At 37.8% G+C, this 144,179-nt stretch overlaps 1 protein-coding gene, 1 long non-coding RNA gene, 1 other non-coding gene and 2 pseudogenes across 5 annotated transcripts; 1 reads left to right on the forward strand and 4 right to left on the reverse strand.

Moving 5' to 3' along the window:
* Nucleotides 1-8,626: 8,626 nt before the first annotated feature.
* Nucleotides 8,627-11,441, reverse strand: LOC101442184 (potassium voltage-gated channel subfamily B member 2-like; annotated as a pseudogene).
* An 11,123-nt stretch (nucleotides 11,442-22,564) lies between these two features.
* On the forward strand, nucleotides 22,565-23,518 carry LOC101441304 (olfactory receptor 2G2-like). Its single transcript, XM_023589722.2, has one exon. The coding sequence runs from the start codon at nucleotides 22,565-22,567 to the stop codon at nucleotides 23,516-23,518; it is 954 nt and encodes a 317-aa protein (XP_023445490.2).
* Nucleotides 23,519-34,839: 11,321 nt separating this feature from the next.
* On the reverse strand, nucleotides 34,840-102,478 carry LOC101440145 (uncharacterized). 3 transcript variants are annotated; one of them, XR_009181321.2, is made up of 5 exons: nucleotides 102,367-102,478; nucleotides 99,977-100,182; nucleotides 66,242-66,353; nucleotides 45,898-45,991; nucleotides 34,840-43,428 (listed from the first exon to the last, which is right to left on the reverse strand). It is a non-coding gene; the product is annotated as an uncharacterized lncRNA (long non-coding RNA). The 3 variants fall into 3 exon arrangements; XR_009181320.2 differs by having other exon boundaries at nucleotides 45,890-45,991; XR_188325.3 differs by lacking the exon at nucleotides 66,242-66,353 and having other exon boundaries at nucleotides 45,890-45,991.
* Nucleotides 82,379-82,518, reverse strand: LOC111764909 (small nucleolar RNA SNORA67). The gene has a single exon (XR_002797392.2). It is a non-coding gene; the product is annotated as a small nucleolar RNA SNORA67 (small nucleolar RNA).
* A 14,104-nt stretch (nucleotides 102,479-116,582) lies between the features above and the next one.
* Nucleotides 116,583-117,509, reverse strand: LOC101440869 (olfactory receptor 5T2-like; annotated as a pseudogene).
* Between the last annotated feature and the right edge of the window lie 26,670 nt (nucleotides 117,510-144,179).

A 144,179-nucleotide genomic window follows, 5' to 3' on the forward strand; every position in this document is an offset into this window, starting at 1 on the left:
GTGTAATTTTTACTTCTTCCTTTCAATTTGGATGTCTTTTATATTTGTTTCTTGCCTCAGTGCTTGAGCAAGTACTTCTGACACAATGTTAGATAGTAGGGGTGATAGTGGGCATTCTTGTCTAGTTCCTGACCTTAGAGGGAAAGATTTTAGGATTTGACCATTGTAAATGATGTTAGCTGTGGGTTTTTAATATATACCCTTTATCATGTTCGGAAAGTTTCCTTCTATTCTTATCTTTTGCAGTGTTTTTATCAAGAAAAGTTGCTGTATTTTGTCAAATGCTTTTTCTACATCTATATATATGATCATGTATTTTTTTTCCTTTGATCTGTTTATGTATTGTATTACATTAATTGATTTACTTATGTTGAAATATGCTTTCATACCAGGAATGAAACCCACTTGGTCATGGTGTATAATTCATTTAATCTGTTGTTGAATATGATTAGCAAGTATTTTGCTGAGGATGTCTAGGTTCATTAGAGAGATTGGTCTGCAATTTTCCTTTCTTGTGCTGTCTTTGTTTGCTTTGATATTAGGATAATGTTGGCATCACAGAATGAGTTAGGCAATGTTCCTTCTATTTCAATTTTTTGGAAGAATTTAAGATTGGTGTTAGTTCTTTTAGGAATGTTTGGTAGAATGCACCTGTGAAGCCCTCTGGCCCAGGGCTTTTCTTAGTTGGGAGGTTTTTAATGACTTATTCTATCTCTTTACTTGTGATTAGTTTGTTGAGATCATCAATTTCTTCTTTCATCAATGTAGGCTGCTTACATGTTTCTAGGAATTTGTTCATTTCCTCTAAGTTGTCTTTCTTGTTGATATATAGTTTTTCAAAGTATCCTCTTATGATAGTCTTTATTTCTGTGGGGTCAGTGCTGATATACCCTTTCTCATTTCTTATTTGGTTTATTTGAATGTTTTATCTTTTTTCTTTGTTAGTCTAGCTAAGCATTTGTCAATTTAATTGATCTTCTAAAAGAACCAGCTCTTTCTTTTATTTTTTCTAAAACTTTCTTATTTTTTATTTCATTTATTTCTGCTCTGATCTTTGTTATTTCTTTCTTTCTTCTTCCTTTGAGGTTAGTTTGTTGTTTTTTTCTCCTTATTCCTCCAAATGTGCAGATAGTTCTTAAATTTTAGCTCTTTCTTCTTTTTGGATGTATGAATTTATGGCTATGAATTTCCCACTCAGTACAGCTTTCACTGCATTCCATAAGTTTTGATATGTTGTGTTGTCATTTTCATTAGTTTCAAGGTAGTTAATGATTACTTTTGAGATTTCCTCCTTGACCCACGGTTTGTCTAAGATTGTGTTGTTTAACTTCCAAATCTTGGTGCCAAATCTGGGTCTCTGACCCTTGCAGATTTCCAGCTTCATTCCACTGTGGTCAGAGAAATTATTTTGTATGATTTCAATCTTCTAAATTCATTGAGACATTCTCTGTGGCCGCCTATCATGTAGCCTCTTTTGGAGAATGACCATGTGTACTTGAGAAGAATGTATATCCTGCTATATTTGGGTGTAATGTTCTTTATATGTCTATTCAGTCCAACTCCTCTAACATATTGTTCAAAGTCTTTGTTTCTTTATAGATTCTCTGCTGAGATGTTCTGTCCAATAGTGATTGTGGTGTATTAAAGTCCCCCACTATAATTGTAGAAGCATCTATTCCTTCACTTAGTTTTTCCAGTGTTTGCCTCATGTATTTGGAGTTGCCCTGGTTAGAAACATAAATGTTTATGATTGTTTTTGCTTCTTGAAAGATTATCACTTTCACTAATATGTAGTGTCCATCTTTGTCTCTCACAATTTTTTTGCATTTAAAGTCTATTTTGTCTGATATTAATATAGCTGCTCCTGCCCTTTTTTGGTTATTGTTTGCCTGTAAGATTGTTTTCCAGCTGTTCACTTTCAACCTCCTTGAATCCCTGGGTCTAAGGTGGGTTTCTTGTACACAGCATATAGATCAGTCACATTTCCTTATCTATTCTTCCAAACTGTGTGTCTTGATAGGTGAGTTTAATCCATTAAGATTCAGTGTTATTACTCTCAAGGAATTACTTACATTAGCCATATTTTCTTTGGATTTGCGTTAGGCATATTTTTTTCTCTTTTTTCTTTTTAATTGTTTATACACTTTCCTCCCACTCTGTGTCTCCTGTTTTTTTCTTTTCTCCTGCAGAACTTCCTTTAGTATTTCTTGAAGAGTAGGTTCCTTGTTGCCATACTCTCTTAGTTTCTGTTTACTGTGAATATTTTGAACTCTCCATCAATTTTGAATCCAGCTTTGCTGAATACAGTATTCTTGGTTGGAATTTTTTTGTTTAATATGTTGATTATGTCATGCAACTGCCTTCTTGCCCCCATGGTTTCAGATGAGAAATCAGCACTTAGTCTTATGGAGCTTCCCTTGAATGTAATGGTTCTCTTTTCTCTTGCTGCCTTCAGTACTTTCTCTTTGTCTTGAGCATTGGATGATTTGCCATGTATACGTCTTGGGTAGTTCTGTTGGAATTTATACTGTTTTGGGTGCATTGTTCTTCCAGGACATGTACATCCATCTCCCTCAATAGGTTTGGGAAGTTTTTATCCATTTTTTACTCCAGCTCTCCTTCTGTCCCCTTTCCCTTCTATTCGCCTTCTGGGATGCTTATAATGCATGTGTTTGTGCATTTTGAGTTGTCATTCAGCTCCCTAAGTCCCTGATTTTTTAATCAATCAATTCTACAGTTTGGTTTCAGATATACTATCTTCCACATCACTAATTATTTCCTCTGCCTCTTCAAATCTGCTGTCATTTGCTGAGGGTGTATTTTTGTTTTTTGTTTTTTAAAAGATTTATTTTATTTATTTCTCTTGCCTCTCCCCCCCCCCCAAGTTGTCTGTCCTCTGTGTTCATTTGCTGCGTGTTCTTATTTGTCCACATCTGTTGTTGTCAGTGGCATGGGAATCTGTGTTTCTTTTTGTTGCATCATCTTGTTGTGTCAGCTCTCCATGTGTGTGACACCATTCCTGGGCAGGCTGAACTTTCTTTTGCACTGGGTGGCTCTCCTTACAGGGTGCACTCCTTGTGTGTGGGGCTCCCCTATGCAGGGAACACCCCTGCATGGAATGGCACTCCTTGCATGCATCAGCATTGCATGTGGGCCAGCTCATCACACAGGTCAAAGAGGCCGGGGGTTTGTACCACAGACCTCCCTTGTGGTAGATGGATGCCCTAACCACTGGGCCAAGTCCATTTCCTGAGGGTATATTTTTGATTCCTTGGATTGTGCTATTCATCACCATCATATCCATTATTTTTGTGGGTATGTTAACAATTTCTTCTGTATGCTCTCCAAGTGTTTTTTCTTAATATCCTTAATCTCTTCCTTCACTTCATTAAATTGGTCCATGATATATATTTTGAGGGTTTTGATTAGTTGTTCAATGTTCTGCTCCTCTTCCTGGTTTTTCATTTGTTCATTGGATTGAGCCATGTTTTCCTGATTATTGGTGTGGTTTGTAATTTTTTGTTGCTGTCTGGTCATCATTTTATCTTGATGGGTTTATTCAGTTGATTACCTTCTCCATCTAATCTTGGGGTTATTTAGGTGTTGTTTTTGTGTGCCTGTTAAGTCTTCTCTTTAACACTTTGTTCTTCTTATTCTATTTCCTTGTTGTTGTCTTAGTTCCCTTGAAGGAAAACATTAGGGCCAGGGAAATCAAAAGAGGTAAGAAAAGAAAAAGTATAATAGTAATATTGATAGCAAATATTAGCAGGACCATGTGAGATCTTGGAGAATGGTTATTAAACTCAAGTAAGCTGTGTACAGTTATAGCAATAAAAATGTGCAGTACCTACAATTAGATGGTAAACTGAATATGGGAAAGAATATAGTATGAATTAAAAGGCCACTGTGGTGAGGAGAGAGGGAAAGAGAAAAGAAAGGATAATAACCTAAAGAGTGGATAAAAGATAAAAAACAGAATAGAGGTGTTAGAATTAAAAAGTCATAAAATTGGGGGCTAAATGAAGATAGATAGAATGTAAGAGAAACAATAGACGATAGAAGATATAAAGATGTAAAGGAACTGGAATAGTATTTGTAGCCAAAATCAGTACACACAGAAAAAAGGAAATCACAGATAAGGAAGCACAGCAAATAAGAAACACTGCCTAAAGCACCAAATAGAAAAAAAGAAAAAAAGGGGGAGGGGGAAAGAAAGCAAGAAAAAAGTAAAGGTGGCTGTGGGGGGATAAAGAGGAAGGAAGGACAAGAAAAACCAACAAACAAGACCAGACTAGGCCTCAGGTAAGGAATCCTCTTTGCAATTGAATAAACTGCTTAGGAGTCTGACGTTCCCCTTTCTCCCTTCCTCACTTCCCTCTCTCCCAGGGCAGCAGGAAGACTGTGTGAGGGCTTCCCCTGGAGATCCAAATGGGAACCTGGTGAACCAACTCACCACAGAAAATAATGATTCTTACTTTCTTTGAGAGAGAGCATCCATACCTTGCCAGGAACCCTAAATATGCTACTGGAAGCCTACAAAGCACTTCCTACTGTCGCCCTCCCTTAGGTGTGCTATGTAGGACTACTTAATTTTATGACTCCACCTTCTTCCAGACCAAGTTTCCCTATCCCAGGGTTTTTAGGTAAATTGGGCTCTCTCAGCAGATTTACCTCTCCTCTCTTCCTAGCCTCTCCCCAAGCCAGCTGGTATGTTCCTCTAAGCTCAAAAGCAGGGGGGACCAGAAAATTGAACCTGCACTCCTTGGGCCCCTCTGAATCCCTTACCAAAACCCTCCCACTCTTGGAGTTTGTCTGAGACCAAAGGTAGGGGAATGCCTGAGTTCAGGGAGTGCTGGGTTTGGGGAACGTGGGCTTTGGAGATGGTGGGACATGGGGAATGCAGGGTTCGGGAACATGAGGTCCAGGAAACATGGGTTCAGCGATTGCATGTTTGGGGAATATGGGGCTTGGGAATGCCTCTGGGTGACCAGTAGTGCTCAGGGAATGCTGTGGCTGTCAGCCCTTGGGGAAGGGTTTTGCCTTCCCATAGCTTCAGGCTCCAGTATGAGAAACCGATGGTTTTAACTTGAGCAAGGACTCCTTTTGCCACAATTTCTCTAGATCGATGTCCAGATACCTCCTGCTTTGTAGGTTCCTAAACCTGTTCACTCAGGCAGGATTCTGTCCCCACTCAGCTGGTTTTTTGCAGGAGAGATGATAAAGGCACATTCACTAGGATGCCATTTGCCCTGTCTCTCTGACACAGACTTATGAACACTACTAAGGAAGCATATAATATTTACACAAATAGTTGCAACATGTTATTAAGTTTTATATAAGTTCATAATAAAGTATTCAAATATGAAGTAAATTTTAGTTGAAATTACAGCAATATGGATGGAAGGATTGAAACAATTATCTCATTTAACAATATTTATTGAGCAATTACTATATGTCAAACACTCAGCTCCATACTAGAAATAAGATCATCCAAATATTCTCATTTCCTGCCCTCAAAAAGTTCAGAATCTAGAGTGGAAGCCAGGCATTAAAATTTGATATGTCATTTTTCAATTGTTTTTACATGATAAGAGGTAAAATAAACATCATGATTAAAGATGGATTTGTTTCCACCTGGCAGTTTGGACAAGGTTTCTTAGAAATGAAGTACAAAGACAGGACACACTGTGAGAATATTTCAGTGTGAATAGAGAGTAGACTAAAATATCTTATTACAGGGAATAAATTGAAATGTGATGAACATAAAACATTAAGCAAGACTGGAGCAACTGGAAATGAGGATATAAGCAAGGGGAAATTAATACACCTGAGTCTTACAACGTGTGTTAAAAATTTTGGTATTAATTTAAAAATAATGAGAAACCATTACAGTAATTTAAATGAAGATCATAGATGGTAATATGGGTGGAAGTATGTGGATGAATAATGCATGCATAAAGGACTGTGCACATGTGCTCAATAAAACATTGAGAACATTTTTGGAATTACTATTTAAATTTTGTCATCTAAAAATAATGTGTCAGGTGATGAAATTTTTGACTTTAGAGATGACAGTACAGTGGTCTCCTAAAATGTTCTTCTTTGGCCATCTTGTATTAAATAAGAATTTCCTGGTGGAGCATGATATCCCAAGGGCACAACCCATGGATTCTCTATACAGTGTGCAAGGATCCACACTTCAGGGAAAGTGACAACTTCATAATGAAACATGTCTATTCTCTAGACATAAGGGGGAAAAGAACATTTTTACCTACTTCTGAGCTTGTGCTCCTCTAAATATAGCATTTTTTATTGCTATCTACAGTTTTGTAGTGTTAAGACCTCCTAAAGTTATTGGATGATCAAGTGTTTAATTGCTAAATATCTGAGGTTTTTCCAAGGGATTATCATAGTCTGGGAAGCCCAAAAGTAAACTCAAAATATAACAATTCTTCAGTAAATATGTAATTTAGGGAAAAACAGAGAAGAAATTTGGGAGGTAAGCTCCTGTGCTCAAATTCTGTCTCTCCCTTAAAGTCTCCCTGGGCTCCTAACTGCACTTCTTAGAGGTCAAGCAGCTTGGCACCTGGAGAACCCTATATAAATGTCTTATTATCACCATGGCCATCAGGAACTCCCAGCCATCTTCTTGACTCATAGTTCATGGGGTTCTGCTGAGATATCATATTTTACAGCAAATACAGTTTCAGTTCTTCATGGCAAGATATTTAGATGCATCAAGAAACTGTTAACACCCTCACTTGAGAAATGGAGAAACTTACTTCTGAGGAAAGGAAATCATTTTCCAAGGTGAGTGAGTCAGTGACCACACTAATCACAGTATTCAGATCTATCATCCCAGTCTTGAAGCTCTGCAGGTAGCCAGGGTTCCAATCCAGACAGTCTTTCAGCATAAATGCAGCATAAAAAGGCAGGAAACATTTATTTTTCCAAAACAGATCAGAGTAGACAGAAACTTTCTGAGCTCAACATCCAGATCAGACAGTGCATTGTGTTGTGCATTTGGTACACTTGGTAAGTTTCCCATTGATCTGGGGGTTCTTTCAGAGGGTTATGTTGGTTGACACTCACCTGCAGATACAGACTAGGGTTTCTCTTCACCCCTATAGCAGTTTGATATAATTGATGAATTCCAAAAAGAAATTTTGGATTATGTTTGTAATCTGATCTGTACCTGGGCATGATTGAGTTATCATTAGGGCATGGAGTCACCACCCAGTCCCCACCTCTTGGTGGGTGGAGACTCACAGATATAAGGCATGGCAAAGGACAGAGCTGGAGCTTTTAATGCTAGGGTTTCTGATGTTGGAGTTTTGATGTTGGAGTTTGATGCTGAAGCCTTAAGCTGGAGCCCCGGGAAGTAAATCCACAGTGGAAAGAGAAGCCAGGCCCAGGAAGAGAGGAATGCTGAGCCCAGGAAGAAGGAAGTCCTGGGAAGAAAGGAATCTTAAAGCCAGAGTAAAGCAAGGCCCAGGAACGTAGGAACCCAGGAAGCCTGAACTCTCACAGATGTTGGCAGCCATCTTGCTCCAAATAGACTTTGGCGAGGAAAGTAACTTATGCTTTATGGCCTGGTATCTGTAAGCTCCTGCCCCAAATAAATACCCTTCTAAAACCAACCAATTTCTGGTATTTTGCATCAACTGACTAATACAACCCCAAGTGACTCCGCTTAGTGGCTGTTTTCCCAAGCATATTTGATGATGTCCAGTTTGTAGGTTCTCTTGACATTCTCCCAGTGGCTGCCTGCAAGGAGGAACATGTACCAGGGTACCTGAGATAGATGGTGCAAAGAAACATTGGTTACACAGCTGTTGAAACTGGCAACTTCAACTTTATTCAAATCCATTCCTAAACAACCTTATGGGTTTTATGAATTTTTTCTCTGAAATTAAGTCATTATGCCCACTTTCAAAAGCCATGTCAATCAATCTTTAAATCTCTACTAAATGCATCATGACTTTCTTCCCTGCACTACTATCTAATGATAATGATTAAATGCTTGTTACATTCTATTGTTTGCCCTACCTTTATTGGTTTTTCCTCACTTTCTTCCCCTTTCTTCACATGTCTAGGTATTAATATTTATTTGCACATGGTTATTATGAAAAGAAGGTTCACAGAGATGGCCTGAAACCATTTCACATCCATCAATCCTCACACCAGAGATCCTGTGGAGGTGTGTCCTCAGTGCCATAATTAGGCATGGATGGTAGAATATGTGATTGAACCTATAACAACTTCTAATTATTTTGGTGTTTGATTGTTTCTTCCTAGTAGACAACAAAGCTCTTGATTGCAATGTAATTTTAATTTTATATTCCTGATTTGTAGTGTAGGACCTTGGACATAATATCCATTCAATAAATAAGGATGGATAGATTAACTGATTTCATGTCCAAAGACAAATAATTAAGTAATGTTATTTCACTAAGAGATATATAGTACTTTAAAATGTGCTCTAAAGAAACCTGTTTATAAATAGAGTTGCTTGTGAAAATTAAGTAGAATATAAAATATAATCAATATAATCTCAAAAAAATAAGCTTCTCATATATTCATTCAGATATATATAAATATATCCATTTATTTTTTTCTGGTTCCTAATAGAGCTCTATTTATTCACTGTTCTTCAGTCATTTTTCATTTGTTACAAAATGCAATCTTGACTAATTAAACTGTCCTTAAACTAAATTGTTCATGCCATGCAAAAGTTACATTTTATGTACTTTTGGGGGTGGGTGGGGAGGCTTCCCATTGTTTAGTCCACAGACAGTAATTAACTGTGTTTTTTAAGGAACAAGTGTTGTTGGTTTTTTTTATTTTTTATTTTTGCTTTTGTAACTGGTCACATGCTGGTTTCACACGTGGGAAAATAACCTGTTTCTCCTGGGTTGGAATGAGTCTTTGGGGCAAACAAGTGGTTTTCCGTCTTGCACCCTTCTTGACTATTTTCCTTTTTACTCACCCACAGCATGGTGAATGTCTTGCTTAGTTGGGATCTGTGTCCTGGGGGGAAGGAAGAGCCAACAGAAGCCTCTTCTCTTAACGTGTTTCTTCCATCACTAGGCTTATCTGCAAAGCAATTTGGGCTGGAGTCTGTCTGCTTTTCCTGCCTTGCCCCATGGAGCTCTAAGAAGTCATTGTCTACACCAGTGTCTATTCCAGTGAACCTCTTCCTCTCCCTTGAAGAGTAAAGAAACTGTTTTTGCTTGGGAAACCGAGGTGATGAGTCTTTGGAAGTTCTCTGACAGTGGGCTGAAACCTTCATGCACATCAAAGGTCTGTCTCCCTGGGGAGTGTTTTCTTCCAAGAGGATGGTGCTGATGTGCTGTGGGGTAGTGAGCGGAGTCAGCTGCGGTGACTGGCAGTGGCCTGGCTGTGCTGGGCAGGGACTGTGGTGCGCTTAGAGTTCACTTTGAGGGGTCTGGACTTGAGTGGGTTGCTGCCTTTCAGCAAGCTCTTAGGGCTGTCGGGGGCATTGCTTGACTGCGAGGGACTGTGGGCCACCCTGGGAACCAGGGCATTCAGGCTCACAGTTAAGTCGATTGGAGGATGCACCAAGGCTGCATCCTGGACAGCTGGTCCTTTCTCTCTGGCTAGTGTTAGAAACTGGGGCCCCAGGCTCTGTGGTGCTCCTCTGTCCCCCTAAGATAAGTCAGGAACTTCATCTGCAAGTGGGAGGTGGAGGGCAGTGGCAGGGATGATCTCTGTCTCTGGGAAGTCAGTGATGCAGCTGGTGAAGCTGTTGATGCTGGAGATGCTCTTCATATTGGTGATGACCTCAGTGGGCACCATGGCCAGCTGCTCCAGGGGCAGGTCACGTCTTCCATCTCAATCTCTTCCTCACACGCAGATGGTCTCACATTGTTTCTGGCTGTCTGGGTTTAGGTGAGAAGGATATGCTTGATTGAGAAAATCTGAGCCACATACCTCATGTTCTGGGACTGCGGCACACTCTTGTTGGACTCCGTTAGGGAAACGGTGACATAGTAAGGTAAGATGGCCAACAAGTCGATGTTTAGTGGCCCTTTAAAGGACTTCTGTTTATTGGGTGAGAATAGAAACCATAAAAGGCTCTCCGTGGTAATAGACATAGTCTCCACATGTGCTAACTGGGGGTGGTCATTGAGTTGTCTGAACTCTTCTGTTTCCTGCAGCTCCGGTAGTGTGCTGAGCAACAAAGCAATGGTGGGGAGTACAATGAATAGGATAGACATGATGGCCAAGATATTCCAAACTTTCAGACAAAGGACAACTGGAAGGTCCAAGGTGGATGGACAATCTGTAGATTGCACTTTTCTCTGACTCCAAAATCAGAGTTACATTGCAAATCATTCTATATTCCATAGATTTGTAGCTACTGATCAGTTCAGTTTCTCCAGAAAGTCTCATAGTTTATTCCTTTTCCTCAGGGCAGCAGGTATTATCAAACTCTTCTTCTTTCTCTCCCTAGAGAAAATAATAACATCTCTAGATAATAACATCTCTAGAGCCGATGTTATTATTGTAAAGGTAATACTTCAACAAATTTATCCTTTGGCTTTTGTATGTCATCTTATTTTTTCTTTTTACCATTTTGGTTATCCTTTCTGATAATCTTTACTTCTACACTTGCCTCCAAGCTTCTCTCTCTTGTCTTTTCTAGTTGCAGATCTCTCTTTAGTGTTTCCTGTAAAGCTGGGTTCTTGTTTATAAATCTCTTAGTTTCTGTTTATCTGTGACTATTTTAAACTCACCATCATATTTGAAGGACAGTTTTGTGGTATAAAGAATTCTTGTCTCACAGTTTTTCTCTTTCAGTATCTTAATTATATCATACCACTGCCTTCTCATCTCCATGATTTCTAAAGAGGAATTCACACTAATCTTATTGGGCATCCTTGTATGTGATATTTTGCTTATCCCTTGCTGCTTTGGGAATTTTTGTCTTTGGCATTGGCATTCTGAATATTATGTGTCTTGGTTTAGTTCTACTTGGGTTCATTCTCATTGGAGTACATTTTGCTTCCTGGACACATGTATTCATGTATTTCATGAGAGTTGGGAAATTTTCAGCCGTTATTTCCTAAAAGATTCTTTCTGCCCATTTCCCCTACTCTTCTCCTCCTGGAACTTCCATTAATATGTGTGTTGGTTCAATCTGTATTATCATTTAACTCCTTAAGCCCCTGCTCAAGTTTTTCCAGTCTTTTCTCTTTGTGTTATTCTCTATTTTCAATTTATGCTGGTTTGTCCTCTACATAGTTAATTCTTTTTTCCATGAGTTCAAATTTGCTGGTTTATGCCTCTACTGTATATTTAATCTCACTTAGTTTGTCTTTCATTCCCATAAGCTCTGCTATTTTTCTATCTAAGGTTTCAAATTTTTCTTTGTGCTCATCCAGTATCTTCATAATACCTTTTATTTCTTTAACCATGTTGTCCTTCAAGTCTATTATTTGAATTAGGATATTTATATGAACCTCATTGATTAGTTGTTTCAAGTACTGTGTCTGGTCTGGAGCTTAGATTTTTTTCCTTTGTCTGAGTAATATCTACTTTTACCTTAGCATGATTTGTAAATGTTTGCCGATGTCTAGACATCTGATTATGAGGCTGAGTTTACTCTGATGTTCCGTTTATCTCTCTTGCCAAGAGATTTACTGTAAAGTAGCTGTGAGCTACCACTGTTCTTTGATTCTCGGTTCAACTTCTTCTAGTTATTTAGGACTGCCCTGTTTAACTGCTCAAACCAGGGATAAGAAACAGTAATGGGGTGCCAGACATTTGCCAAGGGCCTTGGAGAGGGATAGGGCAGTAAAGACACATGACTGTCTCTTTTATTTTTTAAGTATTATTTTCCCTCTTTTTCATACACTTTTCTGGTCTGTCTGCAGATGGCACTCTTTGGCAGACCTCTTAGCTTAGATCCCAGATGCTGGGGAGAATGTATTCACTGAACCCCACCAGGACTGGCCTTGCAGAAGCAATGTCCTCAGGGCAGGCCAAGCCTTGCAAACAAAGTTCATCAGAAGTTGTTCTCCTCCCTTGGCTGGCCTTACCCTCCCTCTCTTTGCCTCCTCAGCAACCAGCTTAGGGCAGTAGAGCAGGTGCTTGAAAAGGCAAATTACCCTTAGCTCCCTGTCAGTTCTAGGGGCAAACAATTTCACAGTCCCATCCGGCCTAGAATTGTGTGACCCCTAGGATGAAGCACATAAGTTCACTGGCCAAAATCTGAAATTGCTGTAGATTGTGTCCTTCCATCTCCTTTTACTTGGGGAAAGATGAGCCCTGTAACCCCCTCAGTCTGCAGCCACTGTGGTCCACAACAGCTACAGTCTACAGACTGCTGTTTGCACCAAGGGTAAGGGGGATGGGTACCAGCAGCTGCTGATGAAGCTTTATTCACAGGATTTTTCCAGCTAGCCAAGATTCCTTTCCTTTGCCCCTCTCTATTTTGTGTCTCACCTTCCCCTGGTGTCTTGGGCCCCAAAGCAGTCCTCCAGAGAGTCTCCTTTCCTCTAGCTATTTTTCTGGGAGAGAAGTGATCCCTTTGCCACTCTATCCTCCACCTCTATCTGGGTGTTTAAGCACTCTCAATATTAACACATCAAAACTAATATCACAAGCTCTCTAAGTTTCTATTTGCTCTTCACTGTTCCTGATGTCAGAATAGGAAACACAGTCCATCTGTCACCTGTGACAGCATGTTTAACCTCTTCCTCCCTCTCACTTGTTGTATGTAACCTTTCCACAATACTGTAGATTTTACCTTTTAATTATGTCTCCAGTATATCCACTTCTATACATGGACTACTAGACAGGGGTATTTAATTAAATAATTAATCAAGCATACCCTTTATCCTTTCACACATTACCAGGTGCACATAATTTTTAATGAATCATGGAATTGGGCTTGTCTCAGTTCCTTCTTTTAAAAAAATGGGTTCATTTAAAATTGAGGCATTGATGACACAAATGTGAACAAATGGTACCCATGCCTTAATAGAATTACATGCTAATGATCCAGCTATGTTTATTGGTAGCTTTTTACTATATGATTGTATCTATTATAAAAAATAGAAAATTGTATAAGGGAATATTCTTTAATTTAAACAAATTTTTAAATATCTACCTCAGTCTAACAAAAGATTGTTACATTTAAAAAAATTTATTTGGATTTTTGGTAGTGAATTGATATTGTTGTAAAGTAACATTATCTATACAGTGAAGCCTCACCTTGAAGAAGGAGGAAAGAATTATGTTACTATTTATTAGTAACAAATACATTAATATATGTATAAGAAAGGAAAAAATGTAGAGGTGAGTTAAAGAGGTTGCCAGCTTGTATAGGAGCCAAATAATCTTCAGGTGGTATGATTCATTTTAAGGCCAGGGAGTAAATTTCCTTAAGAGTTATTGGAAGAGTCAGTGGATATATTAGCACAATAAAGCAGGACATGGTTAGAAATGGAAAACTATCCCATGTACTGAGAAAGTCATAAACATCTATGAGTTCCCCATAAACTGAGAAATAGGAAAGCAAAAAATATTTTTTTCTTTATAATGTAGATTTTGAAAATTGAAGATAACTATGAAAGGAAAATTAGGGAACAATGTGAGAATGGAGACTTATTTCAAATAATTCAATTTTTACAATTGCGGTAATTTAATATAAGAAAAGAGGACTAGAAATAGAGTTACTCACTTAAATTCTGATCAGAAATGTAATATGGACATTTTGAAGTAGTAAGAACAGTACACACTACAAGAAGGCCTGATATTTGCTGTTCACTTGAAATTCATTCAGTAGCTAACTTGATACTCTGGGCCAGTTACTCAAGGGATTTTTGACTGAGGCTATTTCTCTATAGACCACACAATGATACTCTTTTTCTACTGCCTCATGCAGGCATTATCATGGATTAATCAGAATGAATTTAATTTGTAAGTACTTATGAATATGCCAGGTTCCGTTGCTGACATCTTACTGCAAGACAGCTTGTTTCTTTTGTTTTTTCCATGACCATGTCCCAGGATTCTCTATTATGAACATTTTAATGAGCTACATATTTCCCTAGAGGAAAGACAGTAATTCTTTTACCCATGTGTGGAGTGATGATGCCACATCAACAAACCCTTTTTTTTTCTTTTTTTCTCCCCTGCATAAGCCCAATGCCTATCGAGGAGGTAAGTTACTGGGGTTTCTCACTTTCACGTTATTTTTCTTATTAGTGAGGGAACTGAACTCACTATCTTCAAAAGCATTTCCCAGCAAGCCCCAACAAGTAGTTTGAAAGTCATTAGATTCTTTCCATTATTTGTAATAGGCACATCCATGCTGTACACCTGGCTGCATGTTCCAAGAACAGTATCTCTTGGAGCTGTTGCAGAGAGATTCCAGCTCCAGAGAGAGAGTTTCCAGACAGGAGGCCACATTGTGATGCTCCTTCCTCATAACTGAGCGTCAAATTTACCTGTGCACCAACCTCACACAAGGTGATTTTAACATACTCTCACACTCTTCCCAAGAAGTGAGAAAGACAAACTGTCTTTTTTCTATTAATAGATACATGACATCTAATTTGTGTAGAAAATTAATAACAGGACTCTGCAACAAATGGACTGCTTCTCTTTCTCAGAATTTTATATTTCTTGCCTAGTTCGTTCCTTCTACAGTAACTCCTGTGACAGTGGAACCCTGACCTAGGAATGTAGATTTATTTCCTCTCAGAATACAGGCAGCTTGAGAGACCATGAATGCAGAAGTGACTCCTGAGGCCAGAGGTAAGTTACTGGTTGGAAGTAGGTATGCAGAAGAGTGGTACAATCATTATGATCAGGTTGAATGTTTTACTGTACATGGAGCAACTATAAAATTAAAGCTACTAAAGAGAATCCAGACAGTAGATTTCAATTTTGCTTTCATGCTGTTTCAGAGTATTTCAGAATATTTTCTTTTATAAAATAGGAATTCTGGATTTCTTTTTTTTTTTTTTTTTTTGATGTCCAACATCACCTCTGTGAAAGGTCTTCAGAGTATGTGTTTAAATTGATCATGCTCGAGATTTTATATTCTTCAGGAAGGAAAAAATCCTCTGACCCACAGATGTAATATACATCCATGAATCATCTTGCCAACATCTAGGGACAATATTGTTAATATAAAAAAAGTGAAACCAGGATATAGACTATCTGTCCAATCAATTGAGCTTACCTATTGAGTATGAAAATTCCCAGAAATTGAGCTACTAAAGGAGATTAATATATGGCGCATTTCTCAAACTACCATATCTTCTGCCCCTTTATATAATTGCAGCCTCAATCTCCTGACTAGCTCACTGCTAAAGTCAATTAAAATGATCATTATTTTTCTTCTACCTTATTATATTATTTTTTCTCATGCTCTATACCATAATCTCCTGGTCCTATTGAGAAGACATCTGGGCTCAATTTCAAAAATTGTTTTCAATGCAACTTCTTTTATTTAATTTTTTTTTTTAAAGATTTATTTATTTATTTAATTTCCCCCCCTCCCCTGGTTGTCTGTTCTTGGTGCGTCTTGTTTCTTTGTCCGCTTCTGTTGTCGTCAGTAGCACAGGAAGTGTGGGCAGCGCCATTCCTGGGCAGGCTGCTCTTTCCTTTCACGCTGGGTGGCTCTCCTCACGGGCGCACTCCTTTGCTCGTGGGGCTCCCCTACGCGGGGGACACCCCTGTGTAGCACGGCACTCCTTGTGCGCATCAGCACTGCGCATGGGCCAGCTCCACACGGGTCAAGGAGGCCTGGGGTTTGAACCGCGGACCTCCCATATGGTAGACGGACGCCCTAACCACTGGGCCAAAGTCCGTTTTCCTTATTTAATTTTAAAAGAAAGTTTAGCTTACATAAATGTTATATTGAAAATATAGGGGATTCCCATATACCTCATGCCCTCTCTCTCCCCCACTTTTCTCCATTAACAATGTCTTTCATTAGTGTGGTACATTTGTTATAATTCATGAATGCATACTGAAGCACTGCTACCAACCATGATCTATAGTTTACATTATGGTTTACACTTTGCATCACACAACTTTATAGGTTTTTACAAAATGCATAGTGGCCTGTATCCATCACTGCAATGCCACATAGAATAATTCCAATGTCCCCCAAACTCCCCATGTTATATCTATTCCTTCTCCCTGCCCTCAGAAGCTCTGGTGACTACTGCCTTTATGTCAATGTTAAAAGTTCTTCCATTACTAGAATAATAATAAATCTAATTTAGTTCACAGATGACAATGCCAATTCTGTTGTTTTAGTATTTGACGTCAAAAAAAACAAAAGAAACAGAAACAAATGCAGAATTTCTATTTTATAAGAGAAAACATTCTTTCATAATCTAAGACAAAATGCAAGAATTGATGTGAAATCCATCATCTAGATTCTGTTTAGTAGCTTAAAACCATATTTTCTCTATGTGCAATAAAATATAAAAGTCATAATTAGTTTGGTGATAAGATGTGTACGCTCCTGACCTGATCTCTATTCTCTTTGGTTAAAAAGTGGTAATTAGAATTTTAAAAATACTTTTGTGTTGTTGGTTTTTGGAAAGTTAGAGTCTACCAGATTAGGTTAGATAGATGAGCAAGTCATAGCAACATCTGTACACTAAAAAATATTTTAAAGATAATAACAATTTATTATTATTCTGTACTTGCAGCCTGTGAGCTGCAACTACATAGAAAAAACGATGATACACTCTTTTCAAAGTGAAAAATAATCAGTGCTACAGAACAAGTCACAATGTAGGATTTACATAATTTGCTGATTCACATGGGATTTCTGATGTGAATCAGAACTAGGAAAAATAAACTGGGAAAGTGGGGCTAGAGAAAAATCACAAATTAGCAGAGTTTGACTAATTCCACAAGAGAGAAGAGCACGAAGTAGATTTGAAGAGTTAGGAGCGAGGTCCAGCACAAGGGAAGATGTGGCTTTTATCAGTGCTAATGACACACTCAGACAGGGCACTGTCAGATGTGAAAAGAGCTAGAAGTTTGCAAATACTTTTAGGACAGAGTATGTGCAGCACTTAGTTTATAATGAGCAACTCATTCTCCATGTGTGGAATCAATCAGTTTCCTTAAAAGTGATATGTGACTATGAGGACACAGAAAGCAGTGTTGCTAAGAATTTAGAAAACCCTAGCCCATGGGTTGCTCCAGGGGTCCTGTGGATTGGTTCTGGGAAAAAATCCAAGTGCACACATTAGGAAGTCTTTTCAGCTGCCTAGTCGAAAAGGTTGGGTTATGCCATGGTTTAGGACACATGCCCTAGTGTACACAGAAGGCAAGGGAAGGACAGTTGCACCTAAAGAAGAAAGAGCAATGCATACCAGGCATTTGGGAAGACCTGGGTGGCTATGTTGGCCCCTTGAAGAGGCTCCTTAGGTATTACTGGTGGAAGGAGCAATTATTGACATGGTACATTGGATCTTAATTAGACAAACACATTTTTTCTAGTATGCATTTTTATAATTAGGGAAATGAATCAATCTACAAAAAAAATCTTTTAGTGTAATTTAAAATTTTAATGATCATGTTTTGCAGTGCAGATATTTTAGTTTTTTGACTACAAAGGAAAATTGATTATAATATATTAATTGACTTATATGGAACTCTCTTTATGAAATAAACTATTAAAATATTACCTAAATATTTCCAAAATTTACACTATTTGTTAAGTTTCTATATCTTTAAATTACTTTTGGATTCTTTATTTTGTTCCTGTATCTTTTTTTATTGTTTTTAAAAAATTTTTTTTTTAGGTACCAGGGTCCAGGGAATGAATCCAAGACCTAGTACATAAGAAGCCAGCACTCAGCTATGAGCCTCATAAGCTTCTCTGTTTTTTTTTTTTTCACTTGTTTTGTTTTTTAGGAACCCCTTGGAAACAAACCCAGGGCCTCCCATGTGGGAAGCAGATGTGCAACCGCTTGAGCCACATCCACTCCCTGTATCTTTTATATATGAATTTTTTTCAATATTCACAATTGCTTTTGTTTATTTTTAATTGAAATTAAAATTGATTTTTAACCATTTTGCATCTCATAAGATTTATTTTGTGGTGTTTTTCTAACTTCTTTAATTACTTATTTCCTTATTTTATGTTGTTTAATGAGAAGTTTAGAACTGTGAATATTCTTATGTTTTGATATTCAGGTTTCTTTTGAATGATATATTCTAGCACTTTCTAATTGAAATTTTGGCATCTACTAACTTTTTTATTGATTTCAGTTTTACCAGTGATAAGTTAGAACATATAAAGGTCAAAAATTCTACTCTACATGTAATCAATGTTTTCATTAAACCTGGCCAATGACACAAATCTTATATCACGTGCATGCTTGCTTCAAATTGTTCTATTTTATGAATGAAAACTTATCAGGGAAGTCTTCATTGTGAATTGTGTAATAAACGGTTATAAACTAACTGAAAAAATTACTGCTTTACCAGCAGATGCCACCATGTACCTTGCCATGTGACAAATGAGTCCAAGATCACCGAATAGGTGGTATTCAGAAAGAAAGCATCTCCTGATGATGAAATTGATTTGTACATTTTCCTCAGCTTCACAACTGTAAGCATGTGAGTTAATAAATTCCCATCATGAAAGCCAAAAAATTTACTGCTTTAGCTTTGAAATTAGCTTTCATGGCATTACAAAGTGAACTTCTGATGTCAAGAAGAATTAATAACTGTGGAAATCCAGAATATGTTGTAATTTTGCTGCTTGACTTTTTAATGTCATCTTCTTATTTTTTTATTTCTTTCCATTGCAGTCTCTACAAGTTACTCAAGTTCATTCTTATTTAAGCTCTATTTCTGCCTTTCCAAATAGTTTACATCTCCTTTACAATTTTGTTCCTTAATTTATTTAAATATCTCAGCCAATTCTGCCTTTAAATCTGCTTTTCTTTCAAATCTCATTTCAATAATTCCAGTTCTTTTAGTATTTTTCAGGGTTGAGAGGATAATTTCACTTTTTCAATATTTATACTGCTTCTTTGAGCAATTGTCCTTCGAATGCACATTCTGCACTCACCTTTTGTTTCTTTTGAGCTTTTTCTTCTTGTGTTATTTTGTGTTTTGCCTTGTTTAAGTAGAATAGATTTTGTAGTATATGAAACTGAGGTGTTGTTTTATATTTTCTATACATCCATAATCTTTGGGGGAAGACTCTTTTCCTAAATATATTGAGAGAGTTTGTTTTGCTTTCTCCTCAGTGTTTTCCTGGGTACTTGGATTTTTAAAACTTCAACCAGACAATAAATGGTGATTTTTAGTTTATGTAATGTCCTGCAGTCACTTGGTGGGAAAGTACAGGGGATATCTAGAAGTTTCTTTCTGATATAATGTTCCCACTGTTCCTCAAAATAAATTAAAACTTTCTTTTGAAACCATCTCTAGCTTCTCTTGGTTCCCATCCATGCCACTTATCAACAGAGCTAATTTTCCCAGCTGTGGAACCATCTTCTATATGGAAACACTCTCTAATAGGATATTTTATGTCCCATGGCCTGCTACATTCTACGTTTTATTTTTCCATGGCAAGTGATACATAGGATGGTGCTTAGCAAAGAGGATTTTGCTCTCTGTGACCAAGTGTTTTTTATTAAATTTCAATGTATCAAGCACATGATCTATGGAACATGTGAGATTAGCTTCTGAGAGTTCCATAGTTTTAGAACTGTTCATATTTAGAGAGATGTTTCATTTTCATTTTCTTTTGTTAAAGTTATTAAAGTGAGAAGTTATGGAAATATTGTATTCACTCAACCAATATCTATCTCTCCTTAAAAACAAAACAGTTTTTTAGAATTCATTTCAAACTTTTCTATGTTCAGTCACATATGGTATTTATAATAAGTAATAAGAATATTTGATATATTCAGAAAAATGCTATTATTAAACAAGTTCAAGTTAAATGGTAAGTATGTGTGGAATTCATTACTTTCAATGTATTCTTCCATGCACCTGTGGAAAATGCCTGGCTAATCCTATTGCTCTCTTTGAGTTTGCTCAGGAATGTTTACTATGAAGATTCATAATGAATGGGGATATGTTCATCATGGAAATATATGTGCATGGAATATACAGCCAGATATTTGTGAGCTCAACAACAGGAAAGGATATTGGGTAGTGTCTCACTTGCAGTGAAAAAAGGGCAGACTAGTAACAGTTAATTTGCATAAAATTTACCAGAAGAAAATCAGTTTTTAAAGGACATATTTAGTTTTGAAATATAAATGAAATGCTTGAAGCTCCTTACTTGGAGACAGTGGGGAAAAATGAACAAGTTAATGCGGATATTGCAGGGTGTTTACATTTTTGGAATTTCAGTATTGAAGTGGAGTTAATGACAAGTTGCCACATTTATGTGCCCCTTAATCACATTAATACTATTAATAAGGGTAGAACCACATGTGCTTATGGCAGTTACAGTTCATGAGGGATTAGAAATTTGAGATTGATGCAGAGTGTGTGGATGAGATCACAAGTAGATGGATTCATGTTATAAATTCGGGAAATTTTACTAAGTCATCTCACTGAACATTTAACAGGGTTGAGCAGAAACATTTTATGTTCTGTGGCTCTATCACAGGACTTTCTCTATCATTGTTGCTAGTTGTATTTAAGTTCTTCTTGAGACATCACTATGGACCCTTGAAGAGTAACGATGATATGCCTTTTCCTGATGAGTCTATAAATAATTACAAGGTGCTGGCAATTCCTATCCCTGCATCATTTCAGATATTCATAAGGCCATCCTTATCCAGAATTAGTAAGATAAATATAGTGGGAAGTTAGCAAATTTAACTTTCATTTAATACTAGGAGATCCAATCATATCTCTTAGGTTTGAAAAGAACCTTCTCCCCTTAATTACTATATAGCTTAAGTGAATTTAGGTAATAAAATGTAGATATTATGGGGACCTACAAAGATGAGAGGGAAGAAAATAAGATTTATCAAGAAAATGTCATATCTATGACTGAAGTTATCACAGAAGGTCTATTTAAATAAAGAGGGTCTCTAATATTAGAGATACTTTTGTTCAATGTTATCTAAAGTAATTAAAATATCATTTACAAAATAATTTAATTGAAGATGTACTGCTGTAATTTTTAAAAATGTGTATTATGAAATTTCATTCCAGCATGAAGTAAATGGAATTACATTGGAAATAAGTTAAATATTATCATTACCAGAAATTATAATATACTCGGGAAAATTAAAAAGTTTTTTCCAACCATATTTTTAGGCATTTCTTCATTCATTCTTTTGATAATAATATAAACTATCTACTGGTTGACTTGAGCTGTTTTAGACTTCCTTGGGAAAATCAAAAAGGTATAAATGATTGATGTAACTTGTGCAGATTGCCAAGTGGAATTTGGAGAGATTACCATGGATTTGGGTGCTGTCAAATCACCAGCTATTGTAAAGAAACAAACATACAACTTTGTCAAATCAAATAGTTAAAAACAAAGGTTTTTGGAGTGTATAATTGTAAAGGACTATTTTATTTTTCTGCAGGATTGAGGGAAGTCTCCTTAGTAACATTAGATAGGAAGAAAGGACTGACTTTTCTATAGTACCACCATAATTAACAGCTTACTGACTAGAGTTATTTCATAAGTCAGATATGGTTTCTTCATTTGGAAGTAAAGATCCTTTTACCTGTTTGCTTCCTTTACCAGGAACCACAATTTGCATTCACACTTTGAATGAAGGTTAGAATGCAAATGATTCCAAGAAAAGAAATTTGAACACATAGGGATATATAAAAAGCAGATACTATTTCATTTCCTAAAAATCAAAATGATTCTTGGTCCCTGAAAAAGGAAGCAGGCAAAAACCAAGATAAACAAACAAAAAGCATGCACTGGTGGAAGGAAGAGGAAGCATAGTAAGTAGAATCAAAATCAAATGTGCCATGGATTCAGAAGAAATTCATCCAAGCTTTGCCTTTCTCAGTAAGTAGATGCCTTTGTGCAGGTCATATAAGCTCTTAGGGGTTGTCTTTTAGTTACAATAATCACATCTAATTTATTTCAACAGTGTAACCTTAGAAATAATTTCCACAATTACAGATGATGATATATTTTTCCATAATAGAAAATTTCTTAAAAATCCAGTTTTCTGTCTTTAGTTTGAATTATCTGAATTTCCTTCTTTCTGTAACTAAAAGATATGTTAATATAAAGGGATAAATTTGGTGGCATTGGAAAGAAGCAATGATCTAAAGTGTTTCCTTCAGCAGTTGATGGTGTTGGTTAATATGCCCATTGTTCTCTATTTTGAAGAACATTAGAAGACAACTAAGAAGTGAAATGGGTAGAATGCACACATTAGGAAAATGGATTGATGTAAGTTACTAACTAGCTCTAAAGACATAAACTTATACCATTTTAACATAGGACACTTTTATGAGGGGTGCATTGTCACTTATTTGACCTTGTATAATATGCCATCTTTCTCAGCTATGCCTCAGCATTCTGGAAAATACTTTGCAAATGGGGATGGTGAGGAGTACCAATGAGAGCAGCCTGACAGGTTTCATCCTTTTGGGGTTTTCTGATCATCCTCAGTTACAAAAGGCTCTATTTATAGTCATCTTGATCTTGTATTTACTAACCATTTTGGGTAACACTACCATTATACTGATATCTCATCTGGAACCAAAACTTCACATGCCAATGTATTACTTTCTTTCTCATCTCTCCTTCCTGGACCTCTGCTTTACCAGCAGTGTGATTCCCCAGCTCCTGGTAAACTTGAGGGACCCCATGACAGTCATTACCTATGGTGGCTGCATTGTTCAACTCTATGTCTTCCATGCACTGGGTTCCACGGAGTGTGTTTTGCTCACAGTAATGTCCTATGATCGCTATGTTGCTGTCTGCCGTCCCCTCCATTACTCTGTCTTTATGCACCCCCGTCTCTGTAAGATCCTGGCCTCTATGGTGTGGCTCAGTGGGGTGGCCACCAGCCTGGTACAGTCCACTCTCACTCTTCAGCTGCCCTTCTGTGGTCATCATCAAGTGGATCATTTCATCTGTGACGTCCCTGTGCTCATCAAATTGGCTTGCACAGACACCATTTTCAATGAGATTGAGCTTTTTGTGGCTGGTGGCCTCTTCCTTGTAGTGCCTGTCTCATTCATCCTGGTCTCTTATGGCTACATTGCCCGGACTGTTTTGAGGATCAAGTCAACCACTGGGAGACAGAAAGCATTTGTGACCTGCACTTCCCACCTGTTGGTGGTCATCATCTTCTATGGAACCATCATCTTCATATATTTGCAGCCATCCAAGAGTAAATACAAAGAACAGGGAAAGTTTGTTTCCCTCTTCTACACTGTGGTGACCCCTATGCTAAATCCTCTTATTTATACCCTGAGAAACAAAGATTTTAAAGGGGCTCTTAAGAAAGTTCTAGGGAATATTCTGTGTATAAATTTTACATGATTTTCAAAGAATTCCTAAAAGTGATTCTGTGATGAAAACCTTCCAGAAGGACCACACTTTGGCCATATTATTCCATTTTCTTTTTATTAGATGCTGTAGCAGTTTGATATTATTGATGAATTCCAAAAAGAAATATTGGCTTGTTTATAAACTGATGTTCTCCTCTGGGAATATTAGATTATATTGGATTCATAGGTTTACTTGATTAAGGAATTATGTAAACCTCTTGTGCTAGTAGGGCATTGAGTCCCCACCCACCAAAGATATGGCAAAAAACAGAGTTTAGGGTTTCTGATGTTGGAGTTTTGATATGGGAGTTTGATGCTGAAGACTTAAGCTGGAGCCCTGGGAAGTAAACTCACAGAGGAAAGAGAAGCCAGCCCCAGGAATAAAGGAATCTTGAATCCAGAGAAAAGCAAGCCCCAGGAATGCAGCAACCCAGGAAGCCTGAACTCTCACAGATATCGGCAGTCACCTTACTCCAAATAGACTTTGGTGAGGGAAATAACTTATGCCTTATGACATGGTTATCTGTAAGCTCCTACCCCAAATAAAAACCCTTTATAAAAACCAACCAATTTCTGGTGTTTTGTATCAGCACCCCTTTGGCTGACTAATACAGATGCTTACTCAATTTTTAACATTTTAAAAATACTGTGGAATATATGCACCTTGGCCTGACTTTGCTAAGATGCAGCAGCAGCATATGGTGAAATATTTACTCAATCTATACTTCAGTATCTTTTTTTCAGAATTATTTGAGTAGCCAATGTGATATTCCATTTGAATGCTAAACCCTTATAAGATTAAGATGAACATGCAAACATTTAAGTCATTCAAAGGCCATTTGTCCTGTCCTTTGTTGATTTGCCAATAGTGCAGTCTCTCAGTCTTGAAGCCTCCCCATTGCTCTACATGTACAAATAGCTTAATTCTTTCCAATGATCCAGAGCTGAATGTAGTAAGGATGGCTGCACCTTGAGCAAACTGTCATTAAGCAAAATATTTTTTATTTCACTCTATATTCCATCCACTAAAAACTTGGAAGAGATGCATGGAGGGGCAAAAACACCATGAGAACAAGAACTATACATTGAAAATAGTGACAAAGGAGCTGGAGTGAGTCTGGTTCTCTAATTGTACAGCCAAATCAATGAACCAGTTCTAACAGTCTAACAATGAATTATATTTCCTAAGATGAATCATAACTCCAGAATATTTTGTGTCTTGAAAATACACACAGTAATGTATGTATTATTTTTATTGTTTCATTACATTATTTATTATTGTTATGCTATTATTGTTATGATATACTTTTATATAAAACATTTTTATAAATTTTATTTTCCAGATTAAACCTTAATCAAACTATTTATTTAACACTGTTAATCATTTCTCATGATTTCCTTCTAAGTGGTCTTTTCATATAGCATTCCTTTCCTGAAAATGAAGCACTTTTGATTTCTTTTTTTAGGTACTTGAGGATGGGAGTTCAACCCTAGACCTTGTTTGTGGGTAGCCTTCACTCAACCATGTCAGCTTCCCTAAGTTTATTTTATCATTTGTTTTGCTTGTTGTTTGTTTTTGTTTTTTCAGGAGTCACTGGAACCGAAACCAGACCTTTCATGCTCAACTGCTTAAGCCATATATACTCCCCACTTTTGCACATTGATTTTGGGATATTTTGTGTGAATGTATGAGATTCTATATTCTACTATATTGCATTGTAGCAAGTACTGGGTTTGTATGGACTATTGTAGGCAACAATGGTGGGTTCAAACATATATCAAAATAAAGAAACATCTCATTAAAATGGGGAGGTCTTGTAGGTCCAAGTGTGTTAATCATTTCATTTAATGGGGAATGAAGTCTGAATGGCTGACCCATCACTTATGACTTCTGAGAAGCAGAGAAAGAAGTTGTCCCAGGCAGATCAGAAGGATGTTAATGTTTAAATCAAATAAAGTAGAAATTGTAGCATTGATCTGGAGAAAATCGCCACAGTAGTTGCTGAGAGCAGGGAGAGGGAAGAAGAGATGTGATGTGAGGGCATTTTGGGACTTGGAGTTGACCTAAATGATATTGCAGTGTCAGATGCTGGACATTATATATCCTGCCATAACCCACTGAATGTACTGGGGGAGAGTGTGAGCTACAAGGTAAACTATTATCCACATGGTGCAGCAGTGCTGTGTTCGCCAAGTGCAATGAGTGTGCCACAATGATGTGGGAGGTTGTTGGTGTGAGAGGAATGGGATGCGGGATGGGGTATTTGAGGGAACCTGTTATGTTTTTTAATGTAACATTTTTTGAGATGTATGTATCTTAAAAAAATACAATTTACAAAAGTGATGGGGGTTGGGGAGTGGGGAGTGGATTATATGGGAACCTCTTGTGTTTTTTAATGTAATGTTCTGTGTGATCTATTAACTTTAATTTTAAAAATGTGTAAAAAAAGTCATATGTAGACAGATTAGCATATTTTCATAACTGGAGTAAATTTAAAAATGTGAAAATATTGAAGGAATGATATGTGTCATGGCTGGACTGAAGATTTATAGTTGGGATGAGAAGACAGAAAACTGAATTCGTCAAGTAATGAAGGGTCCTGTATACCAGATAAGGAGTTGGAACAGTACAAAATGCAAAGCAGAAATCTTGGGGTAGTTAAACAGATTTGTATGACCTTGATTACTAACCTGCCCCTCCTGTCACTCTCTGGGCAGGGGACTGCAGCTGAATACTTTCCTGGGATCACTAATTACCCATATCTGGTGTCAGGTCCAAACTTTGAGAAATTAATTGGATATGAGAATTGCTGATAACTGATTTCCCAATTTCTCTTGGATGTATGCTGTGAAGAAAACAGAGGAAATAATTTGGGAATAATTAATGAATTATGATAATAAATGTTAAAAATTTCAAATGTCAAATTCATTGAAAGAATTTTTTTTTTAAGTTCTATGGTAATTTTATTCCCAATCAATAGTACCACAAGCCACTCTATTGTATCTTGTGTTAGGCAGTATAAAAATAAGAAAACAGGCTGTCTTCAGAGTTGAGAATGTTCAAGGAAGTCTAAACCAATATAGGGATAATTGATATATATTATATAGGGATAATGGATATTGAAGGAGTATAGAATTCACACTTATAAAAAGTCTACATTATTTCAACATGTCAACTAATGTTGATATAGTGAAAATAATACTAGACTCAGAAAAGATGTCTTGATTTTAGTCCTAATAATTCTTATAACAAGTAAAAACCCTACACTTATTTTTGAGTCATTTTACCCTTTTTAATGAAATAAATGAAATAAGATATCTTCTTTCAGCTTAAAATTTGCAACTGCCATTGGAGGTTGAAGAGTTAATAAGGTGTGAGCATATTTGACAAATATTTAGGTATTATTTGTAATTTTGGGGATTTGATATGAAGAATGAAAAGATTGGCCTAATTTTCTAACTTGTATACATTGGGCTGGTGATGATGCCATTTACTTTAAGAAGAAACCTAATATTGAAAGCGAGGGCTTTGGAAAAAAGGGATTTGGAAAGAGTGCATTTGGGGTGCTTCCAAGTAGAGATGTCCATTTGTAAGTTGACTATGAGGATCTGGTCCTCATTAGAGGAATCTACTCATAATTAAGTAGTGATTAGCAGATGGGCTCACTTAGGGAGAAATTAAACTGTGGTAAGAGATGAGGACGCTGGATTGATGTTTGAGTAACCCAACATTTAAAGGTTTGTGAGAGAAGAATAAGATTACAAATGATACAGTAAATCTAAACATATCTCCAGATGATTTTACTATGAAATTTCTTTGCACTAAGAAATAAAGATGTTGCTAGTTATAGGGAGTTATATGGTGCCGATAATCCAAGTTACAGGTGGGAGTGAAGAAGGTTAGTAAAATAGGGAATTAATAGATGGGTCTGGATCCTGGCAGAGAGTCCATGTGGACATCAGAAATCCCCAAGATGGCTGCTGGAGCTCTCCCCGCCCCCCCCCCCCCCCCCCCCCGGGTTTCTGCTACCTAGAACAAAGTCTCCTTCCTGGGAACAAGAAAAAGCCCTGGATGTTCCCTAGGAACTTTATCATTGGTTCCTCACTAAGGAATTGATGGGTGGAATAATCAATCCAAATAGCAAACAACTGGAACCCCTGCCATTAGCGAAGGGGTGTAATAATTAACAGTTTAAAAGTCAGGCACAAACCTGAGCATGGACTCTCACCCTGCTCTTTTGCCTATAGACCTGTTCTGCCCTCTGTACACCGCTGTCTCCATTTTACCTCTGCCATGTGGCCACACAAGTAAACCTGGGGATTTATAATCTAAAATGGGGAATTGTAGCTTGTAATTCAGCCCTCTTCATCCCCTTTCACTTCCTTTCTACCAGGGACACCTGCTCTATTATTTTCTCCCATTTCTCTTCCCTCCCTACCTGAATAAATTATTGACCTAATTCACCCAGTGTGCTTTTGAAATTCATTTCTGCAGCATAGCCAAGAACCTAGATAGAACCCAGTAATGGAAGGATTAGCTTTAAAGGGGATGAGATAGATTTTCTTTCTTGTAACTAGAGGGAAGGAGGAAGGCAGCAACACAGGTAAGCTTATTTTTTATGTTGAGAAGTCTGATGGCTTCCTTTACAAAGTAGGAAGTCCCAAAATGATGTATCAAAAGAGGAATACTGGGGAAACGGACTTTGGCCCAGTGGTTAGGGCATCCGTCTACCATATGGGAGGTCCGCGGTTCAAACCCCGGGCCTCCTTGACCCGTGTGGAGCTGGCCATGCGCAGCGCTGATGCGCGCAAGGAGTGCCGTGCCACGCAAGGGTGTCCCCCGCGTGGGGTAGCCCCACGCGCAAGGAGTGCGCCCCGTAAGGAGAGCCGCCCAGGGTGAAAAGAAAGAGCAGCCTGCCCAGGAATGGTGCCACCCACACTTCCCGTGCCGCTGACGACAACAGAAGCGGACAAAGAAACAAGACACAGCAAACAGACACCAAGAACAGACAACCAGGGGAGGGGGGGAAATTAAATAAATAAATAAATCTTTTAAAAAAAAAAAAAAGAGGAATACTCTCCATTAGGGAAATATGCATATCCATTCTCCCTGGTTGAGCCTCTGAAGTTAGTTACTTCCTCTGCTAATTGTCTGCTGGGGACAGAGAAGATTTAATAAATGTGAATAAACACGAGCTTGCTATAAAGGGATCCTGCCCACTTCTGGATCCCCCCATCTCCCAAATCTCATTATGACTAATACGTTCTTCAGGCTTTGTTCCTGTGAGAAATATGAGTCTTCAATAGACATTGTTCTGAAGCTAAGTTGCCTGGTGGGTCAGGATCAGGTTTGACACAGAAACACCAAGCTAAGAAAATGCTATATAATGTGCTTTCTAAAGATGTGGAAAATACCAACACATTTATATAGGCCTGTTAGTAAGACTTCAGTTGAATTTAGCATTACTTGAGTGCATTTGTGTCTTCAATGGATTTATAAAAGTTGTTGAGGTAGAAACTTTATAGTTTTCTATCACTGCTGACTTGTTTTGTCATTAATGTAACATGGAATGTTGCATGAGAAAATTGAACTATTTGGATTTCAGTTTTTCTCCCCTCAGTTATGGGGATGTGGTAATATTCTGTTGTTATTCCTAAGTGCAAGGTAGTGTCTTGCAACTAATTAGCATAATTGATATTTTCAATTTAAGTCTTCTCTTATAGGAAAAACATAAAGATGAGAGATGAAAGATAAATAGATGGATAGACAGAAAGAAACAGCTAAATTGATATGGAAACCTGGATACACAGAGGACAGGTGATATATATATATAGCTACATAGATACATAAATTGTTGCATAGATATTTACATAAAGAGATACATAGGTAGATACAAACAACATCCTCATGTACTCAATTCAATGTGATAGTATTCTGTAAAAAATTACTTAGGAGAATTACCATTCAGTTATACAACTCAAGCTGCATGTCATCAGAAGCCTTTGAGCTCGGACTCTGCAATCTCAAATGGAGGAATAGTGTAAGTACAATGTCACTAAAATGAATTGTTAAGTTTGGTTTTACTGAGAAAGAGTAACATATTTTCCAGAGTATAATTCTTTACTGACTTTATTAGCACTGTGGTCTCATTTGTCAGTTTCTTCAGAGCGATGTGATTGTATGTTACTGGTGCTGACAGGGGTCAGTAAGTTGAGGGATGGGACAACATAAATCAGAATCTGCATGGGAGAGGACAGTTGCTTACACATCAAATCAGGCCTTTGTCTGCTCAGATGGGTAACTTTAAAACACATGAGCAGATACTGAGAACTCCAAAACCATCGGTCTTACGCTTTCACCTAAAGGCAGGACAGACACGGAGGAACAAGACATCTGGAAAATGGAATAGACCAATAGAAAATGGAATAGACCAAGAAGACATCAGTCTTATATTGGATCTCTTCAAATTGGGATAAGACATGGCTATGGGTTTTCAGCCTGTTCCAAGTCTTTCAGCAGGAAGGTGGCTTGAGTACTGAGCAAGGTTCAGTGTCACAAAAGTATAGGTAGCCTATCTTCTATACAGAAAGACCCAAGAGAGGGCATGGCTATGGGAAATAGGACAACTAAAATGCATTAGTTTTCTCAGCAAACATTTATCATTTACTATGCTTCAGACTCCATACAAATTACATTAATAAAATCAGTAAAACATGACCCTTCTCTTTAAGAAAAAGCTTACAGTTTATTAGAAACATACAATGTAAAGATTTAGGTCAGTAGTATCTAATAGTTTCTATGATAGAAGTAGGTTCAGGGTGAAGAATGGATTTATTAGATAAGAATTGGTAAATCTACCTGGGTGGGCATGAGGCATGTGATCGCTGATCAGAGTAAATGAAGGCTTTGTACATAAGTGACCAGCATGGAGCCTTGAAATGGGAGGAGATGCTTTTCATGTGATGGAAGTTGTGGAAGAATATCCTTTCAAAGGGAGAAGCCTAAGAAAACATATGTCTGAGAGAAAGGACAAGTAGGGGGAGTGCAAACCACTCAGAACGGCAGTGTGACAAAGCAGATGTGCGGGGGATGGTGGTGGATATAGGGAGAGCAAAAACCAGCACAAGGAGGGGTTGAATGCCTTGGGGATAGTGCATGTTTTTCACGTAAATATAGGCAACCATTCAAAAGGAAATGTCATATTTGAGAGATAATGATAACACTGCCTGCTGTGTGAGGCTTAATTAGAATGAACTTTAGAGACCAAGAGCATGGACTTCACAACATCAAACCTTGATCCTTACTTTAGCCTTTTTTTGCCCTTCCTCCCTCTTTCCCTTTCTCTTTTCTCCCTCCCTCCCTTTCTTTCTCCCTCTTTCCTTCTTTGCCCAGACCATATACACAGTCAGATAATCTAATGTGAAGCATGAGTTGCATATGTCACTGGTATAATCAAAGACCATAACCATTTCTTAAATCTTAGGCTGATTTTCAAAGTACTTCATTCACTATCTAAACTCTAGAATTCTTGACTTTTGAATCTTTACTACCTCTCCCTTCACAAATACAAACTTATTGTTATTCTAAGAAAACACAAAGAGAATCCCCATTTTCAGTATTTCTCATGCAGTTTTCCTCTAAAATCTCTTTCTCATCTGCTATTGATTTAGGTCTTTGTTGGAAAGCTAAGGTTGTTTGGATTCACTTATATGAGTGTGGTTTTGATCATTCACTTCTATGAACTTACATCAGTACCTATAATTTTTGCATTTATTATTCATGTTTAGTGCACATATTCTCAACTCGGGACAAATAGGCATTAGGTATTGCAAATGTGGGAAAAGTAGAGGGAAGCTTTTGAAGTTAGCACAAAGAGAGCATAAACATTCCATGTAACCTCCAATGGGAGGAACTTCCCTCATCTGGCTCTGCAGGGAATACAAATATGCACACTAGACAGTCAGCTCATTCATATCCCAAGGCATTATTTCAGAATCAACAGAAGAGAATGTCATTTGTCTAACATTTCTATAGGGGAGGATGAAACAAATTTTGAATTGAAAGAATTGATAAGTCAGGCAAAAATGTTTCAGAATGAGAAACAAATTCTGTCATGTTGCATTTTCCTAGATTCTCATCTGCAAGAATGGAATTCTATTGTTCATCACATTCCCTTTTTCAAATAAAAGTCATTATTCAATTAATTAAGAATTTTGGTCATTATTAGTCTATTCACACTACATAACCCTAGTTTATAATGCACTCACTTGTCAGAAGAACTTTTCAAATATCCACTATTTGAATTCTTGATATCAGTGTCATCCTCAATCTACTGTATACAACAGCCAGATCAATATTTCCAAAATAGAATTTGAAAATACCACTCCTTATTTTCTGCTCAAAAATCTGTAGCTACATTTCAATGCTTCTACTTCAAAGACAAATACTTTATTTTGCTCAATTATGTCTATGGTTTTGCTCCAAATCCCATTTTCTGGGCATACCTTCTGCACTGACCTTTCTGGCTCTTCTTAAAAAGACAAGTGAATCATCCACATAATCTATGCAATGGTCAGTTCTCCAAACAACCAAATGACTTCAAATGTTCTTCACCTTACTAATAAACATTTGTCATTGCAGCTTAGAATTTTTGTCATGTTGAACTTTAAGGAGTTTAAAAGGATTTATCAATGATCTTTTTAAAACAAATTATATATATCTAAGAATTTAACAAATCTATAGCTTTTGTTAATGTTGTATATTCTGTATATTTTTGTTTTCTGATTAATATTAGTGACTTGAAACCCGTTGGTTTAAATAATATTGATTCAAAATATATTTTTAAAATAATTTCATTTTTAACAATTCAATCATTTGAGTAAATATGTATGATATATGTTGAATTTTATATTATATGTCTTCCTTCCTCAAACACATTTCCTTTTCATCATTATATGTCCCACAGGTAAAAAATGATCTTCTTCTATCCTATTGCATCCCAATATTATCCATTTTAACAGGCTTTGTATAAATTTCATCCAGAAAACCTTCTGCAGTGTCCACATTTCAAAATGATTTCTTTCTCATCTGCTATTTTGCAGAACTGATTTGAAAATTATTTACTTTGGTTCAGCCTTAGAACATCATTTTTAACTTTTCTTTTTAAAATTCGTATTATTCATTATGTACCTGTTCAATTTTGTTTTGTATCTCCAGATGGACTATTAGATCAATGACTATCTTATCCCTGTTGAAGCAGTGCATAAAGAGAGTTGAAATGTGTGTGTGCAGTGGTGACAAGATGAAGATTTCCTATCCTCATTTGTGCCTAGGATGAAAGCTGAATGTATTAGATTTTGTTTGCTGATTTTGGTCCACAGTTAAAAACCACGAATATGGCATTTTCTTCTTTTTTATTTTGAAAGGCACTTACTTTCAGTAGTAAATAATGCATGTTTCTAGATAATCATGCAAATATCCACTTTGACAGGCTTTAATAATGAGTTCCCAAAGAACCCTGGAATTGAAATTATTCATTTTCTTAGAAAAGGCATTAGACTAGATGGTATATGGACCAAATTATTAAGGGCAAAAATGAGTAGGTTGGACAAGTAGGTCTCCATGATCTTTCAGTTCTTACATTTTTTGATTCTTAAACTGTTTCAAACCTCTCGTTTTTCTCTTAGGTGATTTTCCCCCCTTGAGGTATGGGAAGGGCCAATGACAGTTCCCTGATGGGATTCATTCTTCTGGGCTTCTCAGACCACCCTCACCTAGAAGCTGTGCTCTTTGTATTATCCCTTTCTTCTATCTCCTGACTCTTGTGGGAAACTTCGCCATCATCATCATCTCACAGCTGGATCATACTCTCATCACCCCTATGTACTTTTTCCTAAGTAACCTCTCCTTCCTGGACCTCTGCTTCACCACTAGCCTTGCCCCTCAGACCTTAGTTAACCTGAGAGGACCAGAGAAGACCAGAGAAGACCATCACTTATGGAGGTTGTGTGGTTCAGCTCTACACATCTCCAGCCCTGGGCTCTGCATCCTTTTGGCTGTGATGGCCTTCAATCACTATGTTGCTGTCTGCAAACCCTTACACTATGTAGTGATCATGAGCACACAGCTATGTCAGCAGCTAACATCCATCTCTTGGATGAGTGGTTTGGCCATTTCTTTGATCCATGCTACCTTCACCTTGCAGTTGCCTCTCTTTGGCAACCACAGGTTGGGCCATTTTATTTGTGAAGTACCAGTTCCCCTCAAATTGGCATGTGTGGACACTGCCATTAATGAATTGGTGCTTTTTGTCATTAGTATCCTGTTCATCCTAATCCCTCCTGCACTTATCCATAATCTTCTATGGCTTCATAACCCAAGCTGTTCTGAAGATCAAGTCAGTGGAGGCAAGACATAAAGCCTGTAACTCCTGCTCTTCCCACCTCATTGTGGTGATCATTTTTATGGCACAATCATCTATCTACATGTATCTCCAGCCAAGTGACAGTTATACCCAGGACTGAGGCAAACTTATCTCCCTTTTCTACACCATGGTGACTTCCACCTTAAATCCCATCATCTACACTCTAAGGAAGAGTGATGTGAAGGAGGCTCTGAAGAAACTTCTCAGGAAAACTATGTTCCCTCTGGATGTGATATGCAAGGAAGTGGTTACAAGTCATGTGGTTTTATCCAACTTTTATTTAGAAAAACTCATAGTTCTAAATTTCACACAAATTGAATTAGTGCTCCCTTATTTTATCTCATAAGGGCTCTCTTATGTGTAAATAGGTAAATTGTATATATGTTTACATAAGTCAGTATTTGAGACATAGAAAAGAGAGCTCTTCATGGATATAAGCAATGATCCTTGTCAGCTACCTTTTATTTCTGCCTATTTTCCAATCATTAAAAAAAATTAAATAGTTGCCAACTGCTTGCCTAGATCATGTTTTTGTTTTTCTTTAATTTCATTGAATTCTTCATTTTTTCCTCAGTTTTCTGCCAAACAAACATATTTACTTGTAAAATCTCCCATTAAAACTTCATGCTACAGAAGAAGAAATTTCTATATATTACCTTAACTACAGGGGAAAAATATCTGCTCATAGTTCAAATTTATTGATCAGTAGTATATCATATTAACTATTATTTCCCTTAACCCATTTATCATTAAGAATTCCTTCCAAGAAGGAATAAGAGAAACAAAATATACCAAACACAATATTTTACATAACTCAGTGAATGTATCTGATTGTGTGGTCTGCAAGTCATTGCCAGTGCATGGAAGATACAAGCATTTTAAGAGAAAAAATAATGAAATAATTTTATTCTGTCATTTAATACGTCAGGTATATAAAAGCAATTGCAATTTAAAAACAACACTATGTTCTTAATAATGAGTATTGTTTAAGGATACTAAAGAAATAGTGTTTGTTTCAGCCAAATATATAAAAAGCATCTCGGTAAATCAAGAATATACTACAGAAAAGATGAGCTGGCTTCTGATTTTTTATTTTATTTTTTGCAAGTGAACACACAGACCCCACTTCATAGATACAGTGTCAATCTGTGTTGGCTGCAGTAAGAATTCTGTAAATATGTGTCTGGGTGACATTATAGTTGGAAAAGATCATGGTGCACTCAGAAATATAAAATAAACAACTAAAGACAAATATTATTGTACTGAGAATTTAGTCTTTGTTCCTAGCATGTTCTGTCTTATAAAAGAGTGTGATGAGTTATTGAAACTTTTCCTGTGTTCTTGTGTAATTTACAACAAAGCAATAACTTTGCTCATAAATTAATTAAGGCTTTTCTGTTATCAATATAGGCATGAACTAATGTGTATAATATGTTTTAGGTTGAAATTTATTGATTTTATTGTTGGATGGAGAGAATAAAACATTGCTATAGCAAAAATGAGAACATCACACTATTAATATAAAGCCCATAAAATCAGCTGTGAAAGAAATAAGTACAAGCAACACATAACTTGCTTTATCAAAAGACAGGGTTGAACTTTTTCACATTATCAATAGCTTATAATACAGAAGAACATTAACTACATAATTGGTTGATGCAAGATAATTCACTTTTACATTATTCAAAAGCAATGATGCCCAGAGAAAAAGTCAACACCAGGCTTACAAATGGCATTAATGAGAGACATACTCAATTAACTTGGATTTTCTTTCTGTGGAAAAGTCATGTTACGTATTATTTTATGTTATTTGTTGTTTATGTTAAAGATGATGTTGTGTTTAACACAGCAAAGATAAGAATTGTTGCCTTGAGATGAGAAGTAAAAGATTACAAGTCATACAAGTTTTGTGTTGCATGGAAATAGGATTAGATATAAATTGAAAAGATTTGAACCTTAATACTTTATTTCATTCTGACTAATGAACACAGAATTTGGGCTTTCACAACTATAATTCACTAATCTGTACCAGAAATAATGAATATAGTGAATCTAGTAGATTATATTAAATGAGAATCATAGAATATTTATTTTTAGAGGACTCATGTGAAGGTACAATGTATTCAAGGCATTGCTTGAAAGCACTGAGGTTTCTTTCTGCCCATGTCTATGTACTCAGGTGTCTTAATTCAGTGATATTTCATTAGATATTTAATTTAATATCAGGTAGATATTATTACCCCAGAGTTGAAAATTCACAAGTTTTGGTGAGGATATAAGTTTTTATTAAGAAGATCAAATTGTGGTACAAACAGTTTCCTTACCATGATGAGAATAAAATCTGCTATATAAATCATAATACTTTTCACTAAATGGGTTGAAATTGTGACACAATATTTGATCACTCTATAAATAGCATTTAAACAGATATATTTTTGGCACACTACAGAACATGAATGACCACAATGAAATTGGTTGTCCAAGATCTTCTAATAGAATATTCAAACTTCAAGAATATGAATTTGAAATTTTAATGCATTAGACTGCAAACAAAATTCTTCACTGGGATATCTCTCCATATTTTTAGGTTCTGACCTAGAAATAATCAGAATTCTGTGAAAAATAATCATTAATAATTACTTCCATGTCCAAAAATATATAAATTTAAGTGATAATTTTCTAATTTAATAATAAAAAAATACAGGGTAATTAGCTTAAACTGTTTTTCATTAAGCAAATCATAGAAACTGTGAAGAAATGATATCATGCTTGCGATTATTTATTTTTTTAGTCTTTTTTATGATACATAGATCACACAAAATGTTCCATTAAAAAATATGAGGTTCCCATATACCCCACCTCCCACCCACTCCCACTCATCCCACATCAACAAGCTCTTTCATTAGTGTGGCACATTCATTGCATTTGATGAATACATTTTGGAGCACTGCTACACCACATGGATTAATACATTCAGTGGGTTATGGCAGGATATATAATATCCTGCATCTGTTCAGGCAATATCATTCAGCATAATTCCAAGTTCTGAAAATTTCCCCATATCACACCCCTTCTTCCCTCTCCCTGTCCCCAGCAACTCCAGTGGCCACTGTCTCCACATCAATGATACAACTTCTTCCATTGTTAGAGTCACAATAATTCTATAGTAGAATACCAGTAAGTCCACTCTAATCCATATTGTATTCCTCCAACCTGCAGACCCTGGGATAGTGATGTCAAGTCCACCTCTAAATCAAGAGGGGGGTTAGATCTCACATGGCTGATGGATGCGATTCTCCTGCTTGCAGTTGGAGATTCTCTCAGTTCCCTGGTGTGATGGTTGACCATCCTCACCTCCCTGTAAGTTGACAAGGGTAAGTCAACAAACCAGAGAGTAGATGTTGCAACTCTGCTGAGGCTCAGGTCCCAGCTGGCACATGGACAGTAAAAGACTCAAGTCTCCTGAGCATACACTAACCCCAGCACCAACCACAGGTGGAGTAAGTGTGACAGAAGAGGCATGTGTAGAGCAGTCATATCTGAGTCCAACTACATCAAAATCAGGAACACAAATTCCAAAGTAGGGCCCACTGGTAAGGCACTGAACACCAGGGCCATCTGCCATGATCAAGGACTTGTATGTCTTTGTAGCCCTCAGGAGCACCACTACGTGGAATTGTATCTCCTTCAGCTGTCTCTGGGATCCTGCTGAGATGTGCATAAGCATGACCCCACTGATGACCTCCTGACTCATTTTGAAGTCTCTTAATCATATAAACTCATTTGTCTTTACCATTTCCCCCTTTTATTCAAGGTCATTTTCTAGTTGCATCACCAGCTTGTGCTTGAATGTAATCCCTCAGCAGCAGGAAAGCTCATCCCTGGGAGTAATGTCCCATGCTGGGGAAAGGTAATGCATTTACATGCTGAGTATGGCTTAGAGAGTGGCCACATTTGAGCAACATGGAGGCTTGCAGGAGGTAACTCTTAGGCACCCTGCAGCTCTAGGCCAAGTTGTAATTTCAAGCACACAGGGTCATAAGCAGAGTCATGAGTATCAAGGGCACATCATTGGACAATCCTTCCTCACTCGTCTTTGCCCTTGCACTTGGGGGATTGTGGCAGAACTCCCGAAGATGGGAACTCAGAACTTCCTCAATTGTGTGTAACTCTACCAATTATGACAACACCCAAAGAACATATGAACATACCTATACCCTATATGCATGCCCTGGAGAATTCCCTCCCATCCATGCATCCCCCATCAGTGACACCCCACATCAGTGCTCCTCCCCTGCCATTGCTGAACCCCTCTGTGATTCAAAACTTCTTCAAAAATGAAGTCTAATATATTGCCGAATTCAATTAGTGGGAAAATGAGATAGTAATCATAAGTTTAAAGATTAGAAATAGAATACATAATAATTTAGAAAAACTAAAATAAAGTAAAAAATAAATTGGGGTGTTAAAAGATGAAAAATATCATAAAACTTTTTTTGACATTTTGCATTTCATCATTGTAATGGGTGTTGCCCTGTATGTGTAGTGGCAAGGCAGTCTCTTCCATTTCTTCCTCAGCATCTACATCCTTTCTTTAAAAAAAAAATTTGTGTCTTCACAAAAGTTTTAGGTCATAGTAAAGTCACATATAGAATATAGAGGACTCCTGTATACCCACATCAAACTCTATTCCCCTTTCCCCAGCAACAATCTTTTTACATGTGGATGTTACATTTTCTACAACTGATGTACAGATATTGAAACATAGCTACTAACCATGGTTCCATTATGATTGACATTACAGTTTACATTTTAGACTCTATGCTTTCATACATTTTTGGTGGAATTTAACATGGCCTGTATCCATCATTGCATGATATTGTGGAACACTTCAATTACACCCAAGTTACACCGTCTTCCATCTATTCTATTCCTCTCTGCCCTCCCCTTGGGGATCACAGTGACAACCAAGCTACAATGCTTGAAGGACAAAATTCATAGATACTTGCAACAATACTGAGGGGTTGACAAACTAGTCTGTCCTCCACCATTGGGAGCCACCCATGCTCTCGAAAGACACTCTCCAATCTGTTTGAGAAGATCAAGCCTCCCGAGGATGGTCATACATCTTTCTGCTCATTTATGGGTCTCCACCCACTGACATAACACGCTATGACAAGATGAGCACTCACAGTCTCTCTAGAAGTCTGTCCCAGGTGCATGCTGTACCAGATGACCCCCATCAAACACCTCAAACTAGTAACCCTTCCTTATTATATTTTGTAAAGAGTTATCTCAACATTATAGTTTCAGCTACATGCCTGACAATCTCCTGCGTTCACCTGCTCCCCCTGCAACTGCTCCCCACCGCCACTTCCATGGACAATCTGACCCATTCTCACAACTCTAGCCTCCCTCAAGTCTGCAAAGCCAAACCCAATAGTATCCCTATTATCCTGTCTTAATCCTTCACTGCACAACTGCTTATCTCCACTTTATCATAGATTTCACCTGTGTAGACATCAGCTCACAACCTTCCTCTCAACCCTCTATTTCCTGTAAGCCAATCTTCCAGTCTCTAGACCTCTGAGACAGCTTGATTTGCTTAATTCATATCAGAGGGGTCATGTAGTATCTGTTCTTCAATGTCTGGTTTGCTTCACTCAATATAATGTCCTCAAGATTAATACATGATATCCCATGTGTTAGTACTGTATTCCTTCTCACAGCGGAGTAGTATTCCATTGTGTGCATATACCACATTTTGTTTATCCATTTATCTGTTGATGGGCATTTGGGTTGATTCCAATTTTGGGCAAAAGTGAATGCTGCTGTGAACATTAGTATGCATATATTGGTTTGTGTCCTTGTTCTCAGTTCTTCTGGGTATATACCCAGCAGTAGAATTGCTGGGTCATATGGCCAATCTACAGCTAGATTTTTAAGGAAATGCCAAACTGTCCTCCACAATGGCTGGATCTTTCGACATTCCTACCAACAGTGGATGAGGGTTTCCATTCCTCCACATCCTTTCCAACACTTGTAGTCCTCTGTTTTTTTAGTAGCTGCCAGTCTAATGGGTGTAAGATCATTTCTCATTGTAGTTTTCATTTGTATTTCCCTAATAGCTAATGATGTTGAGCATATTTTCATTTGCTTTTTACCCACTTGTATTTCTTCTTTGGAGAAGCAACTGTTCAAATATCTTGCCCAATTTTTAAAGGGTTTTTTTGTCTTTTAACTTTTGAGATATTTGATTTCTTTATATATGGTGGGTATTAGGCTCCTATCAGATGTATAGTTACCAAATATTTTCTCCTATTGAGTAGGCTGTCTTTTCACTTTCTTGATAAAATCCTTTTAGGTGCAAAAAGCTTTAATTTTGAGGAATTCCCTATTATCTATTTTTTTCTTTCATAGTCATTTCTTATTACAAGGTCCTGTACAAACTTCCCTATATTATCTTCCAAGGTCTTTAAGGTCTTGGCTCTTTAATTTAGATCTTTAATCCATCTTGAGTTGTTTTTTTATAAGGTGTGAGATGGTATTCCTCTCTCATTTTTTGCATATGGATATTCAGTTCTCCAAGAACCATTTTTTTGAAGAGGCCATTTTCTCCCAGTTCAGTGGGCTTTGCAGCCTAGTTGAGTATCAGATGACTATATATGTGAGGAGCTATATCAGAATTCTCAGTTTGGTTCTATTGGTCAATATGTCTATCCTTGTACCAATGCCATGCTGTTTTGAACACTATAGCTCTGTAGTATGTTTTCAAGTCAGGTAATGTGATTCTTCCAATATAATTTTTCTTTTTCAATATGTCTTTGGCTATTTGGGGCCTCTTTCCATTCCAAATAAATTTCATAGTTTTTCTAGTTCATTAAAAAATGCTCTGTTGATTTTTATTGGGATTGCATTAAATCTGTAGATCAGTTTGGGTATGACAGACATCTTGATATTTCTTCTTCCTACCCATGAACAGTGAATCTTCTTCCATTTACTTAAGTATCCTTTGATTTTCTAAATTGTCATTGTTAGTGTATGGTTTTTCAAAGTATCCTCTTATGATACTCTTTATTTCTGTGGGGTCAGTGGTGAAATCACCTTTCTCATTTCTATTGTGTATTTGCATGTTCTTTCTTTTTTTCTTTGTTATTCTACCTAAGAGTTTGTCAATTCTATTGATCTTTGCAAAGAACCAGCTCTTTGTGCTTGTTTTCTTTGTTCTAGTGTTTTCTTATTTTCTATTTCATTTAGTTCTGCTCTGATCTTTGTTATTTTTTTATACTTCCTTCAGGGTTAGTGTGTTGCTGTTTTTTACTAATTCCTTCAACTGTGTAGTTAGGTCTTTGATTTTAGTTCTTTTTTTCTTCTTTGATGTATGAATTTATGGCTATGAATTTCCCTGTCGGTACAGCTTTTGTTGTATCCCATAAGTTTTGATATGTTGTGTTGTCATTTTCATTAGTTACAAGCAGTTACTGATTTCTTTTGAGATTTCCTCCTTGACCCACAGTTTGTCTAAGGGTGTGTTGTTTAACTTCCATATCTCTTTTTCTAATGTTGTTCTCTGGCCCTTGCAGATTTCCAGCTTTATTCAATTGTGGTGAGAGAAATTATTTTGTATGATTTCAATCACTCTGAATTCATTGAAATTTTCTCTGTGGCCTAACATGTGGTCTATCTTGGAGAATGATCCATGTGCATTTGAGAAGAATATATATCCTGCTGCATTTGGGTGCAGTGTTCTGTATATGTCTATTAGGTCCAGAACCTCTAATATAGTATTCAAAGTCTTTGTTTCTTTATTGATTCTCTGTTGTGATGTTCTGTCTAATGGTGATAATGCTGTATTGAAGTACTCCACTATAATTGTAGAGGCATCTATTCCTCCACTTAGATTTTCTAGTTTTTGCCTAATGATTTTTGAGGAAAACTGGTTAGGTGCACAAATGTTTATGATTGTTCTTTCTTATTGAAAGATTACCCCTTTTACTAATATGTACTGTTCATCTTTGTCTCTCACAATAATTTTGCATTTAAAGTCTATTTTGTCAGATATTAGTATAGCTACTCCTGCCTTTTTTTGGTTATTGTTTGCTTGTAAGATTGTTTTCCAGGCATTCACTTTCAACCTCCTTGAATCCCTAGGTCTAAGGTGGATTTCTTATAGATAGCTTATAGCTGGGTCATATTTCTTTATCCATTCTGCCAATCTGTGTCTCTTGACAGGTGAGTTTAATCCATTAACATTCAGTGTTATTACTCTCTAGGAATTACTTACATTAGCCATATTTTCTTTAGATTTGTGTATGTCATATGTTGTTTTTATTTCTCTTTTTGTCTTTTTAGTTGTTCTTACACTCTCCTCCAAGCTGTCTCTCTTGTTTTTTTCTTTCAATCTGCAGAAATCCCTTTAATGTTTCTTCAAGGGCAAGTTTCTTATTGGCATACCCTCTCAGTGTCTGTTTATCTGTGAATATTTTGAACTCTCCATCTTTTTTGAATGCCAGCTTTGCTGGATAGAGTATTCTTAGATGGAATTTTTTTTTTCTTTTAATACCTTGACTGTGCCATACCACTGCCTTCTTGCCTCCATGGTTTCAGATGAGAAATCAGCACTTAATCTTATTGAGTTCCTTTGTATGTGATGGCTCTCTTTTCCCTTGCTGCTTTCAGTATTTTCTGTTTGTCTTGAACATTGGATAATTTGACAACTATATGTCTTGGGGTAGGCCTGTTGGAATTTATCCTGTTAGGGGTGCATGTCACTTCTTGGACATGTATATCCATCTCCCTCAATAGGTTTGGGAAGTTTTCAGCCATTATTTCCTCCAACATCCCTTCTGTCCCCTTTCTCTTCTCTTCTCCTTCTGGGATGCCTATAATGCATACATTTGTGTGTTTTGCATTATTATTCAGACCTCTAAGTCCCTGCTAGATTTTTTCTATCTTTTTATCTATTAGTTCTACTATCTGCTTGATTTTAGATGTAGTGATTTTCACATCACTAATTCTTTCCTCTGCCTGTTCAAATCTGTTATTATTTGCTGCTTTATTTTTGATTCCTTGGATTGTGCCATTCATCATCATCATATCCATTATATTTTTAGGTATGTTAACAATTTCTTCAGTATGCTCTCCAAGTGTTTCCTTAATATCTTTAATCTCTTCCTTCACGTCATTAAGTTGGTCCACGATATTTGTTTGGCAAGCTTTGATTAATTGCCCAATGTTATGCACCTCTTCCTGGTTTTTAGTTTGTTCATTGGATTGGGACATGTCTTCCTGATTATTGATATGGTTTGTACTTTTTTGTTGCTGTCTGGTCATCATTTTATCTTGACGGATTTGTTTAATTGATTAGCTTCTCCCTCTAGTCTCAGGTTTTATTTAGGTGCTGTTTTTGTGTATATGTTAAGTGTTCTCTTTGACACTTTGATCTTCTTGTCTCTTTCTTTGCTGTTGTATAAGTTCCCTTGAAGAAAAAAGATTAGGGCCAGGGAAAACAAAAACGGTAAGAAAAGAAAAGGTATAATAGTAGTATTGACAGTAAATGTTAGCAGAAGAACCATGTAATTCCTAGGAGTATTAATATTAAACTTATTTAAGCAGTGTAGATTTGTAGGAATAAAAAAGTGGAGTACCTACAATGAAATGGGAACTGAAAATGGAGAAGAATATAGTATGAATTAAAAGACCAGCATGATGAAGAGAGAGGGAAAGAAAAAAGAAAGGACAATAATAGAAAGAACTAATAATAGATAGAAAACAAAATTTAAGTGTTAGAAATAAAAAACCAGAAAAAGTGGGGCTAAGCAAAGAGAGGTGGTGTGTAAGAGCAATAATAGAAGGTGGAAGATAGAAAGATGTAGGAAGGAAAAGGGATAGTGTTGGTAGCCAAAATCAGTACACACAAAAAACAGGACATCACAGAAGTGGAAACAGCAAACTGGAAACAAGTGGCAGTACCTAATTTTAAAAAGGGGGTAGAGGATAAAGAGGAAGGAAAGATCAGAAAACAAAAATATAGACAAACCCACAGTCAAGGAGTCAACCAAACATTAAGAAAATCCAGGCTTCCTTCTTAAGTCCCTGTGGATCTTGTCAGGCTAATGGTGTTTATCAATCAATTATCCTGCACCTTTCTTGCTGCAGATTTTGAAGTGAATTTTAGTGAGTAAACTAAGTTAGATTATGTAGCAGAAGTAATCTTTTAATTTTTTTAGATAAAATAAGAGACCCAAGGGAAGCTAATACAAGGATAATGTCTATGTTTTCCCTGTCCTAAAGTATCAGCTAGATGTTTAATATCCCAGCGGGTCACTACTCTCAGAGGAGCTGGGAATTGAACTAGAGACCTTGCACATTCAATACTGAAACTCCTCCACTAATCTAACTTTCTTTCTGGGTTGATTTGGTCTTCAAAAGTATCCCTTTCCCTCAGGGTAGGATTGACTCTTTGCAATTGGATAAACTGTTGATTAGGAGTCTGTCCCCCCTCCTTTTCTTTTTCTAACTGCTTTCTCTCCCAAAGCAGCCTAAAGGCTGTATGTGAGTTCCTTATTGAAATTCAAATGGGACCCTGGTGGATTAACTCACCACAGAAAATAATGACTCTCAGTCTTTTTGAGAGAGGGAAACCACACCTTGCCAGGAACCCTAAATATGCTCTTGGAAGCCTTTTAAGCACTTTCTAATGTCCCCCTCCCTTTGGTGTATTGCATAGGACTAGTTGATTGCCTGGGTCCACCTTCTCCTAGACCAATTTTCCCTATCCCAAGGTGTGTAGGTAAATCTGGCTGCCTCAGATTTACTTCCCTCCCTTCCTGGTTTCTCAAGCCAGCTTGTATGCTCCTCAAAGCTCAAAAACGGGGGTCCAGACCATTGAAACCACACTTGTGGAAACCCTCTCCACCCTTCACCAGAACCCTCTCACTCTCAGAATTTGTCACCTCCTACTGCACTACCAGCAAGATTTAGGAACTCTGTGGCTTCCTGACCTGAGGGAGGGACTCACTTGATCCACAGCTCCAGTCCCAAGCACCAGAAACTCAGGGATTCAACCCAAGCAACCACTCTCCTTGTCACACACTCTCCAGATTGATGTCCTGAAGCCTCCTGCCCTGTGGGCTTCCAAGACAGTTCACTCAGGAAGGATCCTGTCCCCACTCAGCTGTTCCCTTGCAGGAGAGATGATATGGGTGCACTTATTCTGACACCATGTTAAGACCCATGCTTCCTATTATTATAAAACTATTACTTCAGTTTCACTATTGCATTTTTAAGATCATATATCAGAAGCATAGATCTTGATAAAGGATAGATGGAAGTGAACTTGGCCCAGTGATTAGGGCATCCGTCTACTACATGGGAGGTCTGCGGTTCAAACCCCGGGCCTCCTTGACCCGTGTGGAGCTGGCCCACATGCAGTGCTGATGCACACAAAGAGTGCTGTGCCACACAGGGGTGTCTCCTGTGTAGGGGAGCCCCACATGCAAGAAGTGCACCCCGTAAGGAGAGCCGCCCAGTGTGAAAGAAAGTTCAGCCTGCCCAGGAGTGGCACCACACACACAGAGAGCTGACACAAGATGATGCAACAAAAAGAAACACAGATTCCCATGCCATTGACAACAACAGAAGCAGACAAATAAGAACACTCAGCAAATGGACACAGAGAACAGACAACTGGGGAGGGGGAAGGGGAGAGAAATTTAAAAAAGGATAGAGGAAAAAATATGACACTGGAGGACTGGAAGAGAAGAAGGGAGAGTGGAAGTTCAGAGATTCTAGTTCCAGATAAGATGGAGTTGGAACATTCCATTCTCTTCCATTGAATGCATGTATAAAATCTGGACAGAATAGATTGGAATAGCTCTGTGAGGAGTTTGAACAGTAAATACAAGAGAAAGACTGAAGAAGATCAGAATTTGAAATACCATCAAACCTGTGGTGAGTTTATCATTTTTTCCTCATCATGTTCTCCTTTGTCTTGGTCCCTGATATGGGCTCAGTCATGGATGACCAAAAGTTCTGTAAATCTGAAATTATTCTAGAATTAGAAGTTTAAGAATTTCCATTTCCTAAAAGATCAAATAGAAGGTCATTTATTTATTGTTGCTGCTAAGCTCAAGTAAAATCCCAAGCACAAGAAGATTCTGAAAGATGGAAAGAAGAAGGAACACAAGTTAGGAACCTTAAGACCCAAGGACTGACACAGTTGTGAGTTCCCAAGGTTATCATTTTGCCTCATATACCCCAGACTTGGTTCTGGAAAAACTAGCAATCCAGAGGCATGAAGACAGAGACAAAAAGGGCTCCGACAAAAGCCTTCTCTCTTTAGCTAAAAGACCAGGAAAGAAGAGGTCTAACATAAAAGAAAACTTTAGACAAAATTTCTATTCAGGCATATACCAAAGAAAAATCCATGGCCCCACTCAGCTTCATGTCCTCCCATGGCCCACTGGGTGGAACTGGGGAGAGTGTAAAATTAAATGTGGATCATTGACCATGTGGTGCAGCAGTGCTCAGAGATATGTTCACTGAGTGCAGTGAGTGTCCCATGATGTTGGAGGTGGTTGTTGTGGAAGGAGTGGGGTGAGGGGGGTGGGGGGGTATATGGGGACCTCAGATTTTTTTAATGTAACATTAAATAATAAAGACAAAAAAAACACATCGTAAGATAAAAGAAAAAAAAACTTGGATTTCCACCCCATTCAGGATACAGTGTGACACACCAATTCCCCCATTAAGGAATGTCACAGTAGGCCAGTAGAATGCAAGAACTTTCAGTCTTAACTGGTAGAAACAAGTCCTTGTCTAGCACCACAGCAGTGTCAGTGGAGACATGTGGGGCATCTTGACTTTCACTCCCATTTGATTTTAATGTGGTGCCCCTCCCGGTCCTTGCTGGGGTAGTCTCAGAGGAGGCCTACTGAGAGTCAGGACTTTTACCTTAGTACAATGGTAACAAAGCTACTGCCTATGGTGTTAATGGAAACTATGTGAGAAACAGAAACAAGACACTGCTGCCCATGTCATTCCAATTTGTATTAGAAGAATCCTCCTAGGGAGATTGTAATCCCACTTCTGCCCAACAGTAATGAGGAACTCCTCCTCAACCCCTATGTATCAACAGAGGTGAGGTAGGGAACTAGGAAATCCTCCCGTACATGACTCAGGGAGGTGTCTCCCCTCCTTACTCTGCCAGGAGCAATTCAGTATGGGGCAACTAAAAAAGAATTAAATAAGATCCAAAGTTTCATAACAGAGTTGCCAAAATTTCCAGTTTTTGGGTCTTCCAGGAAAATGGTGTATTAGAGAGACACAAGACTCATTTCTCTCAGAAAAATAACTAGAGGACAAGCAGAAATGGCCAGGAAAAAAATGTTCCTGTGTTAGGACACCAGGGGAAGGCTGGGCAACACCCAGAAGGCAGAGGGGAAAAAAGAAAGAATAATAATCTGAATTTAAAACAATCAAAGTGTATCATGCCCAGAAGAAGAGGCCAGTTTACACACATAATCAATACCTTCTGTTTTGGAATTCATAAATAATCTCAAACTACCACTAAGGGTGACATAAATGTTAAAATTGTCTTACAAGAACTTTAAAGCAATTGTCATAAAATGATTCAGCAAAATCCATGAGTGTACTTGAATAAAAAAGAAAACTTCAGCAAAGAAATAGATAATATTAAGAAGAACCAGATAAAAACTACAGATTACAAATGTAATAAGTTTAAAATGAAACACTCAGGGGATGGGTGCAAAGCAAGATGGAGAGGATAGAAGAATAAGTTAACTTTAAGAAAGAACAATAGGACTGCTCCCCATGCAAAATGCAGAGAGAAAATAAATTTAAAAAAAACAACAACAGAGCCTCAAGGGCCTCTGGGACTATAACCAAAATCTAACATCTGTGTCATGTCAGTTGTTGAAGGAAAAGAGAAAAAGGGTAGGGCTGAGAAGTTATTGTGAGAAATAATGGCTGAAAAAATTACCAATTTGACTAGAGACATAAATCTAATGATTTACGAAGTGGATTTCACTCCACATAAGATAAAGCCCAAAATAAATCTACATCAAGTCATAGTCAAACATCTGAAAATTAAGGACAATGAAAAGGAAAACAAGAAGAGTGGAACTACACCTTATCTACATGGAACTTGTTGAAATGATTCAATTTTTCATAAAAAGTATTATGGAAGTCAGAAGGAAGTGGTAAAATATTTTTTCAGGTGCTGAAAGAACTGTCAATCCAGATTTTTCCATACAATGAAAATGTATTTCAGGAATGAAGGTGAGAAATAAACATTCTCAGCTGAAGAAAAACTAAGAAAATTTTTGCACAGCAGATTGACCCTGAATTAATGGGAAAAGGACATCTCTCAATAGTAAAGAAATTATGAAAAAAGGAATCTTGGACCATCAGATAGGTTGAATAAAAATAGAAAACAAGAAAATGTGGGTATATATAGTAGATTTTCCTTCTCTTGAGTTTTCTAAATTATACTTGACAGCTGAGGCAAAAATCATAACAGTGATGTGGTTTCCAATGTATGTAACAGAAATCTGTAAGATTATGATATAAATGAGAGAAAAAGGAAGTAAAAGGAGAAAAAATTTTGAGACCACTCAAGCTGATAAAATGATGTAATATAGACTGTGATATCATATGTATGTGTGAAATAATAGCCAAGACAATCTATAGAAATGCTATAAAAATGTTATGCTGCAAAACAATGTAAAATAAAGTGGATTTCTAGAAATAAATCCAGTAACTAAAGGAAAAGAGAAAAAATAGACAAGCAAAGGGAAAGTAACATAGACTAACAGACTTAAACCATAACATACCAAGAATTACATTAAATATAAGTGGCCTATATATATATATACTAATCAAAAGACAGATATTGACAGAGTGGGTAAAACAACCATGACTCAACTTCATGTTCTTTATAAGAAACTCACTTCAAATACAACAGTATAGAAAAGTTAAAAAAGGATGGAGAAGATATACCATGTAAACATTAATAAAATAGGAAGCAGAGTTGGCTATATTAATATATAAGTAGACTCAAAGAAAATTACCAATTATAGAGGGGGATAATGTATAATTATGAAAGGGTAATCCATCAAGGATTAATAGCAATTCTACCTGTACATGCTCTAAAGAAGAGAGCTTCAAGAAATGAAAAGAAAAATCTTATAGAACTGAAAGGAGAAATATACAAATCTACACTTAATTTGTAGATTTGAGTTGTAGAGGAGTTGAAAAAACAAGACAGAAAATAAATATCATACCATCTATGTGTGGCATCTCATTGACATTTGTATAAAACTATCCAACAGCAGCAGAATGCAATTTTTTCAAGTTCCTAGTATATGTGTACCAAGTTAGATTATAATCAGAGCCAGAAAACAAACATCAAGAAATCTGTAAGAATTGAAATCATACAGTATGTTATTTGATAAGGGAACCTAACTAAAAATCAATAACATAGAGATAGCATAAATATGACTTAAGGGACATAATTAGGTTAAGGGAAATAAAAACAGATTGAATTGAAAGAAAATTAAAACATATATTTTGTGGCACATGGATATAGCAGTGTTGAGAGGGAAATATCTAGAAGTAAATACTTTCATTAGAAATAGCCATGTATACCAATAATCTAAGCTCCCACCTCAAGAAAATAAAAAAGAGTAAAACCCAGAGCAAGAAGTAAGTAATAAGATAAAGTCTGAAACCAAAGAAATTGAAAAGAGGAAGACAATAGATAATATCAATGACATAAAAAAGCCCACTAGGTCTATGAGGTCCTCAAAAATTGCTATACTTCTAACAAAAGCAATGAGCACAAAATGGGAGAAGATAAAAATAAGCATTATCCAGAATGAAATAGGATACAAATACCTGTGCTTCAGATATCAAATAATTAATATTGGAATAGTATCCACAATTCTATCCATATGCATTCAACAAATTAAATGAAATGGACAATAATGAATAAAACATACCCAAAAACTACCACAATATACCTCATGAAAAATAAATAATTTGAATTCATCTATATCTATTAAACCAGTCCAAAACTCCCCAGAAAGGAAACTCCAGCTTCATTGATTTTGCTGGAGAATTCCACCAAAACCAGACAAGACAGTACAAAAATTTAAAACTACAAACAAATATTCATCAAGAATACAGCCACACAAATCCTTAAATATATAATGAAATATAACTAGGTAGAATAGACAAAGAATTACACATCACCACCAAGTGAGATTTATTTCCAGGATGCAAGGCTGGTTCAACATTTAGAGGTAAAGCAAGGTAATCCACCATATTATTAGGACTAAAAAAGAACAATCACATTATAATATCAACTGAGTCAGAAAAGCATTTAACACAAAGCATACAAATCAGAAAGGAGAAACAGTATTCCAGTTTTCAGATAGTTTTTTTTTTAAGATTTTAAATGTTAAGTTTTAATATACAGTTTCATAAAGCCCTGAGATGACTTTTTGCATTTAAAAAACATCTGTTTATGTAGTTATTTACATTGATAGAACTTCTTTTTTTTTTACATATGTATTTTTTTATTGACTTTGTAATAATATTACATTAAAAATATATATGTGAGGTCCCATTCAACCCCACCCCCCCACCCCCCCTTTCCCCCCCCCAACAACACTCGTTCCCATCATCATGACACATCCATTGGATTTGGTAAGTACATCTTTGGGCACCTCTGCACCTCATAGACAATGGTTCACATCATGGCCCATACTCAGATAGTATGAGGTAGAAAATCCCAAGGTACCTACAAAATCTAATAAGTGAGTCCAGCCAGGTTGCAGATGTTGATATAAACAAAATATATTAATTATACTTCTATATACAGGCAGTTAATATGTGAAATACATTATGAAAATATAATATTATTTACTATCAGTCACAAAGGAAATATTTATGGGCAATTCTAACTAAACTTGTACAGGATTTGTATGCAGAAAACCACAAAACACTATGAAAATAATCTAAAAAGATATGAATAGAGAAATGTACCATGTTCATGGATGGTAAATGCAAATAAACTAAAATGTTATCTTAAACTTCCAAGTATGCTTTGATGAATATTGTAGACTGGTTATCCTAAATACTAAGAACATATTGTCTCACAGTTTTGAAGGCTAGATCCAAAATCAAGGTATTAGTAGGCCATGATTTTTTCAAAATCTATAGCTTTCTGTCAGAGGCCTCCTGGCAATCCATGATTCTGTCTCTGCATCTATCAGGTATTGATCTATATCCTCCCATCTCCTTCTCACTCCTACCTCTGTGTCTATATTTCTTTTGCTAATAAGAACTCCAGTAATGTTTGATTAAAGCCCACTCTCACTCAACTTGGCCTCATTGTGTTAGTATCTCTGAGGATCTAATTTACAAATGAGTTCACATACATAGGACTTGAACATACCTTTGTAGCGGGGTCTAATTCAATCCATAACAGATGTCATTTTCTCCCAGATTGACACATAAGTTTAACTATAAAAAGATTTTTATATATATACACAAAATTTATATTGAAATGTAAGAAAATCAGAGTAGCTGAAACAATTTTGAAAAATAAAAGTAAAACAAGATTGCTTCCTTTTCTCCAATTCAAAATTTATTAAATAGTTACAGTAATCAAGACTGTGTGGGAGGTGGGGCAAGATGGCATCAAAATAAGAGCACCCATGTCATCACTCCTGCAAAAAAATGACTGAGTGAGGACAAAATCCTGTCTGAGTGAGCTGTTTTGGTAGCCCACAAGTAGAAGGTTGCTGGACATTGATCTGGAGAGGGCATGAAAAGAAGGGTCAAGGTAAACTCAAGGTAAAACCATGAGTTTCTGCCCCTCCTCCAGGGCAAGAAGCCATGGCTTTCCCCAAACCTCACTGGTCACACAACTGGAGAAGAAAAACTCCAGAAGTGGGCAGGTTCCGGTGAAGGATGGAGAGGGTTCTTAAGAGTGTGGGTTCAATTGTCTGGACCCCCCTTTTTGTGCTTTGAGTAGCATACCAGCTGGCTTGAGGAGAAACCAGGAAGAGAGGAGAGGTAAATCTGCAGAGGCAGTCCCTGATTTACCTAACCTCTGTGGGTTAAATCTGTGAGAAGGTGAAGCCAGGCAATTAACTAATCCTGTGCATCACACCTTAGAAAAGGGAACAGGAGGAAGTGCTTGGTAGGCTTCCAAGAACATATTTAGGGCCCCAGCAATGTGTGGGTGCTCTCTCTCAAAGAGACTGAGAGTCATTATTTTCCATGGTGATTTGGTTCACCATGATCCCTTTTGATTTTCAGAGGGAAGCTCTCACATGGGCTTTCTGCTGCTCTGGGAGAGATGGAAAGGAGAAAGGGAGAAAGGGGGAAGGGCAGATTCCTAATCACTTTATTCAATTGCAAAGAGTCTATCCTGCTCCGGGAAGGGGACTGTTTTTTGAGGAGCAGGTTGATCCTGAAGGAGGGTGTGGCTCAGTGGAGGAGTTTCAGCCTTGCTTGACTGTGCAAGGTCTCTGGTTCAGTTCCCAGTTCCTTTTACAGTAGTGACCCACTGGGATATTAGCTGATTCTTTAAGACAAGGAAAAAAATAGATAATATCCTTGTATTAGCTTCCTTTGGATCTCTTATTTTCCCTAAATAAGAGCCTAAGAGGGAAGTCTGTGTGTGTGAGTGTGTGTGTGTGTGTGTGTGTGTTTTATTGTTTGGTGACTCCTTGCTTGAGAGCTTGTATTTTGTTGTGTTTTGTTTTTTTCTTGTTACCTTGTCTTTCCTTCCTCTGTATCCCAACACCCTTTTTTCTCTTTTTTCCTTTTTTCAATTAGGTTCTTCCAACTTGTTTATTGTTAGCTGCACTTCCCCATCTTCAACCTCCTCTTTTCTGTGTGTCCTGATTTTGGCTACCAAAGCTATCTCTTTTCCTTTCTACATCTTTCTAAATTCCACCTTCTGCTGCTGTCTTACATTCCCTTTCTTTATTTAACCCCCTATTTTTCTGGCTTTTATTTCTAACACTTCTATTCTGTTTTCTATCTTTTATTAAGTATCTTATTGTCTTTTCTTTTCTCTTTCCTGCTCTCCTGACCATGCTAGCCTTTTAATTCATACTATATTATTCTGCATATTCACTTTCCCATTTCATTGTAGATACTCCACTTTCTTATTCCTATAACTATACACTGCTTACATGAGTTTATTATTCTCCTAGGTCTTACATCATTCTTCTGTTAACACTTGCTACCACTACTGCTATTATACTTTTTTTCCTTACCTCTTTTGTTTTCCCTGGCCCTAATCTTTTTCCTACAATGAAACTTAGATGACAACAAGGTAATAAAATAAGAACAAAGTGTCAAGGAGAAAAATTAACACATGCACAAAAACAGCACCTAAAAACCCAAGACTAGAGGGAGAAGCTAATCCACTGAATGATCCCACCAAGATAAAATGATGACCAGACAGCAACAACAAAGTACAAATCAAACCAATAACCAGGAAGACATGGCCCAGTCCAATGAACAAATTAAAAACCAAGAAGAGGAGCACAACATCAAAAAAGTAATCAAAGCTCCCAATCAAATATTAAAGACCAACTTAATGAAGTGAAGGAAGAGAATAAGAATATTAAGAAAACACATGGAGAGCATACTGAGAAAATTCTAAGCATACACAAAAAGATAACAGATATGATGGTGATGAATGGCACCATTCAGGAAATCAAAAATGCACTCTAAGCAAATAACAACAGATTTGAAGTAGAGGAAAGAATTAGTGATGTGGAAGACAGTACATCTGAAATTAAACAGATTGTAGAACTCATAGAAAGATAGAAAAAGTCCGGCAGTGACTTAGGGATTCATATGAAAACACAAAATGCACAAGCATATGCATTACAGGCATCCCAAAAGGAGAAGAGAAGGGAACGGGGACAGAATCAGAAGGGGTGTTGGAGAAATAATGGCTGAAACCTTCTCAACCCTACTGAAGTAGATGGATGTATATGTCCAGGAAGCATAGTACACCCCAAACAGTATAAATTCTAACAGACATACACCAAGACATATACTTGTCAAGTTATCCAATGCTCAAGACAAAGAGAAAATACTGAAGGCAGCAGGAGAAAACAGAACCACCACGTACAAGGGAAGCTAAATAAGGTTAAGTGCTGATTTCTCATATGAATCCATGGATGCAAGAAGGCAGTGGTATGACATAGTCAAGGTATTAAAAGAAAAAACATTTCCATCCAAGAATATTCTATCCAGCAAAGATAGCATTCATTCAAAATGATGGAGACTTCAAAATACTTACAAATAAACAGAAACTAAGAGAGTAGGCTAATAATAAACCTGCCCTTCAAGAAATACTAAAGGGAGTTCTGCAGGAGGAAAGAAAAAAAGAGAGACAGAGTTGGAGGAGAGTGTAAGAACAACCAAAAAGACAAAAAGAAATAAAAACAACATATGACATGCACAAATCCAAAGAAAATATGGCTAATGTAAGTAATTCGCTGAATGTTAATGGATTATACTCACCTAGAGACACAGATTGGCAGAATGGATAAGGAAATATGACCTGTAGTAGTTTGATATGGTTATGAATTCCAAAAATAGATATTGGACCATGTTAGTAATCTGATCTGTACCTGGGCATGATTAAGTTATGATTAAGGCTTTGGGTCCCACCATTAGGGTGGTAAGTCCCCACCCCTGATGGGTGCACCAGCAGTTGAAGAGGGTGGATGTTCTCACCCAATGTCTGGAAGAGTTTTGCTGCCTGACAGTACAGAGAGGGTGAAGCACATTTCCCAAGGATTATGGTGGTTAAGGTCAGCACCCAACAGGTCTGAGAGGGGTGGACCTGTCCCCCATGGATTAGGGAAGGCTGGGTGGTCAACTCATTGCTCTGAGAGGGTTTAGCATATATACCAAAGTTTAGGGAAGGCCAGGTGGCCAAGTTATTGCTCTGAGTGGGTTGAGTCTGTATACTAAAGGTTAGGGGGAAAGTTATCTTCATTCCACTGTACTACAAGGGTTAAGACTCCAACCCAAAGATTGAGTCAGGTGTGGAAATCACCCCAACATTCTTGGAGGGTGAGGCCAGGAGCTTGGTCGACACCCAGATGCTTGATGAGGGTGGAACCAAGAAAATGACCATTAGGTAAACATGTGAAAAGGATGGTTCCCATAGGCATCAAGGAGAAGAAACCATCATCTTAAGGATGATTCTCAGATGGAAATCAAATGGAGGATGCCCTGCAGGTTTATTGAACTGTAGAGGACCCGTGACTCATGTTTCCCTACCAATTTTTTCCTTATTGTAATGAAAATGTTTATCCTTTGTCTATCCATTTGTGTCTTGGAAATAAATTGTTTTGTAAGTTTCAGAGGGCTATAGCAGACAGGACTTTGCCCCAAGACAAACGGAATTTCTTTAAATTGATTGTGATGGGAAGCAGACTTGGCCCAATGGATAGGGCATCTGCCTACCACATGGGAGGTCTGTGGTTCAAACACTGGGCCTCCTTGACCCAGGTGGAGCTGGCCCATGCACAGCACTGATGTGTGCAAGGAGTGCCATTTCACACGGGGTGTCCCCCATGTAGGGAAGCTCCATGTGCAAGGAGTGTGCCCTGTAAGGAAAGCCACTCAGCACAAAAGAAAGTGCAGCCTGCCCAAGAATGGTGCCACACACACGGAGAGCTGACACAACAAGATGATCCAACAAGGTGGCGCGAAGCAAGATGGTGGCTGAGTGAGCTTGCCTTGCGGTCTCTCCTGGGAAGAGGCAGCTGGGCACCATTGGGGGTTCTCTGGGACCAGGCTTTTTCAGGATTTTTGCAGGGCAGGAAGTGTCTGGACATCAATTTGGTGGGAAGGTAACGGAGAGGATTGGTCTATAAAATATAATTTGGGGTTCTATTGCACGGAGGTGAGACCTGCACACGGGTTGCTCCCTCCTTGGGGGGGGTGGAGCCACAGAACCGGCGCTGCAGCCACGCCTTTTGGAGGCTCTGCGGTGCTGGGGAATTCGTGAGTCCTGGGCGGGCTATTGGGGGGTTGATGGGACGGGATGCCTTTGTGGACCGATTTGGGGAGACAGACGGTGTTTTGTTGTGAAGCAGGGAATTTTTGATTGGGGACACAAGTAATAGCACTTCCGCCTGGAGCCCCACCCCCACAAGTCCGGCTGCCAATCTGCAGCAGAATTAGATTGCTGGCAATAAAGGGACGTAATTGGGAGGTTGTTATAGGGTGCGGCGAGGGAGAGGGACACATCTGGAAGCCGATTGGGGAATATTTTGCAAAGCTTGGGAACCCCGGTTTTGGACTCTGTTGTCGGTGTTTCCAGCTAAAGCCCCAAACACAGGCTTGGCTTCTGATCTGTGTCATTAAATTGGCTGCAGTGTAGAGGCACCCTCAGGTGGCCATTCTGGGGGATCACAGGGAGCTGTCCAGAAGCTGAATTGATGATATATCCACATAAATAGACCCTAGTGAGTAAATGAATTGCAGGGTTCAGACATAACATAGAGTTTGCGGATCTGACTTCGCCCATAGGGCTGGCACCCAGCTGCGGGGATCCCTGAGAGCTGTGTTACACTGCGGTGCTCCTAGGCTCCCTGTTGACCAGATTTGAGGTTGCCAGGTCTGAGTCCCCTAAACTCTGGTGGCCCACACCCCAGAGACTCATACCTCTTGAGTCTTCAATATCTCAGACTTTCCATCCCTGAATCCATCATGCCCTGAGGTCCATCTGAGGTCCCTGAATGCCCTAGCCTTCAACGTTTGCATTGTTTCTTTTTCATTTCATTTTGTTTTGTTTTTATTTTCATTTTATCTTATTTTTACTATTTTTAATGTCCTGATTGCTCATAGTGCATTATCCCCTAGTCTTTTCTCCCAGCGTATCCCCCAAAGTCTTTTTTTTTTCCAGTTATATAGGGGTTTGTTTTGTTGTTGTAGTTGGTGTTGCAATTGTGGATCATGTATTTTTTTTTTCTTTCCCCTACCTGTTTCCCACCCTTTACCCACCCCCTTTTTCTTTCTTCCTTTCTTTTCTTCTTTCTTTTTTTCTTTCTGCTTTTTCTCTCTCTCTTCTCTCTCATTTTTTCTTATTTTATTTTAACTTAATTATACAATAGGTGCTACAGGGAACACCTCACATTTGCTGGGTTTTCTCATCCTCCACTGCGTCATTTCTGTGTGAACTGATTTAGGCTACCTACACTATCCTCTTTCCCCTACATCTTGACATCCACCATCATCTACTGTCTCTCCTATATTCCACCTCCCTTTCTATGATCCAGAAAGTGTCTAACTCTTAATTTCTAATACCTTTGTTTGGTTTTCTGTCTGTTATCCACTCTTGAAACTACTACCTTTCTTTTCTCTTTCCCTCTCTCACGAAAATACTAGCTTTTTAATTCATACCATATTCCTCCCATATTCAGTCGACTGCCTCATTATAGGTACTATACCTACTGTTATAACTCTACACAACTTGCATGAATCTAATATCCATCCTCCCAGATCTCATATTGTTGCTCTGTTAACATTTATCACCAATACTACTTTACACTTTTTCCTTGCTTACACAATTGCCTTTCCCCAGCACTAATACTTTCCTTTAAAGTGAACTCAACCAGCAATAAGAAATTAGAATAAGAAGAAAAAAGTGACAAAGAAAAGATATAACACTTACACAAAAACAACAGCTAATTAATCCCCAAGACTAGACAAAGAAGCTAAGGAACTGATTAAACCCATCAAGATAAAATGATGACCAGACAGCAACAAAAATCTACAAACCAAACCAGTAATCAGGAAAATATGACTGAATCCAATCAACAAACTAAAAATCAGGAAGGGGAGCAGAACTTCGCACAAGAAATGAAAGATCTCAGAACATTTATCACCAACAAATTTCATGAAGTAAAGGAAGAGGTTAACAACATGAAGACAACACTTGGAGGGGAAATTGCAGACATACGCAAAAAGATAACACATATGATGTGAATGAACACCACAGTTCAAGAAATCAAAAATACACTTGCAGCAAATATCAGCAGACTAGAAGAGGCAGAGCAGAGAATTAATGCTGTGGAAGACAGTACATCAGAAATCAAACAGATAGTAGAATTGGTCGATAAAAAGGTAGAAAAAATCCAGCTAGGACTTAGGGACCTGAATGATAATGCAAAACGCTCAAACATATGTATTATAGGCATTCCAGAAGGAGAAGAGAAGGAAAAGGGGACAGAAGGAGTGTTGCAGGAAATAATGGCTGAAAACTTCCCAAATCTACTGAAAGAGACAGACGTACATATCCAAGAAGCACAGCGCACTCCACTGGTCATAAACCCCAACAGGCCCACCCCAAGACATATACTTGTGAAATTATCCAATGCTCAAGATGAAGAGAAAATTCTAAAAGCAGCAAGAGAAAAGAAAACCATCACATACAAGGGAAGCTCCATAAGATTAAATGTTGACTTCACATCTGAAATCATGAAGGCAAGAAGGCAGTGGTATGATACGGTCAAGGTACTAAAAGAAAAAAATTTCCAACCAAGAATACTCTATCCAGCTAAACTAGCATTCAAAAATGATGGAGAGTTCAAAATATTAGCAGATAAACAGAAACTGAAAGAGTATGCCAACAAGAAACCTCCCCTTCAAGAAATTCTAAAGGGAGTTCTACAGGAACAAAGGAAAAAACAGGACAGGCAGAGTTGGAGGAGAGTGTAAGAGCAACAAAAAAGACAAAAATAGAAGGGAAAAAAATACAAACAAAATATGATAAACACAAATCCAATCAAAGTATGGCTAACACAAATAATTCCATGAAAGTAATAACACTGAATGTCAATGGATTAAACTCACCTATCAAAAGATTCAGACGGGGACATTGGATAAGGAAATATGACCCATCTATATGCTGTCTACAAGAGACACATCTTAGACCCAGAGACTCATGGAGGTTGAAAGTGAATGGCTGGAAAAGAATCATACAAGCAAACAATAACCAAAAAAAGGCAGGAGTAGCTATATTATTATCAGACAAAATAGACTTTAAATGCAAAACAATTGTAAGAGACAAAGAAGGATACTACATTTTAGTGAAAGGGACAATCTGTCAAGAAGATCGAACAATCATAAATATGCTCCTAACAAGGGTGCCTCTAAATACGTGAGGCAAATGCTGGAAAAACTGAGTGAAACAATAGATGCGTCTACAATTATAGTGGGGGATTTTAATATACCACTATCAACTCTGGACAGAATATCTCAAAAGAGAATCACTAAAGAAAAAAAACATTTGAACAGTATATTAGAGGAGCTAGATCTAATAGACATATATAGATCATTACACCCAAACACAGCAGGATATACATTTTTCTCAAGCGCACATGGATCATTCTCCAAGACAGACCATATACTAGGCCACAAAGAAAGGCTTAATGAATTCAGAAAGATCGAAATCATACAAAACAATATCTGTGACCACAGTGGAGTGAAGCTGGTAATTTGCAAGGGACAGAGGCCCATATTTCACACCACAATTTGGAAATTAAACAGCACACTCTTAGAAAAACAGTGGGTCAAAGAGGAAATCTCAAAAGAAATCAATGACTACCTTGAAACAAATGATAATGATAACACAACATACCAAAATTTATGGGATGCAGCAAAAGCAGTACTGAGAGGGAAATTTACAGCCATAAATTCATATATCAAAAAAGAAGAAAGAGCAAAAATTGAAGAACTAACTGCACATTTGGAGGAATTAGAAAAAAAACACCAATGTAATCCAGCAGGAAGAAGAAGGAAGGAAATAACAAAGATAAGAGCAGAACTAAATGAAATAGAACATAAGAAAGCACTTGAAAAGATAAACAAGACCAAGAGCTGGTTTTTTTAGAAGATCAACAAAATTGACAAACCTTTAGCGAGAGTAACAAAGAAAAAAAGAGAGAAGATGCAAATATACAAAATAAGAAATGAGAAAGGCAATATCACCACTGACCCCACAGAAATAAAGACTATCATAACAGGATACTTTGAAAAACTATATTCCAAAAAAAATGACAATTTAGAGGAAATGGAAAAATTCCTAGAAACAGATAAGCAGCCCATATTGACGAAAGAAGAAATTGATGATCTTAACAAACCAATCACAAGCAAAGAGATAGAATCAGTCATTAAAAACCTCCCAACTAAGAAGAGCCCAGGGCCAGACGGCTTCACAGGTGAATTCTACAAAACATTCCGGAAAAAACTAACACCAATCCTGCTGAAACTCTTCCAAAAAATCAAAACAGAAGGAACATTGCCTAACTCCTTCTATGATGCCAACATTACCCTAGTACCAAAGCCAAAGACACCACAAGAAAGGAAAATTACAGACTAATTCCTCTAATGAACCTAGATGCAAAAATACTTAACAAAATACTTGCTAATCATATTCAACAACACATTAAACGAATTATACACCACGACCAAGTGGGATTTATTCCACGTATGCAAGGATGGTTCAAAATAAGAAAATCAATCAATGTAATACACCATATAAACAGATTGAAGGAAAAAAATCACATGATTATATCTATAGATGCAGAAAAAGGATTTGACAAAATACAGCACCCTTTCTTGATAAAAACACTCCAAAAGATCGGAATACAAGGAAATTTTTTGAACATGATAAAGAGTCTATATGAAAATCCTACAGCCAACATTGTTTACAATGGAGAAATCCTAAAATCCTTCCCTCTAACTCAGGAACAAGACAAGGATGCCCATTGTCTTGGCTCCTATTTAACTTTGTCTTAGAAGTACTTGCTCGAGCACTGAGGCAAGAACCAGACATAAAAGGCATTCAAATTGGAAAGGAAGAAGTCAAAATTTCATTATTTGCAGATGACATGATCCTATACATAGAAAACCCTGAAAGATCTACAACAAAGCTTCTAGAACTCATAAATGAGTTTAGTAAAGTTGCAGGTTATAAGACCAATGAGCAAAAATCAGTAGCATTTCTGTACACCAATAATGAGCAAGATCAGGAGGAAATCAAGAAACAAATACCATTCACAATAGTAAATTAAAAAATGAAATAATTAGGAATAAATTTAACTAAAGAGGTAAAAAACTTATACACTGAGAACTATACAAGACTGTTCAAGGAAATCAAAGAAGACCTAAATAAATGAAAGAATATTCCTTGCTCATGGATAGGAAGACTGAATATTATTAAGATGTCTATCCTACCAAAACTGATCTACACATTCAATGCAATCCCAATAAAAATCAACACAGCCTTCTTTAAGGAACTAGAAAAACTAACTATGAAATTTATTTGGAAAGGAAAGAGGCCCTGAATAGCCAAAGACATATTGAAAAAGAAAAATAAAATTGGAGGAATCACACTACCTGACTTCAAAACATACTACAAAGCTACAGTAGTGAAAACAGCATGGTATTGGCATAAGGAGAGACACACAGACCAATTGAATCAAATTGAAAGTTCTGATATAGAACCTCACATATATAGCCATATAATATTCGATAAAGCCACCAAATCCTCTCAATGTGGAGAGAATGGCCTATTCAACAAATGGTGCCTGGAGAACTGGATAGCCATATGTAGAAGAATGAAAGAGGATTACCATCTCACACCTTATACAAAGATCAACTCTAGATGGATCAAAGACCTAAATATAAGAGCCAAGACCATAAAAACCTTTGAAAGCAGTGTAGGGAAATATCTACAGGACATTGTAATAGGAAATGGATTCATGAATATCACACCAAAAGCACGAGCAGCAAAAGAACTAATAGATAAATGGGACTTCCTCAAAATTAAAGCCTTCTGCACCTCAAAGGATTTTGTCAAGAAAGTAAAAAGGGAACCCACACAATGAGAGAAAATATTTGGCAACCATATATCTGATAAGAAACTTATAACTTGCATATATAAAGAACTCCTATATCTTGAAAATAAAAAGATAAACAACCCATTTAAAAAATGGGAAAAGGATTTAAACAGACACTTCTCCAAAGAAGAAATACAAATGGCTAAAAAGGACATGAAAAAATGCTCCAAATCTCTAGCTATCAGGGAAATGCAAATCAAAACTACAATGAGATACCATCTTACTCCCATAAAATTGGCAGCTATGAAAGAAACAAAAGAATACAAATGCTAGAGAGGATGTGAAGAAAGGGGAATACTCATCCATTGCTGTGGGGAATACAGAAGGATCCAACCATTCTGGAGGACAGTTTGGCGGTTTCTCAAAAAACTAACCATAGATTTGCCATATGACCGAGCAATACCACTGCTGGGTATATATATATTCAGCAGAACTGAAAATAAGGACACAAACCGATATATGTACACTAATGTTCATAGCAGCATTGTTCACTATCGCCAAAAGTTGGAATCAACCCAAATGCCCATCAACAGACAAGTGGATCAATAAAATGTGGTATATACATACAGTGGAATACTACTCAGCTGTAAGAAGAAATACACTACAAACACACGTGATAACATGGATGAATCTTGAGAACCTTATGTTGAGTGAAGCAACCCAGGCATTGAACGACAAATACTACATGACCTCGATGATATGAAATAAGCACTTGCCTCAGAGAACTAGAGACTGGAAGATAGGCTTACAGGAAATCGGGGGGTGGAGGAAGGATGTGAGCTGACGTCTGCAGGGGTGGAATTTATGATGAGCTGGCAGTAAGTATGAACACAAAGAAGAGATAAAATGGGGGCAAGGGGTTGCCTTTGGGTGGGGCTTTGCGGGTTTGAGGGGGGCTGGGGATGGGCGGATGGGTAATATTGCCCAAAAAGTGGGGGAAGGGAGGGGCAACATACGAACATAGGAGAGTGTCAGGTGTTGGTTGAGAGTAAAATGCTGAGAAAATCGTATCAAAATATAATTAAGAGGGTTACCTGTTTAGGATGCTGGGAGGGGATGGTCTGATGCGGGATGGGCTCCTGGGGAATGTCTGAATGCTCATTTTGCCAGAGTGGGTGGTACCATTGGTTAGAGACCCAAGTAGTGAGAGTGGGGGTGGACCCACATCCTGGGGAGGACTAATGCCATCCAATAGAGGGAACTGTATCTCTCGAGAGAAAGACTGGCTCCCAGGGCATTGGGGCAGTTGAGCAAGTTAGGCCCTGAACACTGTTGCAAGTATCTCTGGACGTGGCTCCTCGGGAAACGGAGGTTGGCTGTCACTGTGGGCACCAAGGGGATGGGAAAATGGATGTTAAATGTGTGGAACCAAGGTAAATGTGGGGTAAGAGAGGAGTTTCGCGAGAGTACACAAGGATGGATATAAAACATGTAATATTACACCATAAACATATAGGGGACGACAGACTGATAATGTAAACCATAATGTAAAACATAGGATAACTAAAAATTTAGAAAACTGTGTGTCCTAAAGTATGCACCACAATGTAAGCACATATGTCACCTTGTTTGAAAGCTATTGTCTCAGACTCTGTACATCACTTTAAGTAAATATTATGTGAATAGGTTGTAAGAGTATCGCTGTGGAAGGGAAAAGTTTTTGTGGTGGATGTGTGGGAGTGCTGTATATTGTATATATGAATTGCTGTGGTCTAGGGCTCTTGTGAAGAGAAGTTCAATAATTAGGGGGAAAAAAAAGAAAAGAACAAGATAGGATGTAGAATTTTTCCAAGTCAGCACATATTCTATATCTAACCTTTAAACCCATCGCTATATGCCATTTTGCTAGTAAGGGATCCTGACATTATATTGGGCTTCAATTTTCAGGAAGTTCTGGATCACAGAGTGGTTCAACAATGGCAGCGGAGGAATACTGGTATAGGATACTATTGACAGGTGATACATGGCTGACAGGGAGCTATACAGGACATATGTCCAGGGTGCATGGTAATGTTTGGATATACTCATAGTGGCAACAATTAAGAACTACAGCTGGGGGGGTACTGGGTCCTGGCCGGGGGTGCTCTGTCGTGGTCCCTAGGGGAGCAGCGGCAGTCCTCCAGGTGCAGCGGCAAGGACCGGGAAGGAATGAGGGTCCAACAGTGAGCCCCTGATACTAATGACTATGCTTGTGAGCCTATATGCCTGAAATAAGAACAAGGCCTAGAGCAGCACTGTGCCTGGGAATTTCCTCCTGACAGCCTTCATGTTACTCAAATGTGGCCAGTCTCGAAGCCAAACTCAGCATGTAAATGCAATGCCTTCCCCCCAGCGTGGGACATGACACCCGGGGATGAGCCTCCCTGCCACTGAGGGATCACTATCAACTACCAAATGATGATGCAACTGGAAAATGACCTTGAATTGAAGGTTCGATGCAGAGCAGCAGAATATCCCTGTCTACATATAATAACATGACTTTAAAATGCTGTTTGGCCTAACATAAGGGGGGAAAGGAAAGGAGAAATGAGTTTATATGGCTACAAGTCTCTAAAAAAGAGTCTGGAGGCTGTCAGAAGGATTGCCCTTATGCACAACTGAGCAGAATCTAAGAGACAGATAAAGTAGATACAATCCCCAGGTATTGGTTCCTTGGAGGGCTAAAGAGACCCACGGGTTCTATGGTCATGGCAGATGGGGTTCACTGCCATGTCAGATGGCCCTTCTTTGGAGCTGGTGTTTCTGCATGATGAAACTGGACTCAGATGGGATCTCTTTTCATAAGACTTTCATGCTACTTTACTGGAATTGTAGTTGGTGTTAGGGTTTAAGATATATTTAGGGGATTTGAATCTCTGGATTGACAATATGATAGCCAGGGCCTGAGCCTCAACAGACTCCAGCTCCTACAATCTGATTTATTGGACTCACCTCACTCAGCTAAGATGGAGTTGAAGAAGGACAACCACCACACTATGGAGCCTAGAGGCCTACAACTGAAAGCAGGAGGATTGCATCCAGTATCCATGTGGAATCTGAGCCTTCTCTTGACATAGAGGTGCAACGGACACAACCAATCCAAGGTCCACAGAGAAAAGGTGGCATTGGAGTGGGAGGGGTGGACATGGTGGCTGATGGGTATGGAGAGTGGCAGGAAGAGGTGAGATGTGGAGGTGCCTTTGGGACTTGGAGATGCCCTGGATGGTGCTTCAGGGGCAATCACCAGACATTGTAAATCCTCCCAGGGCCCACTGGATGGAATGGGGGAGAGTATGGGCCATGATGTGGACCATTGACCATGAGGTGCAGAGATGCCCAGAGATGTACTTACCAAATGCAATGGATGTGTCATGATGATGGGAGTGAATGTTGCTGGGGGGGGGGGGGGGAGTGGTGGGGTGGGGGTGGTGGGGATGAATGGGACCTCATTTTTTTTTTAATGTAATATTTTTACAAAATCAATAAAAAAAAACTACACTCTCAGCAAATAACAGCAGACTCAAAGAGGCAGAGGAAAGAATTAGTGATGTGATGACAGTACATCTGAAATCAAACAGCTAGTAAAACTGATCAATAAAAAGATAGAAAAACTCCAGCAGGAACTTAGCACCTGAATGACAATATAAAATGCACAAATACACACATAATAGGTATCCCAGAAGGAGAAGAGAAGGAAAAGGGGACAGAAGGAGTGTTGGAGGAAATAATGGCTGAAAACTTTCCAAACCTATTGAGGGAGATGAATATACATGTCCAGGAAGCACAATGCACCCCAAACAGCATAAATCCCAACAGGCCTACCCAAAAACATATACTTATCAAATTATCCAATGCTCAAGACAAAGAGAAAATGCTAAAAGCAGCAAGAGAGAAGAGAGCCATCACATACAAAGGAGGTTCCATAAGATTTTAAGTGCTGATTTCTCATCTGAAACCATGTAGGCAAGAAGGCAGAGGTATGACATAGTCAAGTATTAAAAGAAAAATATTTCCAACCAAGAATACTCTATTCGGAAAAGTTAGCATTCAAAATGATGAGAGTTCAAAATATTAACAGATAAACAGAAACTAAGAGAGTATGCCAAGAAGAATCCTGCCCTTTAAGAAATGCTAAAGGGAGTACTGTAGAAAAAACAAGAGAGAGAGTTGGAGGAGAGTGTTAAGTGCAACTAAAATGACAAAAAAAAAAAAAAAAAAACAGAAAAAAAAATCAAACAAAATATGATAAACACAAATTCAAAGAAAATATAGCCAATATAAGTAATTTCTTGAAAGTAATAACACTAAATGTCAATGGATTAAACTTACCTGTCAAGAGACTCAGACTGGAAGACTGGATGAGGAAATATGACCCATCTATATGCTGTCTACAAGAAACACATCTTAGACCCAGGAATTCAAGGAGGTTGAAGGTGAATGGCTGGAAAACAATTGGATAAGTGAACACTAATCAAAAAAGGGCAGGAGTAGCTATATTAATATCAGACAAAATAGACTTTATGTGCAAAACAATTGTGAGAGACAAAGATGGACACTACATATTAGTGAACGGGATAATCTTTCAAGAGGAAAGAACAATCATAAACATTTGCCTCCAAATACATGAGGCAAACACTGGAAAAACTAAGTGAGTATATGCCTCTACAATTATAGTAGGGGACTTTAATACACCACTATAAACTTTGGACAGAACATCTTAAAAGAGAATCAATAAAGAAACAAAGACTTTGAACAATATATTAGAGCTGCTGGACCTAATAGACATATACAGAACATTACACCCAAATACAGCAGGATATACATTCTTCTTAAGTGCACATGGTTCATTCTCCAAGATAGACCACATGCTACACCACAGAAAAAGTCTCAATGAATTCAGAAATATTGAAATCATACAAAATAATTTCTCTGACCACAGTGGAATGAAGCTGGAAATCTGCAAAAGCTAGAGACCCAGATTTGGCACCAAGATTTGGAAATTAAACAACACACTCTTAGAAAAACATTAGGTCAAGGAGGAAATCTCAGAAGAAATCAATAACTACCTTGAAACTAATGAAAATGATAATACAATGTATTCAAACTTATGGGATGCAGCAAAAGCAGTACTGAGAGGGAAATTAATAGCCATAAATTCATACATCAAAAAAGAAGGAAGAGCTAAAATTGAAGAACTGTACAGTTGGAGGAATTAGTTTAAAAAAAACAAAACAAAAACTAAACCCAAAGGAAGAAGAAAGAAAGAAAGAAAAAAGATCAGAGCATAACTATATGAGATAGAAAATAAGAAAGCACTTGAAAAAATGACAAAAAAAAACAAGAGCTGCTTCTTTGAGAAGTTCAATAAAATTGACAAACCCTTAGCTAGACTAATAAAGAAAAAAAGAGAGAAGATGCAAATATACAAAATAAGAAATAGGAAAGGAGATTATCACCACAGACCCCAGAGAAATAAAGACTATCATAAAAGGATACTTTCAAAAAGAACAATTTAGAGGAAATGGACACATTCCTAGAAACACATAAGCAGCCTACATTGATGAAAAAAGAAATTGATTATCTCAACAGACAAATCACAAGAGATAGAATGTCTTTAAAAACCTCCCAACTAAGAAGAGCCCTGGGCCAGATGGCTTCACAGGTGAATTCTATCAAACATTCTGGAAAGAACTAACACCAATCTTGCTTAAACTCTTCCAAAATTTCAAAACCAAAGGAACATTGCCTAACTCATTCTATGATGCCAACATAACTCTAGTACCAAAGACAAACAAAGACACCACAGGAAAGCAAAATTACAGACAAATAGCTCTAATGAACCTAGATGTGAAAATCCTGCACATTAAATTAAATGAATTATACAAAATGACCAAGTAGGATTCATTCCTGGTATACAAGGATGGGTCAACATAAGAAAATCAATTCATGGAATACACCATTAAAAAATTGAAGGAAAAAAATCACATAATCATATCTATAGATGCAGAAAAAGCATTTGAAAAAATATAGCACCCTTTCTTGATAAAAACACTGCAAAAGATCAGAATAGAATGAAACTTTCTGAACATGATAAAGAGTATATATGAAAAACCTACAGCTAACATCATTTACAGAGGTGAAATCTTAAAATCTTTCCCTTTAAGATCAGGGACAAGACAAGGATGCCCACTATCACTCCTTCTATTTAACATACTCTTAGAAGTACTTGCTCGAGCACTGAGGCAAGAACAAGACATAAAAGGTATCCAAAGGAAAGGAAGAAGTCAAAATTTCATTATTTGCAGATGATATGATCCTATACATAAAAAAATCCTGAGAAATCTATAAGAAGGCTTCTAGAATATATAAATGAGTTCAGTAAAGTCACAGATTAAAAGATCAATGCATCAATTAGTAGCATTTCTGTACAACAAAAATGAACAATCTGAGGAGGAAATCAAGAAACAAATACTATTTTCAATAGTAAGTTAAAAAATCAAATACCTAGGGGCAAATTTAACTAAAGATGTAAAGACTTATACCCAGAAAAGTACACAACACTGTTCAAGGAAATCAAAGAAGACCTAAATAAATGTAAGAATATTCCCCGTTAATGAATAGGAAGACTAAATATTTTTAAGATTTCTATCCTACCAAAAACTGATCTAAAGATTCAATGTAATCCCAATAAAAACAACACAACATTCTTTAATGAACTGAACCCTGGAACCAGACTATGTCAGAGCCAGCAAGCACCACATGGTTTGGTGGGTGCTGGTGACTTAGGACTCTGCACAACCTGCCCTGGTCAGAGGGCCAAAGACCCTCACCTGCACACAGTGAGTTAGCATGGGGAAAAAGCTGCATCCATGTATGGATCCAGTTCTAGGTGACTGAAATATTCCCAACCAAGAAAATTAGCATGGATATACAAATACTTAAAGGCTTCTGTGGATCCATGGTTTTGAAATTCTCAATAGTTAATTATAAAAGGGAGAAGTTTGGGTAAGATACAAGCCAAAACCAGCTCAAAGGGCACATTTGTTGAATGAAGAAAAGACTCCCCTTCCTCTGGGCAACCATGGTCCCATCCAAGGGCATATAGCTTTTCCAACAGAGGGCATCTGGATTTCTGCCCTGATTCATCCCCTTAATCAGATGCCCTTATGCAGTAAAGAACTAACACAACTTTAACAGGGTGGCCCTGCTAAGAAGAAGGAGGATAAAAAAGAAATCTCCTAACATGTTCTTTGAAAAACAAAGTTTGGGAGTTCCAGCAAGATGGCATTGGCTTAGATGGGCATTCCCAAGCTCTCTCACCAAAAAAAAAAAAAAAAAATGGCTAAGGGGCAAAATCACACTGGTGAGCTGTTTTGGGATCCCACAGAGTAGTGTAAAGTGGTGTACACAGAAAACTACAAAATATTGCTAAAAGTAATCAAAGAAGACCTAAATAAAGGAAAGGTCATCCCATGTTCATGGATTGAAAGACTAAATATCATCAAGATGATAATTCTCCCTAAAATGACTTATAGATTCAATACAATCCCAATCAAAATTCCAACAGTCTACATTGCAGTAAAAGAAAGGCCAATAATTAAATTTTATTTGGAAGGGTAAGGGCCACAAATAGTCAAAACCATCTTAGAAAAGAAGAACAAGTTGGAGGGCTCACACTTTGTGACTTTAAAACTTATTACAATGCCACAGTGGTCAAAAAGATATGGTACTGACACAATGATAGATTTATACACCAAAGGAATCCAGTGGAGAATTCAGAAATAGATTCATATCTCTATGGCCAATTGATTTTGGAGGAGGTTACCAAGTACAGTCATTGGGAAATAATAATCTCTTCATCAATTAGTGTTGGGAGAACTGGATATCCATATGGTTTTGAAAGAGGACCCTATCTCACAGAATATACAAAAATTTATTCAAAATAGATTTAAGGCCTAAATGTAAGAACCAGAACTATAAAACTCCTGGAAGAAAATATATGCAAGCATCTCCGGGATTTTGTGTTAGCAATAGTTTTTAGACTTTATACCCAAAGCACAAGCACCAAAAGAAAAATGTTGGAGTTCTTGTGTTGGAGTTTGATGCTGAAGCTGGAGCCCTGGGAAACAAGGAACCCCGAACCCAGAGAAAAGCAAGAACCTGTAAGGAAAGAACCAGGAAGCCTTGAATCCTCACATTTTTGGCAGCCATCTTTGTCCAAAATGTGAAAAAAGACTCTCTGGTATTTTGCATCAGCACCCCTTTGGCTGACTATACAGGTCTATCTATCTATCTATCTATCTATCTATCTATCTATCTATCTATCTATCTATCTATCTATCTATCTATCTTGAACTTGGAACACTGTACATAGAAAGCAGGCACTCAGCCACTGAGCAGAACCTACTCCCCCTAAAAGGGTTTAACTTTCAGAAAATGTAAATAAATTCTACAACTCAACCACTAAAAAACAAACAGTCCAATAAAAAATGACTTGAATAAACATTTCTTCAATGATACACAAATGGCCAAAAAGCACATGGAAAGATGCTCAACATAATCAGCTATTAGGGAAATGCAAGTCAAAATCATGAGATACTGTTTCACACTCACTAGAAAGGCTACTACTAAAAAAAAAAACTAGAAAATTACAAATGGAGAGGACGTGGAGAAATAGGAAGACTTATTCATTGCTGGTGAGAATGTAAAAGGGTGCAGGCACTGTGGAAGACAGTTTGGCGTTCTGCAAAAAGCTAACTATAGAATTAACATATGACGTGGCAATTGCACACAAGGTATTTGCATTCCAATGTTCCAAGTTGCATTACTCACAATGCCAAAAGATGGAAGCAACACTAGTTCCCATCAACCAATGAATGGGTAAACAAAATGTGGTACAGACATACAGTGAATATTATTCAGCAGTAAAAAGGAACAAAGAAATAGGGGGCAAGATGGCATCAGAGTAAGTGCATGCATATCATCTCTCCTACAAAAAAAAAATGGCTAAGTGGGGACAAAATCGTGCCTGAGTGAGCTGTTTTGGGAATGCACAAAGTAGGAGGCTTCAGGACATCAATATGGAGCATGACACAAAGAGTGATTGCTCAAGTTAAAGCAATGAGTTTCTGGCACTTGAGAAAGGAGCTGTGGACAGCTAAATTGATCCCCCAGGGCAGGAAGCCATGGCATTTCCTGAACCTAGCTGGTCACACAGCTGGAGGAGACAAACTCCAAGAGTGGGAGGGTTCTGGTGAAGGGTGGGAAGGGATCCCATGAATACAGGATCAATTGTCTGGACTCCCCCCCCCCCTTTTTGAGCTTTGATGAGCATACAGCTGGCTTGAGGAGAAACCAGGAAGAGGGAAGAGGCAAATCTGCTGAGGCAGCCTGATTTACCTAACCTCCCTGAGATAAGAAAAAATGGTCTGGGAGAAGAAGAAGGTGGATCCAGGCAATTAACTAGTCCTGAGCAACACACCTAAGGGAGGGGGAGAGTAGGAAGTGCTTGGTAGGCTTCCAAGAGCATATTTAGGGTTCCCAGCAAGGTGTGGGTGCTCTCTTCCAAAGTTAATTGAGAGTCATTATTTTCTATGGTGAATTGGTTCACCAGGGTCCCATTTGAATCTCAGAGGAGAGCTCTCACACAGGCTTCCTGCTGCCCTGGGAGAGAAGGAAAGAAAGGAGAAAGGGGGAAGGGCAGATTCCTAATTTATTCAATTGCAAAGAGTCAATCCTGCCCCTGGAAGGGGACTCTTTTGAGGAGCAGGTCAACCCAGAAGGAGGGTGTGACTCAGGAGAGGATATTCAGTCTTGCATGTGAAAGGTCTCTGGGTCAGTTCCTGGCTCCTCTTAAAGTAGTGACCCAAGGGGATATTGCACATCTAGCTAATAGTTTGGGACAGGAAAATCATGTATTAATTTTCCTTGGGTCTCTTATTTTTCATTTAAAAAAGATTACTTTTGTTACACAATTTAACTTAGCTTACTCATATATATCCACTTCAAAATCTGCAGTGAGGAGGCGGGGCAAGATGGTGTCTAAGTGCACCTTATAGTCTCTCCTGCAAAGAAGCAGCTGGGCAGCATTGGAAATTCTTCAGGACCAGGCTGTTTCAGGGTTTTGCAGGGCAGGAGGTGTCTAGACATCAATTTGGTGGGACAGTGACAGAGAAGATTCGTGTAAAAGGTAGAATTGAGGCTCTCTTTCATGGAGATAGGGGCTGCATGCAGGATGCTATGCCCCTGGGGTGGGCAGCACAGCAGTGGTGATTCCTGGAGGCTCTGCTGTGCTGGGGAACTCATAAGCCCTGAGAGGGCTATCTGAGGGTTTGCAAGGCAGGAAGTATTTGGAAACCAATTTGGTGAGACAGAAACAGAGGAGTTTTTTGCGAGATGTGGAATTTTGGGTTTCTGACACGGAGATCAATGCTTCCAGCTAGAGCCCTGCCCCGTAGGGCTCGCTGCCGATCTGCAGTGGTCCTTAAATTGGTTGCAATATAGACATGTCACCAGCAGGCTGTTTGGGGGGCATGCAGGGTGGGAGGTGTCTGGAAGTCGATTTGGTGAAACAGAGATGGAGTTTTTGGCAAGACATGGAATTTTGGGTTTCTGACACGGAGATCAGTCCTTCTGGCTAGAGCCCTGTCCCCCAGGGCTGGCTGCCGATCTGCAGTGGTTCTTAAATTGGTTACAATAAAGAGGCATCACTGGCAGACTGTTTCAGGGGCTTCCAGGGCAGGAGGTGTCTGGAAGCCGATTTGGTGAAACAGAAATGGAGGTTTATGCGAGGCATGGAATTTTGGGTTTCTGACACAGAGATCAGTGCTTCTGGCTAGAGCCCCACCTCCTAAGGCTGACTGTCCATCTGTGGCGGTCCTTAAATTGCTTGCAATATAGAGGCGTCCCCAGCAGGCTGTTTCAGGGACTTGCAGGGGAGGAGGTGTCCTGAAGTCAACTTGGTAAGACAGCGACAGAAGAGACTCTTGTGAGAGGGGGAATTTTGGGTTTCTGACACAGAGGTCAGAGTTTGCGGATGTGACCCCCCATAGGGCTGGCACCCAGCTGCGGGGATCCCTGAAGGCTCTGTTGCACTGTGGTGCTCCCAGGCTCCCTGTTAACCAGATTTAAGGTTGCCATGTCTGTCCCCTAAACCCTGGTGGCCCACACCCCAGAGACTCACACCTCTTGAGGCTGCAATATCACAGACTTCCCATCCCTGAATCCACCATGCCCTGAAGGCCATCTGAGGTCCTTGATTGTCCTAGCCCTCAGCATTTGTGGGTTTTTTTTTCTTTTTCTCTTTTTTCTTTTTTTTTTTTATTGTCCTGGTTGCTAATATTGCATTACATCCGAGTCTTTTCGCCCATTGTATCCCCCAAGGTCTTTTTTCATTTATTTAGGGGTTGTTGGTTTTTTTTCTTCTTTTTTTCTCTTTCTTTTCTTTTCCATGCTTGTTTCCCTCCCTTTTCTTTGCTGAACCCCCTTTTTTTATCTTCTCTTTTTTTTCTTTTCCCTCTTTTTCTTCTTATTTTATTATATCTTAATTATACAATAGGTGCTGCAGGGAACACCTCATATTTGCTGGGTTTCCTCATCCTCCATTTCCTCGTTTCTGTGTGCATTGATTTTGGCCACCTACACTATCAGCTTTCCCCCACATTTGATATCCTCCATCATCTACTGTCTTTCCTATATTCCACCTCCCTTTCTTTGGTCCCAAAATTGTCTAACTTTTAATTTCTAATACCTTTGTTTTGTTTTCTGTCTTCTATCCACTCTTGATACTATTGTCTTTCTTTTCTCTTTCCCTCTCTCATGAAAACACTGGCTTTTTAATTCATGACATATTCCTCCCATATTCAGTCAACTACCTCATTATAGGTACTCTACTTACTGCTATAACTCTACACAATTTACATGAATCTAATATCCATCCTCCCAGATCGCACATTGTTGCTCTGTTAACATTTATTACCAGTAATACTTTACACATTTTCATTTTTTACACAATTGCCTTTCCCTGGCCCTAATATTTTCCTTCAAAGTGAACTCAGCCAGCAACAAGAAATTAGAATAAGAAGAACAAAGTGACAAAGAGAAGATATTACACTTATACAAGAACAAGAGCTAATTATTCCCCAAGACTAGACAAAGAAGCTAAGGAACTGATTAAACCAGTCAAGATAAAATGATGACCAGACAGCAACAAAACACTACAAACCAAACCAGTAATCAGGAAAACATGGCTGAATCCAATGAACGAACTAAAAACCAGGAAGGGGAGCAGAACTTTGGACAAGTAAGTAAAGATCTAAAAACATATATCAGAGACAAACTTAATGAAGTAAAGGAAGAGTTTAACAATATGAAGAAAACACTTGGAGAGGAAATTGCAGACATATGCAAAAAGTTAACAGATATGATGGGAATGAAGACCACAGTACAAGAAATAAAAAAAAAAAAAACACTCACAGCAAATAGAAGCAGATTAGAAGACGCAGAGGAGAGAATTAGCAATGTGGAAGACAGTACATTGGAAATCAAACAGATATTAGAATTGATCAATAAAAAGATAGAAAAAATCCAGCTAGGACTTAGGGACCTGAATGACAAAGCAAAATGCACAAACATACGTATTACAGGCATCCCAGAAGGAAAAGAGAAGGGAAAGGGGTCAGAAGGGGCATTGCAGGAAATAATGGCTGAAAACTTCCCAAATCTACTGAGAGAGACAGATGTACATATCCAAGAAGCACAACGTACCCCAAATATCATAAACGCAAACAGGCCCACCCCAAGACATATATTTGTCAAATTATCCAACGCTCAAGACAAAGAGAAAATTCTAAAAGCAGCAAGAGAAAAGAAAACCATCACATACAAGGGAGGCTCCATAAGATTAAGTGCTGATTTCTCATCTGAAACCATGGAGGCAAGAAGGCAATGGTATGATATAGTCAAGGTACTAAAAGAAAAAAAATTCCAACCAAGAATACTCTACCCAGCTAAACTAGCATTCAAAAATGATGGAGAGTTCAAAATATTCACAGGTAAACAGAAATTGAAAGAGTATGCCAACAAGAAACTTCGATTTCAAGAAATCCTAAAGGGAGTTCTGCAGGAAGAAAGGAAAAAACAGGACAGGTAGAGTTGGAGGAGTGTAAGAGCAACAAAAAAGACAAAAAGAGAAGAAAAACAAACAAACAAATATGACAAACACAAGTCCAATCAAAATATGGCTAACATAAATAACTCCTTGAAAGATAACATAAATAAGTCCTTGAAAGTAATAACACTGAATGTCAATGGATTAAACTCACCTATCAAAAGATTCAGACTGGGACACTGGATAAGGAAATATGACCCAGCTATATGTTGTCTACCAGAGACACATCTTAGACCCAGAGATTCATGGAAGCTGAAAGTGAATGGTTGGAAAACAATCTAATGAGCAAACAATAACCAAAAAAAGGCAGGAGTAGCTATATTAATATCAGACAAAATAGACTTTAAATGCAAAAATATTGTGAAAGATAAAGACGGATACTACATATTAGTGAAAGGGACAATCTCTCAAGAAGAATGAACAATCATAAATATTTATGCTCCTAACAAGGGCACCTCTAAATACTTGAGGCAAACGCTGGAAAAACTAAGTGAAAGAATAGATGCATCTACAATTATAGTGGGGGATTTTAATACACCACTATCAACTCTGGACAGAACACTCAATAGAAAATCACTAAAGAAACAAAATATTTGAATGGTATATTAGAGGAGCTGGATCTAACAGACATATACAGATCATTACACCCAAACACAGCAGGATATACATTTTTCTCGAGTGCACATGGATCATTCTCCAAGACAGACCATATGCTAGGCTGCAAAGACAGGCTTAATGAATTCAGAAAGATCGAAATCATACAAAATAATATCTCTGACCAGAGTGGGGTGAAGCTGGAAATCTGCAAGGGCCAGAGGCCCAGATTTCACACTAAGATATGGAAATTAAACAACACACTCTTAGAAAAACAGTGGGTCAAGGAGGAAATCGCAAAAGAAATCAATAACTACCTTGAAACAAATGAAAATGATAACACAACATACCAAAACTTATGTGATGCAGCAAAAGCAGTACTGAAAGGGAAACTTATAGCCATAAATTCATATATCAAAAAAGAAGAAAGAGCAAAAATTGAAGAACTAACTTGCACATTTGGAGGAATTAGTAAAAAAACAACAAAGTAATCCCACCAGAAGAAGAAAAAAAGAAATAACAATGGTAAGAGCAGAACTAAATGAAATAGAAAATAAGAAAGCACTTGATAAGATAAACAAGACCAAAAGCTGGTTTTTTGAGAGCATCAATAAAATTGACAAACCCTTAGCGGGACTAACAAAGAAAAAAAGAGAGAAGATGAAAATACACAAAATACGAAATGAGAAAGGAGACATCACCACTGACCACACAGAAATAAAGACTATCATAAGAGGATACTTTGAAAAACTATATTCCAACAAAAATGACAATTCAGAGGAAATGGACAAATTCCTAGAAACACATAAGCAGCCTATATTGACGAAAGAAGAAATTGATGATCTCAACAAAACAATCACAAGTAAAGAGATAGAATCAGTCATCAAAAACCTCACAACTAAGAAGAGCCCAGGGCCAGACGGCTTCACAGGTGAATTCCACAAAATATTCCGGAAAGAACTAACACCAATCCTGCTGAAACTCTTCCAAAAAATCAAAACAGAAGGAACATTGCCTAACTCATTCTGTGATGCCAACATTACCCTAGTACCAAAGCCAAACAAAGACACCACAAGAAAGGAAAATTACAGACCAATTTCTCTAATGAACCTAGACGCAGAAATACTTAAAATACTTGCTAATCATATTCAACAACACATTAAACGAATTATACACCACAATCAAGTGGGATTCATTCCAGGTATGCAAGGATGGTTCAACATAAGAAAACCAATGTAATACACCATATAAACAGATTGAAGGAAAAAAATCACATGATTATATCTATAGATGCAGAAAAAGCACTTGACAAAATACAGCACCCTTTCTTGATAAAAACACTCCAAAAGATCGGAATACAAGGAAATTTTTTGAACATGATAAAGAGTGTATATGAAAAACCCACAGCCAACATCATTTACAATGGAGAAATCGTAAATCCTTCCCTCTAAATTCAGGAACAAGACAAGGGTGCCCACTCTCTCCCCATCTATTTGACATCGTCTTAGAAGTACTTGCTCAGGCACTGAGGCAAGAACCAGATATAAAAGGCATTCAAATTGGAAAGGAAGAAGTCAAAATTTCATTATTTGCAGATGACATGAACCTGTACATAAAAAACCCTGAGAGGTCTATAACAAAGCTTCTAGAACTCATAAATGATTTAGTAAAGTCGCAGGTTATAAGAACAATGCGCAAAAATCAATAGCATTTCTGTACACCAATAATGAGCAAGATCAGGAGGAAATCAAAAAACAAATACCATTTATAATAGTAAAGTAAAAAATCCAATATTTAGCAATAAATTTAACTAAAGATGTAAAAACTTATACATAGAGAACTACACAAGACTGTTCAAGGAAATCAAAGAAGACATTAATAAATGGAAGAATATTCCCTGTTCATGTAAAGGAAGACTAAATATTATTAAGATGTCTAGCCCACCAAAACTGATCTACACATTCAATGCAATCCCAATAAAAATCAACACAGCATTCTTTAAGGAACTAGAAATACTAACTATGAAATTTATTTGGAAAGGAAAGAGGATCCGAATAGCCAAAGACATATTGAAAAAGAAAAACAAAATTGGAGGAATCACACTACCTGTCTTCAAAACATACTACAAAGCTAAAGTAGTGAAAATAGCATGGTATTGGCACAAGGAGAGACACACAGACCAATGGAACCAAATTGAAAGTTCTGATATAGAACGTCATATATATAGCCATATAATATTCGATAAAGCCACCAAACCCTCTCAACTGGGAGAGAATGGTCTATTCAACAAATGGTACCTGGAGAACTGGATATCCATATGCAGGAGAATGAAAGAGGATTACCAACTCACAACCTATAAAAAGATCAACTCAAGGTGGATCAAAGACCTAAATATAAGAGCCAAGACCATAAAGACTTTGGAAAGCAGTGTAGGGAAACATCTACAAGACCTTGTAATAGGAAATGCCTTCATGAACATCACAACAAAAGCACGAGCAGCAAAAGAACAAACAAATGGGACCTCCTCAAAATTAAAGCCTTCTGCACCTCAAAGGAGTTTGTCAAGAAAGTAAAAAGGGAGCCTACACAATGGGAGAAAATATTTGGCAACCATATATCGGATAAGAGACTTATAACTTGCATATATAAAGAACTCCTATATCTTGAAAATAAAAAGATAAGCAACCCATTTTAAAAATGGGAAAAAGATTTAAACAGACACTTCTCCAAAGAAGAAATGCAAATGGCTAAAAAGTACATGAAAAAATGCTCCAAATCTTTAGCTATCAGGGAAATGCAAATCAAAACGACAATGAGATACCATCTTACTCCCATAAGATTGGCAGCTACGAAAAAAACAGAAGAATACAAATGCTGGAGAGGATGTGGAGAAATGGGAACACTCATTCACTGCTGGTGGGAATGCAGAAGGATCCAACCATTCTGGAGGACAGTTTGGCGGTTTCTCAAAAAACTAACCATAGATTTGCCATATGACCCAGCAATTCCACTGCTGGGTATATACCCAGCAGAACTGAAAACAAGGACACAAACTGATATATGCACACCAATGTTCATAGCAGCATTGTTCACTATCACCAAAAGTTGGAATCAACCCAAATGCCCATCAACAGATGAGTGTATCGATAAAATGTGGTATATACATACAATGGGATACTACTCAGCTTTAAGAACAAATACACTACAAACACATGTGATAACATGGATGAATCTTGAGAACCTTATGTTGAGTGAAGCAACCCAGGCATTGAAGGACAAATACTACATGACTTCAATGATATGAAATAAGTAAACCAAGCTGCCTCAGAGAGCTAGAGACTGGATGATAGGCTATAGGAAATCAGGGGGTAGAAGAAGGATGTAAGCTGACATCTACATGGGTGAAATCTATGATAAACTGGAGGTAAGTATGTGTACAAGAAAGGGATAAAATAGGGGCATAGGGTTACCTTTGGGTGGGGCTTTGTGGGCTTGAGGGAGGCTAGGGATGGGCAGATGGGTAATATTGCCCAAGAAATGGGAGGGAGGGTGGGGCAACATACGAACATAAGAGATTGTCAGGTGTTGAGAGTATAATGCTGAGAAAACCTTTACAAAATATAATTAGGAAAGTTACCTGTTTAAGATACTTAAAGGGGATAATCTGATGTAGAACAGAGTCCTAGGGAATATGTGAATGCTCATTTTGCCAGAGTGGGTTATATCATTGGGTTGAGACTGATATAATGAGAGTGAAGGTATACCCATATCCTGGGGAGGACTAATGCCATCAAATAGAGGGAACTGTATCTCTCAAGAGAAATGGTGGCTCCCAGGGAATTAGGGCGGTTGAGCATGTCAAGCTTTAACACTGTTGCAAGTATCTCTGAACATGGCTCCTCAAGAAATGAAGATTGACTGTCACTGTGGGCCCCAAGGGGAGGGGGGGAAATAGATATTGAATAGATGGAACCAACGTAACTGTGAGGGCAATAGAAGTGTTTCACAAGAGTATGCAAGGATGGATATAAAACATGTAATATTACACCAAAAACATATAGGGGCTGACAGACTAATAATGTAAATCATAATGTAAAACATAGGATAACTAATAATTTAGAAAATTGTATAGCCTAAAGTATAAACCACAATGTAAACACAAATGTTACCTTGCTTGAAAGCTATTGTCTCAATGTACTGTATATCAGTTTCAGTAAATATGGTATGAACATGTTAAAAGATTATTGCTGTGGAAGGGAAAAGGTTTTATATTGGATATGTGGGAGTACTGTATATTGTATATATGAATTAATATGACCTATAACTCTTGTGAAGAGAAGCTTAATAATTAGGAAAAAATAAAAGAATAAGATAGGATGTAGAATTTTTCCAAATTAATCTGTATTCTATATCTAACCTTTAAACTCATCGCTATATTCCATTTCACTATTAAGGGAACCTATTATTCTACTATTAAGGCATTATATTGGGCTTCATTTTTCAGGAAGTTTTGTATCACAGAGTGGTTCAACAATGGCATCAGAGGAATACTGGTATGGGATGTTATTGACAGGGGACATATGGTTGACAGGGAGTTATACAGGAAATGTGTCCGTGGTGCATGGAAATGTTTGGGTATATTCAAAGTGGAAACCATTAAAAACAACAGCTGGGGGGGGGGTGCTGGGTTCCTGACTGGGGGGGGGGGGCTCTGTTGTGGTCCCTAAGGGAGCAGCGGCAGTCCCCTGGGTGCAACAGCAAGGACCAGGAAGGAATGAGGGTCCAACAGTGACCCCTGATACTAATGACTATGCTTGTGAGCCTATACACCTGAAATAAGAACAAGGCCTAGAGCAGCACTGTACCTAAGTGTTCCCTCCTGAGAACCTCTGTGTTACTCAAATGTGGCCAGTCTCGAAGCCAAGCTCGGCATGTAAATGCACTGCCTTCCCCCCAGCATGGGACATGACAGCCAGGGATGAACCTCTGGTGCCAAGGGATCACTACCAAGTGCCAGCTGATGGCGTAACTAGAAAATGACCTTGAATAAAAGGTTCAATGCGGACCAGCAGAATTTCCCTGTCTACATATAATAACAGGAGTTAAAAATGCTTTTGACCTAAATTAAGGGGGAAATGGAAAGGACAAATGAGTTTATATTTCTATGTTTCTCTAAAAAAAGAATCTGGAGGTTATCAGAAGGATTACCCTTAAGCACACCTGAGCAGAGTCTCAGAGACAGATAAAGTAGATACAACCCCAGGTATTGGTTCTTCTGAGGGCGAAAGAGACCCACAGGTTTTATGGTCATGGCAGATGGAGTTCACTGCCATGTCAGTTCGCCCTTCTTTGTAGTTGGTGTTTCTGCATGATGGAGCTGGACTCAGATGTGATCACTTTTCACAAGCCTTTCCTGTTACTTGACTAGAATTGTAGTTGGTGCTGGGGTTTAAGATATTTCTAGGGGATCTGAATCTCTGGATTGACAATATGATAGCCAGGCCCTGAGCCTCAACAGACTTCAGCTCCTACACTCTGGCTTATTGGACTTACCCCACTCAGCTAACATGGAGTTGAAGAATGTCAACCACTACACAATGAGGCCAAGAGTGCCTACAACTGAAAGCAGGAGGACTGCATCCAGTATCCATGTGGAATCTAAGCCCCCTCTTGACATAGATGTGGAATGGACACAACCAACCCAACATCCACAGGATGGAGGAATACAGTAAGGATTAGAGTGGACTTACTGACATCCTATTCATGAACTATTGTGGTTAGTAATCGAGAAAATGTGGCATTGCTGTGGAAAAAGTGGCCATGGTGGCTGCTGGGTGCAGGGAATGGGAGGAAGAGATGAGATGTGGAGGCATTTTCAGAACTTGGAGTTGTCCTGGTGGTGCTGCAGGGACAATTACCAGACATTGTAGGTCCTCCCATGGCCCACTGGATGGAACGTGGGAGAGTATGGGCTATGATGTGGACCATTGACCATGAGGTGCAGCGATGCCCAGAGATGTACTCACCAAATGCAATGGATATGTCATGATGATGGGGGAGAGTGTTGCTGTGGGGGGAGTGGTGGGGTGGGGGCGGTGGGGGTGAATGGGGACCTCATATTTTTTTAATGTAATATTTTTAAAAAATGAATTTAAAATAATAAAATTAAATTAAAAATCTGCAGTGAAAAAGCTGCTGGGTGATTGATTGATAAACATTAGCAGCCTGACTTGCTCCACAGTGGCATGAGAGAGAAGTCTGGTTTTTTCTTTCTTTCTTTTTTTTTTTTTTGCCTCCAAAAGTGACATTTATTCAAAGAAAAAAAAAGGAAAAAAACAAGATGTCCATTCCTTGACTCCCTTCCCTCCCCTTCCTCCTCCTCCTCAGCCCCCCAGTAATGACACCAGACTGGGGTCGCTCATTTGAGGTCAGCAACATTGAGAGGCATCTCCTCAATGGAATGTAGAAGGTTTCAATGTCTTGAAGAATCCTCACCTTCTTCTCTCACCATGTTAATAGTCACACCCTTACAGCCAAAATGTCCACCACAACCAATTCTGTTATATAGTTTTCCCTGTTGGTGGGAAGGTCATAGTTGATTACTAAAGAAACCTGCTGCACATCAATGCCTCTGGCCTGTGTCAAGAAAGATGACAACTTTATCATGTAGATAAGAGAGGTCAGTTTATCCAAATAGGACTTAGGTATGTAGGCAGCCAAAGGAAGGCAAAAGGGAAAACATCCCCTCTCTCTCGAAGATCTTGGGCTTGCCAGATTTTATTCAAAGTTGCTACTTACCTGAGAGGGCACTAGGTGGCCCCTTGGAGAGGGAATCACCTTGGACTTGGTATTTCTTAATGTTTGGTTGACTCCTTCCCTCAGTGCTTGTCTGTTTTGGTTTTTTTTTTTTTGGTTTTTTTTTTTCCTTGTCTTTCCTTCCTTCTTATCTCCCCACCCTTTTTTTTCTTTTTCTTTTTTTTCAATTAGGTGCTGCAGGCTTATTTATTCTTTGCTATGCTTTCTCTTCCTCAGTTTCCTCTCTTCTGTGTGTACTGATTTTGACTACCAATGCTATCTCTTACCCTTCCTACATCTTTCTATCTTCCACCTGCTGTTGTTGCTCTTACATTCCACCTCTCTTTGTCTAGCCCCCAGTTTTTCTGGCTTTTTATTTCTAATACTTCTATTCTGTTTTCTATCTTTTATTAGTTCTTTATTTTATTGTCCTTTCTTTTCTCTTTCCCTCTCCTGATCACTTTGGCCTTTTAATTCAGACTATATTCTTCTCCATATTCAGTTTCCCCTTTTCATTATAGGTACTCCACTTTTTTATTTCTATAACTCTACATTGCTTACTTGAGTTTAATATTCATTCTTCTAGGTATTATGCATTTCTTCTGCTAACATTTACTATTAAAACTACTATTATACTTTTTAAATTTTCTTATCACTTTTGCTTTCCCTGGCCCTAAACGTTTTCCTTCAGAGAACTTAGACAACAAGGAAATAGAATAAGGAGAACAAAGTGTCAAACAGAAAACTTAACATACACATGCAAAAATCGTACTTAAATAAAACCTGAGAATAGATGGAAAAGCAATTCAACTGAACAAATCCATCAAGACAAAAGGATGATGACAGCAACAAAAAATTACAAACCATACCAATAATCAGGAAGAAATGGCCCAGTCCAATGAACGAACTAAAAACCAGGAAGAGGAGTACAACATCAAACAAGTAATCAAAGCTCTCCAAACAAATATCAAGGACCAACTTAATGAAGTGAAGGAAGAGACTAAGGATATTAAGAAAACACTTGGAGAGCAAATGGAAGAACCTGTAAACATACACAAAAAGATAACATATGATGGTAGTGAGTGGCACATTCAAAGAAATAAAAAATCACTCTCAGCAAATAACAGGAGATTTGAACAGGCAGAGGAAAGAATTAGTGATATGGAAGATAGTACATCTGAAATCAGACAGATAGTAGAATTAACAGAGAAAAAGATAGACAAATATCCAGCAGAGACTTAGGTATTTGAATGACAACACAAAATGCACAAATATATGCATTATAGGCATTGCATGAGAAAAGAAGGGAAAGGGAATAAAAAGGCTGCTGGAAGAAATAATGTCTGAAAACTTCCCAGACCTTTCTTGCTGAGAAAGGATAGAGGGAGATGGATGTACATGTCCAGGAAGCACAGCAAACCCCAAACAGTATAAATTCCAATAGGCCTATTCCAAGACATACACTTGTTAAATTGTCCAATGCTCAAGACAAAGACAAAATATTGAAGTCAGCAAAACAAAAGAGAACCATCACATACAAGGGAAGCTCAATAAGATTAAGTGCAATTTCTCATCTGAAACCATGGATACAAGGCAGAAGTATGACATAGTCAAGACACAAAAAGAAAAAAAAACTTAACAATGAAGAATTTAGCAAAGAAACATTTATAAATGATGGAGAGTTCAAAATATTCACAGATAAACAGAAACTAAGAGAGTATGCCAATAAGATACCTGCCCTTCAAGAAATACCAGAGGCAGTTCTTCAGGAGGAAAGAAAAACACAGGAGAGACAAAATTGGAGGAGGGTGTAAGAACAATTAAAAAGACAAAAAGAAAAATATGAAGAACATGACACATACAAATCCAAAGAAAATATGGCTAATGTAAGTAATTCCTTGAGGGTAATAACACTGAATGTTAATGGATTAAACTAACCTGCCAAGAGATACAGATTGGCAGAATTGATAAAGACATATGACCTATCTATATGCTGTATACAAGAAACACACCTTAGACCCAGGGATTCAAGGAGGTTGAAAGTGAACTGACGGAAAACAATCTGACAAACAATAATCAAAAGGGTAGGAATAGTTATACTAATATTCGAGAAAATAGACTTTAAATGCAAAACTATTGTGAGAGACAAAGTTGGACACTACATATTAGTAAAACGGGTAATCTTTCAAGAAGAAAGAAGAATCATAAACAATTTTGCACCTAACCAGGATGCCCAAAATACATGAGGCAAAGACTGGAAAACTTAAATGGAGGAATAGATACCTCTATAATTTTAGTGGGGGAGATAAATACACCATTATCACCATTAGACAGAACATCTCAACAGGGAATCAATAAAGAAACAAAAACTTTGAATAGTATATTAGAGGATCTGTACCTAATAGTCATATACTATTTCATACTAATAGTCATATACTGCATCCAAACAGAGCAAAACATATACATTCTTCTCAAGGGAACATGGATCATTCTCCAAGATAGTCCACATGTTGGGCCACAGAGAAAGTCTCAATGAATTCAGAAAGATTGAAATCATACAAAATAATTTCTCTCACCACAATGGAAAAAAGCTGGAAATCTGCAAGGGCCAGAGAATATGATCAGGCAGAAAGATATGGAAGTTGAGGAATCCATTCTTAGACAAACAGTGGGTCAAGAAGGAAATCTCAAAAGAAATCAGTAACTACTTTGAAACTAATGAAAATGACAACACAAAATATCAAAACATGGGATGCAGCAAAAGTTGTACAGAGAGGAAAATTCATAGCTAAAAGTTCATATATCAAAAAAGACAAAAGAGCTAAAATCAAAGACTTAAATACACGCTTGAAGGGATTAGTAAAAAAACAACAACAACAACAACAAACTAACCGCAAAGGAAGAAGAAAGAAAGAACAAAGATCAGAACACAACAAAATTAAATAGAAAATAGGAAAGCACTAGAAAAATAATTTTGAAAACCCACAGCTGGTTCTTTGAGAAGATCAATTAACTTGACAATCCCTTAGCTAGACTAACAAAGAAAAAAAGAGAGAAGATGCAAATAAACAAAATAAGAAACGAGAAAGGGGATATCACCACTGACTCCACAGAAATAAAGAGAACCATAAAAGGATACTTTGAAAAACTATATGCCAACAAGAACAATTTGGGGGAAATGGACAAATTCCTAGAAACATATAAGCAGACTACACTGATGAAAGAAAAAAATTGATGATCTCAACAAACCAGTCACAAGTAAAGAGATACAATCAGTCAGTATAAACCTCCCAAAAAAAGAAGAGCTCCTGGCCAGATGGCTTCACAGGTGAATTCTACCAAATATTCTGGAAAGAACTAACACCAATCTTGCTTAAACTCTCCCCAAAAAATTGAAATAGAAGGAACATTACTAAACACATTCTATGATGCCAGCATTACCCTAATACCTAAGCCAAAGACACCACAAAAAAGGAAAGTTACAGACCAATCTCTCTAATGAACCTAGATGCTAAAATCCTCAACAAAATACTTGCTGATCATATTCAACAACACATCAAATGAACTACATCATAATCAAGTGGGTTTCATCCCTGATATGCAAGGATGTTTCAACATAAGAAAATCAATGTGATACACCACATAAACTGATTTAAAAAATGACATGAATGTATCTATAGATGCAGAAAAATGTGACAAAATACAGCACACTTTCCTGATAAAAACAATGCCAAAGATAGGAATAGAAGGAAATTTTCTGAACATGATAGAGAGTATATATGAAAAACCCACAGCTAGCATCATACACAGTGGTGAAATCCTAAAATCTTTCTCTCCAAGATCAGGAGCAAGATAAGCATGCCCACTATCACCCCTTCTATTTAACATTGTGTTATAAGTACTTGCTCAAGCCATGAGGAAAACAATACATATAAAAGGCATCCAAATTGGAAAGGAAATAGTCAAAATTTCACTGTTTGTAGGCAACAGGATCCTATACATAGTAAACCCTAAGAAATCTCCAACAAAACTTCTAGAACTTATGAATGCATTCAGTAAAGTTGAAGGTTATAAGACAAATGTGAAAAAAGCAGTAGCATTTCTGTACATTAATGAGCTCTCTGCAGAGGAAATCAAGAAAAAATACCTTTTACAAAACCAAATTTAAAAAATCAAATACCTAGGAATAAACTTAACTAAAGATGTAAAAGACTTATACACAGAAAACTACACAACACTGTTAAAGGAAATCAAAGAAGACTTAAACAAACGGAAAAATATTCCCTCTTCATTGATAGGAAGAGTAAATATCATTAAGATGTCTATTCTACTGAAACTGATCTACAGATTTAATGCAATCCCAATAAAAATCAACACAGTATTTTTTTTTAATGAAATGGAAAAACTAACTATGAAATTTATTTGGAAGGGAAAGAGGCCCTGAATAGTCAAAGACATATGAAAAAAGAAAAAAAATGAAATCAGGGGAATCACACTACCTGACTTGAAAACATACTACACAGCTATAGTGGTGAAAATAGCGCGGTGTTGGCACAAGGATAGACATACTGACCAATGTAACTGAATTGAGAGTTCTGATACAGATCCTTACATATACAGTCATCTGATATCTGACAAGGCCACCAAGCCCACTCTCCTGGGAGAGAACAGCCTCTTCAACAAATGGTGCTTGGGCAACTGGATATCCATATGCAAAATAATGAGAGATGATTATTGTCTCACACCTTATACAAAAATCAACTCAAGATGGATCAACGATCTAAATATAAGAGCCAAGACCATAAAGACCTTGGAAGACAATGTGCAGAAGCATCTACAGGAACTTGTAATAAGAAATTTCTTCATGAACTTCACACCCAAAGCATGAGCAACAAAAGAAAAAATAGATAAATGGGAATTTCTCAAAATTACAGCCTTCTGCACCTCAAAGGAGTTCATATTTGGTAGGAGAAAATATTTGATAATCATATAACTGATAGAAAGCTAATATCCAGGACATAAATAAAAATCCTATATCTCAAAAATAAAAAGTCAAATAACCCATTTTTAAAAAGAACAAGAAATTTGAAAAGATGCTTCTCCAAAGAAGAAATACAAATGGTTAAAAAGCACATGAAAAGGTGCTCAAAAGGAGAATTGCATCCAGCATCCATGTGGAATCTAAGCCCCCTCTTGATATAGATGTGGAGTGGACACAACCATTCTAAGGTCCACAGGATGGAGGAATAGAGTATGGATTAGAGTGGACTTACTGATATTCCATTCATGAACTATTGTGATTAGTAATTAAAGAAAATGTGGTATTGGTGTGGAGAAAGTGGCCATGGTGGCTGCTGGGGGTAGGGAGTGGGAGGAAGAGATGAGATGTGGGGGTGTTTTGGGGACTGGGAGTTGTTCTGGGTGGTGCTGCAGGGACAGTTACTGGACATTGTATGTCCTCCCATGGCCCACTGGGTGGACTGTGGGAGAGTGTGGGCTATGATGTGGACCATTGACCATGAGGTGCAGCAGTGCTCAGAGATGTATTCACCAAATGCAATGAATGTCTCATGATGATGGAGGAGAGTGTTGTTATGGGGGGAGGAGTGAGGTGAGGGGGTGGTGGGTATATGGGGACCTCATTTTTTTTAATGTAGCATTAAAAAAATAAAGAGAAAAAATGAAAAATAAAGATGCTCAACATCACTAGCTATTAGGGAAATGCAAATCAAAACTACAATGAGATACCATCTTACACCCATTAGACTAGTGGCTTTTAAAAAATAAAACATAGGACTACAAGTGTTCGAGAGGATGTGGAGGAATGGGAACGCTCATGCACTGTTGGTGGGAATATAGAAGGATCCAGCCATTGTGGAGGACAGTTTGACAGTTCTTAAAAAAACTAGCTATTGATTTACCACAAGACCCAGGATTCCACTGCTGGGCATATACCCAGAAGAACTGAAAACAAGGACACAAACTAATATACGCACACCAATGTTCATAGCGGCATTATTCCCTATTGCCAAAAGTTGGAATCAACCCAAATGTCCATCAACAGATAAATGGATAAACAAAATGTAGTATATGCATACAATGGAATAATACTCATCTGTAAGAAGGGATATAGTAGTAACACATGAGATAACATGAATGAATCTTGAGGACCTTATGTTGAGTGAAGCAAGCCAGGAATCATATAAATACTACATGACCTTTCTGATACAAATTAAGCAAATCAAGCTGTCTCAGAGAGCTAGAGACTGGAAGATAGGCTTACAAAAAACAGGGGGGAGAGAAAGATTGTGAGCCAACATCTATAGGGGCAAAATCTATGATAAAGTGAAGGTAACTAGTTGTGCAGTGAAGGGATAAGATGGGGCCTAGGGATACTATTGGGTTGGGCTTGAGGGGGCCTAGGGTTGAGAGGATGGGTCAGATGGTCAAGAGCTGGGGGGGGTAGCAGGTGAACATGGGAGATTGTCAGGTATGTGGTTGAATGTATAATGTTGAAAAAACTCTTTAGAAAGTTCTACAAGGAAGGGTTACTGATTTAAGGTGTTTGATGGGGCATCTGGCAAAGGGTACACCTGGGGTAGGCTTCTAGGTAGTGTGTGAGTGCTCATCTTGTCATAATGTATTATATCAGTGGGTGGGGAACCATACAATGAGCAGGAAGATGTTCTATGTCATCCTGAGGATTCTTGATGTTCCCAAACAGAGGGGAGGGTGGCTCTTGAGAACACAGGTGACTTTCAATGGGGGAGGACAGACCAGTCTGTAAAGCCCTCAGCATTGTTGCAAGTATCTACGAATCTTGTCCTTTAAGCAGTGAAACTTGGTTGTCACTGTTGGCCCTGAGGGGAGAGGAAGAAAGGAATAGAATAGTTGGAAGAGGAGATAACTGGGGGATAATTATGTGTTCTACATGATCCTGCAATGATGGATGTAGGACATGTTAAATTTCACCAAAAATTTATAAAGGTGTATAGTCTAAAATGTAAACCATAATGTAACCAAAAATTTATAAAAATGTACAGCTTGAAATGCAAACCATAATGTAAACCATAATGGAAGCATGATTAGTAACTATGTTTCCGTATTTGAACATCAGTTGTAGCAAATATAACATCCACATGTAAAAATACCATTGCTAGGAAGGGGGAAAAAGGTTTGTTGTTGGGTATATTGGAGTTCCCTATATTCTATAAGTGACTTTACTGTGACTGATAACTTTTTTGAAGACACAGTATTAAAAAAACGATGCAGACAGAGGAAAAAATGGAAGATTGCCTTGACACTTTACATACAAGGCAACACCTATTACAGTGATGCAAGGCAAAATGCCAAAAAAATTATATTTTTCATTTTTAATACCCAATTTATTTTTTACTTTTAGTTTTTCTAAATTATTATGTATTCTATTTCCAATCTTTAAAACTATCATTACTACTTCAGTTTCTTGTTAATTGAATTTGGCAATATATTAGGCTTCATTTTTTAAGAAGTTTTGATCATAGAGTGGTTCAACTATGGCAAGGGAGAAGCATTGATGTGGGGTGTCATTGATGGGGGATAGGAGGGAGTTCTCCAGGGCATGCATATAGGGTATATAGATATGTCAGATGTTTGTTGGGTGCTGAAATTGGAGTAGAGTTTCACATGACAACTGAGGGAGTGCTGAGTTCCCATTCTGGGTAGCTCAGTCACACTCCCCAAAGAAGCAGCAACAATTCCCCAAGTGCAAGGGCAAAGACCAGAGAAGAATAGTCCAATGATGTGCCCTTGATACTGATGACCATGCTTATGAGCCTGTGTGCCTAAAATCTGAACTCAGACTAGAGCTGCAGGGTACAGTAAGAGTTACTTCCTGAGAGCCTCCATGTTGCTCAAAAGTGGCCACTCTCTAAGTCAAACTCAGCATGTTAATGCATTACCTTTCCCCCAGCATGGGACATGACTCCTGGGGATAAGCCTCCCTGGCACTGAGGGATTACTGCCAAGCACCAGCTGGTCATGCAAGTAAAGACCTTGATGAAAGGGGGCAATGGTAAAGACCAATGAGTTATATGGCTAAGAGACTTCAAAATGAGTCAGGAGTATTTGGAGGGGTCAAGCTTATGCAGGATCCCAGAGACTGCCAATTACAACCTCAGGTATTGGTGCTCTTGAGGACTATGGACACACCCAGGTCCTGTGGTCATGACAGATGGCTCTGGAGTTCAGTGCCTTGCCAGTGGGCCCTACATTGGAATTTGTGCTCTTGAGTGTGATGGAGTTGGACTCAGATGTGACCTCTCTACCCATGCCTCTTTTGTCACTTTTACTGAACCTGTGGCTCATGCTGTGGTTGGTGTATGCTCAGACTTCAATTTCTGGACTTTCCATGTGTCAGCTGGGCCCTGAGCCTCAGGAGAGTTCACTGGACTTACCTAGGTCAGCTAACAGGGAGGTGAGAATGGTCAACCATCACACCAAGAAACCGAGAAAGTCTGCCACTATGAGCAGGAGAATTCCATCCATCAGCCATGTGGGATCTAAGCCCCCTCTTGATTTAGAGGTTGAGTGGACATCACCATCTCAGGACCCTCAGGATGGAGGAATAAAATATGGATTAGAGTGGACTTACTGGTATTCTACTATAGAATTATTGTGACTCTAACAATGGAAGTTGCTGAAGGCATGGAGAGGGAAGAAGGGCTGTGATATAGTGGCATTTTTGGGACTTGGAGTTGTCCTGATGTTGTGGGGACAGACACAGGATATTATATATCCTGCCATAACTCCCTGAAAGGACTGGGAGAGAGTGTAAACTACAACATAAACTATAATCTATGCTGCACAGCAGTGCTCCAAAATGTGTTCATCAAATGCAAAGAACGTGCCACATTGATGAAAGAGGTTGTTGATGTGACAGGATTGGGGATGTGGGGAGTGGGGTATATGGGACCCTTTTATATTTTTTAATGTAAAATTTTGCATGACTATGTACCTTAAAAATAATTATAAAGGGGGGGTGGGGGTGGAAATTACCTTAAAAAAATAGAATGAAGAGGGAAGTGTATATGTCTTAAGCAATTGTGCTCCCACCTACCACACAGGAGGCCCCAGTGTTTTAGTCAGCCAAAGGGATGCTGATGAAAAATACCAGAAATCAGTTGGTATTTATAAAGGGTATTTATTTGAGGTAGGAGCTTACAGATACCAGGCCATAAAACATAAATTACTTCCCTTACCAAAGTCTGTTTCTACATGTTGGAGTAAGATGGCTGCTGATGTCTACAAGGGTTCAGGCTTCCTGGGTTCCTCCCTTCCTCAGTCTTCTTTTTCCTGGATTCAGTGTTTCTCGCTTCCTGGGGCTTGCTTCTGTTTCCTCTGTGAGCTTACTTCCCGGGGCTCCAGCTTAAGGCTTCAGCATCAAACTCCAACATCAAAAAACCCTTAAACCTGTCCTTTACCATGCATTTTATCTGTGAGTCCCCACCCACTAAAGAGTGGGGACTCAATGCCCTACTGGCACAAGAGGTTTACATAATTACTTAATCAAGCAAATCTATGAATCCAATATAATCTCATATGCCCACAGGAAAAGACCAGTTTACAAACATAATCCAATAATTCTTTTTGGGATTCATCAATAATATCAAACTGCTATACCCAGGTTCAGTTCCCAGTGCCTCCTAAGGAAGATGAGCAAGACAGCAAGCCAAGACAATGGGCTGGGAGGGTTAGCTGATGCAACATGATGATGCAACAAGAAACATAAGGAGAAAACATAATGAGAGACACAACAAAGTAGGGAGCAGAGGTGGCTCAGGAAATTAGGTACCTCCCTCCCACATGGCAGATCCTGGGTTCAGTTTCTAGTGCCTCCTAAAAGGAAGATGCGCACACAATGAACAGACAAAGCAAGCACAAACCAAGGGTCAGCTTACAGAAATAAATTAAATCTTAAAAAAAAAGGAATGAAGTTCCAATTCTTGCAACAGCATGGGTGAAACTTAAACACATCATATTGAGTGAAATAAGCTTAACACAAAAGGAAAAATATCATAGGAGCTCACTGATATGAAATTAGAATAAGAAAATTCAGAGTCAGAATATAGAATAAAGTTTACCAGGCGTTAGTTTAGGGATAGTGAGTGCAATCAATACTTAAATTGTACAGAATTTCTACTTCATTTGATTGTAAAGTTTTGGCAGTGGATAGTGGTGACTGCAGCACAACATTGTGAATGTTATTAACAGAGCTAAATTTATATGTGAATGTGGTTAATAAGGGAATTTGTAGTTTGTATATACACTACTAGAATAAAAATTAAAAGATAAAACATAGGACTGTACAACACAGTGAACCAAATTTGTAAATGCTGGTACAATTTTTAAAATGTTCTTTCAGGAATTATAACAAATGTACAGCAATAATACAAGATTTTAAAAATAGGAATGGTATAAGGAAACTGTTATATATTTTACATGTTATTTCTGTAAACCTACAACTTCTCTAACAAAAAGTTATTAAAATATCATGATAAAAAATAATCCAAAGTAACAGTAATCACAATCAATATAAACAGCCTTAACTTTCCAGTCAAAGATAATGATTATCAAATTGAATTAAACAAAATGCATGTTATTCTATTCACTAGAGTCTTACCTAAAACAAAAGAAGGTTGAAGATAAAACAGAAAATCAAAACAGTCAAATACACATCATTGATGCACTTGTTTCCCAACACAACAATCCCATTCCTTTCTAAATTCAAAATACAAATTCTCTGATTATGTTAGTTTAAAAAAAGAGAGAGAGAGAAATAAAGAAAAATCCTAAGATATAGTGATCCCTTACTCTTTAGGGGCAGAAGAATTCATAAAGTTTAGGTTGTCTCTTATTAGGGAAACCAGAGTAGCAATGAGCTACTGAACATTGTATCTTAAACTCCGCTGGGTTCTTCTGGGTCTCTTAAAAAGCCTTCTTCACTTTCTGAACAACTGCATTAGCAGCAAATGATTTCTAAAAAGATATATAAGTAAATGAAAACAAAACAAGGAAAATATTGCCATATAGCATCCAGCCCTAGATACACCCTCACACAGACACAATCACAGGCATCTAGTCAGTTAAGAAATTTAATGCCTAATTTTCTTTCTTTTGAGAAAAAAAGGAAATTAGTTCCCAAGTCTATTAAGTAATAGGATCCTTTTGTTTACTCTAAGGATGATTTTACCCTCCTTGAAGTTTGTACATTAATTTTACTAATTTATATACGAAGTTTACAGAAGGAACAAAGGTTGAGTCTTTTTTTTTTTACATTCAATATCCCAGTTGTTTTTATATGTCCCAATAATATCACTTTAGATCTTCACTTTTCCATTACTAGCTCTATTGAAAAATCATGGATTGCATTTAATTGTCATTGCCATTTTAGTCTCCCTTTTTGAGTGGTAGAAATATACAAACAACATAAACTTTTGTCATCTCAACCACTCTCAAGCATATAATTCAGTGGGATTAATCACATTCACAATGTTACAGTAACCTAATCACCATCCATTACCAGAACCTTCACATCACCCCAATGGAAACTCTGTATCCATTACACATTAACTCCCCTTCCCAGCTCTAACTTGGTAAACTTTACTCTATTTTCTATCGCTATAGTTCTAGTTATTTCCTAAAAATGAAGTCACACAATATTTGTTTTTTGTATCTATCTTATTTCACTGAATATGATGTCTACAAAGTTCAGTCATGTTGAACATGCATCAGAAATTCATCCCTTTTATGACTGAACATATTCCAAGATATATATAAATGACATTTTAACTATCCATCCATTGATGGCCATTTGACTGACTTCCATCTTTTGGCTGTTGTGAATAATGCTGCTATGAACAGTGGTATACAGACAGATGCTTGCCTGAATCCCTGGTTTCAATTCTTTGTAGTATTTACCTAGAATTGGGATTGCCTGGTCACAGGTTTAACTTTTTAAGGAACTGTCCAACTGTTTTGCGCAGTGACTGAACTGTTTTACATTCCACCTAACAATGTACTAAGGTTCCTATTTCTCTGCATCCTCACTAGTACCTGTTATTTCTGTTTGCTTACCTTTTTAAAAATACTTGTCATTATAATGAGAAAGAGATGGTACTTCATTCTATTTTCATTTTTTTTTTCTTTTTAAAGGTTGAGTCTTAAAATTGAGTCTTTGCTTTAAACAAGCTCGGGGCCACATATTTATGTTTACAAAATTATTTATGGTTTAACACTTATAAAAGAAGATCCTTCACTTTATGAGATATAATAGTGTCTTGATTCTAATTTTCCCAAGATCTTCATTCTTTGAATTGCTAAACTTCTGTTGATAAACAACTTTCCAAGAACCCACAAATTGCAAAAACCTAGGCATACCTATATTACTGTCTTGGGGCTGTCCAACTATCCAGTTTTAAGAATCCTTATTTAGACCACTCCCTGCATTAGAACTGGGCCCACCCGCTGTCAGATTACAGACCCAAGTCTAAGAAGTTAAACAGCACAGACAACTGCTTTCAGGGTCAATAACCTCCTGAGCGCTTTAACAGCTCAATGGACCCCAGCAGAGAGGCCAGGCATAGCAAGAACTCCTCTGAGTCAGATGGAGTTTCTGTGTGACTGAAATGCCACTGCTTCACATTCTGCAGGATTCTTTATTCCTAAACCACAATGGAGAAGTCTTAAGAAGAGAACATCAATTATCTACAAGTAAAAATACCCATAAAACAAAAGTCTCTGCTTGGCATAGTATTTATTTCTAAACCTCAGCCAATGTCCTACTCATGTCAAGCAAAATTCTACACAATAAAATTTCAGGGCAACAAAGGCATTGGTTGTTACCTTTGAGTTTATGATCATATCTGGCCTGCATATATTCACTATTTATGAACATAACAACCGTAGGTGGTCTTAAGGGGACCAAGGGCTTAACTCACTGACTCACTGCGGTGAATCCAATCTTCAAAGAATGTTTCGGAATTCTCAAATTTGAAATAGTTTTTTTCTGGTTCACTTTTCATTTAAGAAGAGAAGATAAAAGAAAAGGAAGTAACATTTATTGAACAACCCATATTTGCCAAGGAATATTAGCCGCTTAACATTCATTTCTATGTTTAGTAAATGTTCCCAACCTTATGAAAGAGGTATTAGTCTCATTCTCCAAATGAAGAAACTGAGGCTTAGAGGATTTAAGTGATTTCTCTGAGTTCACAGGGCTTATTAAAGACCTGGGATTAAAATCTTTTCCTCCTGAGTCAAAGCTGTGTCATGGCACTACATAACTTTTTACAAAGAATAATGGTGTTATTTAAAGACATAATAATAAATACCCACACACAGGATAGAGCAATTAAAGAGGATGAGAAACTACTACATTATGAGGAAAAAAAACATTTTTTTCATGCTTCAAAGTGGCCCCATGACATACATCATCAATTATGATACCAAACTCAAGTTTCTATCTTGTCCATGAAGTAGTTTCAAAGTTTTTCCCTGCCCAAGGTCCGAGTTTATGCTTGTTTCCTTTAAAAAAGAGCCATTTGATGATTTATAAAAGAATATCTAAAATGTGTTCCATCTGCTTTCCCAAACTCCCATGCCCCATGATTAGGCAAATAAGACAATGAGATTGTATTGCATGAAAATGTTATTAGCATTTTCTTTCCTACATTCTTGTGCAGAACATTTCTGTGAAGACTCCAGAGTGCCACAGCTGAATTGTGGTCTTTTTTCTGAATGTTCTGATGATTGTCCTGGAGTTTTCTTTCTTGAGATTTTTGATGACTATTCAGTCTCTTTAATGTGACTCGTTTGTTAAGTTACTGAATTTCTTGCAGCATCAGTGTAGGTGGTTTGTACATTTCTAGGAATTTGTCCATTTCATATAGATTGTCTGTGTGTTGGCGTACAGTTTCTCATAATATCCTCTTCTGATTCTTTTTATTTCTGTGGGGTGAGTTATAATTTCCCCTTCATTTCTGTTTTCATTTATTTGTATCTTCTCTCTTTCTTTATTAGTCTAGCTAATGGTTTATCAAATATTGATCTTCTCAAAGAACCAGCTTTTGGTTTTGTTGATTTTCTCAATTTTTTGTTTTCATTTATTTTTTGTTCTCAATTTCATTTATATCTGTTCTAAACTTTATTTCTTTCCTTCTTGATTTGGGAATGGTTTGATGTTCTTTTTCTAGTCTCTCCAATTGTTTTGTTATATCCTTGATTTTAGTTCTTTTTTAATATAGGTGTTTAGAGCTATAAATTTCCCTTTCATCACTGCCTTTGCTGTATCCCATAAGGTTTTTAAAAAAAGATTTATTATTTATTTATCTTCCCCACCCTCACTGTTTGTAGCCACTGTCTGCTCTGTGTCCATTTCCTGTGTGCTCTCTGTGTCTGCTCATCTTCTCTTTAGAGGCACTGGAAATTGAACCAGGGACCTTATGTCAGACACACTGAGTTCTTCAGGAAAGTGGTTGAAACCAGCAGAGATGACCCCACAGACCACAAAAGCAGATGGCCACACTAAGGAACTCACCCCTCATCAGGGTAGCTTATGTTCTGGGTGTGGGAAGTAAAACCTCTATAAGATTCTGAAATTGGGCATATGATAAGGCTAGAACTACAGAAAAACATTTTTTTTCACAGCACTCATTCAAAAGTGAAATTGGCAAGGGGAGATTTTTCTACAGGAAATCATGCATCAATAGCCACTGTTCCACCTACAGATGTAGGACTGTGTTCTGGCCTTTTCAAGGACTACCAAGAAAAGCATAGCTTTGACATAGAACTTCCTACTCTGCCGATTTATGACTCATTCTGATTATGAATGTCAAAGGAAACAATAATGATTAAATGGAATAAATTATAACCATTTGGTGATAAAAAATAGTACGTGAACAATTTTGGAGTAAAATCAGAAACAGGAAAAATAGTTAAAAATATAACCTGCTTTCTTTTTAAATTAGGTAACCCCATATTTCCAAAACAAGAAATGCACAATATTAAGCATAGCACAATTATGGATATGAATAATGGTAAAGGAATGACAGCCTGAACTGATGATTTATTGAATTATTATAAAAAATGACATGACAGTCAGTTAATTGAGCAAGTGAAGATTCTCTCAGGACTTTAAGGAATGATTCATTCTTGATTTAATATGGCAATCATTCAGTACTCTAATTAGAGTAAACACAGAGACTGTTAATGCAAACCACTCAAACTAGCAGTCAGGCTTGCGGGGAGGGTTTGGGGACCATCCTATTGACTTAAAAGTTAAAGCAGACGGAGAGGCTACAAGGATGACTCTGGATGACTTTGGCCCTGAAGGATGTGTACTTATCACATCCAAATGCTTGTTTGGCATGTATTTGGATAAATTTGAGTTTTATCCAACTATAGCTAAACAAGCACACATTGAGGCATTTTAGAAAAAAATACAGTAAAAATAAACATTTCTCCTTTGCATGTAATAAGTAGAAATATAACTAATGGTGTTTTCTATACTTCATTTCCATTTCATAGTTACCTACAAAATGATCATCAAATTTGACTATAAAGAATTTAAGTGAACTTGGCTAATTAATATCACATTTTCCTTTTTTTTTTTTTCTGGGCAAAATATCCCTTCTTCTCCCCAAACGTCTGTTTTTTGCATACATGAGAATTTTCCCAGATCCCAGTATGAAAACTCCACACAGGTGGCTTGGTTTTCTTTTAAAATCACATTCAAAAGTGATATTCCAATATTAAGAAATAAAACAGAATTGCAGTACTGCTCTAAGCATGAAATGTTATAGTCTTTGACTCTTATTTTTAAAAATTTACAGTTTTTCATATCAACTTCTTCTAAGATCTTTACCAATTTGCTCCCCACCTAAGAGGCAGGATGGCCACTATTGCCATTAAAACTGCTTCCAATTTACTTTAAAAATATTTTAGGTCATGTTTATTGGATTGTGAAAAATGGACTACTGCTCACAGGCAGCTGGGCTTGCTCAAGACTCTCCTTAAAATGGAGCCTGATCAGTTACTGGACAAGTAACTGGACAAGTGTTTGAAGCATGATCTTGTGGATCAAGAAGAATGGCCAGGACCACTCTACTCACCAGCCCTAACTCAAAGGCTGCTAACTTAAAGATGAAGCTTTGATGACAAGAACAAACTTTCTTCCATAAATATTTTTCAAGAGAAGGTTCTTGGTAACTGTTTTGCCCCAATTTAAAAAGAAAAAAATCCTATAACTTGCTAGGCACATAAAAACAGCAATGAAAATTAAATCGCTCACGAATTCATTATGCATAATTTTAAGACAATAAGAGAATAACTGCTGAGGCTACTCTGGGACGCTAATGTAACCTGTATTTACAAATGTTTTACTCTGAATAAAGTAACTTGGGAACTTAGCAACATCTACACAAATGTCCCCAAATTATTTTTCTCACTGCCATATTAGTCTGGCAGAAAGCAATCTGTTATCCACTATAGAAGAAAACATAATCACATTTTTAAAAGAATGCTGCCAATCTCAGAAACATAATAATTCAGCACTATGGTCAAGAAGAACATTGAATAAACCACCAAAAACAACCTTTGCTTGGGCCTCTGGTGCTGTCACTTTGATGTCTTTATTACAAAGTATCATTTGCCTCACTCATCTTTCTACTTGGATGTTGAATTTCATGAAAACGATATAGACACTGTAAGATGTAGGAGAAGCAAGCTTTCTCACCACATGATAATATTATCCAAGAAAAAAAATAATCAGCATGATCAAGTTAATGATGGAAAAGGACACATCTCAAAAGAGTGGCCACAATGTCAGATTTAAGATTCCTCTAGAAAACAGAACACACATGCCAATAAAAAAGAGGACACTGAACACCACTGAGCCCACAGTTGTGCCTATGCCAGCATTGCTGGTAGCAACAAAGACCCCTAAGAGAGATGTGGAGAGTTCTGGGACCTGGGACTTGGTCCCTGCCACCATAAACATGGCTCCAGCCATCTTCAGAGATGCCCAGTTTTTCCATGATGACAGTCAAAGAAGAAATAAAGAACTCATCACAATGGCTAAGGCTATGAACATGGGGATCATCCCAAAGACATGGAGAATGAGAGCACCTTTTCTTCACTCCTCAAGGAAAAGGATGTCTTTCAGGTAGTCTCCTTGGGCGTGTTCTGTACTATTTTCAGATTTGCCTTCCTGAGAAAGTGGTGGCTGTGGAGTATAATCCTGAATCTCGTCATTTAAATCTAAGAGAGCTCTTTGATGGTAACCATGTGCTACCCCAGGACCACTCAACTGCTGGCCTCTCTTGTGCTCTTTGCCTCTGTCTGAGAAAAGGCACTGATTGCAAATGGGACGGTGCTAACAGTTACCAGGCCCATGAGAAGACCTATGATTCAAATTAACTTCAGGTTTTTTCCTGACATTATGAAATTCCTGTGGCCAGACAGTGACTCACCCAAACACCAGTTCTCAAGGAAGGTGATGGTGGTGCTTTGACACAGATCCACCCTGGGTCTTCTGATGGACGTGGTGGTCTTCAACCTGGGCAGTCAACCAGATGTTCTTTCATACTTTTCCTCACTTTACAGTTAAAGATCCTTGTGGGGCATGTCCACAATCAGGGATTCTTATGCTTCACAGGAACTCTTTTCATCATTTATGCTTAAGTGAAAATAAAGGCGAGAATAAGTAAACCATAAATACCATGTTTCTTTACAAAAGAACTTTACAGATATGATGAATCCCATTCTGCAGCTGTATGACCTTGACTAAGTCACTTAATTCCTCTGTGCCTCAGTCTCCCCCTTTAAAAAATGAGAATAACAGCACCTACCACCCAGGATTGCCTGGAGGATGAAATGCCTTAAAACACACGAATCATATAGAACAGGATATGGCACATACTAAGCATTTATGGTCATGTATGTATAATCCCAATGAAACATTTTAGTAAAACCAATATTAGGTGTAGACTACCATTGTGTGTTAGCATAAAAATGTTATAGATGAAAAATCTGTTGCATTAGGGAATGTGGCAGAGCTTCCCAGAATGGAAATTTGATATTCCTTCAGTTATTGTGTGAATCTCCACCCACCGTGACAATGTCCTCTGAACATGTGAAAACATTTATATGCCTTAAATGTATGCCCAGGTGGGCTTCCTCCCATGTATCCCCCATCACTGACACCCTGCACCAGTGATCTTCCCCTGCCACAGTTGTAACCCTCTGTGACCCAAAACTTCTTCAAAAATGAAGCCAATAAAATAGTCAAATACAATTAACAAGAAAAGGAAATAATAATGATAGTTTTAAAAATAAGAAATAAAATTCAAAAAACATTTTATTTAAAACTTAAAAATATATAAATTTGGGATAATAAAAATCAATGAAAAGACACTTAAATTTTACATTTTTTTACATTTGCTTTTTCATCACTGTAAGATTTGTTGTCCTACATGTACAGTGATATTTTATTCTGTTTATTCTCCAAGTGTCTTAATTTTTTTAATTTGTCTTCAAAGTAGTTTTAGGTTAGAGAAAAGCCACGGACCAACTGCAGGGGACTCCCATATACTGAATATCCTCTATGGGTTCATTCCACATTAAATCACACAACAAATAATCTACGAGTACTAAAAATATCCCATTTCTCCCAGGACTATGTACTTGTCAACTGACAATTATTCGATTTGTTTTCTTAGTCCAATTACATAATTCCCATCTATAAGCAAACTTTTCTTATCTTTCATTAATCTATCATGACATTTAAATAGACATGGAAGAGATTAAGTGTTGGAGGACATAGAGCTCATTTCCCGCAGACATAAAGATCTCAAAATCTTATTTTTTCATGAAAAAGTATATCCTATATCAGATGCAGAAAAGCAGCTCTTAACAAATTTAGTTTACAAAAGAATGCTCTGGTGACAGAACAAACTGCGTTCCCTTAGCTTCTAGTTAATATTTTGTTAAAGATTTTTTTTAAAACCACAAAATTTTAGTCATAGAAAAAATAGATGAATTAGTAAGTTGAACACAACTCCTAATGTAGTAAATGATTCCCTAACAAGTAAGCTATTTCGAGACAACAATATGCATTTCAAAAATAATATGCAAGTTGCAGCAATACCTCTGTGCAAAAAATACATCAAAAAATAGCCCCAACACTGATTCTCTAGTAGATTAGATATGTAAAGAAGAATTTTCATTCTCTACCCAGAGGGAGAGGGGTAAAATAATGGGACAGGGAAGCTGATAATCAGAAGATTACTTTATAGTGTTCTTTCTTTGAAAACACAGATTTTTTTATTTCACTTTGTGGGCATGCACTAAGATCATCTTAGGTGTGAAATCAGCTGATTAAACACTCGCCCGCGAAATACTGAGATTTGGGGGAGCTCAGGTTTGCAGAGCAGAGCAAGTGCGTCAGCACAGGAGAAACCAGGCTGCGTTGCTGCTACTCCCGAGATAACCCGAACCCGTTCCTGAGAGTCCCGGCCGGCGGCTGAGGTCCACGCTTAGCACCAATGAATAATCGACTCACACTGCCCCGGAGATCCTCGGCACGCCCGGGCTATAGGAGGGACCCACACCACTGCCCGGCGAACGCCCAGCGCCGGCCCCACCGCCCCGCGCCCTGGGAGCGGCCCCCGCCGGCGAGGGGCGCCCCCAGCCCGCCCTAAATCTGCCCCGAAGGCCCCAAACTTCCCCTGGTTGGTTAAAGAAAAATACAGGACAGACGCCCTACTAGCGAGCCGGCGCCGGGATCGGGACGAGGCCTGGGAAGATGCTGGGTCTGCGTCTCCCGGGAACTTTGGGGGGTGCGTGGGGAAAGGGGAGTTACCTCTGCGAGTCTATAAATCCCCCCGCGCTGCCGCCTCCGCCGCCCCCCGCTCCGAGGCCCGAGCTCGGGCTCCTCTCGCCGCCGCCCTCGCCCCGGGCCGGGTCTGGAGGAGCCTGCGGCGGCGGGCCCCGCGCGCGGCGGGGGGCGCTGCCGGGCCCGGCCCTTCCCTCCCCGTCTGCGCGCTGAGCGCGGCGTGAGTGCTCCCCGCCGCGCCCTGCGCTCCACTCCCCCCGCCGAGGCCGAGGCCGAGGCCCGCGCCGTCTTACGTCACTCCACCGTGGGGCGGGGCGGGGGTCAGGATTGAGGGGCGAGCCGGGGCGGACTTCGCGCCTGACTTTGAAGACTGAAAGCGCTGCTAACTTTGGAGTCTGTTCCCTTCCCCCTCTCCGTCCCCTCTCCCTCCGCCCTTCCCTCCCCTCCCCCGTTTCCTTCCCTTCCCTCCTTTCCCTCCCCCCTTCTCCCTTCTCCCCCTACCCCTCCTTCTCCTCCCAACAGTAGTCATATCAGTCACGTCTTTCTTTAGGAGGGAACAGAAAGACCGAATTCGGAATGGAGTGATAGAGGGTTTCAGGAGTCTGGGTTTGGGTGGTCAGGATACTAAAGGGTCCTTAGCAGTCTTGCAGGCTGACCTTTAGTTTTCTGGGGAATGAAACTGGGACTTAAGACACATTGCCCTTTGGAGTCACAGGTAGTGTTCCAATTCTGGCCTCAGGACTCTCTTTCCTGCTCTATCTAGAGGGCAATGAACTGAGTCGGGCTTGTTGAGGATTATTGTCAGGAATCCGGAACAAAGAGTGTGTGAAAAGAGACAAACCCATCACTGAAGGAAGCCCCTCTTACCCAGACCCTGTGATCCCCCCAGAACTGCCCAGAGCTGCGCACACGTGGAGCCTTGAGGCTGTTCAGCTGGTGTTTTCCACTACCTTACCCTCCACTCTTTTCCTGGCCTTCACTCCAGGGCAGAGAAGGTTCTTCTTGTCCTAAGATGAGAGGAACGTCTCTTGTGTCTCAAAAGCTTACTACCTCTGACTTAGAATAAAATTGTTATCTTCAGGACTCTGGGATCATTCATGGTAGTCAAGGAAAGCATTGGGAATTTAAAATTCTCTCTTCTCCCACCAAAGCCAGTATTACAGGCTAAGGATTTCAAGATCCTGTTTGGAAACCATAGGTTGGATTTTTTTATCTTTACTTTTTATTTTGGAAGTTTTCAAATATACACAAATAAAAGACAGTAGTATAATGAACCTCCATGTGGCTGTCACCCAGCTCGAACAATTATTAACTCATGGCCAATCATATGTCATCTATACCCCCTTTCCCCCTGCCATTATTTCAAACCAAAGCTCAGACATTATATCATTTCACCTATGAATATTTTCAGAAAGCACGAAAGTATCAAACAAATGACTCAGGAGCTAATTTAAATCGGCTCCACTGGCCAAAGATGGGTCAATCTAAGCATCAAAAAAAAAATAATGGCGGTTCTTTGAAATACATCAGATATGATTATATTTATGCATTTATAATGATTCTAAAACAACCCAAGTGATGATCACTGTTGGTGAATGAGAAGGAACCAACTCAATATTTTGAAAACTGATTTTTTAAAAAGAAAACTATTATTCATTTATTCTGCCTTTGCTATATGAATTGGACCTCAGGGTAAGCTTTTAGACTTTACTTTTCCCCTGCCTCAGTCTATGTTTTCCTGGTTTAAAAAATCCTATTCCTCTCAGAGACAAGCTATGCCTCTGGCTAAATAGTGGAAGAGGATCTTGTACAAGAGTCTATTTAAAAGAAGACTGTAATATATTTTTTTAAAAAGTATTCCTTTAATTGTACCATACTCCTCCTACCAGGATCTTTATAAATATTACACAGCTAACTACCCCTTCTGCCCAGAGATTACCCTGTGTCTCCCTTAGGTGGAAAGATGAATGAGTCCCAGATGAGATCCAGAAGAAGGCCTCATAAGTCAGCAGGTTGTATTTGTTGGGATTTGCACTTGGCTGCATGTAATGGAAACTCAGTCTCAGAGATTTAACCAAATAAGGGCTTATTTTTCTCTTGTAAAAAGAAGTCTGGAAACAAAATGTCCAGGGCTTATATAATAGCTCCACAATGCCATAAAGGAACCTAGATCTTTGATCTGTCTTCCTTAATATATGGCTTTTTTCCTCATGGCCACAAAATGGTTGCCTCCTCTAGGCATCACATCCATGTTCCAGGCAGGAAGATGGAAAAGAATGAAGGAAGAAAGGCAGAAGACCTCCTTGATAGGCTTTGCCTATCATGAAAAAAAGGGAGCTTCGTGGGAAAAATCATTTCTCTATATAATATTAAAGAGCCAATTCTTTCATTTTTTTAGATACCTGAGTAATTATAAACATTGGTTGGCATAATATTTACCCTTCTACTGTTAACTACATGATTTGTTTGAACATAGAGTTTATGGGAATCATTGGCGATTACTTAGTTAGGGATGGTGGGCCCTTTTTGTAATTCTTGGGAAGAGCCTTTCAAAAATAAGCAATGAATTGTAAATGTAGGTTATACTTAAGTCAGTAAAGGAACTTGAATATAGAACAGCCAAAGACATGCTAGTTAATAATTTTGTTAAGTATCCATATAAGTTAACAAAGAAAAGCATGATCTAGTTAGTGTTGGGTAAGTGTCCTTGTCCACATTGAAAGACATCATCAGTTGCCACTGTGACTAAAATTCCAGCATTAATGATTCATTCCTTTGGCTTTTCATTTTATACCTTCAGACGTTTTTTTTTCAAGTACATGGCTTTAGAATAGTAATAGTGATAGTGATAATAATAGTAATACCATAACAATCTGTCACACATTACTGTTTGTCCATATCTCTAACAACGTTTCTTGGAGGGAGGGATTCTTAAAAGTGGAATAAGGTATGAACATTTTAAAGGCTCTTGAAATCTGTTGTTAAATGGCTTTCTGGAACTATTATACTGGTATAGTATGCCATCAACACAGATGGCGTGCTTATCTCAACACACAATGGCCAATTCTGATCACATAATTTTAAATCGTTGCTGCTTTCATCAGTGTAAAAAAAAAAAGATATCTTATTAATGTTTAATCTTCAGTCCCATGGTTAACATCTTTATTGGCTTTTTAGGCATTGTAGTTTTTCTTTAGAGACTTTTATGTTCCTGTTCTTTTGCCCATTTTTGAATATCATTATCTCAAGTATGTATTATCTTGATCTAGGTGTGACATCTCTTCCCTGTGACCCCACCACCACCTTAGTTCCCTGAAAAGTAACAGAGAAAAATGGTGGCATGAGAAAGGGTACAGGACTTAGTTCTGAGTCTGGGGGAACGCCCAGCATAGTCCACTGTTGGCTTTAAGTAACTAGGCATTTGGTCCCTCTGCAGCAGAATTCTGAGGCTCTATTGGGAAGGAGGTAGGAGGTGACAAAAAACGGAGGGTCAGTTTTCATCTGCACATTTATTGGGCAAACAGTCCAAAAAGATATACAAAAGCTGACCCACAGATTGGAAAATCGGGCTCAATAATTCAAATAAAAACAAGCCTGAAGAACATCTGAAAAATGCCACCTTCCAAGCCCTGCTATCCTGAGCTCTGCTCCCCTGAAAAAAAGGCTGGTTCATGGAAGCAGCTCTGATATGCTTCCTGTTAGGTGTTTCTAGGTTCCATTAAATATGCAGAAAGACTAATGAAAATAATTGCATCATAAGAGACTTTGTAAACAATTGTGACTCTTAGAACATGAGATGAGTAAAAATTTCCTAATACAAAAGAATATCAGCAATCACAATTTCTACTCGTTTAAGAACTACTAGAACATTTAATAGGAATATCTCAATTCCTTTAGGCAAATGTCTCTGTTTTCACAAGATATGGGAGTTTGCCAATCTAAACCTTTTTATCTACTACAACAGTGCAAACAAGGGGCAAAAGAAAAAGGTGCCAATTCCTCAGTGCTCCATTTTTCCCCATAGATCAGTACAGGTCACGGGTGTTATGCAGAGCAGATGATGGGTCACAGGCCACTTCTAAGCAGCAATGAACAGGTTCTTTCCTTATTGTGGTCCTAGAGGGGAAATGGGGATAAGAGAGTGAATGGCTAGGAGTGGAAAAGTACTGAGCCAGAATGGGGATAAGTGCCTCAATTCAGATCCCCCAAGATTAGGTCTCTGAATGGAGTCACATAGGCTTGGTATGCAGATATGCATACGAATATGGCTGTCCAGGGGACATGAGTTTTTGACAGCAACTCCTGCTAGAAAACTGCAACACACTGCAACCATGTCTGCTGTGTGTAGGGCAGCTTCCCTCCATGAGACCTGCTAGGCAAGAAGCCAGAAAGATCACAATAAGATTTATCTGTGGGACCAGACTCCTCAACTCCATCCCTTCATTATTCAGGGTCCAAATGAAAAATATAGGCAATTCCAGTCTGGACTGAAATGATGGACATTGGGAGGCTGTGACCAGAAGCAGGTAATCAGTCTGAGGCAACAGTGGGTCAGGCATATGACTGAAGTCACTCTAAGCAGGATCATCAAGCATGTCTGGAAATGTGAATGTAGTCATAAGATTCAACCATTTCCATATCAGGAAAAGGTGCCCCAGTAGGACATACTCTAGAGATCCAGGAGAAATTCTATCTAAGCCTCATACTGGACTTTTCTGCCTTGCCAGTTCCATTGATACAGACACTATAAGAGGTGTTGACAATTCCACAAAGCCCTTCTTGGTTGGACAGCAGAAAATTGTTGGCTGTTCAGCTATTTAGCATTACAAAGGCCAGTAAGATGAGAATGGTTGGTTCTACCTCCAAAGCTGAGGTAGAATCTTTAATAATCTCAGTGAAGTGCAGTGACAAGTTCTGTACAACTTTTTCTATTGGGTGACCCTGACAGTGCTAATACTACACAAACTACTAATGGTAGGGCAGGTGTAGGGGAGGAGAAGTCCATCATTCTCATGGGCAAAATAGCTCTAATGATTGATCTCTCAATGTCTTCTCCAGATTTCTGGTCACCCCTATCTTTGACAAAAGTACATTGGCATTTCATTCCTGAGGTATAAGAGTCCAGTTGTGGCATTGCCTCAGGTCCAAATTAATAAGATTAGGGTACTTCTGGTACCAGAAAAATCCATGGTTAGAGAAATGTTCATTTGTGTTATTCTGTGGCACAGCAGTGATATATTTATCTGAAGGACTGGGTGGTGGGTGACATTTCCATCAGTTCATCAAATTGAGGGTGGTGGTGGCTGCCTGGAATAAGAATACCAAAAATTTGGAGAGGCAGGAGTCAAAGAGGCTACTCTGTGGGAGTGAGAGAATAAAGGTTATGTTCTCCTCTCCTTCAGTCTGGGTTTAAGGGTCTGAAGGTGCTCATGTCCTTTTTGTTACTGTGACTCCTTCCCATTAACTGGAATAGGCAAGGAGAGTGCTATCAATCCATCCCCCAAGGACTGGACCTCAAATATTTTGGCATGGATACTCTTGTGGTTCAAAAAATGTAACTTGGATTACAAATGCAGATAAGTGTATAGGTATGGTTGGCCCAAGTTTCCTGGTCAAGGATTCTGGAACTCCCTCCAAAAAACTGACTGCACTGACTCTTTATCATTCTTGATGTGGGGAGGTTAGCTTTTTCTATAAATCTTCCAAAAAAAGTTTTGTAACTTAATATGGCTGTGGATGAAAGAGTACACACAGAATCTTGGCCAAGAGCTAAACTCCTCAATTATTAACATATATATAATATATGATAATTTAAATATTTCATCAAAATTTTTCATCTTTTTTATGGTTGTCATTTAATCATATATTTTGTCTTGTAATTGGCTGCTTACAATTGAAAATTCATTATTTCCTTACAGGTTGAAATATCATTATATGGATACTTCTGTTACCTCTTTGAAAGATTTTCTTTGACACTGTCTCACATGATAGAGTTAGATACATGATATTAATGTTTTCACATAATTTTTGGGTTTTCTATTAGTTGTATGTATTTTCCAAGCTTTGTCAATGATTTTCTACTTCTTACATTTGATATGTTGCTCTTTTGCTTATATTGGTCTTTTGGGCAGTAGCACCTTGCAAGTCAATTACTTCATGATGTATCATTAAATTTCTACCTGATAAAAACAGCGTTACTCTCTTTAGACATAGGTGTGGATATTGTTTTCTCATGGGAAGCAGTTATAAGATTAACAGTCAAAGCATTATAAATCTCTTCAGATGGATGTAGAGTGGCTGTTTCCTCAGGGTAGAACTTTATAGGTATATATGGCAAAGAAGATTTAGAAGAATCTCAGGTTTCAATGTCCCCAAATCACTATAATAAGTCCATATGTCCCCATTCCAGTATTCAGTAGCCCATTCCACCCTAAACAATGTCCTAACTTTAACAGAAGGTACATGCAAGGTTAGGAATGCAATTCATTTTGAAATAAACTACTGGCTAAATGAGACTTTGCATCTGGTTTCCAAAAATCTCCTGTCTGTAGCTACAAGATAAAGAGTTTCTTTCATGTCTCATGTAGAAAGAGAATTGGTAGTCCTGTCCTTCCTGATGTGATTGAACTGGGAATTTGAACACCTGGGCTTTTCCTTTCCTTTCCTTTAACAACTTTATCCAACATTTAGGAATCACCGACCAACTTCATTATGCCTTTTAGCTTCACAAAAAATGTGATAAGATATCAAATACACAGTCACCTGAAACATTCCTCTTAATAACATTTTGAGTAGAGGTATCCAATGATAAAAATATGCATATCTATGCTGACACTTATGCCATGGACACTCAATTCTCTCTTGGTCATTGGAAATGGAGTGATTAGTGCATTTTAATATAAGTAGATCAAGAATCAATTCTCAAAGGTCTTGATGCAGGGAGTGTTGTATGGGAAGTCTGCACATTATGCATGATTGTTTTGTAAGCTCAAACTTCTCCAATTAAAAAAAAGAGAAATAAGAACCCATTCCAACATCCCAAGAACAAACTCAGAAATGTCATCCTAAAGATTCTGTTTCTGAAGAAAACAGATTTTTCTTGAACACAAAACAGGACAACATTACGTAGCTAAGTTGAGAAATGAAGCCATCACAAACTTGAAGATACTTTAATAGAAAATAAATCTTAAAACTAAAGGAATTGAAACAGTCAAATAATAACTATTGCCTAAGGAGTACGTCCTGAAAGCCTCCTTGTTACTCAAATGTGGCCTCTCTCTAAGCCAAACTCAGCAAATGAACATACTAGCTTCTCCCAATCATGGAACATGACTCCTGGGATAAGCCTCCTTGGCACCTTGGGATTGCTACCAAGTTATCAACCAGGCTTGGATTTGGAAAAAGACTTTGAACAAAAGGGGGAAACATCAAATACGAAAGAGTTTTTATGGCTAAGAGAATTTAAAATGAGTCAGGAGATCATTCCAGAGGTTATACTAATGCATGTGTCATGGCGGATTTCAGTAATTGCCACTGTGAACAAAGCCTCAAATAGGGGGCTCCTGAAAGCTCTAGAACCATCAGACACTACAGGCAAGGCACATAACCCTGTGAAATCAGTACCCTGTCAGTGGGTGTTACCTTGAAATATATGACAACCTATTTCCCCAATGTAACAGAGCTATATTCATTTTTAGTTTCCTTACACATGCTTTATTTGAGCCTATATTTACCACTATACCCATTATGCGGTCACCCCTCGGGCTGTAGTGTGGTTTGCTGGCCTGGCGAGGGGAGCGGCCGCGGTAGGCCTAATTCCGCTGCCCCCATAAAAGGGTGGTTGGTCGGGCCCACCGCCACCCCTGAAGGAAGCTCGGCATGGGCGCAGAGTGCCCTCGGGTCTCCCCTTCTCGGCAGCCATGCTTCCGCGGCCGCCCCTCCTCCCAGATGGCACCACCCGATGCCTTGTGGGGTGGCACCCTTCTTCTTCCTTCTCCCTGCGCAGGCGCAGGGCGGAAAATTCCAGTCTGCCCTTTTCCCCTCCCCCGACAGCAGCAACAGCCAGGCGTGGGTGGAAAAATCCAGTCTGCCCTTTTCCCCTCCCCCGACAGCAGCAACAGCCAGGCGTGGGCAGGAAACTCAAATCTGCCCTCCACCCCAGCAACAGCAGCCACCAATCCCTAAACCCTGCCCCTTCCCCCAGCAACAGCGACAGCCAATCCCTAATCACCACCCCTCCCCCATCCAGTACCGCCCACTGACCTTTCGCCGGCAACCAATCAGAACAGGGCGTGGCTTCGACCAATCAGCCTTCCCCAGCCCCTATAAAACTGTTGCCTCTCCCTCAATAAAGTGGACTTGCGTGTTTACCTTGTCTCTGCGGTAGTTCTTCTGCCGTGCGCCCTCCAGTCCTGAGAGCCCCCGACAAGGGCCTGGCCTCCCTTGTCCCCAGTTCGTCGCCTGCTTCTCCGGACGACCCCTTCGTCGCCTGCTTCTCCGGGCGACCCCTTCGTCGCCGGCTTCGCCGGGCGACCCCGTCAGCCGAACCGCGCAACCCCTTGTGAGACCGATCCCTCGTCTGCTGCTGGACCGACCCCTCGTCCCAAGTGGGACCGACCCCTCGTCCCAAGCGGGACCGACCCCTCATCCAGAGCTGGACCGGCCCCTCGTCTGCAGCCAGACTCCACCTCTACCGACAGAGCAAGCCGCCGCACCATTAAATATATGTCTCAAAGACAAATATTCAGTCTGTTCATATGCCAGTTGGGTCCTGAATCTAAACAGAGTTGCAGCCAGCACTTTCCCTCCAGCTCATCAGACTCACCCAGGACAACTGATGAAATGATGATGATGGGCAATGCCCGTCCCAAAAAACAGAGAATATCTACAGCTGCAAGCAAAACATTTCCTTCCATTTGCTTCATAAGATCTAAGACCCTCTCAATCTGAGGCACAGTAGGCATCACCATCCCCAAATCATCGAGGTTGAAGAATGCTCAAACATAAGCGAGAATGCAACCATGGAAAATGTGAATGCATTAATATTGCCATAAAGAAGAACGTGTAGCACTGTTATAAAGATTGTGGTTGCCATAGATTCTGAGGGGAGAGGATATGTTAGTGGAACATAGGGCATTTTTAGAGCATTGAAATTAAGTGCAAACCACAATGTAAATTATAGACCTTGGTTAGTAGCAATGCTGCAATATTTATTCATCAATTGTAACAAATATATCTCACAATTGTAAAATATTATTAATTGGTGAAAACGTGGGAGGGAAAGTATGTGGGATATATGGGAATTCCTTATACTCTTGATACAACTTTTCTAAAGTCTACAATCTCTTTTAAAATAAAGCTTATTAAAAAATAAAGGAAAATTTAAACTGTAGACAATGCATTTAAAATTTAGTTGTGATTTGATTTTTAGATTTTTTTGGTCTTGAGAATTATAGCTTTTTTTCCCTCTTTTTAATTTTTAAAATGTTACAAAAAATATATAGGGGATTTCCATATGCCCCGCTCCTCACACCTCCCACATTTTCCCACATTAGCAACATCTTTCATCAGTGTTGAACCCTCATTGCAATTGACAAACATATTTTAGAGCATTGGATTACAGTTTACATTGTAGTTTGCCACCTCTCCCATTCAATTCTGTAGGTTATGATATATAATTGCCTGTAACTGTCATTGTAATGTCATTCAGACTGATTCCCAAAAATGCCCCCCATTACACCTGTTTATACCTTTCCCTAACCCCAGAACATCCAGGAGTCACTGCCTCCACAACAATGGTATTTCTTCCATTGTTAGAATCACAATGACAGTAGTAGAATACTAGTAAGTTTATTTTAGTCTATAGTTGGTTTCCCCAATCCTGAAAACTCTGGGATGGTGATGCCCACTCCACCATTAATTGAGGGGCTTCGATCCCATGCATCTGATGGATGGACTCTCTTGCTTGCAGTTGTAGGCACTCTCAGTTCCTTGGTGTATTGTTTGTCCATCATCTCCTCCCATTAGTTGTCCTGGGTGAGTCTGTTTTTGAAGAGAGCTTAAAAAATTATTCTAAAAGGAGTAGGGTGAGCAAGATAGGAAGTAAGTACAGTAATATCAGGAAATCCAATCAAGGTGTTATAAAATATAATCCAATAATAATATAAAGCTAGTCTAAACTTTAAAAATAATATTTGAAAACTGAACAGAAAAGTAAAGACATGAATAAGAAATACTGCATAAAAAGAGTGGGAAGGTTGGTGACATTAAGTATAATTTTTGAGGAAGAAAGACTAATCATTTCTTCCAGATATGGATCTAAGATGCCATGGTTTATTTTACAAAGTTTGGAAGGGAAAATGAATTTTGATGAAACATTAACCTTGGAAGATTTGAGATGAGGAAGTATATATTCTAACTAGCTGATCTAAACTGATTCATAATTGTGTAAGAACTTGAAGACTTTATAAAAAAAAAATGACATTGATTGTTCCTGAAGAAATAAAAAACAAAACAGAATATAAACCTGTTAGCATATTTCATTGCAGCTATAAGTACAGGATTGAACCCAGAGTCAATGGTCTAATGTGAGTCCATATTGCAGGAACTGGCAGATGGCAGAGCCAATGGTGGTAGGGGAACTGTTCAGCAATTCAATAGAACCCAACAGGCCCATGTCAGCATGGAGAGGTAGATGCTTTGGATCAGTAGGAGTCATTAAGTAGAATCCTAAGATTGATTAATTATTTGTTATGAAACAGATGGTGATGTGAATTATTTGGTCAAGATAAGTGAGTATACTTTATTTTGGTGCTGCCAAGTGAATGAGTTAAAACACAGAGCTTGTAAGAATTCTAAGTCTACAAAGATCTAGAATCTGTGAATAGGTATTCAGACGAACCCTGTTTTGTTGTTCTTTTCCTTCAATATGAAATGCAGATCTGTAGATACAGTCGAGAATAAACATGAATGGATCAGTTGTACCAGTATATACATCCAAATACATATTGGATAAATAAGCATTGCTTAAACATAGGCAAAATGTCCAACATGTATAACCTTTTCCTCAGAGACAAAAATATGAAAAAATGATCAGTTAAAAATATAAGTTCCTTGTGAACATGAAATATTTCTGGGTTTTGTATTAGAAAGTACTGGGTTTCACTTTTGGTTTCGGTTTTTGGATTTGATATCTGTTTAATTATGATAAATCTCATGAGTTCTTCTGTGCCCTGTAAATTTGGGACATTAGCTATTGTTCAGAGATTGTTTTCCCTTTGTGGCATCTTCAAATGCATTCTATTCCTTCTCTGAAGATAGGGCATATTTTTTTTTCTGTTTTTCTGAACATCTTTTGTTTTTTCCACTGATCATTCTTTTTTTAATTACCTACAAACTTTAAGTCTTTTTATCTTTTTAACATTCCATGTTTATAAAACCTGCTCATTATACCTACTTCTCTTCCAATTTCCACAGACTTGATTTATATCCCAAGATCTTTATCCTACTAAATGTTCCACTGACACCTGTAAAATGTTCTTTAAAACTGATAAAGCCATTTTCTAAAATCCTTATCCTGATTCTACAGAACTTTTAATATAACATCAATAAGACAAATATAATGTACAATATATACATGGCCTTTATCTGTCCTTGCAATGTCATGCAAAATCATTTCTTTATCTGTCTTTGCAAAGTCAAGCAAGGCCATTCCAATGTCCCCAAAATGCCCCCATGTTATACCTATTTTTACCTCTCCCTTCCCTCAGAACTTCTGGTGGCCACTACCTTTACATCAATGATAAAAGTTCTTCCATTACTAGAATAATGATAAGTCTATAATAGAATAATAATGTCCACTTTAGTCCATTGTTCCTTCCCCAATCTTGAGGATTTTGTGATGGTAATGCCCACTCTCCTTCTAATTGAGAGGGGGCTTAAATCCCATGGGGCAGATGGATGCAACTATCTTGCTTATACTTGCAGACATTCTCTCTTCCTTGGGATGGGTGTTGTCTGTCATTTCTCCTTGTATTTTTAAATACAAGCAGGCTGACTGAATTACAAAATAGCTCCAGATTTAGAGGATATTCACTATTCTAAAATAATTCAGGGTGGCAAATGTACATTCCCACTTTGAAGAGTATGGTGCCCAGAAAAGAACAGGTACCATTTCCCTGACAGAAAGTGAAATTGTGGTCATTAAAAATGAAACTGAACAAAGGAATATCACTGTCAGAAATAAGAAAAGCTAACCATGGCAGGACTGTCATTCTGATAAAAGCACTGAACTTCCAGGATTTACTTACCTTGGGGGATTGAGCCTTACTTTGAATACATAACTAATAATACAGTGCATGACATTGGAAATGAGTTGTAATAAAAAAAAAAGTGTAAATGATCTACACAATTGCCCAGGGTACCTTGGCACCAAGTATCAAAATTATGTGCAAACTGGGTATTATTTAATGAAGGAAGGAGACAAAAGGAGAATATTTCAGATAGAGAACACAATGATGAGGAAATACTAATGAATCAGATTGAGTATCAATATAAGTTGAAAAGAATTTGGTTTCTGAAAGTAAAAATATTGACATGTGCTGCCTAATTGTGAGCCCGCAAATATAGACAACTTTTCTTATGTGTTTACAGAGTAAAAAATACAGATCCATTTAAATGTAACAATGTTGTATCAGAGATAGATAACGATCTGACAATATTTTGTAAACATTTATCTCTACATGAAATGTATGAGAGGAAAAGATTTATAACATGGAAATAAATGAAGTAGAAACATGATAGAAGCAAGAACCTGGGGTTCTTCTTGTCTACTGGAAGGTGCTAATATAAATGAACAATAACAAAACAGCAAAGTATGTCACATTTTGGAGGACATTTAAAGAATGGTATGTGTGAGTGATCTGCTAAGTATCACAGAAAATAATTTGCATGGCACAGAGAAAGTGGCATTTGAATTCTGCAGAAAATAATGATGAGTTTTACAAATAGTAATTACTGTACTTACTGTAAAGTGGGAAAATGAAGAAACTGTCCTGCATGTCTTGAGATGTAATGGGTTGAGAGTGTGGATGAAGGTGAAGATAAATGCAAATGACTTTTTATGATAAAAGGTAATACATCATATCATGAACAGTTTTTACATCAAAGAAGTGGCAGAAGTGATTGAAGGAGTTTATTTCTTTCAGGGAATGTGTTGATCCTCATTTTAGAGGGATAACCTGCATCTTTGTTGTCAAAGATTTGGAGAGAAGGCTAGCTGGAAGATGAACCTGAATAGTATTTCAGGTATTCACCAGGGATTCTGAAGTATTTAACCAAGGGTTTCCATCAAAAAATATGGTGGGGTGGGAGGAGGAGAGACTTGTGCTCAGCACCGAGACCACTTTGCACATTAATGTCCACTTTGATTGATCTTAACTGGAAGGTGAACATATTAACTTGTTGTTTAGATAAAAAATACTACTTTCATGAAAAAGAAATAATTCTTGAAAATCACTGAAGTAAATCATCATAGTTGATTCCAGAAAAGAGGAAAAGAATCCTGCTCTGAGAAAAGATTTCATGTGTTAGATCACTGTTATATTTTGGAACAAAAAAGAAAATTTATAGGCAAATTCTATTTAGAAGAATAAAGAACAAAGTTGAAATGAAAAATGTAAAAATAGTTTAGCCTGGTAAATTGTACAATCAGTGTTCCTACCTGAACAAATGAAATACGAACAACATGGCAGTGTAGTGGTTGAAGGAAAGTTTTGAGTACATTTTTGATGTGTGAAAAATGAAGCACTTGTTGCATATTCACATAAACACTGAGAAGAGAAAGTTGGAAATATAAGACTGGAAGTCATTGCAAGAGAATGATGATAAAGATTTGGTTGTAAAAATTAAAGCTAAGAAATGAAATGAATTCTCCCAAATATACTAGGTAAAAGAAGGATTTGTTTTTTGTTTTTGTTTTTTTTACAAAAGCATGATGTTGTGGTAGAACCTAAAGAAATATCAATATTTACATGTTGCTAAGTGAGAGGAGCTGATTCTGCACTAGGGGGAAGAATAGTTCAGAAAGGAAAGAGAAGCAGCAATGCAGTGCCATGGGGAGACATCCTGCAATGAGCCTGGTCACCAGTGTAAAGTATCAGAGGACAGAGCATGATGAAGTGAGGCTCAACCCAATAATGATAGTTGAGCTTGTGAAGAATCCACAAGTTTTAACTCTCTAATACTTAACACTTTCTTCAACAATACAGCTTCTGGAGAGCACCTTTCATGTCTTTGTTCCTCAGACAATAGATAACGGGGTTCAAGGTAGGTGTGACAATGGTGTAAAAAATGGAGGCCAGGCGACCCTGATTTGGGGAGTATTGGGAGGCAGATCTCAAGTATGCAAAACTTCCAGTTCCATAGAACAAAGTAACTGTAGTGAGGTGAGAGGAACAGGTGGAGAAGGCTTTCCACCTGCCGTCCACAGAGGAGATCCGAGCAATTGTGGAGATGATGCAGGCGTAGGATACAATAGTGAGGGCAAAGGAGCTCATGACGATGCAGCTGCTAACAGCAAAGCCCACTTCCTCATTGGTGTGGAAATCAGTGCAGGAAAGTCTCATGATGGGAGGCATGTCACAGAAGAAATGGTCAACAACATTGGGCCCACAGAAGGGGAGGGAGAAGGTATTGACTGTGTGGAAAGCTGAGTACATGGCCCCAGTAACCCAGGCCATGATGACCAATTCCGAACAAAGTTTGTGACTCATCTTGGAGGCATAGAGCAGAGGCCTGTAAATGGCCAAGCACCGGTCATAGGCCATGGCTGTGAGCAGGAAGCATTCAGTAGAGCCAAGTGTTATAACCATATAGAGCTGAGCTACACACTCCAGGTAGGAAATGACCCCAGAGCCCAAGAGGGAGGTTACCAGGGTCTTGGGGATGGTGACAGAGGTATAGCACATGTCCAGAAAAGACAAGTTCATCAGGAAGAAATACATGGGGGAGTGGAGACGGCTTTCTCTGATCACAGCTATGATGATGGAAACGTTTCCCAGGAGGCAAAACAAGTAGTCAAACAAGAAAAATAAGAGGACTACAAATTTCAATTCCAGGATATCTGAAAAGCCCCTGAGGATGAATTGTGTCACTCTTGTCTGATTAGACATTTTTCATTCCCCTTAAAATTTTATTAAGCTATGCTTGTAATAAGTGAAGAAACAGAAATAGAAACTTCCTTGGACCATGACTCTGCAGGTTCATTTGGTCCATAAAGGAGCAACTTCTCTTCACGGAAAAATTAAACTTGTTTACTTGTTTACTTGTTTAATGGTGATATGTCAGTGAACCATGTGATTATTCTGATGACTCAATTTACCTTGGTTCCAATTCTTCTGTCCTGAATGAAAGAAAGGAAGAGAGAAAACAAAAGGAGAACAACTGTGTAATCCTCTTCCTTTTTAAGTTTAGATATCTTTGGTGAGAAGCAGTCCCTGTATTACTCTTGTATTTATTGAAATATTTTATCTCTTCCTGCTGTTTAACATTTATTCATTTATGTTTTACAAAAAAGAGATATGAATTTTTAAAAATCAGTTCCTTTTAAACATACTAATTTCACATGGTTTATGTAAGGCCTCCTATTTTTTTCTATTAATTGTCATTCTCTATACAAGTCTCCATAACTGGTGGTAGGTATTTCCTCTGTTTCCCTAAAGAATGCTATTCTTGAGGAAACTTTCTCAACTGACTATATATATAAATCCAATTAAAGATGTCTTCTTTTAAATGAATATATTGAATTAAAAATGCTTAACTTCTAAGCTTACATTGCACATTGCCTTTTATATATTTAATCCATAATACATCAGAATGCACAAAACATATACATATATATATATATATCTTTTTTAATTTCTCTTAAAATATTTTTCCTCCTATACATAATTGTCCAAATGGCTCCTGGATTTTCTGTGTAGCTCCTCTCTTCTGGCCATCCCATTCAGTGACTAGAGAATCAGTTGGGATCTACCCATTCCACCTATCCTATCACTGTCATGTCTGCTTGATATTGATAATCCCTATCTGCACCCGTAGTATAGGTTTTTAAGAGGCCCCCAAACTTGCTGCTGCTTCCTTCCAGCCAATTCTACATATAGCAGGTGCACCTTTTTCTCTCAGTAGCTGAGTTACTTATAGTATCACCTGTTAAAGCTCTTCAGGGCTTTATTACTTAAGGAAACATTTCACATCCATTGAAATTACACAGAAGCACTGTCTATTTGAGAGTCATATTGAAATATTTAGGCTTTAACTAAATGCATAGCATAATCTAATGATTCCCTGTCTTTATTTATGATGTTATGTCTTTTAATTCCCCTTTCCTCTTATGAATTTATTGGTGCCTTTTCTTGTTTCTAGTCTGATTCCCCATGACCTTTTTTCATCAAATTATGAACAGTTAAATTATAGGAACCAGAGAACTTGGGAATATTTATTTGTTTTCATATATGATTTTTGTATTTCTGTGAGTTCTTTATGAGCAGGGAAATTCTTTATTCTTTCTTTATATGGTGTGATTTGCAGGCCCAGTGTATAATATGCACTTCAACAGTGAATAAATAAATGAATAAAATTGAAAGCATGCCCTTTAGGAAGTTTCCCCTCATATACTAGTAATTTGGTTATGCTATTCCATCACAGTGATTTTTCTGCAAGATTTCCAGCTGCAGAAGTTCCTGCAAATTCACAGTCATGCTGTTCTATATATTCATTAATATCATACTATGTAATAAAGTGATAATGTTTATTAAAAGAGTTACATCTATGGGCATTTTTATGTTGCTCTAAGACTTTCTTTCTCCTCTTTGTCCAGAGCTTCAGAGAAGGGACATTAGAACAGACTAGAAGAACTAAGGCATGACATTCTTTAATTATTTCCCAAAACTATAATTCTTTCATACATATACATATATATATAAATGTATAATTATTAAAATATGAAGGAATCAAGTTTAACTGAGACCTTCCTCTTGCTACAATCTGGTGGGAAGCAGAAGTCAATTTAGAGTTAATCAAGAGCATCACACTTGCACTTTTCAAGTCTTCTTGAGAACAGAGAAATCTATAAACTGCCCTGAAAACGGCCTAGATTTACAGACAGCACACCTCTTTGGGAACCTGTGGTCCTGTAAATGTCACTGTAGTTTATACCCCACCTGGTAGTAGGGATGTGGGTCACCAGATCTGCCTTCTGCAAAAGGTCAGGAGAATAATAGAGGGGTGTATGGAGGCAACTGGACATAGACAACATGGTGAAGTGCCCATGTATCCCACAGTTTCTGAAGACATCACAGAAGAACAATCAACACAGGCATATTCCCTAGGGGATGAAGAGGTATTGGGTTGAGAAAAAACCTCCATATTCAGAAGGTACTCCACTCTAAGGAATTCAAGGATCCACTAGTGAACAACAGGATGTCCAGGGTGACTAGAGCAGGCAAGATACAGAGAAGTCCATGGCTACTGGTCCCAAGTGTGAATAAACAGGATTGGTGATTGTGCGCATTGTGTGAGGCCATTTGAGGGTATCCATGGGCTTTATATTCCCTCCCTCCCCTATACGTTTTTGAAACAACATACCATGAGAGGAACGCATCATAAAACACCTCTGTGTTTTCAAAGAATTGTATGGTAAATCCAGAATGGGTTTGAAATGTACCTGAATGATTGACAAACCTTGGAGTTATGAAGTATACCCAGAAATAACTCGTGTACAGTTGATCTCATCAGAGGAAATTAAAGTTCAAGGTATTTTTTTAATTTGTGGAAATCTACAAGTGTATTTATAACATGCTGCTTTTGTGGCTAGTAAAAACTTGTACCTTCCAAACTATGAAAACTTATCCTTATATAACATTTTTCTTAATACAATTACATAGCTACTAAAATGGTGCCCATTAAAATCAGGTACAAATTAAGGATGCTCATTATTATCATTCACATTTGCCCTAACCAATGCACTAAAATAAGAAATAAAATAAAAGGTAGGATTATTTAAAAGAAATATGTTAACTGATTTAAGCAGATTATGTTCTTATGTCTATATCATCCAAATAACTAAACCTTTTTATTAATACAAGTCTTACAGAAAATATCTAACCATAACTTAATAACTGCATGGCCCAAATTACCAGAGATGTTCACAGATGCTATGTCAAAATATATACAGTGAAAATGACAAAAGGAAGTGCTGCGACGTAGCAGAGCTGGAGAAGCTGCGTGAGGAAGAGGGAGCCTGTGCCCGCGGAAATCCCCGAGACCACTTCCGCGGAGGAGCAGAAGGAAAGAGAATATAAAGTGACTAGACCAGAGAAACCTGAAGAAGCAAAATTAAAACCAAAGTATCCTTATCTGGGGCAAAATCTTGAAGTTACAGATTTCTTAAAAAAACGGTTACAGAAAGGGCAAAATATTTTGGTTCTGGCGAGTACTACATGGCTAGAGCAAAAATGAAGAACAGGCAACTCCCTACTGCATGCCCGGATAGGACGGAGGTCACCGGTGGCCCTTCCCACTCACGGCCGCTGACTCCGAGGAAACCATCCCTGCTGCTAGCAGGCTGTCTGGCTGATTAAAAGGGCTGAACTGCATGACTCTTCTAATTCCCAATATTTCTCCTTAATATGTTACTTCTTCGCTTTTTTCCCCTTCCTTTCAATCAGAGTCATTTGATCCTGACGGGTTTGCAGTTTGCGCTACTATTGTAAGGGAATATGTATGTGTAGAGTTTTGATTAACAACGCACTGGTGAAAAGGACGTGTTAGAACAACATAAAGTAATCTACTTGAAAGTAATTGTATGTATTACCTATCTCCTAGTGTAGTGCCTGGTTCCAACAAGCAACAACGTTCCCAATTTTAAAGTTTTGGCTTTGTATATTATTCTTATTTCTTATTACCTCTATTGTGCTGATTTCTTTTGGATTTTGTAAAACAGAAGTTTAAGACCACAAGTTGGGAGAAAGATCAAGTATTTCCAACACAAACAGATGGGACTCTGAAAGACTTGTATCTCTGCGCTTGAACTTGAATGGCCTTAAACCTGTTTCAGTTTTTATAATAGAATTTTACTTGGGCAATAATTGTATAAATTATGTGACTCTAGTGCTTAACAACCGCCATTGAAGCTAGTATTCTTATTCAGTTCTATAATGCCAGAACACTTATTTTGCTGAAGATGTGAATAAAATGACATGTGCATCAACTATGGAATTCACTTTTGTGCCTTTTTTGTAAAGACAGTGGTTTGCACAACCTTATGCAAATGTCTGTATAAATGTCACACTTTAAAAAGTAGTTGTGCAAATAGAAGCATAAGAGTTCCTATAAAGCTCTGTGTGTCACTACAGCTTTTGTATAATAAGAATAGTTTACAATCTTGGGCTCACAGAACACCAAAATGAAATCTTTGCTAAGTCTGCCATAGGTTTTAGGTCTTTTTCATTTGTTACTAATATCCAAGACAGTCAGTGGCCTTGTGCAAATATGATATGTTGCGTAGGCATATCTTTTGTACTATGCAGAACATTTAATTCTGACTTTTATGAAAATTGCAACTCGACTTTCAAAATGTGTAAAATTTTACTTCCACTGTCAACTATGGGCATGCTAGAAAAAAAGGCTTCAGTACTCTGTCCTATACGCCTCACTCCTTGCTTTTCTCTTCTTTGACTCACTAGAGGTGGGCTCTTTGAGCTAATAAAGGTGTTTTCCTTATAACTTCTCAGTTAATTTACCACTTTTAATCCTGAATTATTATTAATATTTGACAATTTTTTAAATCAAAGGAACTTTATGATGAAACAAATAACTTTATGATGAAGCAAATACTTTGGAAGACTGGCCCAGGAACCTATGCCAGGATGAGCTCAATAAAGCATTATGGTGAGCTAAGTGAAGTAGGCTTGCCACAGTTTGCATGATAGGTGGGGCATATCCTTATTAAAATATTTAATTAGATATTTTGTTTCCAAAGATGTCACTTTAAGAAAAATATATTTAGTAAGAACTTTAATTGGGGCATATTTCCTACTCTTTGAAGAGCTCCTTCCATAAGCCTAATAATGAGCTTCAGTAGACTGAGATAGTATTATTTTTCGCTTCATCCTTAAATAGCTCAGAGCCTCCTCTCTTTTGGATCCAGGCATCCTTTCTCAGCTCCATTTGTATACTATTTGTATGCTATAACCAAATTATGGTAGATGATGCCTTGAGCAGAACACCTTCATTTAGAGGCTGCCTAGCACTCTGAGGAAAGCTTAGAGATTACCTTCTTGCTCCACCACCATCCCCAAGGGAGACAAATGGAACAAAACCAGTAATGTGTTCATTTATAATTTGAAGTGTCAGTAATTATAATGTGAGCAAGTAGATTATCTCAAAGTATTTATAATCTTTGTAGAACCAATGTATGAATTACAAAATATCTCAAACTAGAAGTTCTAGAATATCTAGTCTTTTGTTTTTATATGAATTTTTGCAATCTATCACCTTTAAATTCACACATCTGAGAAGTTTAATCTGAAAGATCAGAGATACCATGTTATTCCTGATCATGATAGGACTCCTGCTGTGGTTTGGGACAGATGACATAATCTTTGCCCGAGTTTATATTTGTAGCATGATGCTGCGTTAAGTGTACAAAATAAAATATTGATTATCTCTTTATTAAAGATGAAACTTCTGCATTAAACCAATCTTCCTTCTGTAAAGTCACAGTGATTCAAATCTCACGATTTTCCATTGGGAAAGACCTGCCACTAAGGATTCCTAGGTGCAATTGCTTAGCTCCCATTAGAGTAGAGAGGTTTTTAATTTTTCTATTTTTTTTTCTGCTTCAAATCTCGGTTAATTGAAGACCTATTTCTAACCTGTTTTACCATTGCTTGATGAAGATTTTGACTAAATGACGTTAATTGTCCATTTTTATTAGTTGAGCACTGTGAGAAATGTCTAATTTTAATTATTGTCCTATTTATTATAAAGGAATGTCGGAATAAACTGAAGTTGGACAAAAATGCTTTATGAAAACTAATATCTAAAATAAATGCCCTGTTTTATGTCCCAGTAGCTCCTAGTTTGCTAGTACTTGAGAAATTTCATTTTTGAAAGCTACATCCGACTAGGGCAATTATAGTCTTGGCAAGTTGAGATATTAAGGATTGTTGGATTGTTTTGATGAGCTGGAAGGAGCATGTTTGTGGCCTTTTTACAAGTTCTTCAATACTCTCATGCAGCTGACATAAAAACAGATCTTAACTATTCTTCAAGACAGCTCTGACAGGACCTCTGCTTGTTATTACTCTGCTAGTTGGCATTATTGCTCTTTTTACCTGATGTGATAACAAAGTTATACATGTGAATACTCCCTGATACTTTTTACTAAATCAGATATGTAGTCTTTCTCAGTCAATAGTGATGTTTTATCAATGCTGAAATGTAATGCCTATACAAATTGTGCTCTAAACGTGGTGTTTGGTAATCCAGGGACAGGAAGCTTCTGGGAAAGGTACTTTCTGAGTGGAAACTAAAGTTGTTTTGCTGATGGCCTTTTCACATTCCCCAACACTAAAATGTTTTTTCATTCTTCATTTTCCTTCTTTCACTTTGTTTCATCTTACCCATCTCTGTTCCTTCCTCAAGCCCACTGATGGCACTATTAAATGGTGTTTGGGGCTGATTAATTATCAGTCTTTAGTATCCTTTACAATACACCACAAAACACTGTCCTAATCTGAGGAATGTCTGGTTTGAGCTGCTCTCCCATCTCTACATCTCAGCTGTACTGCCAATTTCCCCAATCGCTTTTATTCTCCCAAGGTCCTTGTGTGATCAAAGAAATCTGAATCTGGGATTGTTAACCAAAGAATAAAAATATTGAATTTATACTGTTTTATTAGTTTCAGCCTTTTAAATAAGCAGGCCTGTGGATTTTCATCAGGCAGCTTGATTTACTGGTGGTTGTAATAGCCATTAATGTATGTTTGTATTAAGCTACTTAATTAGCTAAAGAGCAGTGGGAAGAAAATACTTTATTTCTTTAATATCATGCCTGTGTATCTGTTAACTTCACCTCTTTCATTTGTGATGCAGTATGACACTTCACCTGTGTCAGAAGGGCCAAAAGTAAATGGCTTTTTGGTTGAATACATCTGTAGAGTTTGGAGTTTATGCTGGAATTTGTCAGATAGCCCTTCCAAAATTATACTTGTGAAATACACACACAAAAATAAATTGATCTCCCCCCAAAAAATATATTTATAGAGAAAGAACTTTAAAATATCTTTGAAATAGTCTATTAAGAAAAGAAAATGAAACTACAAACCTTCAGTGAAGGATTTAAAGGATTGTCTTAAAGAAGATGTGGATAAAAGGAGGCTCATATCACCTGTCCCTAAAAGGAGATAATTATTTTCAAAGTATAACCTCTTCTCTAATTACTTTATAATTTTAACACCATCAAAGCAAGAATCTCAAAAATTATATGGTAGAAAAAATTATTCTTAAACTTGTCTGGAAGAATATATATGTGAAACCTAGTTTGCAGAAAAATTGAAACAACAGATGCTAACATATGTATAAACAAAAAAAATGAACAAAGTCTCAAATAATTTTTACTATATAAAGAAATTTTATATGCATTAAAATATCTACATCCAATAATAAGCTATTATTAAAATTTTATTTTTATAATTTTAATTTGTAAAAGATCAAGTTAGATCCTGCATTATTCTCTGTATAAAAGTGTATAGGCAGGTGAAAAAACTAAACAAAATATCAAGAACATTAAAACATATAGGGAAATATTTAGTTAATTTTAAAATGGGGAAATGTAATCCAAATATAAAGGACTAATTTTTAAGTTAGTGTAAAAATTTTACTAAATAATGTTTAAAGTTTTTGAATAATAGTGAACATCAAAAATGATTATATATCAGGCACTAATTAAAAAACTATTTACCACAATAAAGAACTCACAAAAAAAGGTTAATATGTGGTAAGATTTACAAGTTAAAAAACATTTATTCAATACAATAAACAGCAAGAGAGGCAATTAGAATAATTTAAAATGACTAAAGGACATATTGGGGGGGGGGGAGGAAGGTGCAACATCATTCCCAATCACAAATTTGAAAATTAATATTAAAATGAAGAAAGGAACATTTCACTTATTTATTTATTTTATTTATTTATTTATTAAATAGGGGATTTTAATGTACAACCAGGCAAGATTACCTGTAGTTTCTGCAGGAAAGTTGGAGTATGTTCTTGCAGATTGAAATCACACAAAACCTTCCCACATAGGAATGGAGAAAAATAACTGGTCAGGAAACTGAGCTGGAGCCTCAGGATTTGGACACTGAGACCATTTTCTTCCCTCTTTCCTTAGCCCAGGAGATCTGAGGCATTAGGTTCATTTCCTGTCTGATCATTTCAATTCCATATTTTGTAACACTTCATTTACCCTGATCTCCACTGGGTGAAGGTACGCCTTTCCCTGATTATATGAGTCACCAGAGCATGTTTTCTAAGAAGGCAGATATTATTTTATTTGCATTACAAAGAGTATGAAATTTTCCTAAGAATTAGGTTTTTCAAAGAATAAAGAAATGGCTGTACCTTTTGGAGTTCACTGTGGGTTTGGTAAACCATCATTCAGGCTGAGAGTATTAGTTAAGTTGGTTAGTGTGCAGAGAGAAGTAGTAGATGACACTACCAGCACAGGGCAAGGAATCTGGGATCAAGGAAGCCTTCACCCAAAAAGAGATTCCAAATCTTGGGATTGACAATTGAAGGGAAATTAGGTCATCTCTTACTGACTCACCCCAGTTTCCACATTTACTTTTATATAGGATTCTAAAGAGAAATAAAAATTTCATAATAGAACACATTATAGAATTAAAATGTACATGGACACATACATTCCAAATGGTTAACAGTTTTTTTAATTTGTATTTCCATTTGGGAGTGTATATTATTTCAAAGACATTGCATTGCTTCCATAATTATATAAAGAAATCAAAATCATATCAAAAATACCTTGGATTTTAAAAAGTATAGGGGAAAACCCAAAGCAGAGAACTCACAGGTTTGTAGCCTCAGCATCTTTGTGCACCTTCCTTTAGGGTTTTTTTGTGGATTGAGGGAGACCAAATGGGTGGCCAAGAACTCACATGGGGCACTACTCAGAGTGGCTCTTGGTATTCCAGCAACCACTGAATTTCCTGAATTATTCCTGGGAAAATAACCTGAACCCTTGATAACCTGTTTCCTACTCTTCGGATTATTCAGGCTTTGTTCTGGCCTCCTCTTTCAATTCAGGCTAAGATTTCAATGGCAGAGTAACAGTTTTCCTGTTTCATTCTTTCTTCTCCAATATTCCACACATAGATCACACCCTGACCACAGGCTTAATTGGGTGGCAATCTCTGCATCTTCTTGCTCCATGGGCCATGACCATTTATTTGTCTACTCTAGTCCTCAGCTCTCTGTCTAAAATGGTTATAATTAAGTTCCTAGTCTAAGAGACTTCTCTGAGCATTTAATGGATAATTCTTCCAAAGCAGCTAACATATGACTCAAGCTCAGTTATGAAAGAAGTAGATTTCTCTTTTCTTTGTCCATTTCATTTTGTTTGAGGATAGGCACACATCTTGCTGTCACTGCCACCAACTGACTCTACCAATAACAGTCAGAGCTGCACATTAAGAATATTAGACCCTTTGTTTCTGGGGCATAATTACCAAATAAAATATGCATTAACCTGATATTCCTTGAAATCCAGAAAGTCAAAAAATATGAACTGTGTGTTTTGCAAGAAAGCAAATATTAATATTATACTGTTGTCATATATCTGATTCTTCATACTGGGGGAAATAAAATGGACCCCAGTTGAATGAGACATTCCATGCTGTCAATATTCTGAGTATTACCTTGGAGATAAATGAACATCTGTAGACCTGGAAATTAGCAGTGATTATTTGTATTCTGTATAAATAAGATTGTTAAGCATGAAGCAGAAATTTTGTTATACTATGTAACTGACTATATACAGAGAGGCACTGGTTAAATTAAGCATATAATTGTTGTGATGTAGAAATACTCAACCCATTTTATCAAGGTCTATAATTTCTAGCACTGCAATGTTCCTAAAAGAAATGGAGGCCAGGGGATAATAATAATAAGTAGCAAGCAGGTATAGATAATGTATTATTTTCATTGAAGTGGCCTCACCTGGTAGACAAAGGGTCACACTGCTTGCAAGCATATCCAGAAGGTCAGTGGAGAACAGAACCTCCTGAGTCACCAAGGTCAGTGTGGTGTCGGGACAGTGCTGGAGAGGTAGATGCAGCTGACTCTGTCTGCATGTGCATTAAGTATTGTGCAGGGTAGAACCCTGCAGTACATCTGAGACCATAAGATATAGTGCTATGAGGTCTCTGGAGACCCTGTTTGGGGAAGATTTTTGCTACCTATTTTTCCTACATCTAATTATGAAGTTTTATTTCCAGGAACCATTATCTAAAACATTCCAGGCACCCTTTACATCTAATTATGAAGTTTTATTTCCAGGAACCATTATCTAAAACATTCCAGGCACCCTTTTATTGATTTTTGGGAGAACAGATGAAGAACAGATCCTGAGGCATCAAGTATGTTCAATTTAGTGCAAGTAAATGCAAATCGTATTCACAGGAGAGGAAAACAATACAGGGCAATTAGACAATGGGAAAGCAAGAGTTCATGAGGACAAAGAAATGTTATAAGGTGAATACCTATAATTCAGTTGATGGTCTTTTTTGGCTTAGTGCAATGTTATTTAATTTATACTTTGAGATTAAGTAAAGTTTTATGGAATTTAAAATACATAAATCATAAGCATACATTTCCATGAAATTTTCCAATGTGATGTTTCTTAAGTAGTCATAACTCTGATTGAGAACATAAACAGCCCATCAACAAATGCTTGGATAAACACGATGTGGTATTTACATACAATAGAACATTTCCCATTCATAAAAAGGAACGAAGTTCTGAAACAATCAACAGCATGAGTGAAACTTGAAGACATCATGTTGAGTGAAGTAATCCAGACTCAAAATGACAAATATTGTATGATTGAGGCAGGATATAGAATAGAGACTGAAGGAGAGGCAGAAAACCTAAAAAAATTCTACACAAACACCACCCAGCAGACAAAAACTGGAGCAAAATCCTGATGGACTCACATAGGCAGGTTAGCAGTAGGCAGCTGGTGCCTGCTGATGTGCACAAATAAGTTATGACAAAGCAGCTTACAACTTTCACCAGATGCATAAAGGAAACGAAACTGGTAGTGTGTGCCCACTGACTGCACAAACAAGTCATAGGAGTCACCCACCCAGAAGAAAGTAGGAGAAAAACAGGGCCCCTGAGAAAATGAAATCACATAATAGATCTCCCCCTGCTTTGTCTCAAATATGCCAATCAGTGCAGACCCTGGAGCCCTGGAGTCCTGTATCCCCCAATAAAACAGGGGTCCCCAGGGCAAAACTTTGCATTTCTCTACCTTGAGAATGTCCACCTTACACTCTTAAGGCCTATTTCTGTTCTCTTGCTTTACCCCCTCCCCCAGTAAAATCTCTATTTGAATATTATTCAAGCTCTGCTTTTTTATGTATCCTCTGTCCAGGTGTTCTATCCAATGTTGAAAGTGATGTATTGAAGTCTCCAACAATTATTGTAGAGAAATGCTTTTCTCCCTTCAGCCTTGTCAGTGTGTACCTCATGTACCTTGGGGCACTGTGGTTAGGTGCGTAAATATTTAATATAGTTATTTCTTCTTGCTGAATTGCCCCTTTTATTAAAATATAATGGTCTTCTTCATTCCTTATAAGAGTTTTGCATTTAAAATCTATTTTTCCTGATATTAGTTTCAGTACACTGGCTCTTTTTTGTTACTATTTGCTTGGAATATCTTTTTCCAAGTGTTAGAGTTTTGCAATAATTAACAAGCTGTAGCTCAGTTTCCTCTGATATGCACTGGAAAAAGGCTAACCCCATCCCCCATAAGCCTACATGTCCAAGGGCATGGCACTTCCCCACAGGTTAAATAAAGAAACCACATAGAGACAGGGTAAAGAGAAATGGAAACCTTCCCTACCTACATATCAGAGGGAGATAAAATTCCTACAGAACAAAGGAACATCTGCTCCTGCAGCATTCCAAGAAACCATACTCCCTGTTCCACTATCTTCTAGTCACTATCAGGGAAAGTTTTCATCTCTAGGGCTTCCTATTGGTCCCTGCACTTCACTCAGACTCTCAACCCCCTCCCACCAACTATCATTTCCCCGCCTAGAAATGTTCTGTATAAATCCAAATCCCCCCTTCTGGGGGGGAGGGGGGTGCTGAAGTCTCTTCTTCAGACCCCCTCCATTGGGAGAGCTTCTCAATAAATCTTTCTTTGTCTATAATCATTTCCTTCTCCGTGCCCCCGTAAGCACCGTATTTTCTCCAACACCAAGCTTTCAATTTTAACCTGATTGCCTCCTTATACCTAAGATGATTCTCTTGTAGACAACATATAGATGGCTCATATTTTTTTAATGCATTCTATTAACCTATGTATTTTGATTGGGGAGTTTAAACCATTAACATTCAACGATATTAATGTAAAGGCATTACTTACTTGGTGTTCTGTTGTCATATCAGACTTCTGTCTACCTTTTTACTCTCTAATTTACCCTTTCTAATGATCTTCATTTCTACACTCTTCTCAAAATCCCTCACCCTTGTTTTTTCCTTTGAGGCTGTAGCACTCCCTTTACTAACTCTTGTAATTGTAGTATTTTTGTAAAATATTCTATCAGTTTTTGTTTCTGAAGACTTTGAACTTCCCTTCATTTCTTTTTTCTTAATTTTTTTTTCATCCATTTTTGAAGAACAGCTTTGACAGATATAGAATTCTTGGCTGGCAGTTTTTCTCTTTCAGTACGTTAAATACATCTTACCACTTTCTTCTCTCCTTCATGTCTTCTGATGTGAGATTGGAACGTAATCTTATTGCGTTTCCTTTGTATGTGATGCTTTTCTTTTTCCTCAGTACTTTCAGAATCTTCTCTTTGTCTCTGATATTTGTCATTCTGAATAGTAAGTATCTCAGGGTAGGTATATTTGGATTTGTTCTGTCTGGAGTGCATTGTTCTTCTTGGATATTTATGTCTTTCATAAGGGTAGGGAAATTTCCAGTCTTCATTTCCTCAAATATTCTTTCTGCCTCTTTCCACTTTCTTCTTCTTCTGGGACACTGATAATGTTCATGGTTTGTGTTTGGTATTGTCATTCAATTTCCTGAGACCCTTTTCTATTTTTTCTATTCTCTTCTCTTTCTGTTCTCCTGTCTTTTCCAGTTCAGATGTTATGTCTTCAAAATCACTAATTCTGTCTTTGAGTAGCTCAAATCTGCTGTTATGTGTCTCTAGTCTATTTTTTTATCTCATCCATAGTGTCTTTATTCCAATAAGGTCTGTTACTTTTCTTTGCTGACTTTCAAATTAACCTTAATGTTTACCTAGTGTCTTCTTAATATCCTTCATCTCTTTAGTCATATTTTCTTTCAATCCTTTAAATTAATTTAGGAGAGTAGTATGAACATCATTGAATAATTATCTTATATCCTGTATCTCTTCAGGATATTTGCTTTGTTTCTTTGGCTGGACCATCTCTTCCTGTTTCCTAGTATGGCATGTAATTTTTGGCTCATGTGTAGGCATCTGAATATGTTGGTGAATTTACTCTGATTGTCAATTTCCCTGTCTTGCCTATTATTATTTTTTCATACCTCTTTGATATTTAGTTTAACTTTTCCTAATTGCCCAGCTTATGTTATCAAAATTGACTCAGGTACTCACCAATGGGGCACAGATTTTCTCTCAGAAGTTAGAGAACAGAGAGGCCACAGTGCAGATTTTGCCCATTCAATTTCCAGACCACCCAGCAGATGGTGCTCATTGGTGCACCTTTCCACATAGGTATATCTCTCTTGGTTTTCCTTTGTTATGGTCTGGCCAAAGCCATGATTCAAAGTAGGCTCCACTGGGCAAATTCACTGAAGAACCTTCCCCCCCCTCCCCCCATATTCCCCTCCATTTTCTCTTATAACAACTGACAGGAAGGAAGATTTCTGCTCCTCTCTCAGTCAGCTGTAATGAACTAGGGGTTTTATCCCAGCTTATTATCTTGTGGGTGGGAGATGGGAGTCCTTTCCAGTGGCTGGAAGGTTTAGTAACCCCCAGTTTGTTGTTTCAGGTTCTTCATCTCTCTGTCCCTCACTCACCAGTGAGTTGTGAAGCACTGTCCTAGTTTAGTGAATCCCAAAGCAGATTTTGTCTCTTTCTCCATTGTTTTTGTGAGAGAGCCGAGTCTTGTCTGCCTAATATGATGCCATCTTTCCACAATCCTCACTCTAAGACTTTTGATTGTTTTATTATTAACATTTATTTTCTTACATGTTGTATTTTTATAGAAAATCTGGACAGAATATCAATGTACACCCACCACCATATTTCCACCAGCCAGCATCAGCACTTTTATATTCTGTTGTTCCACCTGTTTGGATGGTTGAACTTTTCAGACTCCTATATACTTACAATTCTCCCATTTCTGACCTAGACAACATCTCTCTTGCCACCTCAAGGAGATTGCTCAGGGAATTCATTCTCTCTCCTGCATCATTAATATTTTTCTTTATATTGAATCATACAATCATTGTAACGTTATATTCTATTGTTAAAAAATCCTAATTTTTAAAGACCTTTCTCACTAGTTACTACCTCATTTATTTTCTCTCTTGCAACATAGACATCTTTACTTGATTACATTATTCCATCCATTAGCTCTTAAATCCATTTTACCCACAATTTTATACTACCACTTCAGAAATACTGGTAATATCAAATTCACCATTGACATCTTTATTGAAATATCCAATGTCTTGGTGCACGTCTTACTTGACAGGGCAACAACATTTGGTATAGTCAGTCATTCTTTCCACCTTGATATGTTCCCTTGTTTGGCTTTTAGAATATCAAATTTGCTTTTGGGGGGTGGGTGTAGATGTTTGATTAAGGCTCAATTTTAATTGTTCCACTTAGGCTTTCTATTACTCAATCAGGTTTGGAAACTTTAATGTTTCTAGTCTTTTAACAATTAGAACAGAGTGACAAAGATATCTGACCTATATGTCTCTTTTTCCCAAAATGATTCCTAGCTAGCAGTGTACTAGTGAATGCAGATATTAATTGCTTCCTTGGGATTCTTCGGAAGTAAATACAGTACATCCACCACATATCCCTTGTTGTGATTTCCTCACTCTCATGACTTTAGAGAAAAAGAAAATTCCACTCCTTTTAGGAGCTTACACATTTATTCATTCCTGGCATCTGCTTTTCAACTTCAGGTAAAAGACCATAGTCATTCTGCCAAGAAAACCTACAATTTTTCTCTTCACCTGCTAGTGTCCCTAAAATCTTCAGGCAAAATATTTATGGGGACAAAGTATTTCACTTATTTGAATTGACTAAAAAAACTATTTGTATAGAGATCCCAAACTATTAATTAGTTATTAAAATTCATGGAGAAAGTGCTAATTAGAAAATGTATTATCTGAATATCATGCTAATATTGTAAACAACTCTGTACTTTTTCAACATATGAATGCATGTTATGCTGTAGAAGAAAAAACTTTTTGGATCATTTATATTAGATTAATTTTTTATGAACTATAAAGCAATTGTGTAAGGTATCATTAAGAGACTAAAATTGGATGGTCCTCATTGTGAATGAATAGGCATAAATAATGTTTTGAAGTGATCAGCCCTACTTTCATGGTCTACCTTATTCTACATTATGGTCTTGGTTAAGGGTTTCCCTTGCCCAGAAGAAATTTCCACATGGAAACTTATGGCAAAGCTACAACTGTGATGCAACATCTCTGGGTATGTTAACTTGGCTCAGAAGGAAAATCTCTAGAGGAAAATGTCTTTCATGATATCTATTTCATTCATGAAGAACTTTGTTCATTTTAACAGGACACAATATTGAGTCTGAAGACAGCAATCTTTTTCTTTGTCGTTAATTTTTAGAATGAATTAAGTGTAGGGAAAACTTGAGATTGGAGGATAAGCATGTAGTGTATGTGTTTTCAAATTGTCTTATTAGAGATGATGGCTGATGTCATTATGTAAATGAGATTGGCAGGAAAGAGTTCATAGAGAAAGGAAAGCAGAGAGATGGAAAATACCTGTTTTCTAACCAGGTCATGGTTAAAAAGCCTTTAAAACATTATTTATTGTTTTTTCCTGCAAGATTCTTATAACATGCAAAGTAAAGTTAAGGAAACAGTAGATATAAAAGTCAGTGTGTTGTAAATACAGAATAAAGAAATTTGAGGGAGTTCAGCAACACTAGGCCTGCCCTAATCGAAATGCTAAAGAGAGCTGTTTCAATTGAAAGAACATACAGTGGACAGCAACTTCAAGCTCTATGATGAAAAAAATTTGGTAAAAGCTAAGTGCAGGGTAAATGCAAATTTCAGTATAATTTATTCGTAACTCTAATTTTCATTTCCTACATGACATAGAATACAATTACAGAAGAAATAATCGTACTTATATTTCTATTTGATTGTACAAGCAACATATAAAAAGATAGTGTATGACAAAAACAACCTAAATAATGGGAGAAGAGGTATATATGAACAGATTTTTTTATGCTACTGAAGAGAACCAGGTATCATTTCAAAACTAGTTTGTTATAGATCTTACTATGTTAAATATTAACCCAGAGGTAAACCACAAATAAAGTATCTAAAATAAAAACAGAAAAGGAATTGAGAAATGTATCAATCTTTCACTCAAGTGATCATTATGTTTCACTACAAATGGGCAAAAGCTAATGAAAAAATGTTTAAAATCAAGAGCTGTTAGGGAAATGCAAATCAAAACTATAAGATATAATATCATGCATGATAGGATGGACATTACTAAAAAACAAAACTATAAATGCTAGAGGGGATATTGAGAAATAGGAACACTCCTCCACTATTGGTAGGAATGTGACATAGTGCAGCCTTTATGAAGGACAGTTTTGCAGTTCCTCAGGAAGCTAAATATAGGAGTGTTATATGATCCAGCAGTCCCACCATTAGGAATATACTCAGAAGAACTGAAAGCAAGAATTCAAACATTTGCACACTATGTTCATAGTGGCATTATTCAGAATTGCTAAATGATGGAAGCACCATCAATTGAAGAATGGATAAACAAAATGTGATACAGTATATAGACAGAAGAATTCTATTCAGCTATCAGAAGAAATAAAGTCAGGATGCATATGACAGCATGGATGAACCTTTACAACATGGTGTTGAGTGAAATAAGTCAGTTTAAAAAAGGGCAAAAATTGCATGGATTCACTAATATGCACTATATATACTGAGTAAATTCATGGAGTTAAGTGCTAGAGCATAAGTCACTATAAGAGATAGAAAAAAGATTAAGAAGGGGGAGCTGATTCTTAATGTATGTCAGATTTTTAAAGGTTAATTGAAAATGTGTGGAAGTGGATAAAGTCAATGGTAGCACATTATAATGAGTATAACTAACACTGCTGGTTTATAAATGTGATGGTTGTTGAAAGGGGTAGTGCAAGGATGTAAATGTCCGTTGAAAGAAAGCTAGAGGATAATCTAGGGACTTTAAAACAGAGAACTTGGTGGTGGATGAAGATTGTGGTTAATAATACAAATACAAGAATGTTCTATGAAGTAGGACAAATATTCATCAATATTATAGGGGTTAAAAACATGATGATACATAGGACAATACAACTAATGTAACTTATGCTCTATGGTTAATTGTAATATTGCAATTTTCTAACAGCAATGGCAAATATGGCACTGTATCAATTCAGAGGGTCAACAATAGGGGCACATAAGGAAGTATGGGATTTCTCCTCTTGGAAATATGTAAACATTATAAAATTGACTGGGGAGATGACAACACAACTATGTGGTAAAACCAATAACTACTGAGTATACACTTTGATGGATTGTACAAGGCTTGGGATTATAGAACATAGTGATCCCCATGGAGGGTGTTCAATAGTATGAGAACATTGCCACATGAACTATAACAAAAAGATAATACTAATACATGAGGTTAATAAAATGGTGGCTTGTGGGGAAAATACACCAATCATAAACTATGGACTAGAGTTAGCAGTAATATGTTGATGTTTTTTCATTATTTGTAACAAATGTTCCACAACAATGCAAGGTGTTGCTATTGGGGTGACGTGAGAATCCTGTGTATTATGAATAACTGTTGTGTAAACCTGACTTCTCTAACAAAATAGAATATACGGAGATATGGCAATGCTGCATATTTTATTCTTAGAGAAATGCTCTACACCACAGATATAACCACATTTCCTTGTCAGTTAGACTGTTTCACTTTGTGACTTATCTGAAAGCACATGCAAAGAACTTCATAGGAGAATCAAGGGAAGTTTATAATTTAAGTTCTACCTGTCAATTATCATAACCCTGGTAGGAAAGTGAAGTTGGGACACTGACAGGTTTCCTGACAGAAAGGGTCTTTTATATAACTAGATACTACTATGGGATATAGAGCTACCCTGATTTCCATAGTTATATTTTCTGGATAGATAGAGGCTCAAACAATAGCTAACAAAATATTAAACTTTTATTCTGAGGAAGTCTTGCTATGAATCAAAGAAGATGGGAGAAACCTCTGGATTGGTCTGTTTAATTAATGCCTAAAATTTGCCTCCTGAAGAATGTGTTAGTCATATATGACCTGTTGTTAAGCCAAACTCTGAAAAAAAAACCTCACAACCTTCCCCCCAGCATGGGACATGACTCCCAGGGATGAGTGTCTCCAGCAATGAAGGATTGTTAAGTTAATCAGCGATGCATTTGGAGAAAGACCTTGACCAAAAGAGGAGAATATTAAATAAAATAGAGTTTTTATGGCTAAGAGATTTTAAAGTTACTTTGGAGGTCATTCTGGAAGCTATGTTTATGCTGATATCAGCCAGACTTCACATATTGCCATAGTAAAGCGTTAAACAAATGTTCTCCCGAGGTCCTTAGAGATGTCTGGACACCATATGCAAACCACATAGCATCATGAAATCAACATCCCATCTTGGAATATATGAAAATCTAGTTCCCCAATATGACATAGTGTATTAGTCAGCCAAGGGGTGCTGATGCAAAGTACCAGAAATCTGTTGGTTTTTATTAAAGGTATTTATTTGGGGTGGAAGCTTATAGTTACCAGGTCAGAAAGCATGAGTTACTTTCCTCATCAAAGTCTTTTGCCACAATTGGAGCAAGATGGCTGCTGACTACTGCCAAGAGTTCTGGCTTCCTGGGTCCCTCTCTTCCTGAGGCTTATTTCTCCCCAGGCTCAGCTGCCTGCTCTCTCCACAAGGCAAGCTGTAGACTATCAGGTGACTGGCTCTGTTTCTCTCGCCAGGGCTAGATTCTTTCACGGCTCAGCTGCTCTGCTCTCTGTGCTTACTTCCTGGGCTCCAATCAAAACTCTCAACTCTGTCTTTTGCCATTTCTTTTATCTGTGAGTCCTTACACACTAAGGGGTGGGGACTCAACACCCTATGGACATGGCCCAATCAAAGTCCTAATCATAATTTAATCAAATAAAAGTGAAACCTCTGAATCCAATTCAATCTAATATGCCCCAAGGAACAGGCCAGCTCACAAACACAGTCCAATATCTATTTTTGGAATTCACAAACAATATTGAACTGCTACACATAGTTATTTATTAATCCCTAATCCTCTAATCATGATTCTTCTACTCATTTTATCTGAACTTATAATTTTCAATTTACCTAAGTGTTAACTGAAAAATTAAGTGATAAAAATGGTATCATTTCAAACAAGTTTGTTATAGATTTAGGATGTTAAGTATAAATTTCATGGCAAACCAAAAACCACTTATCAAAAATAAAAATATAAAAGGAAATGAGAAGTTATCTGTTTTGCCACAAATGATCAACTATACACAAATGAATGGGCAGTGGGGAAATGAGGGAGGAAAAAGCTATAACATTGTCTTTGTTTGCCACCAAGCTTCCAATGCTAAGTACAAGAAATGAATTGGCTTTTATAATGAGAATTTCATTTTGGGTAAAAAGTACAGTTCCCAGGCTGTGGAATGCCTAAATGAAGGCATTTCAGAGATTCCTTCTCACCAAAGTCAGCTACTGGTGATCCTGGGGTCCTTCCACATGGTGAAGCAACATGGCCACCAGTCTCTGCTGAGGTCCTTCCCTTCCCCTCCAAAATCTACCATTTTCTAGAGCTTAGCTGTGGGCAACCAGCATAAGGCTTATTGTTTCAGCCTTGAACTAATCCAAGGGCTTAGCCTCTTGGGAGTTTCATGCTTAAGCCTTGGCTGGTAGCAATCCTTGAGTCTCTCTTACATGGCAGGATCAAAATGGCTGAGCTTCCTTTACCTGTGTGTCTGTGTTTACTTTTATATAAGACCCAACAAGAGGACAGAGACCCAAGATGGCTCAATCCTCACTGATATAATCCAATCAAAGCCCCAAATCAATTCTATCAAGTAATCTAATCAAACTCCCCTTTAACTGAATTCAGTGCGAAGAGTCCCGCACCCACAAGAATGTTTAAGAACATAATATTATTCTGGGATTCAAAAAATTCAAACTGTCACAAATACATGCAAGAAACAAAAGACAAATGGCAAAATAAGTCTTGCTTTGTTAGTAATTACCTTGATGTAAATGAAGAAACTCTCCAAATAAAAGACTCACATTGACAGAACAGACACAAAACCATGCTTCAGCTATACTTTACAAGAAACTTCACAAACAACATGCAATTGAAAGGATGGAAAATTTTATTCCATGCAAATAGTAACAGAGAGATCTGAGATGAATATACTAATATCAGAAAAAAAAAAAAGACATGTCAAAGACTGTTAGGAGACAAAGAAGCACAGTTTATTTTAATATCAGGGTGACACAACCATGAACATAAAACAATTAGAAATGTGTATGCCTGGAATAGCAGAGTCCAAAATTTTATTACACAAATATTAAAAGTTTGAAGTGAAAAAGAGATAGTTCTACAATAATTAAGGAGGCTTCAATATACAGATTTCAATATAGGAGAGAATGTGCAGAAGTAAGATCAACAAGGAAAGAGATGACTGGAACTATAGTATAAATCAACTAGAATGAACAGTCAAAATAGAACACTTCACACAATGACAACAGAATTCACTCTTCTTTGTTTTCATTTCTTTATTTTTTAAAAATTTTATTATTAGCTTTTTAAAAGATACATGGATCACACAAAATGTTACATTAAAAAAATGAGGTTCCTATATACCCCACTCCACACACCCCCACTCCTCCCACTCAACAGCTTCTTTCATTAGTGTGATACATTCATTGCATTTGATGAATATACTTTGGAGCGTTGCTACACAGCATGGACTATAGCTTTATGTTGTAGTTTACACTCTCTCCCAGTCAATTCAGTGTGTTATGGCAGGATATATAATGTCCTGCATCTGTCCCTGCAATATCATTCAGGACAACTCCAAGTCCCCAAAATGCCCCAGTATCATACCTCTTTTTCCCTCTCCCTGCCTTCAGCAACTCCCATGGCCATTGTCTCCACATCAATGGCATAATTTCTTCCATTGCTAGAGTCACAATATTTCTTTAACATAATACCAGTAAGCCCATTCTAATCCATATTTTATTACTCCATCCTGAGGACCTTGGGATGATGATGTCCACTCCATGTCTAAATCAAGAGGGGCCTTAGAACCTACTTGACTGATGGGTGGAGCTTTCCTGCTTGCAGCTGTAGATTTTCTCAGTTCCCTGGTGTGGTGGTTGACTATCCTCACCTCCTTGTTAGCTGAACTGGGTAAGTCCAATGAACCAGAGAGTAGGTGTCACGACTTTGCTGAAGCTCAGGACCCAGCTGGCACAAAGAGAGTCCAAAGATTCAAGTCTCCTGAGCATACACCAACCCCATCACCAACCACATGTTCAGTAAAAGTGACAGAAGAGGCATGCATAGAGAGGTCACATCTAAGTCCTACTCCATCACGCTCAGAAGCACAAACTCCAAAGAAGGGTCCACTGGGAAGACACTGAACTCCAGAACCATCTGTCATGACTGTAGGGCCTGGATGTCTCTGTAATCCTCTGGAGCACCACTACCTGAAGTTGTGTCTATTTCAACTGTCTCTGAGATCCTGCTGAGATGTACATAAGCACAACCCTTCTGATTACCTACTGATTCACTTTGAAGTCTCTTAGCCATAAAAATTCATTTGTCTTTACCATTCCCCCCTTTTATTAAGGTATTTTGATAGTGGCTTCACCAGCTGGAGCTTCCTAGTAATCCCTCAGCACCAGGGAGGCTCATCCCTGGGAATCATGTCCCATGTTGGGGGAAAGCAATGCATTTACATGCTGAGTTTGGCTTAGAGTGTGGCCACATTTGAGCAACATGGAGGCTCTCAGGAAGTAACTCCAGGCACCCTGCAGCCCTAGGCCTAGTTGAAATTTCAAGCACATAGGCTCATAAGTATAGTCATAAGTATCAAGGGACCATCACTGGACCTTCCTTCTTCACTGGTCTTTGCCCTTGTACTTGGGGGGATTGTTGCTACTCCACTGGGGAGTGCGACAGAGTTTCCCAGAATGGGAACTCAGCACTCCCTCAGTTGTCATGTGAAACTACCCCCTATGTCAATACCCAATGAACATCCAAACATAACTATATACCTTATATGCATGCCCTGGAGAACTCGCTCCCACCCATGCATTCTCCCATCAATGACACCCCACATCAGTGTTCCTCCCCTACCATAGTTGAACCATTTTGTGATCCAAAACTTCTTCAAAAATGAAGGCTAATAAATTACCAATTCAATTAATAGGAAAATGAAATGGTGATAGGTTTAAAGATTTGAAATAGAATATGTAATAATTTACAAAAACAAAATGAAGTAAAAAATAAATTTGGGTATTAAAAAATGAAAAATATAAGAAAAAATTGTTTGACATTTTGCCTTTCATCACCATAATAGGTGTTGCCCTGTATGTACAGCAGCAAGGCAATCTCTTCCATTTCTTCACCAGTGTCTACATCCTTTTTTTTAAAAATGTATTCAAAAAAGTTTTAGGTCACAGTAAAGACACATATAGAATATAGGGAACTCCCATACACTCAACATCAAACCCTTTTCCAGCAATGATCTTTTTACATGTGTATGTTATATTTGCTGCAAATGGTATACAGATATTGAAACATAGCTAACAACCGTGGTTCTATAATGGTTTACACTTTAGACTGTACACTTTTATAAATTTTGGTTAATTATGGTTTACATTATGGTTTGCATTTTAGACTAATACATCTTTATAAATTTTTGGTGATATTTAAGGTAGCCTGTATCCATCATTGCAGGATCATGCAGAACACTTCCAATGCCCCACATTTACCTCCTCTTTCACCTATTCTATTCCTCTCTCACTATCCCGTCAGGGCCCACTGTGACTGCCAAGCTTCACTGCATGAAGTACAAGATTCATAGATACTTGCAACAATACTGATGGCTTGACATACTAGTCTTCCTTTACCCATTGGGAGCCATCCATGCTCTTGAGAGACACCCTCCCCTCTGTCTGAGAACATGAGGCCTCCCCAGGATGGAGGCTTCCTGCTCCAGAAGGGGGCATAATACCACCCACTGATATAACATGCTATGACATCATGAGCACTCACTGATTCCCTAGAAGCCTGCCACAGGTGCACCCTGTGCCAGATGCTCCCCATCAGCACCTTAAACCAATAACCCTTCCTTATTATACTTTCTAAAGAGTTTTCTCAACATTATATTTTCAACCACATACAACAATCTCCCATGCACATACAACTTGCTCCCTCCCAAACATCCTCCCAATTCCTTGGACCATCCGACCCATTGTCCCAACCTTATCATCCCTCAAGCCTGCAAACCTCAACCCAATAGTATCCCTATGCCCCCTACTTATCCCTTCACTGCACAACAAATTACCTCCATGTTATCATAGATTTCACTCAAGTGGGCATTGTCTCACAACTTTCCACTCACTCCCTATTTCCTCTACACCTATCTTCCAGACTCTAGCTCTCTCAGATTTGCTTAATTCACATCAGAGAGGTCAAGTAATATCCTTCAATGCCTACATTCCTTCACTCAACATAATGTTCTCAACATTCATCCATGGTATCCCATGTTTTAGTACTGTATTAATTCTTACAACTGAGTAGTATTTAATTGTGTATATATACCACATTTAGTTTATCCATTCATCTGTTGATGTGTGTTTGGATTGACTCCAACTTTTGGCAATAGTGAATAATGGTATTAACAATGGAGTGTATCTATCAATTCATGTCCTTGTTTTCAGTTCTTCTGGGTATATACCCAGCAGTGGAATTGCTGGGTCATAAGGCATCTATAGTTTGTGTTTTTGTGTTTTTTTAAAGATTTATTTATTTCATTTTATTTCTCCACCCCCCCTCCTGCCCCAGTTGTCTGTTCTCTGTGTCTATTTGTTGTGTGTTCTTCTTTGTCTGCTTCTGTTGTTGTCAGTGGCATGGGAATCTGTGTTTCTTTTTGTTACATCATCTTGCTGTGTCAGCTCTCTGTGTGTGTGGCACCATTCTTGAACAGGCTACACTTTCTTTCACACTGAGTGCCTCTACTTATGGGGCACAATCCTTGCACATGGGGCTTCCCTATATGGGGACACCCCTGTGTGGGAGGGTACTCCTTGCATGCATCAGCACTGTGCGTGGGCCAGCTCCACATGGGTCAAGGACGTCCAGGGTTTGAACTGCAGATCTCCCATGTGGTAGACGAGCATCCTAACCACTGGGCCGTGTCCACTTCCTAATCTATAGTTTTTTGAGGAACTGACATACTGTCCTCTACTATGGCTGGATCCCTCTACATTCCCACCAGCAGTGGATGAGGGTTCCCATTCTTCCACATCCTCTCCAACACTTGTAGTCTTCTGATTTTTAATAGCTGCAAGTCTAAAGGGTATAAGATGATATCTCATTGCAGTTTTGATTTGCATTTCCCTAATAGCTAGTGATGTTGAGCATCTTTTCATGTGCTTTTTAGCCATTTGTATTTCTTCTTTGAAGAAGTATCTGTTCAAATCTCTTGCTCATATTTTAAATGGCTTGTTTTTCTTTTTGTTTTATCTTTTTATTTTTATTCTATAGGATTTCTTTATATATGTATCCCATCGGATATATGTATACCAAATATTTTCTCCCATTGGGTAGGCTGTCTTTCCACTTTCTTTATAAACTCCTTTGAGGTGCAAAAAGCTTTAATTTTGAGAAGGTCCCATTTATCTACTTTTTCTTTCACTGCTTGTGCTTTGGGTTTGAAGTTCATGAAGCCATTTTCTATTACAAGGTCCTTTAGATTCTTCCCTGCATTGTCTTTCAAGGTCTTTATGGCCTTGGCTCTTATATTTAGATCTTTAATCCATATTGAGCTGATTTTTGTATAAGGTGTGAAATGGTAATACTCTCTCATTCTTTTGCATATGGATATCCATTTCTCCAAGCACCATTTGTTGAAGAGGTCATTCTCTCCCACTTGAGTGGTCTTGGTGGGCCTTGTTGAATATCATATGAGTGTATATGCAAGGATCTATATCAGAACTCTCAATCTGGTTCCATTGGTCAGTATGTCTATCCTTTTGCCAATACCATTCTGTTTTGACCACTTTAGCTTTGTAGTATGTTTCAAAGTCAGGTAGTGTGATTCTTACAATTTCATTTTTCTTTTTCAATACATCATTGGTTATTTGAAGTCTCTTTACCTTCCAAATAATTTCATAGTTAATTTTTTTCAGTTCATTAAAAATGCAATGTTGATTTTTATTGGGATTGCATAAATCTGTAGATCAGTTTCAGTAATACAGACATCTTAATGACATGTAGTCTTCCTATCCATGAACGGGGAATATTCTTCTATTTATTTAACTCTTTTTTATTTCCTTTAACAGCATTGTGTAGTTTTCTGTGAAGAACTTCTACACCTTTAGATAAATTTATTCCTAGGTATTTTTTTTTTCTATTGTAAATGGTATTTGTTTCTTGATTTCCTCCTCACCTGATAATTATTGGTGTACAGAAATATTACTAACTTCTGCACATTGATCTTATTACCTGTAACTTTACTGAACTCATTTATATGTTCCAGAAGCTTCACTGTAGATTTCTCAGGGCTTTCTATATATAGGATCATGTCATCTGTAAATAGTGAAATTTTGACTTCTTCCATTCAAATTTGTATGCCTTTTATATCTGTTTCTTGCCTCAGTGCTTGAGCAAGTACTTCTACCACAATGTTAAATAGGAGGGGAGAGTGGGCATCTTCGCCTTGATCATGATCTTAGAAAGATTTTAAGATTTCACCATTGTAAATGATGTTAGCTGTGGGTTTTTCTTATATACCCTTTATCATATTCAGAAAGTTTCCTTCTGTCCTTATCCTTTGCAGTATTTCTACCAGGAGAGGGTGCTGTATTTTATCAAATGCTTTTTCTGTGTTTACAGATATGATCATGTGATTTTTTTCCTTCAATCTTTTTATGTGGTGTATTACATTGTTTGATTTTAT

Source organism: Dasypus novemcinctus, chromosome 17 (genome assembly GCF_030445035.2).
Source record: "Dasypus novemcinctus isolate mDasNov1 chromosome 17, mDasNov1.1.hap2, whole genome shotgun sequence".
NCBI lineage: Eukaryota > Metazoa > Chordata > Mammalia > Cingulata > Dasypodidae > Dasypus > Dasypus novemcinctus.

Excerpts from the sequence above, each read along its gene's own strand:
- LOC101441304 (XM_023589722.2), top strand. The coding sequence starts at position 22,565 with ATGGGGATGGTGAGGAGTACCAATGAGAGCAGCCTGACAGGTTTCATC.